The sequence below is a fragment of the Hydra vulgaris genome, chromosome 02 (assembly GCF_038396675.1).
Source record: "Hydra vulgaris chromosome 02, alternate assembly HydraT2T_AEP".
NCBI classification, from domain to species: Eukaryota; Metazoa; Cnidaria; class Hydrozoa; order Anthoathecata; family Hydridae; genus Hydra; species Hydra vulgaris.
In genome coordinates this window covers 5,309,664-5,453,842 of record NC_088921.1, presented here as the reverse complement: position 1 = coordinate 5,453,842, position 144,179 = coordinate 5,309,664, and the positions used below count along the sequence as shown (strand labels likewise).

General features: G+C 27.7%; 2 protein-coding genes across 2 annotated transcripts; one reads left to right on the top strand and one right to left on the bottom strand.

Moving 5' to 3' along the window:
• The first annotated feature begins 30,201 nt into the window (after positions 1–30,201).
• On the top strand, positions 30,202–31,695 carry LOC136075753 (uncharacterized). The gene is made up of 3 exons (XM_065789188.1): positions 30,202–30,412; positions 30,657–31,352; positions 31,631–31,695. The coding sequence occupies exons 1-3, from the start codon at positions 30,202–30,204 to the stop codon at positions 31,693–31,695; spliced, it is 972 nt and encodes a 323-aa protein (XP_065645260.1).
• Positions 31,696–45,909: 14,214 nt separating this feature from the next.
• On the bottom strand, positions 45,910–103,121 carry LOC136076663 (NACHT, LRR and PYD domains-containing protein 6-like). Its single transcript, XM_065789990.1, has 5 exons — positions 102,981–103,121; positions 97,313–97,620; positions 81,758–81,805; positions 65,701–67,050; positions 45,910–46,687 (listed from the first exon to the last, which is right to left on the bottom strand). Exons 2-5 carry the CDS (start codon positions 97,608–97,610, stop codon positions 46,002–46,004), a joined length of 2,382 nt encoding a protein of 793 aa, XP_065646062.1. The 5' UTR covers positions 97,611–97,620; positions 102,981–103,121; the 3' UTR covers positions 45,910–46,001.
• Between the last annotated feature and the right edge of the window lie 41,058 nt (positions 103,122–144,179).

Below are 144,179 nucleotides of genomic sequence, written 5' to 3'. Positions count from 1 at the left end.
AAACTATTGTGCTCTGTATCAAGTCACAGAATTATATACTCATATAAAATAAATAATATAATTCAATAAAAATATATTACTAGAAAACATCAATCAATTATATTAATAAAAAAAAATAATCCTAGTTAAGTAACATGGTTATAGATAGATTATCGTGATGAATTTAATGCTCCTCACACTGAATAGCTTAGCTCTAGTACAACTGACACTGTTGTCACAGTTTTTGTGTTTTTCAATCTCCTATTTATTAAGTCAACTATGTGACTCTAATGTACTATAATAGTACTTCAGCAGATGGCAGATGCTTTTCATCTTAATACTGAAAAATGTGCCTCATCAATAATCTTTTGGATTCAGGTAGGAATCAAAGGAGTCATTTTTACTTGTGCATCTTCTATTTCCAGCGCAATGAATGAAATATTCATCATTTTTATAAAAACAACTCACTTAAAAATTTCCTTTTTTTCTGCAAATTTTTATTGCAATAGTGAGGATATTCTGATAACAATGAATGACAACACTCTTACCCAACCCTCTGACAACACTCTTACCCAACACTCTTACTAAGTCATCATTTTACAATACTCTTACTAAGTCCTCTACTTTACATCATCTTGGATTCTTCTTTATTGTATGTCTTTACTCTCATAGAAACCATATATTAAAGAGCTAATGTCTCTTGTGCCATCTACTAAAATTCATTCTCGCGTTATTCGTCATTCAATTAAGTCTCATCTTTTCTGCGACTGTTCCTAAGTGCTCCATAAATTCTTATTCCACTAGTTTTTTTCCTCAAACATCAGTTCTTTAAAATTTGCTCCCTTCAGCTTGCTTTCCTGATTTATTTAATTTGCAGTCTTTTAAATTGTCTACAATCTTTATCTTTTCCCTTCCAGTAACTTCCAACTATAATTAGTGGTTGCTTGCAGCCTTGTTGGGAGCAAAGATGTGAAAAAAAGTCTATATATATCTATATATCTATATATATATATATATATATATGCATTCATAGCAAAGTTACTATTTCCTAAGTTTGCTTCTCATTTATGTGCACACCAAATTATGCGCCTTAATCAAAGTTAATAAATCAAAGTTTATATTTTTAACTTACTTTAATATAAACTTTTCGATAAAATAATTTATTTTGAAAATAGTACTTTTAGAGCTTCCATTTTCGAAAATTTCAACCAGATATCTACAATATTTAAATCAGCAACAAGTTTATTTTCAATGGAAATCATTGCAAGATTGTTCAACCTGTCCTAACCCATTGTTGATCTTAAATAATTTTTGATAGCGCTAGCTACTGTTATTGGTAATGTGAGAAGAATTCTTAATGCAATAGAAACTTTTGCGTAGATTTCGTTCAAATCGTTTGTGTACAAATATTTTATTGCATTTTCAGGATCCATATTTTTAGTAAAAGTAAAAGAAAGAGACGTTAATTCAAAGCTTAGTTCCTCGCCAGAAATTTCATTTTTTCCATTTTCGGATTCCATTTTTTATTTTCCAATGCGATGCAATGAAATTTTAATACATCTTTCTTAACTGTTGAGAACGTTTTAATATCAAATAAAAAGCTAAAAGGTGCAATTGCAGCATAAAATATATCTTCAATTGCAATAGTTCAACAGAATTCAATATTCTATTTATAAAACATTTTGATTATACTTTTCTTTTGGACTGTTTTTCAAAGTTTTTTGGGACTGTTTTTCAACATACTCCACTGTGGCAACTGTTTCATTAGTAGTCTTGGCTGCATCTTGCAGTGCTTCATAAATTTTTGGCATTTCAAATTGAAGAATATTTATAGCGTTGATGTGGCTTTCCTATATTGCATCACTTAATGGTTTAACTGTTAAAGATTGACACTTTGATTGCAAAATTAACCATCTTTTTGTTAAAGCAGAAAAAAAAGTAAACTTGATCAATCATATTAGAAAACATAGAAATTTTTGGTGAACATCTCACAGAATCAACAACTACTAGATTTAATGTGTGACTGCACCATGGAATATAAACCGCTCAGCTGTTTTTTTTACGAAAAAAAGCTTGCTCACCATTTCTTACACATTTGCACAATTGTCATAGCTCTGACCTATTATATTTTTGTAATTGAATTGCGTGGGAGAAATCATGTTCGGAGGATTTGACGGACATAGTTTCCTTGAGAAAATATATATATATAGTATAAGTGGTTTTTTTATGAGCATATTTGAGGTGATTTGTAAAGTATAAATTGAACGCAAAGTTTTTGTAAAGTTTTTTAAAAGAAAGATTTTAAATTTGTAATGTTGTGCAGCCTGCGAGAAAATTACAGTTTTCCACTGATAAGCGATGTTTTACCAGGGAGTCAAATATCTCATTTGAAAAGTCATGTCCTGTCGAACCTTCAATTAAGTAAAATCCTAGAAAACTTTAATTAATATGAATTTCAATCTTATCCTCTACATCAACCTATCGAACCAGCATTGACATTTGCTCCTGGTGACTGATGTCTGGTGTACAATCAACAATAATTGAAAAATACACAGACTTTTGGACATTTGAGCAAATTTTTTTTTTTTCAAATTTAATGGATATGCCAATCAAGTCAATGTATTCATTCTGAAAATCTTTTGCCAAATAGTGCACAGAATATTTTTCCATAACTGGATTAAATTCAGCCAAAAATTCTAAAATTTTAAGGCTGAATTTGATTGTCCCTAAGTTCTACTTTAAATAAGTTTTTATCCAAAATTTTATCAATTAAAGTGATTTTTTGTAATCTATTTTTTAGATCCATCCACTTCTCTAGCAGTCAAAATAATTAAGGCTTTTTTTGTGTCTTTTTAAAATATATGAAAATATGGCGCCAATCATTACCACCATTATGAGCCAACATAATAGGATTTAAAAAAAAAAGTTTACAACAAAAACAAAAAACTTTGTTAGCTTTTTCTATTCCTATTTCGATTGCACATTTTTATATTCACATTGTGTTTCCACACGCACTTGGTTAAAATAGTTAACATTCCATTATTGAAATTAGGTGTAACGTCTTCAAATTGTTCATTTATTATGTTAGTGTAAAACGGAAAAATGCTGACAAAACAGCAAAACAGAAGCGTGCAGAAAGCAAGTCACGAAATGCTTATATTTTATATAAGTACTTCGTATAAGGATATAAGAAAGGCTTGTTAAATCAACAAGTTTTATCATTACCTAAAAAATTTAATCACAAATATTTTATAAAAAAACCATATATTTATTATTTATTTACATTATTTACATTACATATTATTATTTTTTCCGTTGAACGAGCGTGATTTTATACTCTCGTTATATGCTGAGCGAGCGTTGTTTATCGCGCCAAGAAGCTTTAAAAATATTGTTCATGGGCGTGTTTCACAAGCGCGGCGCGATCGTGCCTGTTTCATCACAAGCCTGCAATGTATAACTATATAATTTTAAGTTATACTATATATAATGTAATATATAAATTTTATAATTTTAAGCTATACTATATATATAATGCAGTATATAATTATACAATTTTAAGTTATACTATATATAACGAAATATATAATTATATAATTTTAAGTTTTACTATATATAATGCAATATATAATTTTAGGTAACCAGATGGTTATTGAAACAGTGTTGACAATATTCCATATAAATGAAATTAAAAATTGCAATTTGGAATCATGTAAACATAAAAAAAATAATAATAAAACTTTTTATATATTTTCTAAACTGTTGATTTTAATTCAGACATTTTTTTCAAAGAAGACAAAGAAAAAGTTTTTTCATTATTCTTTAAGTGAACAAAAAATAAGGATAGTGCAAACCTAAGTCAGAATTTGATATATATTTTAGCAGCAGTCGATATATCTTAATTATATATGGGCAATTCCACGCAAGTGACGGTCGTAACATTTGACGCTTTTTTAGCCATTAAAAATTAACCAAAAATGGTATTTACATAAAAATTTTCAGAAATGTTAAATACTGTTATACAATTTAATATGCAAAAGTAAAATCATTCAAGTGTTCAACTTAAATTAAAAATCAACTTAACATAGCGTGACGGTCATAACGTGCATAGTAACATGTTAAAATGGTTGATCTAAAGCACTTTGTTTTTTTTTGAAACATTGATAATATATGTATGAATATCTTTACTTTTAACATGGTTGTAGTTTTAAAAAGTTTGATAAAAAGCATAAAAAAAAGCCTTTCAACTTTATTTTGACTTTATTTTGTATATAGAATTGATTCATCTTGCAAAAACAAACTCTGGTCGCCAAATACAGAACATATCTATGTATGCTCAAAACATTTTGTATCTGGTAAGTTTTGTATTTAAATCATCTAAATATTTGTCTTAAACTTATTTTTATTGTTTTTATATTTCTATTCATAGTAAGTATGTTTTCTTTCAGGAAAAAAAGAGAATTTTAAAAAGCATATTGACAATGTTCCATTAGTGAATATGTTAGGTGCAAAAAAAAAAAGTGGAATCATCCCAACGACATAACCGATTGTTGTCACGAAATGAAAGGAGAATAGATTGAACAATTCTCTTGGTATATAATTTATCTTGTTGTTTAAAATGTTTTTGTAAAAACTGTTTATGTAATAGTTGAAAATTATTTTTGTTATGGATTAAAACTAAGCAATTATAAATTATGTGTTTGTTGTTGTTGTTTTTTCAGATGAAATAATGTTAAATAGCTTGTAGAGCACAAATTTTATTAATATGAAATATCAAATTTATTTTTACAACTTTAGCTTGCTAATAAAATCGTTGAATCAGACCATATTTTTTATAAATGCCTGTGTTTGTATATACTATATACCTGAAACATACAAATATTTTTTTAGAATATCGTGTACAAAAAAGTCTTTACAATAAATCTGAAGTTGAAGAAGTCAGTGAACAAATAAATATTGACAATGTGTTGACTGGAGTGGAGGATGTTAGTGTCTTGAACAAATAAGAAACAAAAACTGAATATAGTGAAGACATTGGTTTTAATTTGATTAGCAAAAAATAATTTATGTGAAGAAACATATAATCTTCGTTTAGAAGTATCAGATTTGAAATTAAAGACAAATTCTCCATTTAGTTATTCAAGCATTAACATGTATAAAGAAAAATGTGTAACATTAACAGGATTAGAGTTTGATGTTTTGGAAAAACTTACTATATTTGATTGCAAAAGTTAGCGATGGGAGAAATTCAAAGGAAGAAATGTATAATCAAATCATGGTATGTATAATTTAGTTATACATACCATAATTACACCATTGAAAATATTGCTTTCATATGCAACATTGCAAAACAAACAGCCATAAATTATTTTTGGAAGTGGATAGATATTATGCATTCAAAGTTAAATTTCTTAATGAAAATGCAAAAACGAGATCACTTGTTTGGCATTATTCCTGCAGTTTTCAAAGCAAAGTTCCCAAGATTAACATCAATGATTATTAGATTTGATTATCACTACTTCTAATCATTCACTAAAAGCCAAGAATCATATTTTAAACTAAAACATATTTATTGTTGCATTTTTTATCTTTAGGGTTGTTCTTAGGTCACAAAAACAATCTCACAAAGTAAGTTTCTTCTTTGTTAAATTACTTTTTCATTTTTCACATTAACATAATACATAAGACATTGATATGTAAATAATGTTTTTAAAATAAATTGGTTCAATTTTCTTTAGTAGAGTTTCTGCTGTTGTCACTGGTTTTCGAGAGTACCTTCATGAACGAAGTTAAAAAGTCGTTAATGTTAAGCATTTTCTAAAAGGCAAGACGGAACATCGTTAATCCTCATACCATTTACTATAAACTTTATAAATATTGTTACAATGTTATAATTCAAATTGTTATAATTAGTAATTTTGATCATTTCATTATTATACTGTGAAAAATATTTTTTATTTATAACATTTATTCCACATATATTAAAAATATGCAGAATAAACATTACACTGCGGAATATTTAAAGCAAAATATATAGTTTTTAAATGTTATTAGAAATCAATATGTTGTATTTTTGTTTTATTTATTGACTAGTCTGTAAACTATACAATAATTTCAAAATAACGAATTAATTGAACTCCATAATTACTTTATGCATATTTGCACAGATTAATTGTAATTTAACGCTAAATTTCGTTCTAAAAAGTCAAGTAAAATCTCTTCAGACTGTAATATAGATTGTACTGTCTAATCCCGACAGATTTAAAAAAGAAATTTTATATTATAATTTATTTTTTACATATTTAAATACATATTATAATCAGTATTAAAATGTAAAGTAATTGTTGCGTTTAAAGTAGCAAATAAACAGTCATCGCCTGTTCCTTAAAGTTTTTTTTCCGGACTTTCAACTGCAATCCCCGTGTAATTTATGTATTACTTATTGACATAGGTATTTATATTATTTATGATAAGTATTTATAATATAGTAACTTGATCAAAAGTACGTAAGACAAGTAATTTGATCTATTCCTTCAGACCGGTTGCGCGGACGCTGTGGGGCAATTGAAGCTAGTACTTTAAGTACACATTTATGACTACGCAAATTTTCTTTCTTTTAATTACTTTGAAAGTAATTAACATCTTTCAAAGGGATCGCATTTAAACAGACTACTTAAAGGTTAAAAATGGGCTACATATTAAACACGCTATTAATGTGTTTAAAAAAACCATTAATGTGTTTAAGTAAACACACTGTTATTGTATTAGTGTGTTTACTTAATTAAGTAAACACACTAATAGTATTAGCGTGTTTAATATGTAACCTAATATAAAATTTCCTGTAATAAACTTTATTAATTGTATAAAAAGCTTATCTATTAAATCTAATTTGTTTTGATAACGTTCAGTAGCTTCTTTCGATAGTTTTTCTTGATAATAATAAGACATTTTCAAAGCGCTTAAGTAGTGTTGTACTCAAATCAACGCGTTTGTTTGCCCCCATATCATAATGGTAGATACTTTTTTTTTTTAATTACGCGATGATCACGTGGTTTTTTCGCCGCAAGAATAGTATGATGTTATTATATTTCGCTGTGATTTTTTAATTTTTTTTTCCTGTTTTACGTGAAATTGCATATATATATATATATATATATATATATATATATATATATATATATATATATATATATATATATATATATATATATATATATATATATATATATATATATATATATATATGTATATATATTTTCTAAATAAAAAGATTGACTGTTGGTGGAGGGTATTTGTACTAAACCAGGTCAGAGAATAATATCTCTGGTGAACATCAATTGATAATTAGGCAAATGGATGATTTTTGGATGAGTTTTTATTAAAAAAAGTCTTGATACATTACAAGATTAATGCTATTTCATTTGCTAAAATGCTGTTTTCTTTGAACTAAACAATTAAATATTAAATGATATAAAAGTTTAATACATTTATAATCCACGTGAATTTAATTATTTAAATATAATTTTACTTTGTTTGCTTTCAAAAAAGGAATTAAAAACAGTTAGCAATTTTTTAAAATTACAAAAATCTTGAACCCAGGGCCTCCGAAAATGTACTGGATGCACCGAATACCAACATCAATGAAAACAGGACAGGCGCTTTGACATTTTTTTCTTTATAACAATTAGTAATTGTAACTACTTTTATAATATTACTAATACTTTTTAAAATCTTTTTTAATCTTACTATTATGCATAACAGCTAAATCACAAATATTTATTAACTTTGAAACATATGTTATTATATATAGTTATAATATATAATTATAATTGCAATATAGTACGTAATTACAATTAATTTTTATGCAACCTATGTAACCCTTTCGTGCCGAAGGCGCACGTGTGCGCCTTCGGCACGAAAGGGTTACATGTGTGCGCCTTGGACATACCAATCAAAACACCTCTCTAAAAGTTAGTTCAACACTTTTTAGTCTTAAATAATAACCTTTTGTGCTTGTAGACATATAAATTGAGCTTAGGAAATTTGGAACTTTCAATTCGCGGATAGTTTTCATGTTTAAAACACTAAAGATAATTGACAAAAATATATGTAGTTGTTAGACGTTTTCAGCGCAGATGGCTTTGAGAAATAGGATTATAAATGATCCGAATGAAGCTCTTCGAATCCTTGATGAAATGGACGATGTTAGTGATGTGTCTTCTGAGTCTTCAGAGTCTGATGACAACGAATTCCAAGAGAATAAAACTGATATTTGCTCAACAACAGCTCCATTGACTATGGCATTGTCAGCAAGTCGGTCATCATTATTAGAAATAATTTCATCTTCATCATCTGAAGAATATGTTTGTTCCGAAGATGATTCAATAGAAAAAATAAGTGTGGATTTTTCTATTATTAATTCAGGAACTAATAATAAAGGACTCTATACAATAGCATTTGCTGATAACAATGGTACTGTAAATAATAAAAGAAAAATCCGTAAACATCAAACAAGTAAACAACTTCATACCATTAAGACTAAGAAGCCTAATATTAGTAAAGATAATAGAGAATGGAAAAAAATTAAAACTATTAGAACTATTATTCCATTTATAGCAACACCAGGACCAACATTTAGAAGATCTGCAATACCTAATTGTGATGGAAATATCAAACCAATCCATCTCTTTGAATTGTTCTTTGATAATGCTTTAATACAAAAACTTGTCGCTGAAACAGATAACTACCATTCAAGAAGGTTACAATATTCTCCGATAAAACATAGAATGTTATGGGTTGATGTTACATCAAACGATATCAAAGTATTTATAGCAATCTGTTTAGCCATGTTTGAATGTAAAAACTTCCTCGTACCCATGATTACTGGAGACAAAAGCAATACCAAGGGGTAATGAAGGTTACGACAAACTTTTCAAGGTACGTATGTTGCTAGATGACCTTTGTCCTAAATTCAGAAATCTTTATAAACCAAAAAGAGACATTTGCATTGATGAGAGTATGATACCTTTTAAAGGAAGAATCTTTTTCCGAAAAAAAAAAAAAAAAAAGAAATTTACGTCACCAGAGAAAAATGTTATTTATTTATTTTCTAGTTATCTATATTAGAAAAAAAACCCATCAAATGAAAGGCGAATAAATTTTGCACCGTTCTACAAGCCTTTAATCACTTCTAAAACAATATAGCTAGCTATTTGAAAGGCTTCATTAGCAAATATTTAAAAGTCGCAATGCTACTTCATCAATATGAAATAATGTCGACGTCATCAGTTCAATTTTTTTACTTTTTTAATTAAATTTCATATTCTGAATTTTGCCTGCTTTCCAATAATATATACTTTGTTTAACTTATTTTGTAAGGAAACCCATCTATTTAAGTGTTTACGTGGCATAGTATTGCGTTTTTTAAATCGCCTAAATAAATTCCGGTACGAAAGGGCTAAGCTTGAGTAAACTTAGATAGTTATTAGGTACCCTTTTGATCTCAAACTAAAGTCTACAGTTGATGTTTCACAAATTTTGATAAAAATTAGATTAATTAAAAAAGTTTTTCATATCAGTTTCAAACTCTATATTAAAATGATGATGGTGTTAATCTACAAATATTTTTTTTTTAATTTTTGAAAAAATTTTAGACCGACATGCTCCCAACAAAATCTAACTAACAAATTAAAGTCAAATCTAAAACTTATAATACAAATGACATTTAAATCTATTTCTGTTAAAAACAAAGTTTATTGAAAAATTTACAAAAACAAACAAGTTACTTCAAAAACTTCAATTTTATAATTATAAAAAATAGTGGTTTCTTAAAACAAGCAAATTATCAAAATAATTTAAAAACTTCATGACTTGTTTTAATAGCCACTTTAATAAAATGTTTGAAATTTTTTTAAAAAGAAATAATTAAAATAATTAACATTAGGCCTTCACCACACAGTTAATTCATGCACATTAAACATATCTAAATAAAAGTATTATCATTACTAAATATTAACAAAGATTTTAGTTTTAGTTATACTTTTATTATATTACATTGATTATTTCTAATTGAGACATTATGAGTACTAGCAGAAAGCAACCCATAATACGGGTAATGGTCGGACTGTTACATTATTAATTTATAGTGGCTGTTTTCCACAATTTCAAGTTGCAAAACCTTAACCAATACCCTTTTAGAAAAATGCCTGAAAAAAGTAATCCATCTGTAAAATTAACATAAAAAGCATGAGGAGGTAAATTAAATTACCAATTATTATTTAACATTACTTGAGTAACTTACAACTGACATAGGTCATATCAATGTAAGGCAGAACCATTTTCCTCGACATTGCTAAGTTCAACACAATACGTTTTTAGTTACTGAAACAAAATAATAACACTTCATCATGCTTTAAATTGAAAAAAATATCAACTAAACTCTTGAAATATTTTCTATAACATGAACTTTAATTAATTACTAAGATTAATATGAAGTTAACTTATATTATATAGGAGTTTTTAATATTTTTGGTATCCCTTGATTCATTTTTCTTTAAAAAAGAAAATTCTTAAAAATGTTAAATGCATACAACTAAATAAATTTATTGAAAATAACTAAGTTTATTATAAATAACTAAGCAATTGAGTACAAATACGTTTCAAACAAAATAAATTAATTTACAATTAAACATGTGTATAACAAATTTAAAAAATTTGTAAACTTTGATCTTTTATATTGCATTAATGCATGACACATTAATGCAATATAAAATGACAACTCTAAAATAAAAATTGAAACAGATAAGTAGACATAAAAGAAAAAAAACAAAAAACTGGAAAACAATTTACATGCTTTTCAGTAACCTGTTGTCATCCTTCAGTTGCTGTCATGATGCAGCTTGTTGGTGTTGTTTAATTGATGAAAAAACAATTAAAAATTTAAATAAAAAAGACCAAATCAAATATACAACATGATATATTATTATAAAAAAAATTACAAATTAAAAAAAATAAAAAATAAAAAAATCACCGAAGAAAAAGCGGCAACAAAAAAGTTATAAATATCTTTACAGATAGAAGACATTTACAACCTTCTGGTTGCTGTTTTTTTTTTTCGGTGTCTCCCAACACTCTGGTATGGCTCCTGGTGGTATGGATGAGCCCTCCATTTGAAGGAGGGCTCATCCATACCACTATTACTACACCACTTATTGAAGAACCTCTCTCCAAGAGAGGCCCTAAGTGGTGGGAGCGATAATTCCTGTAGTGCTCAAATGTTAACGAATCTAAAATTACAAAAGCTCTCAAATGTTAATGACTCTAAAATTATAAATAGAAGAATATAATAAAAGTTATAAATATTTGGAATTTTATTTAATCAAAGTATAAAACATAAGCTCACCATTTTTTTTTTATTATTCACCTCCCCAAGGCCGAGGAGGCCACTACAGTCGAGGAGGCTACTTTTTCTGGTTACAACCCTCTCTCAACTCTATAACTCCGAAACACGAACCTTGACGAACAAGGCCGCTGCGCGGAGAAACAAGTTGAGCGCGGTACTACCAGGGACGTGGTAGGGATTGAACTCCGAACTTCTCGCTTATGAGGCAAGCGCTCTACCACTACACCACTACCGCATTCACAGGTAACAGAAGACGATGCTAAAAATATTAAAAATAAAAATGAAAGTAAATTAAACAAAAAGGTTAAACATGTGAAAAATTTTATTTAATAAAAATGAGTAAAACACGAACAGTTAAAAAATGTCACATTTATTAAATAATTCCTCCACCTATTGAACATATTTCTTCATACAAAATATATAAAATATAAAACGCAGCCCCACCAGTAACACTTCTACCAGACACTAAAGACAATAAAATATACCTTAGAATAATCGATAAAATAATATTTACACATAAATAAATATATAATTATAATTTTTTTTACCTATTCCCCTCATTTCTTCCATAAAGTTGTCTAAAGTAAGAAAAAAGATAACTAAAGCTAAAACTAACTAAAAATAAAATAAAAATAACTATAACTATAACTATGAAACCAAAACTATAAACTAAAACAAATCTTAATATCTGTACCTCAGAAGACAAAGGTCAGTTGTCCAGTTTTGTGAAAATGAGTTATGTATGAGATCTTTTTAGTTTTTTCAGTATCTACACAAAGGTATAAAGACAGTTGTCCTACAACAATGTAAAACAAAGTTAAGTCAATATAAAAGGTCTGGTGTCTCCACAATGTTCAAAGGAAAAACGTCTGTTGTCCAGAAACGACTTTTTACTTTTTTTATTTAACTTTTTTTTTGGCAAAGTTATATATCATGTGCCTTAAGACAAATTAAATGAAACACCAAAAAAATTACATAAATTTAGGACTTACAACACGCCCTGGTCTAACATTATGATCATTTCCAAGGTTGTTTACATGTTCATGTAAGGCATCATTCTGCTCGCTTCTCAGTTTGTTTTGATTATTTCTGATGAAAGCAAGGAACTGGCCTTCACTGAAACTTACCAGAATGTCAAGCAGATTTTTGGTCTTATCAAAATCCATAAAAAGTCTTTGCTAGACTCTTTGGTTATTTCCTGTGATTTGAAGCTTGTTAGCATTCTCTGTGGAATTCAATCACATAGTAGCAAACACCCTTGCTGCTGGTGCGAGGCAGAGAACACAAGTCTTATCAGATGTGGCCATCCAAGAACCTTCGGTCAAATTCGGAAGCAATTCGCAGGGTTTATGAAATCAGGCGGTGACATTCGCAAGTCGAGAGATTTCAAAAATGTTGTTCATCTGCCCTTGCTTGATTTTTATGATTACATGCTTGTGCTGGAAGCCATCCCACCTATGGAGCTTCATCTACTTCTTGGTGTGGTCAACCATCTCTTCAAAAACCTCTGCGATCTTTGGCCAGATGCAAAGCAATGGCCAACCACACTGCATCTTTCTATTCAGCCATTCCATGGGGGCCATTTTAATGGAAATGATTGCCTTAAGCTGCTGAGAGGATTAGATTGCCTGAAGCAAATTGCAGAGCAAAAGCACTTCAAACAGGCCAATAGATTTATTCAAACTTTGTCTCTGTTCAAAGATGTTGTTACATCTTGTTTTGGAACCACTTTGGATCCTGATTTTGAAGCAAAAATTGAAAGCTTTAAACAGAGATACATTAATCTTCCAGTCGCTATTACTCCCAAAGTACATGCTGTCTTTCATCATGTTCCTCAGTTCATCAAGAGAAAAAATATGGGACTAGGACTTTTCAGCGAACAAGCAACTGAGGCTCTTCACTCAAATTTCAAGCCCTTCTGGGACAGATACAAAAGAAATCCAGAGAATCCTGATTATTCCAAGCATCTCCTCTCTTGTTTCATTGAATACAATAGCAAAAAAATCTAGTCTCAGCAAGTCAATGGTAAGTTATAGCTACAGATTGCAAAGTTGCATCTTAAAAAAAAACGAAAATTTGGGGGAAAACCCAGATCAAAAATGATTTCAAAGAATAATCCAAAGCTTTTTTTTCAGTTTCCTCTAGAACTAAAGGAAAAGTAACAAGAAAGAACAAAAATGTCAAAGAATCAAGTGAGAACGAGCCAAACCCAATGAAGTTGAAGAAGAATATTCGAACTTATAGAAAAATGTTTTTTCAAGGAAAACTAATCAAATTTTGGAAAGTATGAATAAGATAAGAGTTGTTTAGAATTTTATGTAGAACATTTTTTTTTTATAAATTTTTTTGTAAAACTAATTATTGAATTCGGAAAATAAAGAAAACTAACTTTCACTCTAATTTAGAACTTTAAATCCAAAAAAGTCCCACGGACGGTAATCCCTGATTTTAAGATTTACTGCTATGAACTCCTATTGGTATGTACTATCATCCCTCAAAAGGATTTTTCCGGGTGTTTTCGTTGGGGTTAGGTCAAAAATCTACAAACTGTGCGCTGTCATTAACAACTTTTATTCTTTGGACTCTCTCTGCCAACTTCTGATATGATTCATTGTCTTCCCAATATTTAGGAACTTTTGAAATAAAGTTTTTGGCCTCTTCTCTACCTGTACTGCTCAATAACTCGAATAAACTATAGGTTCTCGTAGCCACAAATGTCTCTAGTCTGTTGGAGTCGGTATTCTTGGAATCTACTCTCTTCAGTGCTAGAGTTGTTTTGAGCAGTTGGAGGTTAACTACCATGGCCCTCTTCACATTCATATCAACCCGACTATCAAAAAATACCATACCTATAAGATGTTCTGAGAAGAACCAAAGGTGTCGAGAAAATGCTGTAAAAGCTGCAACAGAGATTGTGCGCTTTGGATTCTTTTAGAACTGTTTCAGCATTTGAGTATCATTAAACAGTGCATTTGCAGCCAGGGGAGCTTTGTGCCAAAAACGTCCATTAATTAATGCAACAAACAATGCAAGTTCTACTAGATCTTTTTTCTCTTGAACAGTCAGAGTAAGCTGATCTTGAAATAGTACCACTTTCAGAGAATAGATGGCCTTTGACATCCATCGAGCATGATGCATTGCTCTTGGAGCGCGAAATGTTATCTCAGCACCAACAGAGCCTCCCCCAAGGAAGACCAGACATAACCAAAGTAGTTCAAGATAATCCTCCCTAGGTTGCTTTTTGTCGATGGCTTTGGTGTAGAATGCTACCATTTCCTTTCGAAGAACTTCCATATCTTCAATAAAGAGCTCATCTTTAGCAGGAGAGAATCTCGCTTGCTAAATATATTGCCACTTCTTTTGAAACTGTTTGAACAAGCCAACCTCAGGTCCCCCTGTTCCACCAAAGAGAGCTGTAAAGACATTGCTCAGAACAACCTCCATAACATGGTGGTGGCAACCAATACTTACAAGCTCACGACCAACTGCTTCCTCGATTAGAACACATGCTCCTTTTTAAATACCTGTGTTGGATGATGTTGTGTCAAAGACTAAACCCTGAAGTTTGTCTCAAATTTTCCCATCATCCAAGATCTTTAAGAAAGCTGCTGCTTGTTCCACTCCTGTTCCTCTTCCAACTTTTGGAACCGCTAGCAATTTCTCCAAACCATTTCCAGTAACAATCACTGTAACACGGTCCACAGTTTCTTTTCAACCAGTAAAATCTGGAAGCAGTTTCCCATCCCAGTGTAGAAGCAATTGAAATTCAATGGAAAAGTTGTCTTTTTCATTTTGATTAATGTGATTACAAGTAGACATTCGAGATCTCCTGATTATACTTCAAGACTTATTCTTGCAATAGCAAACTTAGCTTTGCGATCAGGAAGGTTAACTCTGTCCAAAGTTCCAGCAACTTCTGGGTTTGACACAATACTTTTAAGACGCTTTGGCTTTGGTGTAGAAGAAATAGATTGCAATGCGGAAGACAGAATCTCAAAACTCGGGTCATTATCGCTGTCTTGACTGTCTTCTGAGCTGCTGATGTTTTATTTGCATGCAATTCCACTGGATGTAATTTATTTGAATGTAAATTCACAGGATGTAATTCCACTGGATGACAAATATTTGAGAAGTTAAATTCGCTACAAGTAATTTTATTAGTAACCATGATTGGTAAATATTATCTATAAATCAGTTGTTGTTAAGACGAGAGAAAAGATTCTTGATTTAATTAATCCTATCTTATTAAAAAGAAAAAGAAATTTTTTTAAAAGATCCTTCATTAGAACAAAAAAGTATTACAATCAACATGATAGACTAAGATTCTTTTTAAATATATTAAGTTTGTGTTACTAATATGATCTATTCTTACTAGCAACATTGTAATAAGCAGATGATACAAAAAAACTAACCAATCAAATAATGAAAGCATTTGATTAAACGCTTTCTTCGCTTGATTGGTTATAATTTAAAAAAAAACTAATTAAGCATTAAATACAAAGCAAAAAAAAAATTTATTATTAATTTTAAAATATTTAAATAATTTTTATTTAAAAATTTAATATTGACATTGCTTTACTAAAAAGTTATTTAACTGTAACTTAAGAAAAACCAAGCTCTAAAACTTAAGTTGTTATCACCATGGCAATAGAACCTCACCTGCCCAAATTTTTTTTTTCTTAAAACATGAGCCCACACCCCCGTGTGTGGGCTCATGTTTTAAGAAAAAAAAAATTTCCGAATTTTTTTCAACAAATGGAGAAAATGATAGTTAATCTTTAATAAAATTAATTTAATTTAAGATAAACTATCATTTTCACCACTTGTTGAAAAACTTTAGATAATTTTTTTAAATTAACATTTTTACCAACTTTTCCCGAGAAACAATAGGTTTAAATTTTTCTTTAAATAATAAATGTTAAAAGAGAACAATTTTTCAGAAAGTTTTCGTGATCTAAACAGTTTTCAGAATAGTTAAAAGACTTCTCAGAAAAAAGCCTTTTAGTAGTTAGGTTTGCTACTGCATGCATTTTCATACATTTTTCGTTTCATTTTAGGTTTTATTAGTGCTGGGGACCATTTTCAGCAAGTTGTCAGTTATTTTTCACTTTACCTACTCAGACAAGAACTTATCAATGTGTTGGTGCTACTTTTAATGGCAATTGTAATGGGGCAGTGTTGACTGATACTCAAAATTGCAATGAGCATGAGTATTGTCCAGGTTTGCGTTCAAATACTGAAATAGTCACTTGATCAACAAAAATTAATGTGAATTAATATTTTCGAAATAATTAAAAAAAAAAGTTAAACAGTTCTTCTTATATTTTGTAACTTGTTTTACTTGCATTATATGGCTTATTTTAAAACAAACAAAAAAATTAAATTGGGAACAATATCAGGTTGGAGTTTTTGGGGTGCATGTTCTTCTATATGTAACAATTTTTTACTGTACCTTTTCAAACAAGAATTCGGACATGTATTGGGTATTTAACATGGGATCCTAACTATAAGGTTTGTCCTGGTATCACTACAAATGATCAACACACTTGTAATATTAATGTTGCTTGTTCAGGTAAGATTTGTTCTTAAAGTTATATTTTTATAAAGATTTTTAATATTTGAATTTTCTAAAATGGTTTTTTAAAACAGGTACTTATGGTGCATGGAGTATATGGAATAGTTGCTCTGAATCATGTCAGTCTAATCCTGCTACAACTGTATTTCAATCTCAGACTAGATCTTGTCTAGGAGCTAGATTAGGAGGTGGTTGCACTGGGCCTAGTTCTCAAACTATGGCTAGGATTAGTGGAGTACCTTGTCCAGGTATTTCTTTTAATAGATAATTTTGCATTAATTTGTTTCCATATAAATTTTGGTTTGTAATTGTTTTGTGCCAATAGAACAATAATAGTTTAACTACTGCTGTAATTTTGAGAAAAAATAAGTTAAATATTATATGTGCATACAGTTGTTATATTCATGCAACCTTTATGCCCATATAATAAAATTATACTACATGTATGTATTTTCTATATTTGTTCTTATATGGTCTTATCATTAAAATAATTTTTTCTTTATCATTTTAATAACTTTTAGTAACCCGTAGAAAATGATTGGTTTAGAAATCTTGGTAATTGCATGTCATTTCTCTCATTGTTTTTCAAAATTTAAAGTTTTCAAAATCTTTGACCTTTCCAATAAGTAAGTTCACATTTCTTATTCTTCTTTTTCCCGTTTAGGGGTCGCCACAGCGGATCAAACTCTTCAATCTAGCCCTGTCATGAGTGTCCTCAACTGACATACCAGCCTCTCTCATATCCTCCACCACTGTATCCATAAACCTCCTCTTAGGTCTACCTCTTCTCCTCTTACCTGGAAGTTCCATCCCCAAAACCTTCCTGCCAATATAGCTCTCCTGTTTCCTCTGTACATGTCCGAACCATCTCAATCTTGATTCTCTAACTTTATCTCCAAAACATGCTACATGTGCTGATCCTCTAATAAACTCATTTCTAATCCTATCCTTCTTCGTCACTCCAAATGAGAATCTTAACATCTTCATCTCAGACACATCTATCTCCCTCACTTGTCTCTTTGTCAGTGCCACTGTCTCCAGTCCATTCAACATAGCAGGTCTCACTACTGTCCTATAGATCTTAATCTTCATTCTAGCCGACACCCTTTTATCACAGATCACACTAGACACTTTGTGCCTGCCACACCATTCTGCCTGCATTCTCTTCTTTACCTCTCTTTCACTTATCCATTATTCTGTACCCTCTTAGGTATGTAGGTATACTTGTCAACCTTCACCAAATCAACTCCTTGTAACTGGACCTGTCCACCGTGTGCCCTCTCATTCACATACATGTACTCTCTTTTACTCCTGCTCACTTTCATTTCCCTGCTTTCCAAAGCATACCTCCATCTTTCCAAGTTTACCTCCACTTGCTCCCTACTCTCACTACAGAACACAATGTTTTTAGCAAACCTCATAGTCCAAGTGGACTCCTGTCTAACTTCGTCCGTCTGTCTGTCCATGACAATTGCGAACAGAAGAGACTCAGGGCTGATCTCTGATGTACTCCACTTTAAACCTGTCTATCATTCCCACTGCACATCTCACTGCTGTCACACTGTTTTCATACATATCCTGCACTATCCTCACATACCTTTCCGCTACTCCTGACCTCCCCGTACAATACCACAGCTCCTGTCTCGGAACTATATCATAAGCTTTCTCTAAGTCCACAAGCACACAATGTAAATCCTTCTGTCCTTCCCTATACTTCTCCATTAACACTATCAGAGCAAACATAGCATCTGTGGTGCACAGCTGGCATGAAACCATACTGCTGCTTACAGATCTCTACTTTTCTTCTAAGCCGAGCTTCCACTACTCTTTCTCAGACTTTCAGGCTGTGACTGATCAACTTTGTTCCCCTGTAATTACTACAGCTCTGAACGTCGCCCTTATTCTTGAAAATTGGCACAATTATGCTATGTCTCCACTCCCCAGGCATCGTCTGACCTTCCAAGATTCTGTTAAATAACCCTGTCAAAAACTCCACTGCTATCTCTCCCAAACATTTCCATGCCTCCACTGGAATATCATCTGGTCCAACTGTCTTACCACACTTCGTTCTCCGAATTGCAGCCCTTACTTCCTCCTTGCTCACCTGGGGAGCCTCCTGATTCACAACCTCTATCTTTTCTAACCTTCCTTCCCTATCATTCCCTTGATTCATTAGTTCCTCAAAATACTCCTTCCACCTTCCCAAGACACTCTCCTCACTAGACAACACATTTCCATCTTTATCCTTAATTATCCTAAACTGCTGCACATACTGCCCATCACGGTTTCTCTGTCTGGCGAATCTGTACAGATCCTTTTCCCCTTCCTTAGTGTTCAACTTCTCATACAGATTACTATATGCCCTTTCTTTAGCTTTTGTCACTGCTCTCTTTGTCTTGCCACACATCTCCTTGTACTTCTGTCTACTTTCTTCATCTTGCTGAAAATGCCAATTCTTTTTAGCCAACTGCTTTCCTCTTAAACTTTCCTAAACCTCCTCATTCCTCCACCATGTCTCCTTGTCTATCTTCTTCTGTCCTGATGTCAGTGATGTCCAGTGCCTGTCTTACCCCATCCCTGAACTTTACACAACAGTTCTCATTCTTTAACTTCCACCGCCTGATCTTAGGTTCTGCTCTCACTCTCTTCTTCTTCTTCACCTCCAAAACCATCCTACATATCACCATCTTATGCTGTTTAGCTAAACTCTCTTCTGGTACCACCTTGCAATCACTAACCTCTTTCAGGTTTCTTCTCCTACAGAGGATATAGTCGACCTGTGCGCCTCTTCCCCCACTTTTATATGTCACTCTGTGCTCTTCCTTTTTCTTAAAATAAGTGTTAACTACAGCCATCTTTATCCTTTTAGCAAAATCTACCACCATTTGTCCTTCTGTATTCCTTTCTTTAACCTCATACCTACCCATCACTTCCTCATCATTACTGTTCCCTTCACCAACATGTCCATTAAAATCTGCTCCAAGAATCATAGGAACCTGGAGAACAACTTCATCTAAAATACAAAATAAATTTAATATAAAATTAATTATACTATACTTTATAATTTTATATAAATAAAAGTATAAAGTATAATAACGGTATGGTAGGTCATTTCTAAACCATTTATATACTTTTTATTTATAGACTAATTTAAAAGATTTTTTAGTGGTAGCAAATATTATTGTATCTTGGCTTTGAGTTAACGATTCAAAATATATTTTTTATAATTACTAATTGTAATAATGTAAAATTCTAATAAGTAATGGGGGACACTTATTGATTTTTCTGAGCACCCTGTTTATTTATTTCATATATATGAAAATTGTTCATTGTTCATTGTAATGTTTGGGTTGCATAAGTGCTGCAAATAAATTTTTTTTTTCTTTCAATATAGTATGAATGGAAAAATATTTTTTAGTTTGAAAATTTATGTTTATTTTATGTAAAAAAACACAAACCAGGCTTTCTCAAAAATATTTATATTTTCAAGCTGATGCACATGCCAAGTTGTTTCATATATTACACTGTGTAATAAACAGCAACTTGTAAAGTAAAACATTCAAAAAACTGTGTGCTGTATTTTTTTGTGAATAAAAATTTAGAGTAATTTTAGAATCTATTGCTTTTTTATGATTTTTGTTTTCATTTGCTAAATCTGACTTATTCTTTTAAAAACAGAGTTTACTATAGCGTAATCAAATAGCCTAACTTTGCAGAAATTTATAACTTTGCACAATTTTAAAAGAAAGATATTCAAATAAATATGTGACTGTGTAAATATATGTTTCATTGAGAAAAAAACATTCCTAAATTTTCAACGCCTTTTCTTTGAGTTAAATTTTCATGTAAGCAAACCAGCATTTTATAAAATGGTAATCAAGTAAATATATTTAAATTTTAATTTACATAAGTTCTGGGGATAAAAATTAATTAAACCTTAAGTTTTGGGAACCGTATAATTGTAATCACAAACCTGATACTACCTACTTGCATTTTTTTAAATATATTTTTTATTGTAATCATTAAAAATTTGATAAATTTTTATAATATTTGTTTTAATAATTATAATATTTATTATAATAATTGTAATATAATTGTTGTTATATTTATTGTGATTTTTAGTATGCTTATTATCATGAAAGCTGCAGTTTTGTTTCTTGTCAACTGGATTATACTGTGCCAACACAAATCAGTACTCGTACTTGTTCAGGAGCCTCTTTAGGTGGTAACTGTAACGGACAAGTTTTAACTCAAAACTGTAATCCAGAGGTTCTTTGTCCAGGTAATATTATAAAATGTTTTTTAATTATATGCTTGATTTTGCTTATTGTTTAAAATATGCTTTGTTTATTGTTTAAAATAAATAAGTAAAAATAATTAATTTATAACAAAATTATATTATTTAATAACACAAACTTGTTTAAAGAAAAAAATAAACCATTTTGATTCAATTTTTACCTTGAAACAAATGTGTTGCACATAAAACAAATTTAATGTTTAAGATCTTGGAGTTAAATCCAACCACATTTCATATGTTATTTTGTTAATTTTATTATATTCATTAGTAAATGTTTCAATAACAATCGCTACATTTCTGTTTAGTCATGCAAATAATGATAAATATGTTAAACAACTATATAACAATGCAACATGAAACATTATGCTAATTTAATTAAAACATGCTAAAACAAATAGTATTGTATTTTTTTACTATGGTTGCTCTATTAATTATTCCTAAAATATCAATATAGGAATATTGAGCGGTTAGGGTTCTTGGAATGCTTGTTCTGCCTCCTGTAACACTCAAGTCAATGGTCCATATCAATATAGAAGCCAAACTTGTATTGGTACTTCTATGTGGAAACCAAATTATGTAGGCTGTAATAATGTCAGTTTAAATGATCAACAACTTTGTACAAGGAACATCTCTCACCTGAACAAGGAACATTTTTATCATAATGTTCCTTGTTCAGGTGAGAGATGTTTTGAATTTTTTAAAATATCTGAATTTTTTTATATATTTGCAAACATATTCAACTGATTTCGAAGACAGTATCAGAATGAGTTTTAATTACCAATGCTTTTTTGCAAAAAATATAAATACTTATCCACCGGGAAAAATAAATTTATTTATAGCTTTTGCAAATAAGTTTTTTAACAATAGGTAATTATGGTGCATGTAGTGCATGGGGAGCTTGCTCAGAAAGTTGTCCGTCGAATCCTAATGTTTCTCTATTTCAAATTCAGACTCGGCAACGTCTTGGTGCTAAATTGAATGGTGGTTGTCCTGGAACAAGCTTTTAAACTCAAAACTGTAATACTTGAGTATCTTGTCTAGGGGACTTTCTTTTATTATTATAAAAACGAAATTAATGTGCTTTTTATTCACTTATTAACATGTAATAAATAGGTGTTACTTCTTTTAAATTTTTAAATAAACTTTTTAAATAAAAATAAAGTCCTTGATTCTCTATAAATCCATCTCACATAATTTCTTTTACTATTATAAAAGTGAAATTTATTAATATGTAATATATAATTGTTATTTCTTTAAAGTTTTAACATAAATGAAAAAATGATAGTTAAAAATAGGTACAATCAGGTTCAGATCCTTATATTTTTATAACCATGAGCAGCTGGCTGTGGGATAAAGTTTAAAGAAAATGTTTTTTTTTTTAATTTCTAAATAAATATTGAATTTTGAAAGATATTAAAATTTTACTTGTTTCAAGAGAGCATTATAAGTTTTTAAAAAATTTGTCGTGACCTAAGTACTAAGTGGTTTTAAAAACTAGAAAAACTTTTTGGAAATCATCCTGTTATTAGTTAGGTTTGTTAATGCATGCACTTTCATATATTTTTGGTTACATTTTAGATCTTATTAGTGCATGGGGAGCATGTTCAGCAAGTTGTCAGTTATGTTTCACTTTACCTACTCAGACAAGAACTTATCAATGTGTTAGTGCTACTTTTAATGGCAACTGTATTGGAGCAGTGTTGACTGATACTCAAAATTGCAATATGCAAGTTTATTGTCCAGGTGCGTGTTCAAATATTGAAATTTTATCAGTTTATCAACAAAAATCAATGTAAAGTAATATTTTTAAAATAACTTGAAAAATAAAAATTAAACTGGGTTTTTAACTTTTTTTTTTTTTTTTGCAACTTGTTTTTTCATTAAATGGCTTATTTAAAAAAATAGTTTTTTAATAAAAACAGGTACTTATGGTGCATGGAGTGCAAGGAGTAGTTGCTCTGAATCATGCCAGTCTAATCCTGCTACAACTCCATTTCAAACTCAGACTAGATCTTGTCTAGGAGCTACATTAGGAGGTGATTGCGCATTAGGATTTGCATTAGGAAAAAAATTTGAAAAACGCAATTAATTTAGAAGCACAAAGTATTGCTCAAAAATTAAACCTTAATAACTGAATCGAATCAACTGCCCCTGCCCAAGCCTTCGTAACACTAAAAGACCATAAACCAAAATTTCAAAACAAACTTCCTTGTAGGTTATTGGTTCCCTCAAAAAGTGAGATTAGAGATATAAGCAAAATTAAATTAGACAAAATTTATAATATTCTTAGAAATAAATTCAGTTTGCAGCAATGGAAAAATACCATTGATGTTATAAATTGGTTCTCCATAATCGAAAATAAAAATGACTGTACATTTATTCAATTTGACATTAATGATTTTTACCCCTCAATAACCGCAGATTATTTAAATAAAACAATTGAATTTTCAAAAAACCACACAGTTATTCCTGATGACACAATCCGTATAATAAAACATTGTAGAAAAACCTTACTTTATTTTAATAAGGAAAAAGAAAAACATACATGATTGATTTGATATAACAATGGGCAGTTATGGCGGAGCGGAGATTTGTGAATTTGTTGGACTATACATATTAAATTCATTAAGTAAAATAATCAATATAAATGATTTTGGCCTTTATCGAGACGATGGTTTATTAGTAATGCGTAAAAGATCTGGTGCACAGCTCGATAAAATTAGAATAGATATTACAAAAATTTTTTAAAATATTGGCTTTCAAATTGAAATAAACATAAATTTAAAAATTGTGAACTTTCTTGATGTCACATTTAACCTCTCTGAAAAGTCATATAAGCCTTTCAAAAAACCAAACGATGAATTATTGTATATTAATATTAACTCAAATCATCCATTCCAAATTCTAAAACAAATCCTGATTTCAATTAATAACAGGCTAAACCAAAACTCCTCTAATGAAAATGTATTCAATTCCTCTTCTAAATCGTAATTGTAAACAAACAGTAATAATATAAAAACTATGCTACAAATAGAGTGCTCAATGTTCTTAAAAAACAGAACAATTATAAATTAGTAGAAAATCACTTAACAAAAATTTTTCTAATTATTTATATGCATTTATATATATATATATATATATATATATATATATATATATATATATATATATATATATATATATATATATATTTATTATATATAAATACTGACTCCTACAAATGTCACATATAAACCAATTTTTTTAAATATTTTTATGAAATATAGAAGATGAACATGAAACAGTTTAAAATGTAAAAAAACTTACGAAAACCTATTTTACCGGATGTTTAAGCAAGAAATCCCCTCTAATTTTAAAATCAATTTTTAGAAAAAAAAAATTTGTCAGATCAATAGCATATATAAAAGAAATAAGAAAAAAGTACCAAAAACAAAATTTGTAACATGTTGCTATGGAAACCATAAAAAATTACCAAAAAACAGCAAAAGCAGGTTTTATGCCGGCCAATATTGTGGGCAGGGAGCAAAATAACTCAAGTTGAAATTTTTATATGGTGTTTATATAGAGTAGAAGAGTGTTTTAAGAAGAACAGAATTTTTTTTTACAAATATAAAATTAGGTATTTTGAAGTCAAAGTCCAATATTCAATAATATGGTACTAAAACAGCATAAACAGAAGGTGTAAAAAAAAAAAAAAATTATTCAACTTAAAACACTCTATACCAGTTAACAAAGAACCTCTGAAAATTTTAGAAATGGCTCTTGAATGGTTGGCGAGCAATGTTGGCCGGCGTCTTAAATACTTTATACTGAGAAAAAGCAAATTAACAATTTTTTTATTAAATAACACCAAAAAATGTATAAAAAAGCAATCATTAACCTCATTAAATCTAAAAAACAGTATTTAAAATCTTCCTGGTTCATAAGTTATATCCTCTTTTTCCAAATTATTGTCATTTTTTTTAATTTTTTTTGCTCTATTTAACTGTCGCCTCAACTTAATCTTTTTATTCATTCTATAATTTTGATTGATTTATTCTTTTGTTTATTTTATTGATTTATTTTTAGATTGTTTCATTCCTTTGTTTATTTTATTGGAACCTTTAACCATGAAAGCACCTGGTAACATACTTAATTGTGCAAAAACTAACACTGAAGCTTTCATACCAATATTAAAATTTGCTACCGCATCGTATACACCAAATTTCAAATTAGCGAGTGACACATATCTGGTCTTTGGTAATCGGTCCCAAATCATGCTGTTGAACGATTCATTTGCGTTTTGAGTTTTCCCATGTAAACATTTTTTTAGTTCTGAATCTTTGCTAAGATCCTCAAAAATAGGTCTAATTTTCAAAATTATGTTCATTGGAAGACCTGGATCCGGTTTGTAAGTGTTGGTTTTATTTGCTTTATCAAAGTTAAACTTGCACCAACTATTGATGCCGGTAGGACAGTGAGGAAAGTGCAAGTTATTTGTTTTGGAAGATGCAACATGAAATAATGTAGCCAATACACTTGCCTTCATACCTGCTAAGTTTCCAGCATTTTGCCTAATAGCAACGCCAAAGAAATTTTGCAGACGATCGATTACTGCATCTGTAAGACAACCACGCCCACCGAGACCTTTTTCTCTTTTCTTTAAATTTCGTATTCGTTTACCAACACGTTTTTGATAGTGTCCCACACATTCTAACTTATTAACTTGAATGCCAGGGTAAGAATCTATGACATTAATGAAACTTTTACTGTCCCCGTCTCCTAAAAAATTCACATATCGCAGTTCGTACTTGTCAATAGATCTTAAAAACACACGTTTTGCACCAGTGGTCTCCATACCGCTTGCAGATCTTTTGTAATTGTTTTTAAAATGTGAGAGTTCCTCCATTGGGCATAGGCTGTAGGGTTTGTTTTTAAAAGATCTTTCTTTAAAAAGCAACCTTTGCAGAACCTGCACATTGGTTCGACATCCAAAACCTTTCCAGTGTCCATTGATAATGCAGAAAAGACACCGTTTAATGATGAAAAGCCTCTTCTCTGCGAAGTACCATCACACGACACACCAATATCAAAAACTTCATCATTAGCAACATGTTTACGCAATTCTGCTACTGCATCAAACATGGTATCTTCAGCAACTTTTTGTGTGACAGCACCTATTTTCACAGCTAACTTATCATTATTATTTTGAGTCATTGGTTGTGGCATATTCAATAAAGTGGTGAATATTTTTATACCAGAATGTCCCTGTCCATGTGCACGCATTGCGTATACTGTTCTACAATTAATATCATATCTTCTGTTACATTGTTTTGAAGTATAAAACTCATTTTCATATTTGCAGTTAAAGCACTTGATAAGTAACTTAGAGGCAAGTCCTTTTCTGTCTTGCTTTTTATCGGACAATGACAAGGATGAACACTCGCCACATTGAGGGCATGCTAAAGCACTAAATATATCAGATAATATAAAGCAATCTATAATCCTATATCCAGATATTTTCATTCTTGTAAAAGCTCTGGAACATTAAATTGGCTTTACCTTCTTCGCAGATACAGATGTAGAAAATAAATTTAAACCAGATTCGTTATTTACAGAGTTATTATTGACAGTTGTATTATTTGAATCAATCAAAATTGTTACAGAAAGATTATCATTTAACTCTATTTCAATATTTTCTTTGTCAAGACTGTTAAATTTCTTCCCTAAGAAACCTCTCCTCCTTTTTTTAATTATTGTACTTGATTTTATTCTACACGCTTTACCCATTTTTTAAAAAAATTAAGAAAATTGACAACTTTAAAAGCTTCAGAATAACAGAAAACTGTAATCTGACTTGATAAACCAGACTTTTTTCGCTCGGTGGATAAGTAAAGAAGCCAAACCAAGCATTTTACTGCAGCTATTTAAAAATACACATTAGTTATTAGGATTTTTAATGAAGTGCTACACCGTTGCTATGAGCGTTGCTATGGTATAAATTTTAAGGTACCTTAAAAAAATGCTAAACTTGAAGGATTTAATGATTAAAATCAGTAAATAAACAAATAATTTTAAATTCTGCATACAATAAAATGCATAAATAAATAAAAATATTTTTTATAAAGTTTGAGTAAATTTAGAGGGGGTTTCCCCCTTAAACGCTTTTTCGACCAACAGCTGAAAAATACCAAAGTTTTAACCATGTGCCATGTTGCGCATGGATGGTGTCCTTGTTCATACTTTTGTTGTGGATTGTCAAGGCCGCATATGAAGCCCTTTGTTACAGCTTAGAATTTATTATTAGTATATAAATAATAAAATAAGGTCATCTTAGTTATTAGGTACTACCATAAATAAATAAATACCATACATAAATTAGACAAAATAAAAAACAAACAAACAAAAAAACAAAAGTAAGAAAAAGAAAGACCTAAAAAGTTAAAAAAACAAAATCGAAAAAAAAAACCTATGATAATTGGATAATTATAATTTGAATGAGTATGACTTTTTTTGTGGTTGCCATGACAACTCCAGTTGCATAGCAAATCATTTTTATGGTTAGTTCCAAAGGGTTATTTTTAGCCAAATGTTTCTAAACTTGGTATGCAAATTAATTTGATGATTCTAATATGATTGAGCATAACTATTTGTTTTAATTAACAGTCGCACTTTCATATAGGTACACACATTTCCAAAATTATAAAGATACAAAAGACACATTTATAAACAAATATTATCTGTGGATGACCTCTATAAGTCAATAACTCCAGCTAGTAAGTTTTATGTTTTGGTGTGACTTCCTGCTGTCTTTCTCAGAGATGCAATAAATGGCTCAGATGTACACAGTAGTCGATTTAACAACTATCAAGCCCATTGTATCTTTAAATCTATTTTGAATTGTTTGTTTCAGAGTCTTTACTTTAGATTTATCTTCTGCTGTTCTTGCCTGCCACTTAATGAAAGTCATTTTATATCCAATTTGTAATAAACATTCAAAAAAACATATCCAAGCATGTAAAGATGATAAACCAAATGAATTGCCTGACATACCCCTTTTCAAAATCATTTTTTCAATATCATTCATTGCTTTGGGACTTGCCTGTCCTATAGTACAGCATTGACCAAAATTTATAACATCTAAAAGAGCAGTGTGAACTTTTTTTATCATTAATAGTAATTTGTAATATATGATGTATTTTGATTTTTTTTATAATTTATATCAATTTCAGTATCTTGCAAGTTTGAAATCTCAAGCCTAATGAGATCTCTTCTGATTTAGAAACTGCTGCCGTTTCTTTTTCAAATTTAAAACGCAGAGGTGTACATTATATTTCGCTGGGTACCTGTTTCCATTTGAAAAGCCACATAAGTTCAATGGCACTAGGCAAGTAACAAAAAGTGCCTACTCATTGTTTAAATTTCTTGTTACTGTTCTTTGCGATATATGTTTGTATATGGACTGTCATGTGGCACCATAAAAGCCTATTTTGTATTTCAGAGAAAGTCTATCTGGAGTGCCTTCAGTGCTAAGGACATTATACTGTGCCTTGCATATTTTATTTGCTGTATGATCTACCAAAGCTTGCAGTTTTATTTCAGCTGAAAAGTCTTAGACAGATATATCTGCAGAATAGCATAACAGTTTTGCATCCCGAAAATCATTATATGGATAATATATATCAACTCCCTTTTCAACTGCTTCATTTCGAATAGTTTGATAGAAAGCTTTTGTCATTCTAGCATCTAAATGAAGACAAAGAGCTTCAGCTTTAGACATTCTACAATCTTTTTTTGAGATTTTTTCAATTGGATTTTCTTTTCTCTTTTTAGTTTCTGTAGCTATTGTAACGCAGAAGCAAAATAAATTTAAGTTAAGTGACTAACTTAATGTTTTTTAGTTTTAGTAGAGTAGTCATCAAAGTTTGCCTTAATTGGTCTTCCAATAGGTATTGGTGTTAAATTTAAATCTTCAGGAACATGGTGTGGCAGCCATTTTTTGTTCTTTTCTTCAAATCAAGCCGTATTTCAAATCATAGAAGCGTTATTACAATTCCTAATTGCTGCTTGTTGCAATCCAAATTCATTGCATCAATAAGTTTGTCCACAATACCAGAGTCAGATATTTTTAGATTATTAAGGTTACGCATAATAAATGCATAGATATCAAAATATTTCATTTTCGGCCTACAATTACAAAAAATATTTTATTCATGAGACATTTGGACAACCAGATATGAAACAAGCTCCAAATATTTATATGTTCATTTTAATGTGATAAAAAAGATGCTTTGCTAAAAAATTGCGATGATTGGAGCCTAAGAACACAAAAAAAAGGCAGAATGTTGGTTCCCTACCACAAATATGAAACTTGTAAAAATCATGTATAGATACGCAGCTGACAACTGCCGACAATAGGTAAAATATATATCGATGGTGTACATGATGTATATAGATCAAAATATTTCAAATCTCAAATTTCTGGAGCACCCTGAACCGCAAAAGTATTTCATTATTTAAGTGAAATTTTCACTAAAAAAAGTACTTTACGTAGGCTTTAATTAGAAATCAATTTATTTGATATAGCTTGCATGCAAAATAGTTTTGCAATAGCTCATTTGATAGATAATACTGTTATTTAATTATAATAGTTTGATTTAATAATGCAATAACTTTTATCTAATTATGCAATAAAAAAATGAAGTTTCAAAGTTCAATAACAATTTTATTAGAAACACGAAAAATATTACTAAATTTAAAAAAAAAAAATTTGAAAAAAACAACCTTTTCTATTAACAGTTTAAAATGCAAATGGCAGGATCCAGTGTTCCGGCCTGGCCTCACTATCCTTTAATAAGTAATTAGCCGCCATGATGGTTTACAAACAAATACGGAACTAGTGTTTATTATGATTTTGTATTCTGATTTTGTACTAATAACTGTTGGCCTAATTTTATTATCATCCAAGTCATGGCTTTTTGTTGTGTGTTTCGCTGCACAAATCGTTCTGAAAGTTGCACTAAGTCATTTTTTCGAATTCCAACCATACTATTACATCACGATGAGGAAACTAAGCAAATATCAACAGAAAGGAAAATGAAATGGTTTAGTGCAATAAAACGTGAAAATATGAATATTAACACAACTCATTATAGAGTTTGTTCCGATCATTTTATTACAGGTTTAGTATTTAACTTAAAAAAAATCATTCAGTAAACATTAAATAATAATAATAAAATTCTTTAGTTTTATTTTTATTAAAAGAAATTCATATAGTTGTATAAGCAAGTTCAAATTTAGTTAACTTAAGTTTAACTTAATTTGTTCTTAAACTGAACTAAATTAATTGAATTAACAAAAACTTAAATTATTAAAGTTTTTGGTTAGTAAATACTGAATATAAATTTTTGTTTTATATATTACAGGAAAGCCTTCCAAACTCTTTGAGAAATCTCACCCAAATTGGATACCAAATCAATCCATGGGTTACGAAAAAAAGTTAGCAGATGTTACTAGGCATGAGCGTGCTATTGATCGTCAATTCAGACTTATGCAGGATGTTTCAAATGCTATTCCAAAAAAAGAATTACAAGTTGTTGTACCATGCCCCATTGATTTTACAGACACAATTTCACATTCAAGAATACATGATATTGAATTTGAGTTAGTAAGTGAAGTATGTAAAAATAATTTAAAAGATTCTTTCTGTCAAACTGAAATAACAAACAAACATATTGTTTCCATGGATAAAGAAATAACTTCACTTAAATCTGAAATTTGTAATTTAATGTCTGAGTTATCTTTTCTAAATGTTGGTACAATAGAATGGTTTGTATCAGATGAAAAAGTTCTCTTTTATACAGGTCTTCCAAATATGGATGTTTTTTTTACTCTTTTTAAATTTATAAAATCGTTCCTTTCATGTAAGAGATCAAAATTATCAGATTTTCAGCATATTTCGCTAACTTTGATGCGTCTTCGGCTTAATTTAACGCTAAATGATTTAGCTTATCGTTACAATATCAGTAGCACAACAGCCTCTTCTGTGTTTCTCAAAACAATCGATGTTTTATATCTGAGACTAAAGGAGCTTATAATATGGCCTGATAGAGAGCAATTATGTAAGACTACCCCAATGTGTTTCCGACAACATTTTGGAACCAGAGTTGGAGTTATTATAGATTGCTTTGAGGTTTTTATTGACAAACCAAAAAATTATATATATATATATATATATATATATATATATATATATATATATATATATATATATATATATATATATATATATACATATATATAAAACCCAGAGGTGTTTCATACAGTTACCATTTTCTTTTATATTTAAAAAATACGACCTTTAAATATACTTATATAATATAGATATTAATATACTTAGATAATAAAAAAATGCTGTTCATTTTAGCTAGTTATTTTTGTTTCTTAGAAAAAGATGAACACTAACTTTAGTGAAATTAAAAACAGGGATAACGATAAGATAATTTACTTATAAAACCATGTTTTAAACTTTGAAGTTTTTATTCTTCGTGAAACCTTTAAAAAACTTTTCAAGTTGTTATACACTACGTTTAAAAATTAATGTACTATGGTGCATTGTATAATTGAATTAACTACAAAGTAATTAATAAGTGTTTTCCCACTTAAAACTGTGTTTCCAACATAACTGTGTGTAACATAACAGAAATGTTTTCTGGAGCTGTCGTCAATACTTTAATAACTATGTAAGTCCTACAATTTTTACGAAATCGAGGACTTTTTTTTTTAGGAGATCTAAATGTCATACAAATTAAAATATCAACATCCCCTCCCCACCAAAAATTCCTTGATCCGTCACTGCTAAGGTGGCATTGTTCGCTGATGACACGACCATCTCTTACTCTTTTCTGCAAATGAGCTAGCGTCTCTTGTAAAAAGTGTCTCTACAAAAATTCATATTCGTGTTACTCGTCATTTAATTAAGTCTCATCCTTTTTCTACGACTGTTCCTAAGTGCTCCAAAAATTCTTATTCGTATATATTTTTCCCTCTAGTATCAGTTCTTTGGAATTCACTCCCTTGATCTCGTTTTCTTGATTCTTATAATTTTTTAAGCCGTCTGTTAATCGTTATTTTGCTCTATAATCTTCATCTTTTTTCTTTCAGTAACTTCCAACTTTAATAGTGGTTGCATGCAGTCTTGTTGGAGGTAAATATGTAAAAAAAAAAAACTAAACTTAATAAAAAAAATCGACTTTAATTGAATTAAACAGGCGCGCAAATTAAAATGTTTCGATTTGCGACTATTCTTTTAAAATTATTTGAAAAAATTACACACCGGACTACTGAATACCGTAACGGACGACTCAAGTAAGATATAAAATATGTTCTAGAGAGGAAACTACACACATTACAACCCTGACGGTAAGGTGAAAATAAAAATGGGGATTTTTGTCACAATAAATTTGTCGGGACAAAAATCCCCATTTTTATTTTAATTTAAGTGAAGAACCTCGTAAAAAAAAGGGCTAGCCGTTTTTAAACCAGTTAAAAAACAGAAAACTGATTGAATACTTTTTACGTGACACTATCAGTACGAAGATTGTCGCCCAAGGTATAAAAGCTTCCCTACCTTAACCACATTTTATCATTACAAAATATATCTAGTTAACGGTAAAATAGAAGTCACAAAAAAAGAACACTGTTTGTTTTACACATTTATTTATGTTTATAATTAACATATTTATGTAATTTTAATAATTAAGCCATGTAATTCAACACCAATAAACAATGTTTTAAAAACGGGAGCAAATTGAAACACATTTTTTAAAATATAAAATAGTTGCTCTTAAGTCTCTATTAAGTGCCGAGGGGTAAAGAAAGTGATAAAGGAAAAAATCTCATTATTTTTCTTTTATTCAACATGAAAAGATAAATAAAATACATCATAAAATATAAAATATACTAATTTCACTCTTCTTAGTTTTGAAGTAATATTTTACTTGATTGATATTTCGAAAATCGAAAAAATTTAATTTAATGAATGAAAATTAATAACTGTTAATAAGATTTTGTTGTTACTTTTCTTCTAAAGTTCGAGTTATCGGCAAAATATCAGCCACAGGGACAAAGTAATCAGGGGATTAGATTATCTAGTGATTTTTATGAGAAAGTATTAGTGAGGTTTCAAGGGGAACTTAAAGTACTTCGAGTTACTGGAAGTAAGAGTTATCTGGGGTTAGAGATATCAGGATTTCACTGTATCTTCAAACTTATCATTTTCAAAACTCCAAATTTATATTTGGATAATATTGATTTTATAAATGCCTAAATGTGCTTACCTAAAACATAAAAAAAAATTTTCCCACCCCTAAACAAAATTACAGTTTATAAAGTGTTTAACAATTTTTACGACAATCTGGACACAACCAATTCTTTTTTGGTTTACTATTCAATTTTAAACATACCAAGTGGAAAAGTTTAATTTTGCAACTCTTTCCAGCACAAGGAAACAACTCACCATTTCCATTACCTTTACAATAACAATACAAATTATGATCAGCAATGGAAACCGAATCTTTTTTTTTGGTATCTTTTGTAAAATATTTACCAACTAATTCTGGTAAGATAGAGCTAATGAATACTTTTTGACATTTTGCAACACAAGCTGTCCACGTGGCACTTTCCAGATAAATTCGCTCAAAGTGATAATCTTTAGAAGTATTTACAAATAAATCACAAAAGTTTTTTTTACATACATTTAATTGAGTTTGAATTTGAAAGTAAAATGAATGTGTTTGTTTGAGCTTTTTTTCGGTGTTCATAATTTGGATGCAAAATGTTTTATCGTTACTGATAGCTTCAAATATGAATTCATCTTTATGGTTAGCAGGATTTTTAATTTCAACACATCCTTCTCCACAACATTCACAAGATATTAAAGCATCTGGAGAAGCGCCAATGAAAGGAAACTCTGTAGATATAAAAAACCCACATTTTATCACTTTGAAATTAACATGATCCTGTTTTATAATATTAAAATATTTTGCTAAAGCAACCTTCTCATTTTCTAGTCCTCATTTAGTTTGCCATGTATTAATTTGGTAACTTTCAGGATAACAAATTTTTTTAATTAATGATAGGACAGGCATGTCATCAAGTATATGAAATACACTATACATGTTCGATGCTGTGATTCTCCCTGCTCGAAAATAAAACCACTGGCTTGAAAAAACTTGCTCTCTTGTAGCTTTCTCGACATTACACTGCTCAACTTCGGATACAGACAAGTTTAAACGCTTACATTGTTTACATAAATCTATGTAACTAAGAGGTAAAGTTGAGGAATCATAATGGTCCCCTAACATTTTTGGAAAATGCAATTTTAATAATGAGCGTTGATATTCTGCACTGTAGGGAGATATAACAGATAAAATGGCTGGCATCGACTTGCAAAGGCTCAACTCATTGAAAAATGTATCAAGTTCTTTTTGAGGTGTCTGATTATTATTATTTAATTTATTATTTGTAAATGCATCACTATTTTTCTTTAGAAGACTACAAGTAGATCCTTTTAGTATCATATCATCATATTTTCTTTTGAAAGTACTTGGAGAGGTAAAATTTATATTGACACATTCTGAATACGAAATATCATTAGATGACGATGGAAGCATCCAATATGCTTTTTCTTCTGTGACTGTCTTAGAGTCGCGAATTTTGACAGCAGCATCAATATAAAATAAAATTGCTCCAATGTGAGAACATGCCTCTCCAAGACCAGCCATGCAGTTACAATGAGCACTCAATATTTTACCATTCTTTTCAGAAATGATCCATGTAAAAGTTGCTGTTTCATTATGCTTTTGAGAATGATAAACCTTTCATATAAAATAATAGAATTATATATTATATAATAAAATTATAAATTTTATTAATTAAAGGTTTAAAGGTTGTACTGAATATATATAATAAGATATTTAAATTTGTCATCCTTTCAATAACCAAACATTTTTCATCGAATAACTTTGAACCAATTTCTTTGACCCAACCAGAGAGAAAAAAATTATAAGATTCTAAACTTTTATAACAATTAAGTTCATCTGCGGATATAGGAGATAAAGCGAACATTAAATAGTTTACAATATAATTAACAGGATAACTAATTTTTGGATAAAAATCTACTGAAAAAATCAACTCAGATTTCAATAGATTATATGGATCTAAATTATCTATTTTAGAAATTTTATCAAGATATCTTTGTTTGCTTCCAACTGAAAGACAAGTATAATATTTGCTTTTCCTTAAAGACATGACTTTGTTTTGCTAATTTGTTTGTGAACCAACAGGACAGCCGTAGTTTCTTTCGCATAATTATCATAAGTTATAATGTAACCCGGAACAATCGATAGTTATACAGAAATATATACATTTTATAAAAGCCGGATGTTTAAGCTATAAAATGGTATATAACTATGTCATTTTTGAGAATATTTTTTTATACTTTTTTCCACCTCATGGCCCACTATGGAGGGGTTGGAAAAGTAATGAAAAAAGCGTCCCAACCCCTTCCCAGTTTATTCAGCGGGCGAGAGTAGTGTTTTAGATGTTTTAATTTTATTAAAACATCTAAAACACTACTATTTTAAGAGAAACAAGACAAATCAACATCTATGTGTAGTAAACACCGATTTGATTTATTTTTAAACTGATTAAGCAAAATATTCTTCTCTGCAACAATGATTGAAAAACTTTTCCATAGAAATGACCCGCCATTTTGAATTGAATAAGAACTCAGTTTTGAATAAGATACAACAAATTAAAACAACAAGTTGGTACAACAAAGTTGTTTTTGAAAATCTTATAGAATACTTATGGAGTATTTCTTCAAAACAAGTTTTAGAGACAGTCCACATTTTGTTTTATACATGAACTATAAAACTAGAATAATGTTTAAGTTTGAGAATATTTAAGGCGCCAAACTTTTGCCCTTACTAACCCTGGCAGTAGTTGCATAATTTATATAACAGTCAATAAATGAGTAATTAAGTTGTGCTAAACTTTTTATCTAAATATATTCTGGCTTTTTCAATTTACTTTTTAACAGATATGTCAAGAAGTAAGAAACTCAAAATTATTAATATCGAAGAGTCATTTTCATTTGAGTTAACCGAACTATTCTATAAAATGAGAAAATCTCAAAAGTTAGGAACATTTAAGTCGAAAAGTTTAACATTTCATAAAAAAAGGGAAAATGCCGTAGCCCGTTTGATAAATCTTTAAATATACTTTTTTTCAATCGCGGAACATTGGGACTTTATAGAGTCCTGTAAAAATCTTCAACCATGTCACTAAGCATGCGTCATAAGGCAGAAATAGGATTTTACCTAATTTTTTTATTTTAAATATTTTTTACCAAAACAAGTTAGCAATAGTTAATAAAGAAATATTTTATTTCAAATTTTTCTAAATTTGTCTTTTTAAGTGCAGGATTTCAGGGGTTAAAAAAACCCTGGTTTTCACAAAGTCTTTATATTACATATGATAATTTCCAAATTTCTTTATTTTTTTGCATAGTTTTTGCAGTTTTTTATTTGTTATAAATTTTCTTTGATAAACAGACTTTTTAGAAATGAAATAATATTCTGGCTACCTCTGTAGTAACATGGTATAAAGTCAATTCAACTGTAATTGGTTTTATTAAAAACCAGTTATTTAATAAGTATAAAAAACAAAACTGGATGCGGAACGGTACATGCATATTTTCACAAGGCATTTATAAGGCATATTTTCACAAGTAAAAATGTATTTGCATGTGCTATATTTTTGCAGTCCATGTTTTTATCACTTTATGCTGGTTATACAGTGAGTTTTATTATTTTTGAAAGTCTGGCTATTTATTTAATAAAAATTTGCGAAAAAAAAAGTTGTTTCTAACTTAATATAAAACATGTTATAAAAATCAACAAAGTAAATATCTCTTGAGTGAGTATAATATGTTTTATATATAATATTTAAGAACTAAAAAGCATTTCATCATTTAAACGGCAAAGTGCATAATTTTAATTCCTGACATATATATTTTATATACAGTATTTGTTTTCAGATCTTTGAATTTTTTTCTTCTTTTTTCTTATTCACGGCGGTTATTTTTTACTATTTTTCTCCCATATGCTTTTTTTTAAAAATACCAAAATTTTTTAAAATTTGATCCAAAACATCTGCAATTATTATTTTTTTCAAAAAATTACAAAAAAAAATAAAATTAGGTTATGTAATAGTATTTTAATTTTGTTAAATAGAAAATAAAGTTCAAGCATTTATCATTGTTTTTTTTTATAAAATCTGCTAGTTAAAAGTTATATAGATAATGAAATTCAATTTCTTTTAAAAACTAGTACTAAAACTAAAAATAATCAGCTTAATAGACCACATGACGACGTTATTAACTATTATTATTATTACTTATAAAGGGAGCTTTCTAGTTGATCTTAAATTCCAGTTCACAACTATATGTCTAAATTAGAGTTATATAATAGTTTCAAGCAAAATAACCATCAAAATGTCTTGTTTTTTACAAAATGCAAATATATTTACGGCATCACTTAAAAGAAGATAGATGTTGTAAACTGGATTTGTGATTTATATATTAGGAATGTGTGCGGGAATTTTCAGATCATATGATTTATCATAGATGAAGGCTAAGAGTTGTTTTTTCAATCAAAAAGATGACTTTGAAACCATTATGGATTTTTAAAATTTATTATGTCAGTGTTATGTTATTAATTAATGCGTAAAAATGTTAATATAGATGTTATATCATACGTTTGAAAAGGGTTGAAAGTGTAATTTTGTTATTAAATTATAAATTAAACTTCTTTAAATCTGGAAAATTTTAGTTCAAGATAATGTATTAAAAAAACGAATTAGTGTTTATTTAAAATAACTTTTGCATGACATTTCTGTCAATATTTTTTATAGCACAATTTAATGACAGCCAAACGACTCGTCGAAAAAGTAAAACCATTTACTGATGGGAAGGAGGGGGGAGAAGGTTTGCCCCAAACAACCCTCTCCCCTATTGAGCTGCGCCTGCTTTTATATATATATATATATACATATATATATATATATATATATATATATATATATATATATATATATATATATATATATATATATATATATATATATATATATATATATATATATACAGGCCCAGCTCAATAGGGGAGAGGGTTGTTTGGGGCAAACCTTCTCCCCCCTCCTTCCCATCAATAAATGGTTTTACCTTTTAGACGAGTCGGTTGGCAAATGAAGACCCTTAGATAGTCAGTCGGCAAATTTCAACTAGGCAATTGGCATGTTTTAAAAAACGAGGACCTTTTTTCTTTTTTTGGTCGGCAACAATTGTAATTGCACCCCCTTCCTCCCACGTGCCACCTACTCCCGCCGACCCTGTATGATACTGTTTGTAAAATTCTATAAAATATAGGCGCCCACTGTTTTTTGAATATTTATATAAAAATTGTTAAAAACAAAAATCATAACAAAAGCAAATCAATGTAGTAATTTCTTTTGATTCAAGTATTAAAACCTATGTTTCCAAAAGAAAGTCGTGACGTCATTCTGATTCAGACCGCCGTCATCCTGATTCAAACCTCCGTCATTCTCTTTCAGAATGCCGTCTGAAGGTGCACATTTATGGCGTTGCATTTCAAGTGCCTTTTTCATTTTTCTGTTAAAATTAATGATCTCTACTTTTTTTTATTGTTCCAATATTGAAAAATGAAAATGAAGAACTTTTAATAAAAATATCATGTGTTGGTAAACAAATTATATTAAATACAAATCTTATTTGCGCTTTCATTTTTTTATGGGTTTACATTTTGTAGCTACGAAAAAAAATCAGAAGAGAAATCTTAAAATTTTATAGTTAATAGTTAATCACTTAAATAATTTCAAGTTACACTTAAAGGTGGTTTCTACATAATCATAAGTCAAAATTTTTTCAAAAATTGATTTTTTGGGAAATTAGATATTCTAATGTAAAGTATAACGTTCTTTCTGTTTGCTCATGCTTTTATACAATATTTACTATTTTAAACAGAAAGGTATAATTTTAGCGCATAGCAACGGCCATAGCAACCGTTTTATTTTTTGAGTTATTATCTTAAATGTACCTTAAAACTTAAACTAGTACATCTCTTTTGCTATTCTAATGTTGCTTTGTACGTCCAAATTGTTAAATATTTAATAATTTTAAGTTATGTTGTTGCAAAGTGAAAACAGTGAAATTAATGTTCGATTGGTTATGGCATTTCGAGAAATTGGTAAAGGGCACAAAGCGATTAAAACATTTGTATGGTGTATGAATATGCAATCAACATCTAATACTGCCTTTAGAAATACTAATAATAAAATATTTTCTGCATACGAAAATTCTGCCCTAGAAAGTATGCATAATGCTGCAAATGAAACAAAAAATGCAAGAAATTGCCCCAGGTATGCATTCTTGCCGTGTATCGATTGATGGAACTTGGCAAAAAAGAGAACACTCCTCGTTGAACGGTGTAGTGACAGCAGTAAGCAAAGGAAAGTGTTTCGATCTTATTGTTTTATTAAAACATTGTAGACAGTGTATAATATAGGGTGGAAAAAAAGTGACAATAGAACACACAAATCGGAAAGTTGCACATAATTGAAAAATTAACATCGAAAGTCATCAGGAACAATGGAATCTCCAGGTGCTATTGATATATTTTAGCAATCTGTAAATCAAAATAAACTAGTTTATAATGAGTATCTTGGAGATGGAGACACAGTTTCTTACAAAGAAGTTGTTTACTTCAAACCCTACAAAGCACCTGGTAAAAGCATTTGGTATTACACCTGTTAAACTTGAATGTGTTGAACACTTAGGATACTAGTACAAAATATAAAAATACCTCTCCACCATTTGGTGAAAAAGGAAAATTGACAAACAATTCCATCAATTCAATAACAAATTATTATGGTTTTGCCATTCGAAGAAGTCAATGGAAAAATTTAATGAAAAAGTGGATAGGTGCTATCCTTTATCATTGTACCAACTTTTCTAACTTAGATAAGCGCCGCAAGTTTTATCCACCAGGAGAAGAATCATGGTGTAGTTATAATAAAACACAACGAGAGGATTAGTTTACCAGAGTGGATATTTCCTATCTTGACGAAGATTTTCCAAGATCTTTCAAATTATGACCTTCTTTGCAAGTGCATCCACGAGGAAACTCAAAATGTTAACGAGTTCTTGAATAATATTATCTGGATGAATTGTCCTAAGCAAGTCTTTGTAGAAAGATCAATTCTACAGTTAGGTGTATATAGAGCTATTCTTCAATTCAACGAAGATCAATTTTATGAAAAAAAAATTTTATTTTCTTTTTCATAATTTTTTTTCATAATTTTTATAATTGTTTGAAAAACTTGGAATACAGACGGGTGTCTGTTTTAATATTATATCTGAAAAAATGAACCGACACAGCATCTAAAACTTACTTATTACAACATCAGAAAAAACTAAAGCAAAAAGAAAAAAACGATATGGTAGAAAAAAAGTTTTCTACCATATCGTTTTTCAAGAAAATTGTCTCACGAAAAACATCATAAATTTTAAATTAATAGTGATAACTTCTTGAAATTTTTAGGGCTTATTTATCTAGTGTACTGCAAATGCCTGAGTTTTTTACAAATAAATTTAGTTTTTGTAAGTCGTGGTTAGGGAACTAAAATTAGAGGCCTAGTGGCAGATTTTTCGAAAATACAGTTGTTTTGAAGCATAACTTTTACTAGAAGCAAAATCTTTTGATAAAAAAACTCACGCACTAGATACAGGTAGCACACACAAGTATACCAAGTTTAAAAGTAAAATAAGCTTGTACTCATAAGAAATTGTGTTTCGAGTAAACTCTATTTTTTGGGGTTATTTTGACTTTATAGGCCTCTATGTAATCATCAATATATTTTTGGAATTCAAAAAAATATTTTTTTTACACATTCTGTACCTACTTTTGAAAAAATTAATGAATAAAAAGTTTTGATTACATAGGAACCACCTTATGTTGTTTAATTGCAACTTCTCCTCAAACTATTGACCAATCTTACGCACTTCTCTCCCTCGCAAGCTAATGGAACAATCTGCGTGGCTGCATCAGCTGGCAACCAAGTGCTTGGCAGGCTCAATAAGGCTTTTCGAGGTCAAAGTTTTGCATTATGGCGCACACTGTATTTTTCGTACGTTCGCCCGCATCTACAATTTTGCAGTACAAGTCATCGTTTTTAGCTCAAGACAAAGCCAAACTCGAGCAATCCACAAAACATAATGCCACCTTAAAACATCCTGAAAGTACAACTTGTTCAAAACAGAGCTGAAAAAAACAACTTCCTCACCAACCATGTTGTAAAATCATGGAATTATGTAACCGAAATGGCGGTGAAGGCAAAGTACTTGAACAATTTCAAACACGAACTTTCTCTGCTCTGGTATCTTCTCTTTAGCTGAAATCGAAAAACTGTATTTTTATAATAGTGAGACCTGGTGTGCAGCGCTTTGTCAACAACTTATAAATTTTGTTGACCATAAATAAACCAAACTAAAAAAAAATTTAAAGCAATTTTAAGTACCTTAATAGGTAGTTTTTAACAATCTAAATTTTTTGACTTAAGTAAACAATAAAAAACTCGGAAACTACTACTTTATTTATGTCATAATTGAAATGCAAGAAACTTTCGATTTAAAAAATGATTCTAAATCACTATATTGATGTGGTAAATTTGTATTCAGAAGAGTATTTTGCGCAGATTATTTCTGATAATTGTAGTAATAAATAACACCATTTTTTTTATATTAGCAATTTTCAAGAAGACAAAAGAATACAGACAAGCCGCATCTGTTATCCCTATCTTCAAAAATTCTGGGGAGCGATCTGATTCATCTAACTACCGTCCCATAAGTCTTCTTCCTATCATAAGCAAGGTTTTTGAATCTTTAATTAACAAACACTTAATTTCTCATCTTGAATCTAATAACTTACTTTATGACCATCAATATAGATTTCGATCTTCTCGTTCTACAGCTGATTTTCTAACAGTAATAACTGACAGGTTTTATCGTACATTAGATGAAGGTGGAGAGGTTAAGGCCATCGCTCTTGACATTTCAAAAGCGTTTGATAAAGTTTGGCATGCTGGTCTTCTCCATAAGCTTTCTTCTTATGGTGTATCCGGCAACATCTTTAAGATCATTGAATCCTTCCTTTCCAATCGTAGCATAAAAGTTGTCCTCGATGGACAACACTCTTCTTCTTATTCTGTAACTTCAGGGGTTCCTCAAGGTTCTATCCTTGGCCCTATACTCTTTTTAATTTACATTAACGATCTTCCAGATATTCTCACATCTAAGGTGGCATTGTTTGCTGATGATACTACTATTTATTCTTGTCGTGATAAGAAACCAACACCCTCTGATTGCCTGGAGGGGGCATTTGAGCTTGAAAAGGATCTCACTTCTGCTACAGCATGGGGCTCACAGTGGCTGGTGAACTTTAATTCAGATAAAACTCAATTTTTTTCAGCCAATCGTTATCGCAATAATTTAGATCTTCCTATATTTATGAACGGTGATGTACTCGACGAGTCACCTACTCTTCATCTTCTAGGATTAACTCTTACTTCCAATCTTTCTTGGAAACCATATATCAAATCGGTTGCAAAATTAGCATCTGCTAAGGTTGCATCTCTTTATCGAGCTCGCCACTTTCTTACTCTGGATTCTATTCTCTACCTCTATAAATCTCAAATCCGGCCTTGTATGGAATACTGTTGCCATATCTGGGGCGGATCTTCTAATGATGCCCTTTCTCTTTTAGACAAGGTGCAAAAACGCATTGTAAACATAGTTGGACCTGCTCTTGCAGCCAACCTTCAACCATTATCACATCGTCGTAATGTTGCTTCTCTTTCTCTTTTCTACAAATACTATAATAGGCACTGCTCGAAAGAGCTAACGTCTCTTGTGCCATCTACTAAAATTCATTCTCGTGTTACTCGTCATTCAATTAAGTGTCATCCTTTTTTTGTGACTGTTCCTAAGTGCTCCAAAAACGCTTATTCGTCTAGTTTTTTTCCTCGAACATCAGCTCTTTGGAATTCGCTTCCTTCATCTTGCTTTCCTGATTCATATAATTTGCAATCTTTTAAATCGTCCGTCAATCGTTATCTTGCTCTACAATCTTTATCTTTTCTCTTACAGTAACTTCCAACTTTAATTAGTGGCTGCTTGCAGCCTTGTTGGAAGCGAAGATGTTTAAATAAAAAAAAAAAAAAAAAAAAACTGGTGTTATGAACTTTCTGATGCAAATACAAACGATAATCACTAAAGAAACATTTTTGTATGAGATTTAATTCTTATAACCATAAATTGTAATTGTAACATAATTATTTTAGTTAAAAAAACAAAAAAAATAGATTAATAGAAAAAATATTTTTTGATAAAATTGAAAATAAATTGTTTTCAGATTATTGTTAAATGGGAGCAAAAATAAATATCGTTATTAAACTGCATGTTTATAAAGTTGTATACATATTTTTTTCATATTGCACTTTATCTTTGCTTGGTTCAAATTGTGCTTCAGGTTTGGCTTTTTCTGAGATATCTGGTAAACTTAGATTTTCCGTAATATCTTGAGTTGCAATTGATTGTTTAGTTGCAGACTTTTCAATTTTTTTTTTTTTTAATAAACTCAAAAAGTCATCTTTTTCTTCTAAAAAAACTTCTTGCTTTTCATTTTTTTTAATTTTATTTTTAAGAGAAACATTTTAAGAACCAGAGTCTTCAAAACCTTTTAATTTTTGATTGGATAAACCAAAATCTTCTGATTTTTGATTGGATGAATCAAAATAAGAACTAAAACAAAAGCAAATTAAAAATTTTCTTAACTTTGAACAAATACTTTAAGACAAAAATTTTCAAATTTTTACCTATCAAACTCATTATTTTTCAGGAGATTCATCGTCGCATAACACATTGTCTTATGAATGTTCTTGTCATATATTAAAATACTTTATCAACGCAATTGTTACTTTTGATTTATTAGTCACATTGCGTTATGAAAGCACGGTATTAAATTTAAAGAGTATTGAAAAACAACGGCATCTTTTATTAGCATACGATCGATCCGATTTTTGTAAACAGTAAGAAAATCGTAAAGTTTATTCCTTTATAATCGAAATTTAATCCTTTAAAGTTAAAGAATCCTACAAAGTAGCCGAGAAACTGAAAAAAATATCATTATTTTCATTTACAAAGATTTTTTTCGTCACTTATGACCTTTATTGAACAACTCGGAATTAAAAAGTCACCGGTAAAAAATAAAATATATACCATTGATACCTCTCCCACCAAACCCTCATATCTGTTATTGAGCAACTCGGAATTATAAAGTCACCTGTAAATTAAAAATATACTATTGGTACCTCTCCCACCAAACCTTAATATCTGTTATTGAACGGCTCGGAATTGAAAAGTCACCGGTAAAAAAAAAAAAAAAAAAATAACATTGATACCTCTCCCACCAAATCTTATAGTCCCTTCACCCAACACCAACATCATTACCACTTGTATTCAATTACACACCATTACAACCCTTATAACTCAAATGTTATTTGACCCAGATATTCGACCCTTTAAACAATCTTGTTTAATTAAACCATTATAATTTATCATCACCCCGTGTACACATCTCACCCTTAGTACCACCTTGTTCATTTACAAAAATTATAAAAGTCTTTTACCTCATACCACTAACTAACACACCTTTAATACCTTGTTTTAATTACCTTTTTCAATGTAACCATTATAATTTATTATACCACCCCACCTTTAACCGCAACCGGCTCTCATTATTTATGGTCATAAATCTTGATTTAAAAAAGATTAAAAAAAAATAATTAAATATTAATTAGGCCTAACAACAAACGTTATTTAATTGAAAATTCAACTTTCGAACAAAATAACTTCGACTAAAAATTCTACAAAACTTTCGAATTTTATTATTATGTTGACAACAATTTTTTTTTGAAAGAAACAAAGATGGACGAAAACTTAAACAGCTGAAAATAATTGACATAAACATAAATTTATATTGTGTAAATCGAAAACAAATATAATTTTAACTTTTCATTGCAAAATCTATAAAATTACATAAAAATAAATACAAAAAACATTGAACGAAATATTTTCTGCATAACGTTACAAATAATTTTAGAGTTTCAAAACTTCTAAAAAATATTTAAAGTTAAATCATTAAATAAAATATAACAAAAATTTATCTAGTTTTTATTTATCTTAATTATAATTATATATTTCACGAACAATGAAATAAAAATATAATTAACAAAAAACAAAAACAAAAACTTCAAAAAGGTTTTGAAAAAATATAATCATATTAGAATTATTACTAATAAAGTTATCTAATAAAAATTATATATATAATACAATAGTTATATAATTATTAAAACTAATAATTATATATAATATAATTATTAAAACTATTTATTAATAATATATTTAATCCTTTGAATAAAAAATTATCCTTTAAATAATTTAGAAAATTAATGAAAAATTTTAAAATATTATTAAAATTAATTCGTACATTTTAAAACATTTAACTATAAAATAATATATTAAATATTTAATTTACTATTTCACAACTATTGTTCATATTTTATTTAAGATATTAAACTTTTTTTTGTGTTATAAAGTTTTTTAATTCATCGAGGTTACGAAAATATTTTTCACGGTACTTGATCCACAACGACACCTTGACATTTAAACAACGAATCCATTCACAAATATCTTCAATGAAATTGATGTCGTCGTGAAGTTCAAGATCTAATCCTTCACAAAGATTAATCCACGGAAGAAAACTTTCTTCAAAATCTTTTTTCGTTATTAAATAACGTTTGATCGACAACTCTTCAAACTTATCTTTCGGTTTCCATCCTTCGAATTTAATTGGACAATGAAAGCGAACATTGCGAACATTTGTTGAACATTGAATTATAAGTTTTTTTTCTTCATCACTTAAAATATTTTTACCAACATATAACTCCCATAACATTCTTCCAGATTTAATGTAATGATTTACGAAATAATTTTCACAAGAAGTTTTGTAAGAAGTTTTTCCATCGTCAATCGAAATCTTCCACTTTTGTTCATCGACGATTAATTTTATTTTATCAGTAAATGATGATTGACTTTCATAAAAACATTCAATGAATAAATTAAAGTAATAAGTTTTAAGTTCAGGACCGCACCATCTTTTCATTACTTTTTCAATGAAAAGTCGATATTTACGAAACTGATAATCTTTTATATTAAGTCTTATGTTTTGACTTTGACGAGATAATTTAAGTAGACGATCTAAAGAAAAAGCAATAATTAAATATAAATAAACAAATAAATAATAAATTTAAACAATTATCGGAATTAATAACAAATGCATAATATATATAATGAAATATAATCAACATAATGATACATATATTTATAAATATAAAATTTATAACATAATTTTATAATAAATATATTTATATTTATAATATTTACATATTACGTATAAAAAGATATAAAAGAACAAAAAACCATTAAAAAATATTATAAATAAATGCATTATATATTACCTAATAGTATTTACATTAATATTAAATTGATACAATTATATATAAAAAGAAAAAAAAAGAAAGTTTTAATTAAACAATTTTTTACTAAAATTGTAAAAAATATTTTAATTTTATTAATTTAAACATAATTTTTATCACATTTTTTAAACTTCGTTTTACGATAAATATAACATATTTAAAATAATGTAAAAAAAGCAATTTTTCAACATAACTGAGATGTTAATCGATTGTATATTCAACAGACTTCTTTTTTTTTTGTAAATTTCTAAATCTAAGAGTTCATCTAAATAATACAGTGACATTCTAGAAAGTAAATTGAAACTTTTTTTAGCTTACAACAGTTTTTATAAAACCCTGATAACCTTTTTAACTTTGGCATCTCTGAATACAGTAAATATTTGAAATATTTCATCATTAATATTAATTTAAAAAAATACTTCCTTATATTCATATTACTAATAAAATAAATTAAAAAAGTAAAATTTAACCACGTAATGTAATAATTCAACAATCAAAACGCGTTCCATTTAAACCTGGTAAAAAAATGGTACTCTTATGATGAAATCTTTTTGTACTAGCCCGTTTCCTTGGTTTTTTACACACACACAAAAAACGACGTAACTAGACTTTGCTACAAAAATAAATAAATGCTTTTGAAAAGAAAAAAGCAAAAATAAGATAACAATCGATAATTTAATCAATCATTATTATATGTATTTCAAGTATATTTTTATGAATTTTAAATATTTACTGTATCTCTGTATTCAGAGATGCCAAAGTTAAAAAGGTTATCAGGGTTTTATAAAAACTGTTGTAAGCTAAAAAAAGTTTCAATTTACTTTCTAGAATGTCACTGTATTATTTAGATGAACTCTTAGATTTAGAAATTTACAAAAAAAAAAAGAAGTCTGTTGAATATACAATCGATTAACATCTCAGTTATGTTGAAAAATTGCTTTATTTCGATATATTTAAAAAAATAAGCTGAAGTATAAATCAAACTATTACAATTATTTATGAAATTCCAATGCTTACTTTTTTTAACCTTTTTGTATTTTTATAATATAATTTACTCAATAAAAAAAAAACACAAGCTTGTTATCAACAATTCCATATAATCGTTGTAAGTTATTGTTTTGTAACAATTCAAATTTAGTTTCAAGACATAAATTTCTAAATAAAAACAAATGATAAATTCATATTGAAGTATACTTACGACTTGAAAAGATTAAGAAGTTTTGTTATCAGTGTTAATTAAAAACAATGGTAACAATATGAGATTTTATATATTTAAAAACTCGATCTACAAAACTCGATCTACAAAACTCGAACTACAAAAAATCTTTTGACAAATTCGAATAAAGCAAATGAAATTCGAAACAGCCGTATTGCTAATAGATATCGTAGTTTATTGTAACTACCGCAACCGTTAAAAAAAGTGACTTTTCATAACAAAATTTTTTGATCGCATTTCATAAAATGACTATAAATCAAGTTTAAAGCTTGAAAATATGTTAACTAATAATTTAGACATTTTCATTGGATAACATAAACTTTAAAGATTTTTTGCTTTAATAAAATAATTTAAAAACAATAAAAACATTCATTACGTCATTATTGTAATTTAAAAGTCACTAGAAGATAAATAAAATTATTTAATAACAGAAAAAAAATTGTAAATTATTATAAATTACTTTATTAATACCTATTAACAAACAAATAGTGATAAAAAAAATAACTTACATATAATAAATATCGAAAAAATATTTACCTAAATTAAATAAACGTAAAGGCAAGACGAATGAAACGACATAAAACACTATTTTAATTGTTGCTTTTCTGATGTTCAGAATTTTTATCTGTAATTGGGTGTTTAGTGAACATTACGGACGTATAAAAAAAAGACGAATACAAAAAATACATCCAATTAATATTAAATAAGTGTGTCAAAAAATTACTTTAATGTATTATTTAATGTAAGTTGATCATTATTATTATCATTAACAAACGTTATTTATTAGTCTCTAAGCTCTATCTTTCATTACTTTCAAAAAAAAATAAATAATAATAATGTTGAGTGAAAACTTGAATTTTTTAGTTCTCAAGTTCTTTGGTTTTAGTTGTAGAAATGTATAACAGTTATGCAATAATTTGGTTTTTATACAAAAACATTCTCTAGCGTACTACTCTTTAAAAAAAAAACAAAAAAAATTACGCAAAACAATAGTGGCTATAAAAAAAGCAAACCATCAACTTAATTGAACAAAACATTTTTACAACTGTTGTATGACATTTCTACGTTAATCGAAATAAAGTTAGCTTAATTTATATTAACGTTTAATTAATAAAAAAATTGCCGTTCCCTCATGATATTTGTGAGATTTTACAAATAAGTAAATGTCCATTACTAGGTTAAAAAATCAGGCAAAACACATGGAATAAATAAGATTTTATACAGAATATTTTGAATATTTGAAGAATAAAATGATTTTTAAATAAATTAAAAATCATTTTATTCCCTCAAATAAAAAATTAAATTAAAATTCTTTAATTTGAATTTAAAAATAGTACATACACACATATTTATGTAAATATATATATATATATATATATATATATATATATATATATATATATATATATATATATATATATATATATATATATATATATATATATACTATGCATAGGTTGGGGAAATTTGGTCTGAGAAAATTAGACAGATAATGTCAGATTCAATTAAATGATATCTTGTTTAAATAAATTTTTGAAATCAGATTGAACTAGTGCTTGTATCTAAACAAGCAGGAAAGTCAATCCATAGAAAGTTTTATTCAGTAGCAAAAAATTTTCTATGGAATGACTTAATATGAAGTATTAGTTACGATACTAAACTAATATAATCACCAATGTGTCATATGTGGAGGGTTTGATGTAAGCTGTTTAAAATCTAGTTATAGACATAATACATTTTTTTTTTTATTTGCTGTTTTAAATCCAGTTTTATTTCAACATTTAATATACAAATATTTTTTAAAACAATGTCATACTGCTTTTATTCTAACAGACTTAGCAAGTGCTTCGCTAGCAGTAGATTTAAACTATTTGATGAAAGTAGATTTAAACTAGTCAATGACAGTAGATTTAAACTGTTTGCAGAGAGTAGATTTAAACTATTTGACAACAGTAGATTTAAACTATTTGATGACGGTAAATTTATTCAGTGCAGAGGTGTGGTTCTATTGCTCATTGCATGTTTATAATGTCTTTAAAAATTTTGCAGCTAAACCGAAGTAATAATAAGTTGATAAATAATAACTTTATACTTATATAAAAATTCACAGTTTTGCATGTCAATATGAGAACGTATTATTTAAATTGATTATCAAGGTAAAAATTGATTAAAATACTTGGTCAAGCAGATTAGATTTTTATTTCAACAGATTTGTAATATACACATAAAGTTCTAAAAGTATCTGCAAACAGTTTCCGTTGACATTTTTATTGATTTAGATTTTGTTGAGGGCCACTGTGACAGCCACATAAATTTTAAGTAAAAAATAAATAAAAAACAAATTTCGGTTTAAATTTGTTTTAAAAGTTTCTTGTCAACCAGCAAAAAAAAGGTTACAATAAAAAAAACCTTAAGTAAATAACTTTAGAATCATTTTATATCAAATCACCTAATGGCTCTGAGGTGGTACCTCAGGGTACCACCTCAGATTTGCCTACCCACAGATTTTATGAAAAACTTTGCCTACCCACAGATTTTATGAAAAAAACAAAATCTCAAAAAGTTCAGCTTTATTGGCTAGTATGTTTAAACGTTAAAATTTGATAAAATATTGACCGAAATTTAAAATTTTGGTCAAATTTAGGCAAACCATAAGATTATATGTAAAAAATGTTATCACCTGAAATTTTGTATTGTGATTTTTGACCCAAATAATCCATTTCAAGCGATAATTTTTTTTACTACAATCTTATGTCAAAAATCATTATAATCTACTGTATCTTCCAGAAACTCAAATTTCGACCTGTTCAAAAGATATGATTCAATTATAAATTTCGAACAGGTAGGTCAATCAAGCTAAATTTTTCAGGTTTTTTTTTTTTAATGTTGTTACTCAAAATATAAATATTTTGAGTAATATAATATAAATAAAAAGTTATGCAATCATTACTATCATAACAACAAACAGTATTAATCTTAAGAAAAAACATAAATGATATTATTGTGATCTGTATCAAGTCACGGAATTATTTACTCATATAACATAAATAGTATAAGTCAATAGAAATATATTACTAGAAAACATCAATCAATTATATTAATAAAAAAAAATAATCCTGATTAAGCAACATGGTTATAGATAAATTATCGCGATGAATTTAATGCTCCTCACACTGAGTAGCTTAGCTCTAGAACAACTGACACTGTTGTCACTGTTTTTGTGTTTTTTAATCTCCTATTCATTAAGTCAACTATGTGACTCTAATGTACTGTAATGGTATTTCAGCAGATGTTTTTCATCTTAATACTGAAAAATGTGAATCCTCAACATTCTTTTGGATTCAGGTAGGAATCGAAAAGAATGTTGTGCACCTTCTATTTCTAAACGTAATGAATGAAATATTCATCTTTTTTATAAAAACAACTCACTTAGAAACTTTCATTTTTTCCTGCAAACTTTTATTGTAATATTGAAGATATTCTGATACTGATGAATGACAACACTCTTACCCAACCCTCTGATAACACTTTTATTAAGTCATCATTTTACAACACTCTTACTAAGTCCTCTACTTTACATCATCTTGGATTCTTTTTTATTGTACATCTTTACTCTATAGAATCCATATATTAAAGAGCTTGCGTCTCTTGTGCCATCTACTAAAATTCATTCTCCTGTTATTCGTCATTCAATTAAGTCTCATCCTCATTCTGTGACTTATCCTAAATGCTCTAAAAACTCACTATTCCACTAGTTTTTTTCCTCAAACATCAGTTCTTTGGAATTTGCTTCCTTCATCTTGCTTTCCTGATTTATTTAATTTGCAGTCTTTTAAGTTGTCTACAATCTTTATCTTTTCTCTTCCAGTAACTTACAACTATAAATAGTGGTTGCTTGCAGCCTTGTTGGAAGCAAAGATGTGAAGAAAAAAAAAAAAAAAAAAAAAAAAAAAAATATATATATATATATATATATATATATATATATATATATATACATTCATAGCAAAGTTACTATTTGCAAAGTTTGCTACTCATTTATGAGCACACAAAATTATGCGCCTTAATCAAAGTTAATAAATCAAAGTTTATATTTTTACTTTAATACAAACTTTTCGATAAAATAATTTATTTCGAAAATAGTACATTTGGAGCTTCCATTTTCGAAAATTTCAACCAGATATCTACAATATTTAAATTAGCAACAAGTTTATTTTTAATGGAAATCAGTGCAAGATTTGTTCAACCTGTCCTAACCCATTGTTGATCTTAAATAATATTTGATTTCGAAAAAGATCTCTCGGCGCTAGCTACTGTTATTGGTAATGTAAGAAGAATTCTTAATGCAATAGATACTTTTGCGTAGATTTCATTCAAATCATTTGTGTACAAATATTTTATAGCATTTTCAGGATCCAAATTTTCAGTAAAATGAAAAAAAAGAGAGGTTAATTCAAAGCTTAGTTCCTTGCCAGAAATATCATTTTTTCCATTTTTAGATTCTTTTTCTTTTTCCAATGCGATGCAATGAAATTTTAAATCATCTTTTTTAACAGTTGAGAGTTTTTTAATATCAAATAAAAAGCTAAAAGGTGCAATTCCAGCATTAAATATATCTTCTATTGCAATAGTAGCACATTTCAATATTTTATTTATAAAACATTTTGCTTTTACTTTTCTTTTGGACTGTTTTTCAAAGTTTTGTTCATCAAAAAATCTCTTTCTTTTTCTAACTCTTGAAGCAGATTCTGCTGCAAAACTTTCTTCTACATTTAAAAAAGAAGCAAGTTCTTGTGTAATACACACAACAGAGTCAAATTTTTCCTGTTAGTAATTTTCCTTAAAAAAATTAATCTTTTTTTTGATTGCTTCCAAAGCCTCTGAAAAATTTGTTGGTGCTGATTAAAGTTGTTTGCTAGTTTAATAAATTTCAAATAAAACTTTATGCCAAATTACGATAGAACACAAAAAATTGAAGCTTGTTATTTTTAAAGCAACAGACTCTGCTGTGGTTTTTGCAACTGTTTCATTAGTAGTCTTGGCTGCACCTGCTCATAAATTGCAGTGCAGTGCTTCATAAATTTTTGGCATTTCAAATTGAAGAGTAATCAACAGTATTTATAGCGTTGAGATGGCTTTCTTATCTTGTATCATTTAATGGTTTAACTGTTAAAGATTGACACTTTGATTGCAAAATTAACCATCTTTTTGTTTATGCAGAAAAAAAAAGTAAACTTGATCAATTATATTAGAAAACATAGAAATTTTAAGTGAACATCTCACAGAATCAACAACTACCAGATTTAATGTGTGACTGCAGTATGGAATATAAACCGCTCAGCTGTTTTTTTTAAGAATAAAAGCTTGCTCACCATTTCGTACACATTTGCACCATTGTCATAGCTCTGTCCTATTATTTTTTTGTAATTGAATTGCATTGGAGAAATCATGTATGGAGGTTTTGACTGACGTAGTTTCCTTGAGAAAATATATATATAGTATGAGCGGTTTTTCTATGAGCAAATTTGAGGTGATTTGTTAAGTATAAATTGAACGCAAAACTTTTGTAAAGTTTTTTAAATGAGTAAAAAGAAAGATTTTAAAATTGTAATGTTGTGCTGCCTGCGAGAAAATTATAGTTTTCCACTGATAAGCGATGTTTTACCAGGGAGTCAAATATCTTATTTGAAAAGTCATGTCCTGTCGAACCTTTAATTAAGTAAAATCCAAGAAAACTTTAATTAATATGAATTTCAATCTTACTCTCTACATCAAACTATCGAACCAGCAATGACATTTGCTCCTGGTGACTAATGTCTGGTGTACAATCAACAATACTTGAAAAATACACAGACTTTTGGACATTTGAGCAAATTTCAAATTTAATGGATATGCCAATCAAGTCAATGATTTCATTCTGAATATCTTTTGCAAAATAGTGAACAGAATTGGTTTTTATCTTTGCTCTCAACAAATATTTTTCTATAACAGGATCAAATTCAGCAAAAAATTCTAAAATTTTAAAAAAGTTTCTAACATTATTTTGATAGACTTTTTCACAAGAGCCTCTGAGTGGCAGATTTTGCTTTGCCATCATAATAGTTAGGGAAATTATTCTTCTAATTACATTGTATCAATGTTCTACTTTAAATAAGTTTGTATTCAAAATTTTATCAATTAAAGTGATTTTTTGTAATCTATTTTTTAGATCCATCCACTTGCTGTAGCAGTCAAAATAATCGAGAGTTGTGTCTTTTAAAAATTATATATGGAAATATGGCACCAATCATTACCACCATTATGAGCCAACATAATAGGATTTAAAAAAAAAATTTACAACAAAAACAAAAAACTTTTTTAGCTTATTTTGAATAAACTAACCACGTTCTATGATTTTTTTCACCATAATCCATGATGCATTAAAAAAAACGATTTGAAAAACTCAAATTATCAACATTTCTTGGATGGTTATTGGAATCTTCTTTGAAACTGTTAGGACCTTTTATAACAGCATCTTGTATGAAATCATTGGTTAAATTTTCCTTCCAATCGCTAATATCGTCAAAGCATACTGAGGTAGCACCAGTTTCAGTCAATCTTTCAATTGTTTGAATAGTTTCAATTGAATTAGTAGAGTCAGTTTGGTTTCATTTTCAGAATCAACCAGATCTTGAACTATTGGACTTTCTTCGACATTTTTATCATGATCAGTTTTTGATAGAAATTTTTCTAAGATGTTAGATTTGATTTCAATTGTTCCTCTTTTCCTAGACATTTTTGTTTAAACTCACAACCTGAAGGTTTTCTTTTCGCCATTATTTCTTTTAAAAGAAATCAATAAATATTACATAATTTTATAGCAATAATTAGATAACTTTATATCAAAATAAAAAAATAATTGAGATTCTCAAATAAGTAGGCTTTCTCAGGAGATGCGTGCGGTCGCACGCCTTAAATTACCAAGCATATATTTTTTTGTTGATATCTTTGCCGCGATTTTTTGCATATATTAAAAATAGCGCATTTTAAAAACGCGCTGAAAAAAACAAACTTATTTGTCATATTATTTTATTTTTCATACTAATAATTTAATATCATAGTTGAAAAATGAGAAAATAAAAACATAAAAATAATATATATATGGGCTATTTCATTTTTAACTTATTTTAAATGCTTATTTTAAATGCATAAACTTTACCAAATATTTGCTTATTTAAACTTTAAATTAAACTTTTAGCTATTTTATATGAAAGCTGTTAGTCTAATGAACAAAATAAGATAAAAAGTTTAATTTACAACAAAAAATCGAAAGTCCTTTACCCAATCTTTTAAGAAAACCATTTTAGATTTGGATTTGTTTGATCCAAGGCTCCAGTAGCAGTGTTTAAATAAAAACATCATTTGATACCAAAATGAAGTAAAAGTTTGTTTGGAAAAAATCTCAAAGATCAACTTAAAATCACTTTACAATAGCCAAACTGTTAATTTATCTATCGTAATCAGTGAAAGTTAAGTACAACATATTTCTTAAATTAATAAGCATAGTGTTTTTTTTTTGGTGCAGGATTTTGGAACACATAAAGAAAATATCGTTGAAAAAATTTAACTAAAATGCTACTGGTAACATGTAACCCAGTACAACCTGCCTCATGTCCTACTGCCTTGTAGGATACACTTTTTTAGGCAAAGGCTAGGAGAAGCCAACTCCGACATAAAACACCTCCTGCCTTGGGGCTCTTGATTGAGTAAAGGCTTAAAATGGCGTCTTGATAAAAAACACTCATCTTGGGCAGATGTTAAATGCATCCGACTACTATCTTGTAGGCAAAGTTTCCAAGGCAAAGATTTAAGGGGTAAACAGATTCTATCTGTTGACCAGCCTCGCACCCCTTCTTCATCTATTAGGCTGGCGCAGATGTAATTTTAATACAATGTTCCTAGTTTAGGATGTTGAATGCTGGATCTTCTTGACTCAATGCATGGGTTTTGCTTGTGTCTCGGTTTTTATGACTAGGCAACTCATTATATTACCTCCAAATGAGGACACAGCTCTAAAACACAGTTTTATGATTTTTCTGAGGCCGGCTGGTAGTCAGGTTTCCCTAACTCTGAGGTAGCTCTCAGAGAGAATTAACAGTGTATTTTTGGTGTGCATTGTCAAGGCCACATTTGGAACCCTTTGTTACAACTTAGGGTTTTTTAATAGTAATAAGGTAATTGCATGGGCTATTAAACAGTGTACTGAGTATAATCAATGCTTTGAGTCAAGTTCTTTAACAAATTTAAAAATGAATAAAGTACCAAAAACAATAAAACACAAAAAACCATTGTCATAACCAAGTTCTCTAAAACTAATATTCTCATTCACTAATATTCGTGGTCTTCGAAGAAACTTTGTTGAGTCTTATCTCTTGCAAAATTCACCAGACATACTTGCTCTTAGTGAGACTAATTTATATTCAGCTGTTTCATCTTGTGATCATAACGTTGATGGTTATCTATGATGGTTATCTAATTCGTAATTGTGATCATAACGTTGATGGTTATCTTGATGGTTATCTAATTCGTAATGACTCCAATAGTCACATGCTTGGCTGCTGACAAATGTGCTTCTTACATAACTTCGTGGATTCAGGCTGGCATGGAATCTTTTATTCCCTCTCAACGATTCCAGGTCAAGCCTTACTCTTCTCAATGGTTTTGCTTCACTGCTATAAACCATTCTGAAAAAGGTTTTGTCTAACGCTAAAGCCCGCTATTCTCAGGTCACGCAATCTCGTATTTCATCACAAAAATTAGGTTCTCATGACTCCTGTAGAATCTTCAACAGTATAAATAATAAGGGCAAATCTATTATTCTACTCTCTTGTGCTGTTCAGACTTTGCCATCTCACCTAAAGATAAAGCTGAATTGTTTGCTAAGAACTTTTCATCAATATCATCTCTTGATTCCACTAGTTGCGTTCGATTTTGCCGTCAAACAGGTTAATCCAATTTGCTTAACATTCGTATCACTCTAGCTTCTGTATCTAAAGTGATTTCCTGCCTAGACTCTTCTACAGATTGTGGCCCGGACAACATACCTGTTATTGTCTTGCAGAAGTGTTCTCCAGAGCTGTCGTCTATACTTTTAAAACTTTTTAACAAGTGCTTATCAGAGTCTTGTTTTCCAGACTGCTGGAAAGTGGCAGCTGTTATCCCTATTTTCAAAAATTCTGTAGAGCAATCTGATTTGGCGAACTATCGTTCCATTAGTCAATTAGCAAGGTTTTTGAATCTTTAATTAACAAATATAGTCTCTCATCTTGCATCTAATAACTTTCTGATCATCAATATAAATTTCAATCATCTCGTTCTACAGCTGATTTGCTACCAGTAATAACCAATAGGTTTTATTGTGCATTAAATAAAGGTGGAGAGGTTAAGGCCATTGCTCTTGACATTTCTTAAGCTTTTGATAAAGTTTGGCATGCTGGTCTTCTCCATAAGCTTTCTTATGGCGTATTATACAATTAGAAAAGAAGGATTATTGAATCCTTCTTTTCTAATTGTAGTATAAAAGTTGTCCTCGATGGACAGCACTCTTCTTCATATTTTGTAACTTCAGGGGTTCCTCAAAGTTCTATCCTTGGCCTTGTACTCTTTTTAATCTACATTAATGATCTTTCAGATATTCTCACATCTAAGGTAGCATTGTTTGCTGATGATACTACCATTTATTCTTGTCATGATAAGAAGCCTCTCTGATTGCATGGAGAGGGCATTTGAGCTTGAAAAGGATCTCACTTCTGCTACAATATGAGGCTCACAGTGGCTGGTGAACTTTAAGTTAGATAAAACTCAATTTTATTCAGCCAATCATTATCGTAATAATTTAGATCTTCCTATATTTATGAACGGTAACAAACTTGATGAGTCGCCTACCCTTCATCTTCTCGGATTAACTCTTATTTCCGATCTTTCTTGGAAACCGTATATCAAATCCAATGTAAAAGTAGCGTCTGCTAAGGTTGCATCTCTTTATTAAGCTCGACACTTTCTTACACCGGATTCTATTCTTCATCTCTATAAATTTCAAATCCGTTCTTGTATGGAATACTGTTGCCATATCTGGGACGGATCTTCTATTGGTGCCCTTTCTCTTTTAGACAAGGTGCAAAAACGCATTGTAAACATAGTAAATTCGAACTCTTATAGTGATTGCTTGCAGTATTGTTGGAAGCGAAGATGTTAAAAAAAAAAATACTTAAATTTACATCAGATCATATTTGCGCCAATGAATGGAAATTGCGCTAAATTTATTCAAAAATCATAAAAAGCATTACTTCACACAATTGGCGCAAATACTTCTATCAAGAAAAAGTAAAAAATACAAAAATTTTTATTAGCTACTCTGCATAAAATTTGGTTGTAGAAAAGAAATTATGGGACTGACAAATCCATAACTTTGTCTAAAAACGTATTTTATATAATAAAAAGAGTTTGATTAAAGCCTATACCTAATTTTGACTGGATTTCAATTATGAAGCTATATACCATTTGACCCTGTGGCTGGCCACTAATATTATAAACAAAAAAAAATTAAATTAAATAACAACAACAACAACAAGCTATTTTTTTTCCATTAATTGTTATTATTATTATTATTATCAAAACTATTTTTTTTTTTTTTAGATTATTCACCTTCCCAAGGCCCGAGGGGGGCCACTACAGTCGAGGAGGCTACTCATTTTTTTTGTGTTTTTTATTTTTATTTTTTTTAGTTGTTATTCGTGGTACAACCCTCTCTCAACTCTTTAACTCCGAAACACGAATCTTGCCGAGCAAGGCCGCTGCGCGGAGAAACTAAGTTGAGCGCGGTACTTCCAGGGACGTGGTGGGAGTCGAACTCCGAACCTCTCGCTTACAAAGCGAGCGCTCTTACCACTACACCACTACCGCATTTACAATAGTTTCGATAATAATAAAAATAGTAACAATAATAATAGTAATATTAATCATGATATAAGATGAAAAAAAAATTAATACCAATTGCAGGCCTTGTTATGAAGCGTTACGCAGCTCACATTTTGCTTGTGAAAAGGCAATTTGCCTACATGTTCAGCAGTTTTGCTCTTAAAGAATATTTAAATTACCTTTCGATGTTGTTAACTTGACGTTTATTCAGAAAAAAAAAAGTCATAAGTAAAAGCATTTAACCGCAATTGTAAACTAAAAGATTTTATGTTTTATAATTTTTTCGTTGTTGTTAAAAATTAGTTAAAAAAAATTAAGTGTTTTAAGTTTTATCTTAAGGAATGAAATACATAAATTTCTTTTAAAAATAAAAATTATTTTTTGTCATAATAGTTTTAAAAATGCACGATTTATTTTGATGTAAATATTTTATTAATAAGATATTTTGTTTATTGTTAATTCAATAACGTAAAGTTTTTATGACGTTCGTTTAATTTATGAAAATAAATTATGATCGTGAATATGTTATCGCTAACTGATAAATAATAAAAAAATCTTTATTGTTTAAAAACATTATTATAAAGAGTTCACAAAGTAAATGAGACAAAATTTATTAACAGTTAATAAAATAACCAAAAAAAATTGTAAAATTATAAGAAAATAAACAAATATTATTTTATGTTTTATGAAAAAAATATTTTTTTTAAAATAAAATTTAGTTATTTGAAAAAAATAATTAAAATGATTTTTCAAATAGGAAGTTAAATTTTATCTGTAACTTTTGTTATAATGAGAAAAAAAAACTGCTTGTATGATTTTTAACGCGTTAATAAAATAACTTTAATTAAAATGCGATACTTGAAAAGACGCTATTGACGCAATATAACTTCTAACAGTACAAAATATATTTGCTGAATTGAGTTACTTATAAATGGGTTTCACGTTTTCGTTACGCAGCGAAATCTCGCAACAAGGCCTGCAATTGTAGTAATAGTAATAATAAGTATGTTTACAATAATTACAATGAAAAAATAATAAAAATAACTAATATTGTAATGGTAGTTGTGAGCATAAAATTATTTATAGCAAAAATTTAATGATTTATTTAGGATGGTGTTACTCATACAGAAATCTGATCAAAGGAGTGACACTAATTTTTAAACATAGTATAAGTAAAAACAAGCAAGGACACACACTGAAACAAATGGACCGCAAACACATAGACCAAAGCACACAGAACATACACTAAAACAAACATGTAGAAATCATAGTTTGCAGGTTTTAATAATAAAAAATAAATAAACAAAAAGTACTGATGATAATTGTAGTAATTACAAAAAGAAAATTAGAAGAATATTTTAATTGTAAGGATAATATGCATAAAAGTTAGAATAAAAAGTTTTTCAGAATTTTTTTAAATTGGTATTTTAATATATAGTTTTTTGGACTCGTTTAAAATGCATACAAGGCTCCTGTTCCATACACAGACGCACTGATAAGCAATAGAATGTTTACCATACTTCTGGGTTTTAAAGAATGGTACATTTAGTTTTCCATTGAGTATATTTCTAGTAGAGTAGGAATGTAATAGCCTACTTTCTGTGAACAAGTTTATGATAGGAGATGGTAAGTTTTTATTTAAGGAGTCAAAAACGAAAAAGAAAATTAGCATACTTGACTAGCGCTAGAAATGTTGGAATGAAAAGATTTTTGAAGGACTTCAATGTATCAGATTTAATTGATTGGAAGTTTATTATTCTTATGGATTGACTCTGAGACTTTAGCAACTTCTTAATGCGATAGTTTCCAATTTGACCCTAAACTTGACAATAATATCTAAGATGAGATGAGAATAATGCATAGTAAATATAACTTTATTGACATAATGGCAAATTATCGAAAGCATACCGTTATCGCGAGAGTTTCTTGCTTGGTTCATTAATGTGAAAGTTCCATGTAAGATTACAATCAATTAATTCACCATGAAATTTAATAACTCTTGAAGGATATAGCCGTTTATTATTAATTTTGATTTTATTTTCAACATTTTTACAGAATTAGTTTTTTCTCGGAGAAAATTAGTTCTGTTTTTTTGATGTTGAGACATAATAGTTTAGCATTTAACCAGTGAACTATACCTTTTAGATCCGAATGAACATTTTTACATAAATATCGATACGATTTGTTGATGTGCAAAAGATTTGTATCATCAGCAAACAGATGAATTGAGGAACAGAGTTGATTAGGTTGTTAACGTAGATTAAAAATAAAAGAGGACCTAGAAAAGAACCTTGAGGAACACCACACAAAACTGATTTATTACTAGAATTGAAAACATTATTACTTTCAAATTTTTTTTGATCCGAAAGATAAGATCAAAACCAGTAATTTACATTACCGCAAATTCCATAATGTTTTAATTTAGAAATAAAAATACTATGGTTAACAGTATCGAAAGCTTTTTGTAAATCAAAAAAAACACCACAAACGGAATATCAACCAGTATCAAGAGCTTTCCTAATTTTTTTTGCTATACTTATTAATGCATGGCAAGTAGAATGTTTTGATCGAAAACCAAATCAAAAACCATTTAGGCAATTGAAAGAGTTAAGAAAAGAGTACACTCCAGAATACATAAGTTTCTCAAGAAACTTAATAATGTTAAATAAAAGAGACGTCTGTAGTTAGTGCATAAAGGTTTAGAGCTATTTTTAAATATTGGGATAACACAAGATAATTTCAAAATATCAGGAAATGTTCCATTTATAAATGTCGCATTGAATAGTTTAGAAAGAATATTTGAAATTCATAGTTAAAATCTATAATAATATTTATGGGAATGCTGTTTGGACCTAATAAAAAAGAGGTTAAAAAAATATAATAAAAAAAAGGGAAAAAAGGGGATTCTATATACAGGATAGCTATTTTTAGTATTTATGAACAAAAAATTAAAATCCTTCATATATAATTTTCTTTATCTTATTCTTTTTATGCACATTAGCACCACATTTAATGTATTTGTATACAATTATGTGCATATTGTTACACTATTCTTGTTAACTCTAAAAAATTATAAAAAAAAATGCTAGTCACTATTGCTTTAGAGGTCTATTATTAAATTCTATAGAAAGTGTTGAATTATATATATATTATATATAAAAAAGTTGCAAATTTATGCGTGTATTGTTATTTTGTTCTTGTTAACATTTGCAAATTAAAGAGAACATCAAAAAATTAGTACAAACAAAACAGTGTTGGTTTAATAAAATAACATTTTTTTAACAATAATTACATGACTCTGACCAACATTCTAGCTCCTATTATCAGTTAATAAAGAAATAACAAATCTAACTTTGATAAAGTTAGAAATAACTTTATCAAAGATGAATAAATAAAATAATCAAAGTTGTTTGCATTATAAAACCATGGTTGTAAAAATACTCTGAGGAAGCAATTAAAAATGTGTAAGGTTTACAAGGCGTGCTTTAGTATGCCGGCATGGAATAGGATCAATCCTGGGCTATACATTTTACATAATATTGCAAGAACTCTTGAGAACGAGATGTACAACTGTCACTTGCTTAGATGTGCTTTATTTTTGAAAATTTCTATGATTTAGATACATAAGTGACAAAGTTTATATATATATATATTGATGCACTATAAGAAAATATTATACCCTGAAGTGATATGTGAATTTTATTGTTTTCAAATTTATATAAATAGTTATAAAGGCAATACTACAGGTGGTATAGTCATGACATTTGCAACTCTAAAAATTTGGTGATAACCAATGAACCATTCAAGCAACTGCTACTTTAGCATTATTAATCACATAAAAACATCACTCTGACAAAAAATGTGCCTCATTCATTTATTCAGATATTCCTTCATCTCATACCCTAGGACTACACAGCTGTGAGCTACCTGTTCTTTTCCCCCTAAGAAAGATCAGCCATCTTCAAGAGAAAGCAGCAAGTCTAACAGCAAAGGGGATATTAGAGGTACCAGCTATAGTTTAACAGGTGTAGTTGAGTAGTAGAGGCCATAATTGCCTAGTCAAAAAGACAATGATTTACTGAGTGACCAAGGTTTTACAAAGTCATAGCTGAACTTTTGATATCAAAGCTTAAACAGTGGAATTTGTTAAACAAAAACAAATCACAATTCAGAGAAAACACATTAAAAATTTTACAACATATTCAGTCAGAAAGCCCATTGCTTCTGTAACATTGTGGTTGATTTTTTCAAAGCTAAGGGTATCACAATCCAAGAAAATAGCACCTTTTTATAGACAGTTCATTCTGGAGACTCAAAGTTATGTTGCTTCAAAATGAAAACAACTGGTCAACCATTCTGCTGACTCTTTCTGTGCATCTCAGGGAGGACAAGACTAGTGCCAAGATGTTGATGAGTACCTTGATATATGATACCTAGAGGTCATCAAAAACTTGAAAATGGCATTATTCTACTAGACCTTCAAGGCTTTCAAACTAATACTCAATATCTTTTGCCTAACTACAAAAAGGTAAGAACTGGCTAAAATAAAGTCATTTAAATAAAGTCATAACATTATTTTACTGGCCCTTCAAGCTTATTGTATAATTTTCCAATTTTCTTTATCTCTGGGACAGTAAAGGCACTACCACAAAAAAAGCTGGTTATGCGACTAAGTTCTTTGATGTTAAGAAAAAAATTAGTGGGAGCAGCTGATAAAACCCAAGAATAAACTATCACCACTGCAATTCAGGTTTCATCAAAATCTTTTTCAGAAGATGAGGCTAAGCAACAAAGTAGTAACTTCGTTAAACCAAAGATCAAGAAATCATAGAAAATGATGCCCTGAAAGAGTAATTGTATATATGATAATCACAATTATAGGTAAATACAATTTTAAACACAAACCTCTAGGCCATAAGGCCAAGGTGACAATTAGAGTTAATGAGAATACTCATTTTTATAAATTGTTACAACACTATATCAACCCTATAGTTTCAAAACATAAATCTTACTAAAGCAAACAAGGTGTGTAAAGAAACACACAAAATGTCACTAATATAAGGTAAAGAGAGATTCAAATGTCATAGTCCATATCATCTCAATAAATTAAAAAACAACAAGGAAGCTTATTCAGAAGAGCAAGGAAATTCCTAACTAAAATAATAAAAACTGTTGGATGTTCTAAAAGCACTATGAACTTTAAATAAGTAATTGACGCTCAATAAAACAAATAGAAGCGTGAAAGCTGCAACAATTTAACTTTAACAAATAACTGAAGATGAATGTTTCGCCAAAAATAAGGGCAAATCCTAACATTTTTGAGCAAGATTTGGCTCCAAAATGCAAAACTAGCAGACAAATGGTCCGGACTATCAAGAAAAAGCATAAAATAAAGTCCTTCAAGATGTATGCCACAGATCAAAACGCTGAGAAAAATTTAGTGACAAAAAGTCGTGCAGGAAAATTATACAAATTATTGTGTAGAAAAAAAAAGTATAATAATGGATCATAAACTTATGTGAAATTAAATTTTAAAACGATTCTAAAACATCATTTTTATATGGGAGTTTACAGGAAAAAAGGCAAAGGCTAAATTTTTATATTTACTTCATAAAACTAAAAAATTTCCAAAAAAAATTATGGTCTGAGGAAACTTTTTATTTATTCATTTATTTATTTATTTTTGTTCTAGATTTATTAAGCATTCAATAAAAAAAGTAAAACATCTAGGTTGATGAAAAAAAGCAACTGGAATGACATTAGGAACCATCAGCAATCTGATTAAAAAGTACAAAATGTTTGAATTTGCATAGACAAGAAGTGACACTAAGTATGCGTCAAAGAAAGTAAAAGTGTTTTTTATCCAGAAACAGACTAAGTTACTTAAATAGCCGGCTCAAAGGCTAGATTTTATAGCAATTTAACACCAAAGGAAGAGCTAATGATCATAATTCTAGAAGCTTAGACTCATATCAGTCCAGATACGACAAAGAAATTAGTTGAATCAATGCAAAATCGACTTGCTGAAATCTTAAAAGCTAAAGATAGTCTAAACTGATATTAAAAAGTCAAAAAATTTAATTACTAGGAGAAATATTTAATATTTAAAAATTTGTTTGGATACTTATTTAAAGTTAAAAAAATGCATAGTTTGAATGTATCGTTAAGTTTTTAGCAAATAAAGTTAATTGTTTTAATTTATTTAATTCTTTTAAGTTATTGAATTCTTAATTAAATTTGCATTTATAACAATCATAAATTTTTTATATCAACTTATTTTTCTTCTGAAATTACTTGTCAAAGTTTACTTTTTAAAAAAAAATAAATTTCATTCAGGTAATTATATCTCTTACTGTATAAGATGTGTGACACAGATGAATTTACTTATATTGTTAAACATACTAAATACAAAAGAATAGAGTCTATCATTTAGTGAAGTAAAGAAAAATAACTTAAAAAAAAACTTAATGTTTATAAACTTTTGATTTAAATAAACTTTTGATAAATAGATAAACTTTATCTAAAATGACTCATATTAATGCAACAAACTAATAAGAACTTACCAAACATAAAATACAAAAATAAGGATTCTTCGCAAGTTTCTTTTAATGGATTCAGGTTAACAAGAAACTTTAATAAACTATTTTCATTTTTATTTGTTAAACCACAAATCATTGATAAACAACTCTCCAGCTTTTTATTGGCTACAATCTCTTCACTACTTAAACAATTATATGCATATACAGATGCACAAAACTCCATTATTGTCAAATGTGCAAATTGATAAAGATAACCTAGATTTGTTTCAATCCTTTCAATAAATCCAAAAAAATTTTCTTCATTTTTATCAAAGTCAATTATAAAAGTTTGAATATCTTCTTTGGAAAAAATTACTCTATTTTCAATGAACAATTGATATGCAATTTTACAAATGTTTAAAATATATTTTTTATTGGATTTGTTTTCCATAAATTGATAAATCAATTCATTGTTTTTAATGATGTGTTTTTGCAAAAAGTATAAAAAAATATTTGCGTACAAATCTGTCATTGTTAAAAAAGAATTTTTGTATAAATTTTTTGAATTACTAATAATCTTACACATGGAAGATAAATAAAATGGAACAGACGACATGGACTTTGCAATTGCAGATTCCTTTAAAGTTGATTTCACAACATCTATTTTTTCCGCTAAAACATTATTTTCTATATAATTATTTATTCCACTTTCATTAAATCCCATAATTTGAATGTTTATTTGATCGCAATATTCTGTAGATATACTTTGGTACTTATCAATTGCATAAACTCTACCAGCAAGTACATATTTATATTTTTGAATTTCTGTTAAAGCATTAAGAATTGGGTAGTAACAAGTCAAACTAGGATTTATTAACTCATTTAAATATTTAAACTCATCTAACCCGTCAATTATAAACAGTGCAGGATGAATACTAATATCAAAATCATTTATAATTTCTTTGTAGAAAAAATTTACTAATTCATTTATATTTGAAACATTTTGACATAGATTAAGCCTCCTGCATTCCAAATAAAACACAAGTTTAACATTTTCCCAAATTAGGCCATTTGACCAATCAAGCAAACATTTTCTAAGTAACCATGTTTTCCCAATACCAGCTATTCCAGATATTAAAGTCACAGATTTTTCTTTCATAAATATTTCACTATATGGGATTGGTGTATAACGCAATTGGCTTTTTAAAAAATCCTCTCGTTCAATACTGAAAACAGCATCTGTTTGAGTATTAACTGCATCAACTATACATAGATCAACAAATTTATGCATTAAATCAACATTTGCAGGTAATTTTAATGGTGGTTGAACTTCACATATTTTTCCATAGTTTGTAAGATAGAATCTTTTAAGCGCTGTGCTTATCTCTGATATATCTAAATAATTAAAACAATAACTCATCATCATCATCATCATCATCATCATCATCATCATCATCATCATCATCATCATCATCATCATCATCATCATCATCATCATCATCATCATCATCATCATCATCAACATTAACACTACCATCATCATCATCATCATCATCATCATCATCATCATCATCATCATCATCATCATCATCATCATCATCATCATCATCATCATCATCATCATCATCATCATCATCATCATCATCATCATCATCATCATCATCATTATCAAATATAAAAGATTACAAGTCATTGTCATGGTTAAATATGAAGACCTCTCAATATTTTAATTAACTAATTAAAGAAAAAGTTTTAAAATATTTTATACATATTTTTTATTGAAAATATATGCACCAGATAAATCTGCCAAAAAATTGTTCTTATATATTTATATTAACCGAGACAGCCAAGTCTAAACAAAAATTAAAAAAAAAAAAGTTTAGAAAAATTTGTTTTCTATTAAAAAAACAGACTTAAATTTTAAATATTTCATTATATGTCTGAAAAACTGAAGATTTGGTAATACTAAACCATATATCATTTTGAGTGCGTTTTATTCTATTTAATTTGGTTTGAGTTTAGCAATTACCAAGTTTTGTAATTACTGTTTTACTTATTTTTTTAGGATTTATGCACAAGAAATGTGATGTCTAATTTTTTTCTAATCTACAGAACTAAAATAACTTGTGAACAGTCACTGTCAAGCTAACCCAGGACACTTCTTGTAGAAGAGGAATGTTAGTATCCTTACTAATGCCTTTATGTTTCTTTATATTAAAGTCTTAACTAGATGACATAGCATGAAAATCAAGTAGACCATACCATTAAGCTGATGTTTTTAGCTGAGCAGTATGGTCTTTTGTTGTCAACTGATTATTCATGCTACATCTAGTTAAAAAACTATTATGAAAAAATTAATTCAGTTTTCCACTTTTTTTTCACTGCACAGAAGACTTCTAGCTAAATTGCCTGTTGCAGTACTACCATCTAGATCTGATAAAACTACAAAGTCCCACCTAATCCTGTTAGTTTGCTAATTATTTACAGAATTTTTTTTTTTCCATACTATGAAGAACTATGGACTGTTTCAGACTCTGTCATTGAATAAACATCAGCAAGCACTATCATGAGGCATGGAATCTATGAAGTAGTGTGTGGGATACTTTTACAGACAAATTAAATCCAACTATTAGACTTGTTGTTTGCTTCTGACATATTAAATCATTTGACTTTCTAGTTAAAAAACAGTAATCTTAAACTCTAAAAACATCTGTGGCATGGTTTCAATATCTTTATAACAATTATAATAACCAAACCTTCTTCTTTTATTATTTTGATAGCTGCATTAAAAAAAGTTATTATCTAGATTATTGGATGTAAAAAATCCTGTTGTAAAAAGTTACCTTCTAAATTCTCTGTAAAAAAAATATGTGTGTGGACATTTTCAAGCTTAAGAATAAACATCAAGAATATTGTGATTTTGTAAAGGTAATAAAATTAGGTAAATAAAGGTAGAGTCAACTTCATCATATTATTTTGTAAGGTCAATTTTAAGAATTTTTCAAGATTTAAACTTTTTTTTACTAAGGATAAATTCATGTCGCTAGATCAACATATGCATCATAGGGCGAACCCTATGTTACATGTTCAAGAACAAGATTTTTTGTAGTTTTTAATTTAAAGGTGATAAACATTCATAATAAGGCAAATCAGTTAGAACATTTCCACATAAAAACTAATGCATGTTTTTATAATTATTTAAATACTAATAGCTCATACCCGTTCTCAAAATAGTCAGTGTCAAGGAACTAATCTCTTATGCCAAATCTATTTTTTTAATAATTCATTATAATGGCCTAAATAAAACCAATTTTTATAACAAATTTATATTAACCACTGTATATTATTAGTGGTAAATATAACTTAATCACAATTAATACAAATTGGTAATTTATGGGTCAACCATAAATTACACAATGCAATTTTTAACTTTTGCCACCACTTTCCCTGTCACAACATTGTAACTCCATAGTAACAAGTCTCAATCGAGTAAATAAAAAATAAAAAAACTAACCTCTTCCCCCCTCATCCCATCTCCTTCCCCCCAGAGTGTTGCGTAATTTATAGACAACCCCCTAACCACTATACATTATAAGGAGAGGGTGGTCTGAACAGGTTTCATGTCATTGACACAATTTAAAATTGAACCAACCACAAAAACTGAATAAGTACGATCTGAAAAATACTTTGAGGTTTAAAATATAAAATACTCCCTCCGTCCGGAAATATGGTATACATTTTAGCGATTTTTGTTGTCCCAAAATATGGTACACATTTGCGAAAAAATAAAATAAATCAAAAAATGTACATGACAAGTATATTATATTAACTTTATTTGAAATATTTTAACTAAATAAGAATGATTTTTTTCACTCAAAATTTAAATTAGCTTTATTGTACGCTTCTTTGGAACATACATATTTTTCTAGCAGTCCACCTTCGTGACAAAGTTTTTCTTTACTTAAATGAGGTATTTTATAGCAATTTCCTCCACCTGCTAACATAATTAACTCTATACACGCTTGCAATGTTGTAAAAACGTTATCGAGAGTATTTGCTTCTAAGTGATGAATTCAGCAGTATTAACTTTATTTGTCTCAAGAAACACTGATGTTTGAGCGTTAAGTTTTTAATTAAGAATGATATTGCTTACGTCAAATATTTCAGGTTATATTGTCATGAATATTTACTATAACAATGTAATGACAGTTGCCAATTTTTTTTTTAATCACGATAATCTACAATTTGAAATGTATACCATATTTCTGGACGGAGGGAGTAATTTATTTTTTATAAATTCATTTTAAGTGAATTTGAAATATTTTACAATTTGTTGTTTACTAAAAATTTTGTATTTAAATGACTTATATTAAACTGAATTATATTTTAAATAAGAATAACAACTGCAGGAACAGGATCATCATGATCACCCTGCTACTGGTACCATGTAACCAAGTACTACCTGTCCCATGCCCTGCTGTCTTCTAGGGTTTATTTATTAAACCAAAGGTTATGAGAAATATACTCCAACTTAAAAATTTCCCTGTCTTGGAGTAAAAACTAGAGATAGTGTCTCTATAAAAATACTCATTTTGGCCAGGTGTTAAGTGCATCCAGCTAAAATTTCCCTGCTTTGAGGCTCTGGGTTACGTAAAGGCTAGAGATGGTCTCAATAAAAATACTTATTAAGTGCAGATCCAACTACTTAACTGCATCCAGTTATTGTCTTGTAGAAGGCCTTCTAGGCAAAGACTATAAAGGTAAATAGAATGATTCTATCGGTGAGCCTTGAAGCCTTTCTTTATCTATTAGGTTGACTTGGATGTAAACATGTGTTACAATTTTTCCTCTCTTTGATTGTGACTCTTCCTGTTAACTCTTAATGAAGATACAGCTCTAAAACTCAGCTTAATGACTCTGAGGCTGGCTGTTAATAAAGTTTCCCGAACTCTGTGATATCTCTCAGAGAGGCTGATTCCATCTACAGCTGTAAAATACCAGAGTATTAACAGTGCCATGTTGTGTATGGATAGTGTCTCTGTTAATGCTTTTGGTGTGCATTAACTAGGCCACATAAGGAGAGCTAAATCATAACTTAGGGTTAATTAGCAGGACTGACAAAGTGCTAAATGCTCTTGCTCTATCTATGAATGAGTCAAGTTGCCTTTGTTTTTCTATGAATGAGTCAAATTCTTATTAAACTTAAATTATGCCTAAAGTAACCCAAAATATTAATCATAAAAACCATCCTCACCACCTTACTGTTTCAATACAACTTTCACAAATAATCTTGGTCTTCGAAGTAACTTTCCATTAGTCAAATCATTCCTCTTACAAAATTCGCCAGACTTGCTTTTTGTAAGATTAATTTAAATTTAGCTAATTCTTCTTCGGATTTCAGCATTGATGGATAAAATCCTTTGATTTGCAAAGAATCCAATCGTTGCATGCTTAAGTCAGGAATATACTTACCTATCAATTCAACAATTCGATAAATATTAGGTTCGAAACCTACGATCATTCTTTTATTTGCTTCCACTTAACACCTCTTCACTCTAACACCTATTTCTTGGTTCCTTAACGCTCTCCAACTTTTCAAGACTTTTTTATGATTATAGCTTTTAGATGTAGTTTCTTATAAAATTGTCTTTTATCTTTATCCCTCTGCCAATATTGTTGTTATTGTTTACTTTAATGCTCATCAAACTAAATGGCATGACTCTAACACCACTAACAACCTTGCTGGCACAATACCCCTTAACTTCTTCATTTCTCAATCTCAATCTGATTTCTATTTTTTCTCTAACCCTAGCCTGTGTTCAGTGCCTCCATTTTTAGTTGTCAAAATTTCAATAAATTCTTATGTACCTAAGAAAAGTCATATTGTTATCAGCATTTAATAGTAAAATTCTTACTGACCAAAATGAAAAATCACATATTATTCTGGATTACAACAAATATATGGGGTGGAAAAGGAAAAATCCAATCAACTTTAAATTGAGTTTTCTATAAAACAACAAATGCTTTTTATTTTTTTTATTTTTTTAATTATACATTACTTTCTTATCTATAATTGTGTTGATAAACTTATGTAGACAAATAGCCTATAGAATTTGATCTCTTTCCAAACAGCCCATATAGTCCCTTAAAATTAAGTTGAAACTCTAATTGATGTAAACACATTTAATGTTAACAAAATTAAAATAAAATCTCAAAGGGAGAAAGTTTTTGTTTAATGGTGAAAATTAAAAAAAAAAAAAAAAATTTATGAAGAAAAATAAATCAAAAAACATTTTGGTTATAAAAGTTTAAAAGATAAGTATATAAACAAAAATAAGGAGCTTAAATAAAATAATATATAATAAATAAAGAATAAAGAATTTAAATAAAAATAAATAATAAAAAAGAACTAACATTTTTTCTACCATTTTTTATGAAAAAAGAAAACAAACTATTTTAATTAATTTGGACATTGTTTATGTCATGTATATATGTATATAAAAAATGTTCGATCTCTCTTTTTTTTTCATCTTTCTGAGCTTTACTCCTTTATATTTTTATTCTGATTCCAACTTTTTTTAATAATAATGCTCCCATTACTTCTTTTTTTATTACTTGTATTAATGTAGTTTACTTCATCATTTATCGTAATATAGACTTTAATATTGTATGTAGTAGTGTATGTGTATATTTTTTTTAATTTAAGTTTGCCTTTATTTTGCTTTTTTATACTTTCCTGAAAACATTTTTTTCTCCCACTCTATCCTTCTAAACTTATGAGATTAAAATTTTTGTTTTCTCTTAAACTTTTTCCCCACTCATCTTATCTCATCCATTCATTCTTACTTTTTTTTCATTTTTCTGAGCTTTTATCCTTTATATATTTAATCTGATTCCAACTTTTTTAATAATAATGTTCCTATTACTTCTGTTTTTATTACTTGTATTAATGTAGTTTACTTCATAACTTCCTTGTTTTAAATTTTTTTTATTTTATTTGCTTATTTTATTAAGGCGCCTCTCCATTGACCAGTTTTTGACTATATGAGTGACACCAAACCTAACTTTGTAAACTATAAATAAATTTGTAATTTGTTGGTTGGTTAGTATTTTGTAAGGAGCATGTTGGTCTTTCATCAAATGTTTTTAAAATGAAATTCATGGATTTATTAACATCAACTTTTTTAATGAAGAGTTCCCAGGTAATATCAGAAATTTCTTTAATAAATATACTTTTATTTAATTTTTTGAAGCATCGTCTGAAAGTTTTTACTTTTTTGGGGTGGTTGGGTTTGCATGAATGCAAATAAATTGTGTTATGTAGTCTAAAATCGAAGTTGTAAGGTTACTTGAGAATTGATCAGTTAAATGAAAGTTTGTGAATATGTTATCATATATGTTATATGACTGTTATTGATGTAGCTGTAATGTGTGATGGTAAAATTACAGAAGAACTTAGTGAGTAAGATGTTAAAGAATCAAGATATGTAGAAACAAGGTTAGAATCATTGTGACTTAATAGATCAATATTAAATTCACCTATTAGAAAGATCTTCTTTTTTTTCATTACTTTACTTTTTAAGTAGAAGAGTTAAGTAGGAAGAAGTAAATTCATGTTGATTCATTGAAAGGATGACAATAAATGCAGCCAATTAATATGTTTGATTTACAAGGTTTTGCAATTTCAACAAAAATAGACTCTAAATATTTAGAAGAGTAAATCATAAGATCATTGCGAACTACATAGTTTAAATTTGAGCTTAAGTATAAAAGTGCTCTACCTTTATTAGCCTCAGTAGGACAATCCTCAATATTAAACCCGTTTATGTATATATCCGTTATACTTGTATCGTTTATATATTAGATTCTGTAATATCTATTGCCATGGGAAAATTATTAAGAGAGCTGATAAGACTACAGAGTTCGTCAATGTGGAATGGTAGAGAAGCGATGTTCAGATGAATATATAGTTCTGAATTGGGAAGCAAAGTTTTATTGAGATCAATAACGTCATAGTATTTGCAATTAACAGAACTGAGAAATTTATTTAGATCTTTTAAGATATTTTTAAGATTACTTGGAGTCTCAAAGAGTTTAATGAACTAGTAGTTATATACCTGTATAACAATGTTGACTTAAGCTCCAAGTTGGAAATTGAGCTAAAGGCCACCTTTGATAAACAGCTATGTCAATACAAATCTGACTAGTCATTCAAAAGAAGATTATAAGAGTGTGCATCAATATGGTTACATATGGCATGGAACGATGAAATACAAAGATCACATTAGATTGGTCTTTAATTATCAGTTATATTTTTATGACATGTGTTGCAGAGATATTTAAATGGCATATTCTTTAGAAAAAAAAATACATATGTACATGCAGTATTATCTAGTTAAAGTGACAAAAGTGTGAAATAGAGATAAAAAAAAAAAAAAGCTAAGTAAAAGACTAAGTTTGAAAACTTAAAACTTGGGTAACCGTTGCACAGTGGGTCAGAATGCCCACTTTTGTGCCAAAATTATTTTTTTATTAAATATTATTAAATTTGATATAAATAACATACTAAGAGCTTCTAAACATATTTGTGACTAAAAAAATGATTTTATTAATTTTTTTTTTCTTAATAATTATAAATACAGGAAAAAAAAAATAAAAAAATGCATTTTTTCACATCTTATCAACTCAATTCAAAACACAATCCACAGAATAAACATTAAAAAATTACATTTTACTGTTTTTAATAGTTACACAATCTTATGAAAAAAATACTTTCATGTTTTATCAACTCATTCAAACACAATTTACAACTTTAAGGCAACCATCTATGTCTGCATATATTTAAATGAAGTATTTACAATTTTACAATGTTATCTCCTGATAATAACAACTCCAAAACCTCAACAGGAAAGTCTTTCTTTTTTGAAGTGCAGGTTTGCCTCAAAAATGCTACGACAGGATCAGATGAGCATAGAAATCTTTTCAAAATATCCTCATTTGTCATACATCTTGAAGCTTTTCGAGCATGACGTTCACGAAGCGGTTTGAAAAATTTGTTTGCTGCCCTCTGTGCTTCTTCACTCATCATTCCAATTGGCAGTGAGATTCTATTATTGATGGCTGGGCCGTGGATCAGCAGTTTGTGGAGGCTTTGTTTCATGTAGTACCATGGGTACAGTTTCACAAACAACTTTGCAGTTTCTGTACACATAATGGTAAACTTTTCAGTATTTATTTCATAGCCACTTGATATGCTTGACAAAACAATGTGCAATTTTAAAATTAGTTCCTTATTGACACCTGTTATATTTGCAAAAGAAATGGCATCAGTAAATGCTCGTCGAGAAGTGTTGCCATCATTAGATGTACCAGATCCTCCAGACTTTGGTTGATCAACAACAAGGCCCATCTGTTGAAGAAAAGCTTGTTGGATGTAAGACTTTGTTTCAGCAACTTGTGCCTTGTCTTCAGCTGTTCTTGCTTGCCATTTTTTGATAGGCAACTTGTAACCAATATGCAGAAAACATTCAAACTTGAGTTAGTGGCCTCAGATAAAGCTGTGTGTACTTTTCCATCAATCATTGTTATTTCAATCACATGCTTTACTTGAAGTACTTTTCTATTGTTTAATATAATTTTTGTACAATTTAAATTCCTTATTTCTTCTTTTAGTTGAGCTTCTTCAGAGATTATAATATCTTTAGACTCTTTTTCAAACTGAAAACGCAAAGGGAGACAATACAGAGTTGATGATGGTTTTAGGTTTTGCCACAAAGTTGTCTTTTTTCCACCAGCAAATGAGCTCAAGTCAAGTGGTACTATGCAAGTTAAAAACAATGACTCTTTTATTTGTATATTACAGATACCATCTTTAGACACTGTTTGCTTATAGACACTTTGTCCTGTTGAGCCATCAAATCCTGCCTTGTGTCTTAAAGTAGCAAATATGGTTGTATCACCAGCAACTCTTTCAATAACTTCATTCTGTATTTGACAGTCTTTGTGCAGTGTGGTCGACCAAGCTCTGCATTGAGATTTTAGCAAAAAAATCATCTATCTCTATTTCATTTGGATAGCAAGATAATTTTGCTGCCTTTATTATGTGATATAAAGGATAAAGATCACAGTTTTTTCTCAAAGCAGCATTTCGATGTAGTTGATATCCATCTTTGGTCATAATTATATCTAAAAGGAAAGCTAGAGCCTCATTGCCAGAGAGTTGTTGAGATATTTTGTTACTATTGTCAAAAATTCTCTTTACTGCATGTATCTCATCAAGTTTATTTTCTTTTTTAAGAAAAACTTTTGCTGCAAAAAGTAGTTCATTCGATGAATGCCCATGTTGTAGAGAGTTGGTACGCCTGTACTTTGTTCGAAGTGAACAGTCATCAAAATTCTCAATTAAAGGCCTGCCATGTGTATCTTGTTTCACAGGAATATCAGTAAAAACATCAATTTCTGTCTGTAGCCACTCTTTATGCTTTTTTTCGAAACAAATATGGTTACCTTTTAAGTCCTGCCATCTCTTTCTTATATGAATTAGCAATGTTTCCAGCTTAGGGTTAAGGTTTACCTGATTCATACCATTAATAACATCCTTTAAAACACCATGGTCAGAGATTTTTAATTTATTTTCTAGCATGTAGGTATATATCAATGTATTTCATTTTAACCTATAAATTCTAAAATACATTCATTAGAAATCATTTAAATGACAGTATATTTATGCTTAAAAGTTTAAAGATGATGTGTTTTATTTTTAATTAAAAAGCCAAGTGATTAATTAAAAATTAACTAATTATAAAAACTCGTGATTTGTTTGTCGAGGGCAAAATTTTAGTTATAACCTGCTATCTAAAAGTTAATTTGTGGGCAAGGTGGTATTTTGTTGAAGCTAAAACTAAATTTAAATTATAATATATATACTTAGTAAAGATTTTAATGCATTTTCAGACGCTGCGTTGGCATGAAAAAACAAAAATTATTTTCATAACAATATAAAGAAATAAGAACAATGATAGAAAAAAGTGATTAACACTAAAGGTAACTAAAAGATAACAGTTAAAAAATTAAACAATCAAAATAATTAAACTTTGACAAACCATGAACTAATATTAAAAGTAACTATGACAACAAAAAATATTAAATATAAAAAAACTAAAAATACAAAAATAACATACTATATTAATAATATATAGTAATAATAATACAACTACTGTTAACTGCTACAAATAATAATATTATTATTAAAGACACTAAAACAATAATAAAATAATAATAAATATTTTTATAAGAATATAATATTAAAAATATATGAAATAAGTAAAAAAAATAAGTATCAAATGAGGACTAAAAATAAATACAATTAAATATAAATAATATAATGCAAGAAAACAAATAATAATATAATGACTGAAAAATAATAACTAGGGTAGGGTGGGGTAATGTGGGTCTACAGAGTAATCTGGAACTAATTCATATTTATTTGTTACATTGATAATGGCTTTAGGTATAAAGTTGAAATCTTTACCACGTTGTTATAACATATTAGGCTAATTAATTTTAAAATATAACCTAGCTATGCTGTTAGAAACGGCACTTTTTTAGCTAAAATGCTAGATACATAAACAAAGTCATTATTTTCTTCGTTTTTAAACTTCAGAGAAAATATATTCAAATAACGCATAAACGTATGAAAAATGGTTATTTTGAAAGTAAAGTTTCTATACTTTAAGGATAGTATACCTGTAAGACACTAACACACATGGTTTGTTTAAAATTTGAAGTATAATCAGGTGGGGTAAAGTGGGTCTATGTATGTAAAATATTATGATATGTAATTATATTATCAAAGTTGTTGTTAGTAACATTATAAACTATTTAGTTTTATCAGACTTAACTATTTTAGTGATAATAATTCTTTAGAACTATTAAACACTTATGTTTGAAGTTTATATCTTTGAAGCTTATATAAAGAAACATGTGCATTTATTTGTATGAAACAATACCTAGGTCAAATAAAATATTATATATGACCTTTATGGTGTTAAAATATTTTTTTGGTGAAATGTTATGATTTATGCTAATTTATTTCACTAAAAGTTTAACAAATTTTTCATAAATATTACTTTAGAAAGTATTTAAAAAATGCCAAGACTTTATAAAAATAAAATAAAAATAAAATCCAAGTACAATGCTGATTACGTTAGTATGTGAGAAAAAAAATACTATTTATCATGCTGCTAAAGAATGTTCTGTTCCTAGAGAAACATTGAGACGAAGAATAAAACAACAAGAATTTAATGCAAACAAACGCGAAGGTCAAAAAAGTGTGCTGAGTGATAATGATGAAACTATGATTGTAGCTGCAGCACAGTATTGTCAAAGATATGGTCTTACATTAGATTCTCTTGACATTTGTAATTTAGTTGCTCAATTTTGCACAACGATGAGGATGAAAACTCCTTTTAAATATGGAAATCCTGGGAAAGATTGCATAATTCCTTTTAAGAAGAGTCATGTTGATAAACTTTGATTATGCAAACCTGAAGTACTTACATTTTCAAGAGCTAAAAGTTTAACATGTGAAGTAGTAGATAAATTTTTTACTATTTTATCTGATGTGATTCATAATAAAAACATTGTACCAAGTAGTATATACAATTTTGATGAGACTGGGCTTTTTACAAATCACTTAACGAAAAGAGTGCTTGTACATCCAAAAAGCAAAGATGCTTATGAACTGGCTGCTTCTGGTAAAGCTATGTACTCTGCACTATTTTGTGTGTCTGCAAATGGAAGACATCTTCCACCATTTGTTGTTTTTGAGGGAGAAGGCTATCTGTATTTTAAATGGGTAGAAAATGGACCACCAGGATGTGCTTTTGGGGCAACAACAAGTGGATAGATGCAAGGCTTTTTATTTGAAAACAGGTATTTTACTTGAATTTTATAATTTTCGTTTTTTTCTTTTAACTTTTTTTTTCTTTCCCTTTTTTTATAAATGTATTTACACTGAATAGCCTTTGTTGCTCTAGAAGACGGTACAAATGATTCAATAGAAGTAAATACATTCTTTGTTTATGTTTGTCGAGCACTTCATACCATTTGTTGACCAAGAGCAAAAACCATAAGATCAAAAACCTTTATGATGGTCATGGCAGTCATTTAACATATGGTACTATAAAAATCGGCCATGGACAATTATATCCAAGTTATTGTTGTTGAGAAACACAACAAAAAAATATTGATAAGACAGCTGTTACAGGATAATTGAAACAATTGTGTCAGACACTCTCTCCAGCAAATGCTATAGCAGGATTTTGTGGTACAGGTATCTCACCATTAAGTAAAGAAAAGATAGAAAGAAGAATAACAGGTATTGACTTTCTCCATCAATCACCTGAACGTCATAGCTCTAAATCTCCAAGATTACAAACACCAAGATCAGCTATGCAAGAAGCTTTAAGGTCAATCATATGTCCTAATGTATCTGCAGAAACAGCAGCAATAATTGAACAACAAAAACAAAAAAGGAAGAGTGTACAAGTAAAATGTGGAGAACTCCTTACAAATGAGAAAGTTAAACCATGGTTACTTGAGGAACAAAAAGTCAGAGAGGAAAAAAATCAAGTTAAAAAAAAATGTACAAAAAAAACTATTACCTCTACTGAAGTATCAAAGTAATACCCAAAAAGATCTAAAAAGTGCCCAAAATAGCACGAATGTTACCATAAAAGTGTAGTGATCAAAAAAAGGTTTTTTTTATAAAACACTTTATTAAAACATGATTTCTGTTTTAAATCATCATTTTTTTACTTTTATTTGACAGAGTTTTTAATTTTTATTGTTGTGCTGTGTATGTATGCACTTTCTTTTTCAATAAAAATAACTTAAGACTACTTTTTAAAATAAAACCTTGTATATATGCTATAAAAAAGGTGCATACATATAGAATGTATGTCAGATTTTTCATAAGAAGCAGTATTTTAAACCAGAACTACCAATATTTTATGTAGTCCCACATTACCCCACTTCGTGGGGTAATGTGGGTCTATATAGGCATCTTCAAATAAAGGCTCCCAAGACTTATTGATAGTATTTTAAGTAATAGTTTTTTGTTGAATTTGTTTAGTAGGATGTCCAATCATGATTTTAAGACATCTCTTGTCAGAAAGCTGATATATAAACATTAAATTATAACGTAAAGAAAAAATTATAAAAAAAAAACTTCTCTACTAATGCTCTTTCTTCTTTCTTTTTAATTCTTTTTTATATTTAAGTTTATGAAGTATTCATTTTTGTTTTTTTCCTTAAATTTGAATGATTTTTTGCTTCAAGTTAATTTAGATAATCGTTGATGAATTATTTGTGCTTATAAAATAGATAATAATTACTTTTGTAAATAGTTTTGTTTTTTCTTTATGTTTATCTCCATTTTTCTCTTTTACCGTTATAAAAATGCATTCACCATTTGCGAAGACGTTACAAGGGATTAAAAGCATTAATGGTTTTAAAGAAATCTCAATTTAAAGTTGACTGGATTTTACTATGTCTGTGATTAAAGGTGGAGTTGACACATTATACCAGGTTGTCAAATGTTACTCGTGTTGGCAAAACAGTAACTAATCACCATTTACATTGTTTTTTACGTTGAAGCATACAACACTTATATTTTATTCTTGTAAATTCACCTAATTTATAAAAATAGGGATTCATATGGAAAAATAAAATTTCAATAAAAATCTATATAATCAAGCAATTTCTGGGGCGGATATTCTAGTGATGCCCTTTCTCTTTTAGACAAGGTGCAAAAATGCATTGTAAAGATAGTTGGGCCTACTCTTTCAGCCAACCTCCAACCATTATCACATTGTTGTAATGTTGCTTCTCTTTCTCTTTTCTACAAATACTATAATGGGTACTGCTCTAAAGAGCTAGAATCTCTTGTGCCATCTACAAAATTCTTTATCGTGTTATTCATCATTCAATTAAGTCTCATCCTTTTTCTGTGACTGTTCCTCAGTGCTTCAAAAACTCTTATTTGTCCAGTTTTTTCCCTTGAACATCATGTGTTTGGTACTTGCTTCCTTCATCTTGCTTTCCTGATATACATAATTTGCTATCCTTTAATTGTCTGTCAATCGTTATCATGCTCTACAATTTTCATCCTTTCATCTTCCAGTAACATCCAATACTATTAATGTTGGATGTTACTGGAAGATGTTTAAATATATATATATATATATATATATATATATATATATATATATATATATATATATATATATAAGAACTGTATTTTTTTCTGTTGAACAAAGTTAATTTCAATATACATTAATGATAAAATATTGTCTATAAATAATTTAATGTTATAACATATTTTTGTTACAAACTTGTCTTTTCACTTAAATTTAAAAACATATTTTTAGGCTGAAAACAGATATTATTAAGGGGAAAACAAATAGAAGAAATTTTTATAATTAAAGCTTTTTTAAAAATTATGTTTAATAAAACAAAATATATTTTATATTGTAAATACAATTCTCTCTAAAAGCTATGGCTTCAAAACACAAACTAAAGACACTCAAACAAGGCCTCTGCATGGATAGACAAATTGAGCATGATACTACCAATGACACACTGAGGTCTTGATCATATTTTTTTACTTTTAAACAAGATTAAAACAACTAATTTTTTTGATTTGTTTTAAATATCATGTTTATAAGTAAAATCAAAATAAGGTATCATTTGATAAATGAATATAACAAATTTGTGTTATTCAATTAAGTAATTCTTAAGAGAGATTTTAGAAATTTTAAAGTCACGAATGATAATGACCATTGAAAACCAATGATCACTTACATGAGCAACTGACAAAGTAAAACTAATGATTGTAACATTATTAAAGCAATCTTAGCTAACATGATACTAAATTTAATTTACAGTATTCTTTTACAATGTAATAAAGTCATATCAACAATAATCACTGAAATATCCGTCTCATCATCTGAAACATCCATCACCATTTCTAACATAATTTTAAGGCAAAACAAAGGATACTTAATCCTGATTGTTAACGTTAAATAAAACATAGAATTACCTTTTTTAGCAGAAAATTTTGTAGAGCTTACTGGTGATTTTGAAGTTTCTAAATGATATTTAAAAAAAATTGGTGTATATTTATATTTATTTAAAAGAACATGAAAAAAAAATTGACATTGATTTATAGTATTCTTTACCGCAACCTAATTAAATATTAAAATAAAATTTAAATATTTTAATGTCATAAAAGTCACAATCACAACAAATAATCACTGAAAAAAATAAAATCATTTCTATTGTACATTAAAAACAAACAAAATATATAATTTCATCATTTCTATTGTACTTTAAAAACAAAACTGAAAATAAATTTAGGAGAAACAAACTAAAATCCCCTATTTTTATGTCGGAGTTTGTTGTCTTAAGGCACTTGATTAAGTAAAGGTTAGAGATGCACAGTGAGCCTAGAAGGAAAAGTTTTGGAAATAGGATGATAACTAATGATCAAGATATCCTTGAAAATTCATTGAGGACTTTTTAGAAAGATATTTTTTGCTTGTTATAGAAAAATTTAAATTTTTAACATTAAACTAAATTTGTGGACTGGGTTCAAAATTAATGAAAACAAATATCGAAAATTTAAATAACTTCGAGGTCTGGTTTCTACAGTTCTATTTATAAGAAGTTTAGTATTTAAAAACAAGTATTCTGTCAAATTTGGATTTAAAATAATGTTAGTATAATAAAATTATAAGGAAAGAGTTCTAATGATTCGAATTTGCAACATATATTTGAAGATAATAAGTTAAAATAGTAAAAAATGTGAATAACTTTATAATTAATCATAAGGTTTTCAAACATATCATCAAAATATCTCTTTGGTTTTGAAAACATACGTTTATGAGATCTGCTTGTATGGTCAAATCAACCACAATCTTGTCATAACTTTGGAGGATGCGAATGGATAATTAACTTAATTTGACTTAACAGTTTTGTCAGCTTTAATAAATAGTGTGAATAAATCTATTTCTATGATGTATTTTACATTTTTATTTGCCTCCATTAGATTTATTTTTTATTTTACCTCTGTTGAAAAAAACACAAAATCATATAAAGTAAACAAATTAAAAATTAAAAATTTTCATACTTGTAACCAAAAATAAAAGATTCACATATTTTAAGAAAAAATAATAATCACTGTTCAACATTTTTAAATTAAGTAAATTAATAAAAGTACTAACTTGCCTCAGTTCCCCTTAAAAAATTTGAAGAGAAGAAATTTTAAATATTTTTAAAATATATGACACAGTAGAGGCAAGTTAGTGGAATATCAAATCAAAAACCACTTATGTAAAAGTTGTTTTTTATTTGATATTACATATCAAATCAAAAACAACTTTTACATAAGTGGTTTATCAACAATAAAAAAAATTTTTACATTTTAACTTCTGTCAAATTGGAAATTTTGTTTAAAAATAGGGATTCATATAACAGTTTTCTATTTAAAAAATTGTGTATTCTACATCTTAACTTAACTTGCTAATTATAGAATAAATTAACTAAAGTTCTTGAAATATCTTGCTATTATAACATTAGTTATTATAACATAATTACTTATTTTTAATACTATTATAACTGTTTTCTTTTTGAATAAGTAAACACAAAGCAACCATAAAAAGCCACTTGAAAAGTCACTGAAATTCTTCATAAGACAATGGAATTAAACATAGTAACAGAAGGCAACAGAATTAACATATTAACAGGAGGCAAAATAATTAACCATATTAACCATAATAAGAAGTGAGTAGAAACAAAAAACTTTAAGAAACTTCTTAGTACAAATAACTCTTAAAGATGTTTTCCTATAAAATGGACTTTTCATTGCACACATTAGTTACCATCACATTATATCACTTTTGGTCACATTACTTCACTCTTAGGACACTTCTTTTTTTGACAAAAGAGATTTTAGATTTAAGCGTATAGTATACAAGCACTGATCCAGATGCAGATTATAGAGCAACTAAATAACCACATATATTTGTGTTCAGAATGGCCATAATATTTTAGGCGCCATAACCATATCCAGCGTGTGAGCCTAATATATGTTTTGTGTATCTTTTAAAGTATCTTTTAAAGCTATAGCTCCAAAGCACAAACTCAAAAAATTCAAACAACGTTCTCTGCACAGGTAAACAAACTGAGGAAGGTACTACTAAGGACATTTGGGTCAATTCATGTCTTATCAATCCAAAAAAATATTTTCAGAATCATGGCATCTCAGATTTTGATGATTTTTGGAATACAAGCTTAAATTAATGAAAGAAAACTTCACTAAAATTTTAATGTCTGACTCCTTAAAGTTTCAGAGATATCAATTCTCAGTCCCAATCTCCTTTTTGATTATTTTTATTAGCGCCATTTATTTTTAAGGGTAATTTTATAACACAACTAGCTTTAACTTAGGAAATACTTGCTTAAATATTACTAAAAATTTGCATTAACCTATTTTTTAGGAAGAGGAACTAAAAATGATGACAAAAACACTAAAAAATTTAAAGCTTCTAAATAAAAATTTAATTTTAAAATACTTTTTTAACGTCGCCTACAAAAAAAAGTTTATCTTGAGATACCTAAAAGATATGATTTTGAAATTTTGTCCTAATGTTCTTTATGTAACAAACATAATACAAAAAAACTGCATAGTTTTTCTTTTTTGAATCTAATTTATTTGCATTAAAAACCCTTGCAGTTTTTTTGTAACGAGGAATTTGTTATATATAGAAACTTCAAAATCATACTATTTAGGCATCTTAAGACATACATCTTAAGATGCCTAAACGGTATAACTTTGATCTTAAAACATACATCTTTAGGTGCCTAAATAGAACATCAGAAAACTTATTAAAAGTGTTACACCATTGAAATCGAATTTTTATATAAAAGTTTTAATTTTTTAGTGTTTTAGCCATTATTTTTGAGTTCCTCTCCCTAAAAAATATTTACAAATTTTCAACACTTTTGAGCAAGTATTTTATAAGTTAAAGCTAATTGGGTTATGCAATAAGCTTAAAAAAGTAATGGCGTGGAAAAAAATGATCAAAAAAGAGATTGGGACTGAGTATCCATATCTCTGATTTCTTTATTTATTTTTTTATTATGAATCAAAGATTCATTATGAAAAAAGTTGAATTTTTAAGATTTTAAATAGCGTCTTTTGGTTAAAAAGTAATGCTGATTTAAAAACATTTCGATTGACAATGGAAACTTTTTAGATTTACTCAATAAGATATTTTTTATTTATTAGGTCAAATTTAGACAAGATTAATAATATAATCTTGTAATGAATTTCTAAGTTCAAATTTAGACAAGATTAATAATATAATTTTAATCAAGATTAATAATATAATTATTAGTATAAGTTTGTAATAAATTTGATGTTTTAAATAAAAAATATCTTAATACACTTATTAGGTAAAAATGATCAAAATTATTATTAAAAAGAATTTGAAAAAATTCATGTTTGGATTTGATTTATTAAATAATAAATTACTTCCCTCATCCCCACTAGATCTAGAGTTAGTGGGTATGGTAAAGTTTTTGTATATTTTTTTAAGCTCTACATAAAATATTTATGATGGATTGTTTAAAAAAAAAATCCACAAATAAACCTAGCATAAGCAAATGAAAGTTAACATGGTCCCAAAAAACCTGCCCCTATCTCCATATATCTGTGGTAAACATCAAAAAATCCGCACCTATCTCCATGTATTTATAATAACAATGGTAAACATCAAAAACTAAAAAATTCTCTACTCTATATTTTCATAAACACATTTAAAATTATATTTAAATAAAAACTTACATACTCAACTATATTTTTAAACTATTTACTAAATATAATATAACTATGGTATTGGTAACGTTAATTTTTTACTGAAGCCCAAAAGATAATTAACAAATAAATAATGTTACTATTTTGATAACTTTATTTTTAAATGTATACTTTGCGACTGAGACTTTTGCAGAATTAATTAATTATATTAACCAGTGTTTCTTTATCTAAAAATCTTACATATAACAACTGCTTAACATTTCATTAATTTTTTAATCATTTCATTCCATAAAAAAAAAAGATGCATTAATACTGCATGTTGTAATACACATGAGGTATATTATAACATATAGTATTATTTATGTTAATAGTTTATATTATTTTATTATTTTATGCTAATAATATATGTTAAGTACTTTTTTTCTCATTTTATGTGATTATTAACTAAAGAACTTTAAAAAAATTTTTTAGTAGATAATGTCCTCCTAGATTTATAGCAAAAAATAACCGCTAAAGAAACCTAGGCTTTTAATTACAATTCTTAACAAAAAAAAACTTTTAGAGCTTCAATCATTCACCTTGTACATCTATAATTCTGTATTATATGTACATCTTTATATCTGATTGAAGTATTACAAAGCTGCATTTTTTTTGGGTCAGAAATATTGAGACGCAGAAAGAATTCTTTAAAATATTCAGGTTTCCAACACATATTCAGTCCAATAGTGTCTATTTGAAACTATGTATTATTTGTGTATTATTTGCGAATAAAATTGAGTGAAAATTGTAACGGTACTAAACCAGAACAACAAAAAATAAAACTTACAAAACTCAGAAAACTAATGTTTGGAAAAAAAAATTTGTTGAAAAAGTTTTTTGACATGAAGTAATAGACAAATAAAACATTAAAATAACCAAAACCACAAAAATTACGTTTTATAATTTTTTTTACGGTTTATGAAATCAGATATGAGTTTAAAAACACAGTACAAAGCTACATTCAAAGAGTCTGTTGAATACTTGGTTTTTATTATCAAAAATGTTACGCTTCATGGTAAACCTGGGATTGCATAATGAGGCAGAAGGGATGATTGCAATTAGACTTGGTAGCCGCCGCCTCTATTCATCTGCTGCCGCTAATTTAATTAATATCCAACTACCGCCAGTTTTTTATTAATAGCCACTAATAGCCGCCATTTTATTCAAAATGCAGACACTGCTAAAATACAGCTGAAATGGTCAGTTTTTTTTTTCTCTGATTTTTATAAATTTTGTTGTGCTTACTTCATTTTTGCGCTTATTTTTCGTTCGACCATGGCAATATAATAATTTTTACTTCCATGGTTTGACTCATTTCCAATGGTTTATAATTTGATAATAAATATAATAGTGTATAAATAAAATAGTGTCACATTAGGAGCAAACTGCATATTGTTTGGAATAACTATGGAGAATTAGTAGCTGAAGATGGTCAAAATCTCGATGAAAGCAATTATTATTGCAAACCATGTTTGGAAATTCGAAAAAGCCAAATTAGATAATAAAAAGCCTGGCCATTTGTTGAAAATTCATTCAGTAAAACGTTCTACATCATATAGAAACATGAAAAATCATTTGTTTTTAGTACACAAAATTATTACTGATAAAGTATCTACTGAAGAAAAAATAACATCTTAAAAAATTGGTGCAGCGTTAGCGGTTCATCATTGAAAGCAAAATTTGATATTACTCGTGACATTGCACTTTGGTTTTGTACCGATTTGCTATCTTGTTGAAAGAACTGATTTTAAAAATTTTTTGAAAAAAATTTAGGTATAGTCGCTCTATCACGATCATCTTTGGCATGCGGGGCTTTAATTGATATGTTCAAAGCTGTCAAAAGCAGTGTCAAAGATGTTTTAAAATATTCCATTGCTGCTTCTTTACTCTTTGATGGCTAGACAGATAAATACAAAAAACTGTCATATATAGGTGTAAAGTGTTCAGTAATGGGATAGAAAAATTTTTACTTTAGCTTGTACACTACTGGAAAACCACACAGCAGAAAATATTGCAGATTTTATGAAGAATGTTATTAAAGATATGTTTAGCAAGCAGTATGGAGAGTTACATTTGCATAATGTTCACGATGGTGCTGCAAATATGATGAAGACTTCTAGTCTACTGGGTTGTGAAGAGCCACAACATTGCTTAGCTCATGTTCTGTATTTACTTCTGGTTTCTGATGGTCTTAACAAATGTTCCGAAGTCTTGAAATTTCTCAATAAATGTCGAAATATTGTTACATGTTTGAGCTTCAAATCTACTGTTCTAATTAACGAATTTTTGTGTACAAATGATGTGGATGTTTATAATAAATTACGAAAAATTGCTGAAGTAAAAGAACTTGTTAATCTTGATGAACAACTCCCAATTAAACTAATATCGAATGAGAATCAATTAAACCCAAATGACAATCCGATTATTATAGATAGTGAGGATGAATATGAAAAAGTTGATAATCTATTTGAAGAGAACTCAAAATACAAATCTAAACAACATAAAAGTTTAAAACTTCAAGAATGTAGTCGATGGAACAGTGCACTTTTTATGACAGAGTCTATTGAACAGTTATATAATGGTGTAAAAAAACTTTTTAAAAAAATTGGAAAAAGAGAATTGTGTCTAGATGAATTTGATCTAAAATTATTAAGCGAACTTGTAAAGTTCCTTAAACCATTTCAAAACTTGACAGAAGTTGTGAGTGGGGGTAACTCTCTCTTTCTAATTTGCCATTGGTCAAGCATAAAGTTGCATCACTCCTCCAGGTATCTTCTAACGATTTACCTGTGATAAAAAAGCTTAAATTAGCTTGTAGCTCAAAATTAGAACAGCATCTGAAACTGTCAAAAACAGCCAAATTGTCATGTTTGTTAGATCCAGCAGTTAAATCCATCTTTCCAAATAATGATGCAACTGATATACTCTCAGAGACTTTATCAAGTTTTACAGAAAGTTCAAATTCAAATTCAGCTATTAATAATGCAGTTGATAAAAATGACAATAAACTACTAAAAGATGGTAAGCTAAATAATATAAAATAAGATGGTAAGCTAAATAAATAAAAGTTATGATATAATAAAATAAAAATGTTAAATAATAAAACTAATTTTTATTAATCAAATAATAAACAAATATTCTATTGACCAAAAATATTGTTCAATTAAATGTTTATGTTGTTCAATTAATGATGTTCAATTTATGATGTTCAATTATTATGTTCATTTGATGTTCAATTAAAATCACTATGTTTTATCCAACTGCAAAGAAATTACTGCTTCTAGAAATAAAAACTACGCTACCAAATCATGATCAAAGTAAACATCAAACACTAGCAAGGGAAGTAAATAATTATGTTAATTGTCTGCCAACAGAAGGAGAAGAAAAAGATCCTGTGGTGTTTTGGAAAAATAACCATTAAAAATTTCCCTATCTGGCACGTTTGGCGAATGAATATTTGTGTATTCCATCAAGTAGTGTAGCAGTAGAATCCATGTTTTCAACTGCTTGATTGATTGTTAATTCTTGCAGAAGTTTACTGGACCCAACTAATATGAATATGATTATTTTTATACACGAAAACATTAATTTGCTGTGAAATAATTTAGGGGTATGTTATAAATTTAGTAATAACTAAAAACAAGAGAGGATATTTTCCACTTTCAGGCTGCTAGCCAGCCTCATTCTTTATAAGCCAGCTGCAGCTAGTTTTGTGTTTTTTTTTAGTGGCTAGCTGGCTATCCACCCACTTGAACTTGTGAGCCAGCCACCTGTTCGATTACCAATGGCTTGCAAGTCTAATTGCAATGGAAGTCTTGAAATGATGGTTTTATAAAAGCAGATAAAAGCTTAAACACCTTAGTTTACTGAGGTTATACTGGAAACAAAGATATAGAACACCATTTAAAAAGTTTAGGAATGAAAGTAAATAGTACGTTTTAAACAAACAATAACAAAATAATTAAAGTAGTTAAAAGTATTTTTCAGGGATAGTTGATCAAATGAGTTTTATCACTTGTTAGCTGATCAAATGATCTCATTTGTGAGCTGATCAAATGAATTTTCTCATTTGTGAGCTGATCAAATGGATTTTCTCATTTGCGAGGGTGAAAATTGTCTTCACACAGAAAATAATTTGTAAATTTTAAGAAAACTAATGATCTAAGTGGCAAAGTGATAGGTGATAAAAAAAAGTGATATTGTTTGAAAAAGAAAATCGCGACCATTATTACATAGTTGGTCAAGATTAAAGGGCACATCAATTATGCTTGCGGATAACATTGTTGAACATTGGATTTTTTTTTAGTTTTAAAACTTATTTTTATAAACTAGTGAATTTAATTTTTTCTACAGTACTTGAAATTCCAAAAACCTTTTACTGACAAAATCTAAACAATAGCTTTCTCAAATATTTGTCTTAAACAACAGTCATTCATATCACTCCAGCTTCTGTATCTAAAGTGATTTCCTGCCTAGACTCTTCTACAGATTGTGGCCCGGACAACATACCTGTTATTGTCTTGCAGAAGTGTTCTCCAGAGCTGTCGTCTATACTCTCTAAACTATTTAACAAGTGCCTATCAGAGTCTTGTTTTCCAGCCTATTGGAAAGCGGCATCTGTTATCCCTATCTTCAAAAATTCTGGAGAGCGATCTGATTCTTCTAACTACCGTCCCATTAGTCTTCTTCCTATCATAAGCAAGGTTTTTGAATCTTTAATTAACAAACACTTAATTTATCATCTTGAATCTGATAACTTACTTTCTGACCTTCAATATGGATTTCGATCTTCTTGTTCTACAGCTCAGTTGCTAACAGTAATAACCGATAGCTTTTATTGTGCATTAGATAAAGGTGGAGAGGTTAAGGTCATCGGTCTTGACATTTCAAAAGCTTTTGATAAAGTTTGGCATGCTGGTCTTCTCCATAAGCTTTCTTCTTATGGTATATCTGGCAACATCTTTAAAATTATTAAATCCTTCCTCTCCAATCGTAGTATAAAAGTTGTTCTCGATGGACAACACTCTTCTTAAACTGTAACTTCAGAGGTTCCTTAAGGTTCTATCCTTGGCCCTATACTCTTTTTAATTTACATTAATGATCTTCCAGATATTCTCACATCTAAAGTGGCATTGTTTGCTGATGATACTACCATTTATTGTCGCTATAAGAAGCCAACAATCTCTGATTGCTTTGAGGGAGCATTTGAGCTTGAAAAAGATGTCACTTCTGCTACAGCATGGGGCTCACAGTGGCTGGAGAACTTCAATACAGATAAAACTCAATTTTTTTCAGCCAATCGTTATCGCAATAACTTAGATCTTCCTATATTTATGAACAGTGATGTACTTGATGAGTCATCTACTCTTCTTCTTCTAGGATTAGGTCTTACTTCCAATCTTTCTTGGAAACCATATATAAAATCAGTTGCAAAATTAGCATCTGCTAAGGTTGCATCTCTTTAGCTCGTCAATTTCTTACTTCGGATACTATTCTCTATCTCTATAAATCTCAAATCCGACCTTGAATGGAATACTGTTGCCATATCTGGGGCGGTTCTTCTAATGATGCCCTTTCTCTTTTAGACAAGGTGCAAAAACGCATTGTAAACATAGTTGGACCTGCTCTTTCAGCCAACCTCCAACCATTATCACATCGTAGTAATGTTGCTTCTCTTTCTCTTTTCTACAAATACTATAATGAGCACTGCTCTAAAGAGCTAGCATCTCTTGTGTCATCTACTAAAATTCATTCTCATGTTACTCGTCATTCAATTAATTCTCATCCTTTTTCTGTGACTGTTTCTAAGTGCTCCAAAAACGCTTATTTGTCTAGTTTTTTTCCTCGAACTCCAGCTCTTTGGAATTTGCTTCCTTGATCTTGCTTTCCTGATTCATATAATTTGCAATCCTTTAAGTCATCTGTCAATCGTTATCCAGTTAACAGTTTTTAAAGTCTTAACTGTTTTCTTGTTATTTAACTATCTTCTTTGTTTTCTGTTAATTACCAACTTATAAACTTATATAATATTGATTGCAGCTTTATTAAAAACAAATTTGTTATTAAAAATATAAATTAAAATGTATAATTTTTTCTTGAAAATAAAAAATAATCATGATGCAGAATTAAATTTTTTTAAAAAAGCAATTGGTTAGAAAATTAGTAAATCAATAAAAAAAAAGACTGATATCGAAAAAAGTAAGTAAGCTAAAGCTGATACTATTTATTTAATCCAACACACACAATATATATATATATATATATATATATATATATATATATATATATATATATATATATATATATATATATATATATATATATATATATATATATATATATATATATATATATATATATATATATATATATATATATATATATATATATATATATATATATATATATATATATATATATATATATATATATATATATATATATATATATATATATATATATATATATATATATATATATATATATATATATATATATATATATATGTATATATATATATATATATATGTATATATATATATATATATATATATATATATATATATATATATATATATATATATATATATATATATGTATATATATATATAAACAGTCCTTGTTGAGAAGCATTATGCTGTTTGCACTTTACATACAAAATGGCAATTTTGCCTACGCGTTAAACCATTGTTTAAACATTGTCACTTCCAACAAGGCCGCAAGCAATCACAAATAGAATTAAAAGTTAAAAGAAGAAAATAGATAAAATTAATGGCAAGATAGCGATTAACAGAAAACTTATAACAAAGTAGATGGCACAAAAGAGTAGCATCTATTATAGTATTTAGAAAATAGAGAAAGAGAAGCAACATTATTACGTCTGACAATGATTGAAAGTTGGCTGCAAGAGCAGGCCCATTTGAATTTGCAATGCATATTTGCAGCTTGTCTAAAAGAGAAAAGACATTATTTAAAGATCAAAAACACATAGAAGAATAGTCTGTTGATTCAAACTTAGTTTCCCAACAAATGGGTGAATGGTTACAAATATAAACGCCAAGACCATGCATGGGACTATTGGAGTCTTCACAAATTAAAGGAAGATTACCATCAACATTAAGATTACAAAATAAAACAGATAAACTCAAATTAGTCTAACAAAGAGCAAGTAGGTCTGGTAAACTTTGCAAGAAATAAGACTCAACAAAAGAAAAGTTTCTTCAAAGACCACAAAAATTAGTGAACTATAGAATTAGAGAACTCAGTGATGGCAATGGTTTTATATTTTAAAGGTATTATTACATTATGGTACTATAGTTTTTGGTACTTTAGTCAAGTTAGGATTTGTTAAAAAACTTGTATTAAGGCACAGGTAGTATGCAGTACACTATTTAATAGTCTAAGCAATTGCCTTATTATTATTATTAAAGCTGCAACAAATGACTTCAAAAGTAGCCTGGACAGTGCACACCGAAAGTAAGAACAGGGACACCATACACGCGCAACATGGCACTGTTAGTATTCTGATACAGCTGTTTCCTTCTCTCTGAGAGCTACCACAGAGATCAAGAAACCTGACTACCAACGCACCTCAGAATTATAAAACTGCATTTTAGAGCTGCACCCTCATTAGGTAATAGAATGAGTTTGCTAGTCATAAAAACAGAGACACAAGCAAAACATAGGTATTCATAGGTATTCGATTCAGGAAGATCCAGCATTCAAAATCCTAAACTGGAAACAATGCATTATGAATACATACTGCAACAGCCTAATAAATGAAGAAGGGGTGAGAAGGTCATCATTCTACAAGACAGTAGCCAGATACATATGTCTGCCCAAGATGAGTATTTTTGTCAAGACACCATCTCTGGCCTTTACTCAACCAATAGCCATAAGACAGGGGGTCTGTTTGAAAAGATTTGGCTTCTCTTACCCTTTGCCTAAAAAAGGTATCCTACAAGGCAGCAGGACATGATTATTTATGTTATGCCTAAATTTACATACTGCCAAAACTTTTTTAAATTGGAATATTTAAACATTCTTTTGAAATAGTTTATACTGAAAACATTAGGCAGTTATTATTTGTTAAAAATATTTTTACCGTAATTGTGAAATAATTTTTTTTTCTTCTACTCTCCGTTTTTAAAAAATTTTCAATTTTAATTTACTCTGTTATATTTGAATAATATTTATTAATAAATAATGATAAATTTAAATTTGTTTTATTAAATTTGATTTAAAATTTTCAAAAAAATTCAAAAGACTTTGTTTTACATTTTTTTTAATGCTAAATTTTCCGTACCATGTTAAAGAAAAGAAAATTCTTTTCAACAAATTTAAGTTTTTTCATCTTGTTACAAAAGTGCTAATATGTAAAAGTGTTTAATGCACTTATAAATGTATAGAAATAACTATACGTAATAAAATTATAAAAAGATGATTTTTTAGTTTTGATTTTGCAAATGTTTTAAGAAAAAAAGAATTTTTCTTTTTTTTATGAGTAGTATGCAAAGAGTTTTCTAAAGCCAAAATCTTTTATAAAATGTTTGTATTACTCTTGATTTTGACATTGAAGCCATTGAGTCAGCATGTTACAAAAATAATAAAATACATCCAGAATATTCATCAAAATGAAGCTTATACAGAATGTGGAGTAACAAAATTGCCACTTACTACTAAAACACGCAGGAATTCTTTATTGGATTCACTTAAAAAACATGACAAATAATAATAAAATAATAAAAATAATAATAATAAAAAATAATGATAATAATAAAAAACTATTATTAAAAAAAAGCATCATTTCACGATATTTGAAAAAATAGAGACTTGAATCCCATGATCAATAGAAAAGTGACATACAGATAAAGTGAAGATTGAAAACACTAAAACTAATTGGAATCAGACTATATAAGTTGCAAACACATGAAACAAAAGTAGATGACACTGTTGAAATTTTCAAAAAGCTGATAACGAAAAATAAGAATAAAAAAATATTGGAAACTAGATATTCATAAACTTTCAGTGATACCAGTTTTTTTCCAAACACACTAGATCGAGACGTCTTTGTGAAAATAAAAATGGAACTGCAAGGCTCAAATTGATAGTATCGCAATCGCCACTTGTGATTGTTTTTGCCACCTTTGCAATTAATTTCTTTATTAAATATTTTTTGCAATTTTTGTTTTTTTATTCTTTTCTAACTAAGCATATTTTTTGATCTTTTTTAACACTTTTAAGAAGGGCCAAATAAAATGCTAAATTAGGAATAAACTTTTAATATAAGTATAGAATATTTTTGTGTAATGTTTTTATTAGGGATTATCCATATAGTACATCACATTAATTTAACTTTTAAATAGAATTGTGATTATTTGCTCTCTTTCACAGAGATTTTCAATTGACACAATACTTTTGAATTTTAAATATTCTCGGAATTTAATTATTTTCTCTGTGGAAGCAAATAATATCCCAATTTTATTTAAAAGGTCTCTAAAATCTTAGGACTGCAACATTATAACTGATATTAAAGGTTAAATGCACAAGCTTCTAGTGCTGGAATTAAAAGAATTTTTCAGCTTTCGGACTTATTCATTCTAAACTAAGAAACAAGATAGCTAGAAAAAGAAATGACAAAACTTATTTTTATATACAGAATATAAGCAAAGGGTACTCTTGGCTCATAAGTGATATCCTTCAATAACGCTCAATTTTTTATATAGTAATGATGATCTAGTCAAAAAGAAGCCTGTAAATTGTTTTTTTCTAAATATTTGTTGTTCCAGAGTTATGAACGCTTTAACTCTTTACCTTTTAACACTTAAAAAGTCATTATTGGAATTTTATGGTTTTTAAACTAAACTTGAAGGCAACAAAACACCTGTATCTTAAAGGCAATGAAACACCTGTATCCTGTAAGTTTTTTTTTATATTAAGGAAGTAAAGGTAGAACATTATAAATAAAAAATCTCAATTTTTTAAATAAAGGATTTATCTCAGTTTTTTTTATTATTTTTTTCAGAAATTTTTTTTTAAAACTGAGGTAAACCCTTTCTTAGTCTAAAAATCATAAGCTGAAATTTCACATTTTCGAATTTTTGGTATACTTTAAATACATTTCTCTAAAAACATAAAAATTTCCTTGGAGAAAGCTGCTGTTAAATATGAAATCAAGAATACATTTTTCCTTTTCTGGATCTATTCTATTTAAAAAAATTTTCACCATTGTGTTTAACCGAAGACCAAACAATATTTTTACCAATATAGTTATTTTCTTCATAAATTTCAACCAACTATTTTAGGTACCCTATCATTGTCTGAAGTTACCAAAGATTTATTTGAAACATTTTGACTCCAATCAGGGGAACCAGTTTCAGGGAACCTTTTTTTAAACTGTACCTTTATTCTTTAAAATCTTCTAAAAAATTGTTACAAGTAGATTTTGAAAAGGGCTGATGTGGATTGCTTCTGTTAAGTTGTTACAAGTAGAGTTAGCTCCTTCAACCTTTTTTTAGAAAGTAAACATTCTAATGGCTCAAAGTCAAAATCAGTTGTGTTTTAAAATAAATCTTTGATAGTTACAGTAACTGTTTTAGTTTGAATTACAGAGCTTAATTAATTATGCTAACTAATTCAAACTACAGTTTTTAATTACTTCAAATTACCAATCTTTTAATGCAAAAAAAATAAAAAAATAAAAAAATATCAGTAATATGACACTGTTGAAATAACATTAAGCAAAAAAATGCTAAATCTGAACTTTATTAAGTTTATATGACATGTAAACATTTTTAACCTGATGTTTGTTGAACATAGTTTAAGTCAACTAGTTGATGGCAGTCGGGTGTCAGCAACCGAGCTCGATCCGATGTCGGCATTAAGACAAGATACTCTGTTCAATTCAGAAGTAATTAACTTAATGCTTAATAAAATAAACTGAATAATTGCAAATAAAGAAACAATGCCTGAAATTAAATTCATATGTTTAATAAACATTAAAAGTGTTTACATGTCTTCAACAAATTAAAAAAGAAAAAGTCATTTGTCATTTTATTTGTTAATTTAATTCATCATTTTAATATCATTTTGACGTAACTTTATTTCGATAATGTGATATTACCCCCCAAGTTTTTTTTTCGCATTGAAAGAATGGTATTATGGAGTAATATAAAACTTAACCTTCAACCTTGGGACCTTTCCCATTTCTCGTAATGGCTGATTTTTGAACGTAGTTAAAACACTTTTTGACAGTTTGATGACTCATAAGTATTTTCGTAAGCAATACTCAACAAATATTTTAAACCATTAAGTTTTGAGATAAATGTATTTAAAGTCCCAAATTCAAAAATTTGTGACTTCAACTTAAGATTTAATGACTAAGAAAAGGAATTTGCATATAACATAAATAACAGAAATAAAAATGTTAAGATTAAGATAAGGTTAATATAAGAATAATATAAGATTAATATAAGGTTAATATAAAGTTATTATAAAGAGTATAAAGTTTTATAATATTTTGAATTACATGAATTAATTTATTTTAAAGATTGTCAAATAAAACCTTTACTACTCTTATATAAAAAGAAACTTAGGTTAATTCTCAGAAAAAAGAAAAAAAGAAAATCTTATTTCAAATTATCTTACAAAAATTATAATATATATGAAAAAACCTCAGCAAGCATCAAAATTAATTTGCATCAAAATATTATTAATTTAAAGTGATTAAAAAATAATTACCTCCAAATTCATCTATTTTTCTTAATAGATCCACTCTCCTCATGTTCCTTAAAGCTGTTTTTAAATCCTCAAGTGTTAGATTATCATTCATTCGCATCCAAGTTGTCAACATTGAATAAGCTTTATCCATGGTTTTACTATTATCTTGATCAATTATTTCTAAATAATTATCTCCAATATTTAATCTACGACCAAGTGTTATCCAATCTACTCCAACGCTTTCACTAAAATTTAACTTAAACTCTTGGCTATAAAAAATGTTTTCATGTTTCTTTGGATATGTACTATTTTGTGCCATTTTGATGTTTCTACAAAAAAAGAAATACATGCTTATATATATATATATATACATATATATATATATATATATATATATGTATATATATATATATATATGTGAGCAATGTGATGTTAAACTGAAATAGCCAGCAACAGGCTATTTCAGTATGACATTACACTGCTCACCGAAATCAGCTGTATAAAATATATATATATATATATTTATATATATATATATACATATATACATGTGTATATATATATATATATATATATATATATATATGTATACATTTATATATATAAATTCATATATATATATATACATATATATATATATATATATATATATATATATATATATATATATATATATATATATATATATGTATATATATATATATATATCCATATCAACTATAGCATATTTATGAAAGCATATTTTTTTGCTTATTTAAATCGATGCAGCTTTTTTAGAAAGAGAAGAAAACGAAAAATAATGAATGAAAATATTGCTTCCCCATCCTAAACCCTCAGTTGATGTAGAAGCACTCCACTGCGAGTAAGGCTATACGTCAGTCGATGAATATACTTAAGCCATTGGCAGCAGGCTATTTCAGTATGACATCACACTGCTCACTGAAATCAGCAGTATTAAAAAAAGTATATATATACATTTGTATATATATATATATGTATATATATATATATATATATATATATATATATATATATATATATATATATATATATATATATATATATATATATATATATATATATATATATATATATATATATATGTATATATTTATGTATATATTTATGTATATATATATATATATATATGTATATGTATATATATGTGTATATATATATGTTTATATAAACATATAAATTAACAAAAAAAAAAAAACATTTTCTATGGTACTTAAAGTTTCATGTCTATACGGCAATCATCAGCCATTGAATACAAATTTAAAAACAAAAAAACCGCTAAAAATTATAAAATACTGTGTAGTGGGATCTTTACGTCGCTAGGATACTTGATGGCAACCAAAGAAAAATAAAATATTAGCTAATCACTGGTGTCAAAAAAAGATAAGAGGAATTTTTTCTTGTGTCTGCATTTTGAAATTAACTCATTTCGTTTATTTAACAAGTTATCACCTTTTTATGTTAAAAATAAGGAATTTTTTGTATATGCAAAGATTGCAAATTTTGACAAAGTGGTATAAGGATTGCAACGTTTTACAACTTTCCACTTAATTAAGGGTGTTAAAATTTTGTCTTTTAAGTCCCAAATTTCTTTAGGCAACTCGGTATCAGTTTTATATTTATTAATGTTAAAAGATTTTCGATGATTAGCATACCGAAATTTAAATGGAGTTTCACATTAGCCAAAATATACTTTTTCTTTGTAGTCAGGTTTATTTGATGACACAGTAGCTTGATAAACGATATTCTTCGACAAGCAGTGACTGTTCATGGGACAGATGGATTTGTTGACACAGTGGAATGTTTTTCCCTCATCTTTACCTTGGCTATATAATATCCAGTGTTTTTGCGAATTAATGATGGACTTGATGCATACATGAGTAGCTTATTTTAATGGTATTTCAATTAAATATCCTACAAAGTTTGTGACCAACCAGAAAGTGCAGGTCTACCATGTTCAAAACCGACTGCCTATTTTTGTTGCAACATTGGTACTGAAAGGTGGATTGTACCAGATTATGTTTCGCTTGTGATTTTTGAATGGGATTGGTTTTAACTTATTTATTTAAACTATGGTAAAGTAAATTTGAATAATTATTATTATATTATATACATATATATATGTATATATATATGTATATATATATATATAATGTTTATATATATATATATATATATATGAATATATATATATATACATACATATATATATATATATATATATATATATATATATATATATATATATATATATATATGTATATTTATATATATATATATATGTATATATATGTATATATATATATGTATATATATATATATATGTATATATATATATGTATATATATATATATATATATATATATATATATATATATATATATATATATATATATATATATATATATATATATATATATATATATATATATATATATAATAAACCATATATTAAATCAATTGCAAAACCAGTATCTGCTAAGGTCGCATCTCTTTATCCTTCTTGCCACTTTCTTATTCAGGATTCTATTCTAATCTCTTTAAATCTCTAATCTGTTCTTGTATAGAATACTGTTGCCATATCGGGGCAGATCTTCTAATGATGCCCTTTGTCATTCAGAGAAGGCGCTAATGCGCATTAAAAACATAGTTAAATCTGTTCTTGCAGCCAATCTGGAATCATTATTACATCGCCAAGTCATTGCTTCTCTTTCTCTTAAATTATTTTTCTATAAATACTATAACAGGTGCTGCTCTAAAGAGTTAGCGTCTCTTGTGCCATCTACTAACATTTAGACTCATATTACTTTTCATTTAATTACAAAAATAAAATATCACATTGTAATGCTGCATCGCTTTTTCTTAAATAAAAATTAGGTTCCTTCTCATCATTATAGTAAGTCTTTCCTTTTCTGTGAATATTTTTTTCAGTTTTTTTTTTAGTTTTTTTTTTGTTAAGGAAAAGAATAAAGGGGAGGGTTTCACTGTTTTAATGTAGTAAAATGAATTGAAAAAATTATAAATATATTCTTTGTTAAAAAAAAGTAATTAAAAATATAATAAAACAACTTAACTAAGACTAAAATAAAAAAATTAGATTAAAACTCAACTAAAATAAATAATAAACTATAACGATAAGATTATTTAAATTAAATTTGGAATAAATAACTTTGAAGTGTTTATCTTTACTAATGTTTTTATAATAGAATATAATGTATAATCCTTTTAAATAAAGTAGCAACTTACATCTGAACATTGTTTCATAAAAATGCACATTTTAAAGTTGAAAAAAAAAAAAATTCTTTAAAACTTTTCACATTAACATAAAAAAAAGAAAAAAGAAATAAATCGCTTTTTTTTATAAAAAGTTGATATAATTTTTTTTATCTAAATTCAATAATATAAAAACATAAAAACATAAGGAAAGATCAAAGTTCTAATAACTTTCAAAAAAATTTTTTTCTTTTTTTTTTCTTAAAAAAATCTTTCTTCTTTTCCAGCATATAAACTTTAATGATTCTTATATAAAGTTTATATGCTTAAAGAGACATTGTTAAAAGTCGTCACTTATAAAATTAGATTTTTTTCTAAGTACATTTATTATAAAAAAATCTTATATAATAAAATAATATAAAAAAAAAATTATATAACTTTTATTGATACTTTAGTTAAATCATTTGTTACTTTATTTATAAGTAACTGATGGTAGTTTATTTAAAAGTAATTTTATTTAAACAAAATAATATTATCAAAAAATATTCTTCTTTTATAAATAAACTTTTAATTTGAATTTTTATTTCTTATGATGAGACACAATATTTTGATGATGAGACACAATATTTAGTCAGAATTCTTCTTCAGTCTTTATACTTCATTTTGTTTAACTTAATTATTTAACAAATATTTTTATTTATTTGCAGCCTAATAACTGTTAGTAACAGTTTTAAGTTATATTTTTTAACTTGTATAATTTTACTATCAATTTTTGCTACTTTAGATCAATTACTCAGAAAACTTAGTAAGGAAAGCTTATTATGGAAGTATGTTTGTATGCAAGCTTAAATTAGGCTTAAAGGGCTTTTGCTTGTCTTATTGCAGTAGAAGATGTCTTGAATCTTTAATATGAGAGATATTTCAGCCTTTCAATTACTGAGACACTAAAGGAAGAGACAGCAAGTCCAATGCTTCACAATATAGATAGTGAAGAGTTAATGGGTATTCTTAGTAATGCCAAAGGAAGATCACCTAATGCAACAATGGGTTATATATCATGCAAATTAAGATAAAATTAGATTATCTTGATAGCCTAAATAAGTTATCTAAGAAAAGTTACTTATGTGGTCGATTCACATGGCTTGCAAAAAAAGAAAGATAAATCAACTGAACCATACTGTATTGAGAGCAGAGATTTCAGAAAGACAGTTATGCAAAAGGCAAAAAATAGATGTAAATGAAAAAAGAAATTTAGAGAGAGAGCTGCATGAACTATCTTTAAATGAAATAAATTCATTTAAATCATGAAAAAAATGAATTTTTATTAACACTTAGATGATTTAGAATGATCTGACTTATATGGTTTAACTTTACTGATGATCTGACTTGAATGATTTACTTTCTGAAATAATTGTTGGAAGAAAACTCTGTCATAAATGATTTGTTTCTGAAATACCAAGTCAGCCATGTATGAATGTGTAAATAAGCACAAAATGGGAGAGCACAATGATATATATATATATATATATATATATATAGATATATAGATATATAGATATATAGATATATATATTTAACTAGCAGTTTTTTTGTAATTTTGGTAGCAGTTTAAAACATTAACTTTAGTTAAACGTTTTAAACTGGAGCCAAAATTAGCTGAAATTGTTCTCATTATTCCCCACAGAAACGCTGAGTTAGAACAATTGTTTAGTATTTTAAAAAAAACAAATGTCTTGAGAGATCAGCATTAAAGTTGGATGGGACATTATCAAGTATTTTAGCTATGAAAACAATGTTTCCCAAGGCTACTATACCGTGTTTTCAATGGAAACCATCTGAACAGCTGTTAAAAACATCAAAAAAAGCAACAAAAATGTACAATGCTAAACATAATAAATAAATATAATTTATTTATTTATAAAATGTGACTTTTCATTCCATTTTAATTTTTCTTGTTTGAAAAAAAGCCCTTTTTTTTTTAATTTTACGCTTTCCAAGGTTTTTGTGTAAATCTCAAGGCTTTAGTAAAAAAAGGTTGGAAGGTCTGATATATATATATATATATATATATATATATATATATATATATATATATATATATATATATATATATATATATATATATATATATATATATATATATATATATATATATATATATATATATACATATATATATATATATATATATATATATATATATATATATATATATATATATATATATATATATATATATATATATATATATATATATATATATACATATATATATATATATATATATATATATATATATATATATATATATATATATATATATATATATATATATATATATATATATATATATATATATATATATATATATAAGTTAATATATTGTTTATTAACATTAAATGAAAATTTAGAAATATTCAAAATTCACAATCATTAAATAACAAAAAAAAAGACATACTTGATTAACTCGGCTTTTTGTTGGTACCAGATGCAAAAAAAGAAATCTTAAATAAGGCTGAAAGTCTCTAATACTTTATTCTAAATCACTACAGTTATTTGACTGTAAAACAATGTCTCACACCCATTTATTGACGTGCTGCGATTTATGCCCGCATATCTTACTGTAAGTCCGAATTGTTATGCGGAACCTATTAAGAGAGAAACGTCCGGAACTTGTTATGAGAAAGTTGTTGATTCTGGATATTGTAAAGTTTGTTAATAATACAATTACATTTCTTGATCTGTTTAAACATAAACTAAAACTATTACTTTTAAATAATGATAAAATTAAAGATTATTTCTAATTTATTTATGAAGTGATTGTTCCATGCACGGCTGTGGCTAAGCTACGTATAATAGTTTTGTACGCTCGATCCCCCTCCCCCCCCCGCCTCCATTTTCTCTCCTTCCTACACCATCCCTTACTTTTGCAAAAAAGTTATTTTTTCTAAAGGCCTTTTTTTTTTATGAAGATATTAATATATTTTTAGATATATAGGAACTTTTATTAGAAATTGACGATTGTGCCCCTCCACCTTAAAACCCGAGTCCTCGTATAAGATAATTTATACAAAAGAAAATTAAAGACATTAATATTAACAAAGAGTAACCTTTAAAAAAATAACCTTTATAATAATTTATATTTTTTTTACTGTCAAAGAAAAAGAAATTTTGTTAAAAATACATTTTTTTTTTAAAGTTCCTAAAATTCTTGATTTTAAGACTATTGTCGTTTTTTGAATAGTTTATATTGTAAACAACTTTTTAAACTTTTGAAACTTTTTATATTGTAAATAACTATTGTAAAACTTTATAAAGTACCATATAAACTGATGTTTATACTACCATGTAAAGAAAAAAAAAAAAACTCTGTGCTTTTGATTGCTGCGATACGACAAGAGGCACGTTTAAAGGGGGGCAAAAAGAGGTAGTGTTTCCCCCTCCTCCACCTCTTAGGATATATATCTCTTTAAGGCAAGTATTAATATATACCAATTATATTTTTATATTAGTGTAGAACATAGTTTTAGTTTTACGTTATAGTCTCCCTTTGATACTAGAAAAGATGTCTCTTTTTATAGTTTCCTTTTGCAACAAAGGGATACCCAGGAAAATTTTGTACGTTTTTACAAGAACTTTTCAAAATATTATGTTACATTAAGAAGTTGCTTAGAAGTTCTCAAACGGAGTAATTGTAGAGCTTACATTGTAGTTTATACTCTTGTATCTGTTAAATTATTATAACTGAACAATCCCAGCAAGCACATAACGTTATTTCAATGTTGATTGTGTTGTTTTTTTTGTTTTTTTCTTTTGTTTAGGTGCCCCAAGAAGTCCTTACGGTCTTATCACTGAGCACCGCTAATGAGCATTTAATTGGAAGTTCACGCCTCCTTCCTAACCGATGTCGCAAAACTTTCCCAGAGGTGGGGTTTGAACCACGACTCCTTTGTTTCTGAGGCAAGTGCGGTACCACTGCGCCACGGTTGCTCAAATATGTTGATATATGGTTGAAAAATAATCTAAGATATTAACGTTATTTCAACGCAAGTTCGACTTTAAAAGTAAGCGTTAAAAATTTGAAAGTTATATCAAAGTTTACTTTAAGCTTATTTTAAACGTCAAAAATAAATTAAAGTTTGCCAACATAATTTGGTATCGGTTCTGATTTAAAACAAAATTTATTATTAGACATGGATTTGTGCTTGGAAAAGTTCTTTAAAAACTTTAAAAAAAATATTAATGTAATAAAAGTAAAAACATTAAAAAATGTTATGAAACTTACGATGTGTAATTTAATAAAAATTATAAAAATTAATAAGACTTTGAATTATACACGCGTTTTTTTGAAAGTCTTTTTACATTGTGTACTATACTTTAAATTGCATATTTTAGGTACGTTTTTTTTAGGCTTTTATGGCACCAATTTTAAAGTTAAAATATGTGACCACTTTTTAACAGCCTGCTCGAAGTAGATGTTGTGTGGATGTATTTTGATGTCCAAATTTTATTTCAAAAGTAGGGTGTTTTAAGTTTGTTTTATTTTGTGATTTTTTCACAAGTCTCAACGTTTTTAATGATTTCATTGGTATTGAAAACTTCGCTTCTGTTTTTGAAGTGCATTTGTGTTGAAGGCATGTTGATTTATTTTTGTAACATTTCATTTAATTTTATAAAACATTTTCTTATGTACCTGAGAAATTTCCTCGAAAAATATTGTCACGCTCATGCCCTATTTTGTCACGCAATGGATGGTACCAAATATTTTGTTTCCAACTTTGTTTATGGAGGCTTGGGTTTGAATCACAATTATAATGAGCACATAATTACTATATTTAATATATACTTAATATAGAGTTATATATTATTTATAGTATATAGTTATATATTATGATATTATTTAATATAATTTAAGCGAATATATAGTAAATATGATAACAATATAATAAATCATAAATATTATTAAAGTATTGTTTTATTATATTTTTTTTACTATATTTCATAAAAATAAAATTGATTATGAGATGATCTATTTGAATAATTGTAGAAACTTTTTTTAGTACATCATAAGCCCCAAAAAGAGTCACAGTGTACTTTATGGTAAAGCTAAAAATTATTTGCTTGCAACTATCACTTGCCTGCTCAATTAAGCAATGACTTTAGAAAAGGCTTGTATTGTATATAATCATAACCAACAGTGAATTGTTTAAAATAACTTCTAAACTAGTCAATAACCTTTTCAACTATATAGTTTGTCAAAATCAGATCATGCGTCAATGGTCAATATATTCAAATTTTCTGCAAACATTTTTAAGAGATTCTAATCATTTGATTGATATCTGCAACTAGTTCTTTGTATTCTAAACAACAAAATCTGCTACAACAGTTTCAATGCAGTTAACCACAACTTTAACTAACACAGTTTCGTTTTTGTTATTGCCCTATTCTCTACTCTCCGGCTCTAATGACCTCTTCTGATAAACCAAAACCATCCAGGTTGAGATCATACCAGTTGAGTCCCAGAAAAACGTTTTGAGAAAGAGGTCAGCCATTTTGGTAAATAAAGTGACTATTAAGAAACGAAATTATAATGAGAAAAATTTGGGTTCTCGAACGTATTATGTATAATAGAATATATAATTTCATTAATAAAAACAAAATTTTATATGCTAAACAGTTTGGGTATTGGAGAAATCATTGCACTGAGCATGCAGTGATGGATTTGGCTAGCAATATTTTGAAAGGATTTGATGACAATAGTTATACACTTAAAGTTTTTGTTGATTTATGAAAGACATTCGACACTGTCGATCACAAAATCCTCCTCTATAAAATAAAACGTTATGGAATTCAAAGTTCTAATATAAAATGGCTGCAGTCTTATCTACAAAATTGTAAACAATGTGTGACGTATGATTTAAGTTTTACGCAGTTAGAAGTTATTAGTTGTGGTGTCCCTAAGGACTCAATACTTGGTCCTCTGCTGTTTCTTTTATATATATTAATGACATCCACCTATCCTCTAAATTACTTAATTTTGTTTTTTTGCTGATGATACTGTTGATACTAATACTTTTTTTTCGGGATCTAATTTAAAATTTGTTTTTTCTACTCTAAACACAGAGCTAATAAATCTCAATGACTAGTTTAAAGTCAATAAACTGCCCGTAAACATTGATAAAACAAAATACATTCTGTTCACAAAACCTTCGAAAACTGATAACATACCCCTGAAACTTCCTGATTTATTTATAAACAACATTAAAGTAAAAAGAGTTCATTCAATGAAAATCCTGGGCATAATATTTGACGATCATTTAAATTGGAAAAATCATATCCAATTAGCGAAAAACATCATTTCAAAAGCTTTTGGGATCCTTTTTAAAACGGAGCACCCTTTGAATATAATGTGCTTAAAAAGCTTGTATTTTTCATTTATTCATAGCCACATTAGTTATTGCAATATAGCCTATTTATTCATCATCATTAAAAAAAATTATAACAAACAAAAGCCAGCGAGCCGGTTAATTTTGAATGCAGGTAGATATGCATGCGCCGAGCCTTTACTTAAAAAAATTATTGTTTTAAATATTAATGAACCAAACATCCATCAAAGTCTGATATTTATACTTAAAATTCATAAAAACATGCTTCCCACATATTTTCAACTTCATTTCACCATAATTAATCACAAATACTCTACAAGACATTCCATTGTCAATTTTCTTATCCCAACAACATTCCTTAAAAAATCAGACTTCTCAATTACATGTTGAGGACCACGTTTGTGGAACTATATCCTGAATAAAGACATGAAAAAAGTTGCATAAAGTTGGCAAACAACAATGTTGCAAACCGCAGAAATGACCGATAGTGTTAAAAACTATGATTAGGCGAATGGCTTTTTTTAAGCATAAGGCGAAACAAATTTCGTCAAATCTGAGGCTTGAAAAGTCTGGAAATTATGAAACTTAGCCTGATTGGGTTAAAATTTTGCCGGTTGGGTTATAGTTTAGGCTTAAAAAGTCTGGAAATAAAGAAAATATGGTTGCCTAAAATTTGGTCGATTGGGTTATAATTTAGGCATAAATAGTCTGGAAATTAAATAAATCTTTCAGATTAGGTTAAGGTTTTTGCTAATTTTGAATTTCTAAATTAAGATTCTAATATTTTTGATAATGTACGAATTGCTTTAGAGATAAGCGATATAGTAACTCTTGAGGAGATTAACAAGAAGTTGTCCCTTGAAGTTGATTCTCTGTGTTTTTTAACTAAAGAAAACTTGCATTTATTAGTTAATCAAGTTCATCTAAAGCGAAATATCTGCGCAGAAGCTTTTTTGAGCATATATATATATATATATAAATATATATAAATATATATATATATATATATATATATATATATATATATATATATATATATAAATATATATATATATATATATATATATATATATATATATATATATATATATATATATATATATTTGTAGTAGAAAATCACTTAACAAAAAGTTTTTCCATTTAACACTGTGTTTCATCAACAAAGATTCATCAGACATGCATTTCTGATGAATCTTTGTTGATGAAACACAGTGTTAAATGGAAAAAATTTTTGTTAAGTGATTTTCTACTACTAATATATATATATATATATATATATATATATATATATATATATATATATATATATATATATATATATATATATATATATATATATATATATATATATCAAGAAATCCGTAATAGTATAGCCACATTTATATATGTAAGTAATGTAATTTTTAGTTGTAAAGTAAATTTTTAAATTCATTTTAGATCAATTTCATCTGGTAACTGTCTCAACAGCTCAGTATCGTTAGTTATTGTAGGAAATAATTTATTAGTTAATATTTTAAGGGTTCTCACCTTAATGGAATTGTTTGTTAATGCTAATTTTTATTCGAAACATTTATTTGGCGATATATAAAAAATTTAGTTAATAAAAATTTAGTTAAACTTTTTCAACTAAACTAGGAAAAAAGTTAGTTAAACTAAAAGTTTAACTTAAATAAAAAAATTTAGTTTAACTATTGCATTTAACTAAAAAAAAAGTAGTTTAACTAAAAGTTAACTTCAAAATTAGTTAACTATACCCATCACTGTTTATTCGTGACTTAATTTGACAATACTTTATTATACATATTTTTAATTTTATACTTAATATATTATATATAATTAGCGGTAGATGATGCTTCTTAGCCGTGGTGAATGTTTCCACAGCAAAAGGAGCCTCAAGATGAAAATCTCACCATGGGTAAAGAAAATCATGATATAAAATCCCCACTATAATGCTGTGTGGTTATGTGATAACTATTACTTTTTTATAAATTGTTTTAATTTTTGTGTGCATTCTAAAATGACATTTAATGCTATACAAAACTTTGTAGATTACTCATTTAAAGCAACTGTGGGCTGTCACCTTTGGTTCTAGTGAGTTAATGTATGAACAAGTTAATGCAGAAACAGATGCAAATATAAGAAGATGGAAAACAAAGAAAACAAATTATCATGTTATCACAAAGTACACAGATGTTATCACATAAGGTGAGTACAGGTCTTTTTTTAATCACGCCCATCAGTTATTAACTTTATATATAGATATAGATAAATCTATAGATAGATATTAGATATAGATATATATAGATAAAAAATATTTTTTTAAACTTGTATTTTTTATTTTGTACTTCTTTTTTTTAATCATCTGTCGACTTTTTTGTTACATCTTTTTTTATTAAATACTAATTTACTTTTTTAGCAATCAGAGTAAAAAAATTAGAAGGCAAATGACTTTTATTTTTTTACACGTATGTAGTATTGTTTTCTTAAAATTATTTAATGATTTAGATAAAAGAAAACAAATAACACACTAGAAAATCTTGTTGCCAAAAGTAGTTAGCAACTCTCAAAGTAAGATTTGTTTTAAAAGTTTGTGATTTAAGATAATTATTAAATAATCATATTATTATTTAAGATTTTATTCGTTTCTTTTCAGCTAAATCTGATTCATTAGATAAAGTTTGATGCGTGCTTTAATAGAAGAAAATATCGACTGATTCGTTAGATTAAGTTTGAAGCGTGCTTTTATGGGAGAATAGATATATAAATTTGAAGTGGGCTCTTTGTGGATTGAAGCGTGCTCTTCGTAAGTTGCAGATCTACGACTTTGTACTTATTACTTATTGGATATAAGGAGGATATTTTAACAAAAGTGCAGCTTTTATTACAAATTAAAAATTTTTATGTCAAGAACTAATATACTGACTAATAAAACCATGCAATTTAATACGTATTAAATATTTCCTCGACGATGAGTTTTTTTTTCTTTACACGAATCCAAACACTTATAATTGTAATTATAAAGCATAATTATTGCTTAATTATTACGTCCCAAAATTAACGTAAAAAGCACGTCTTTTGGACAGTTTATGGGGACCAAAAAGTCACCTAATTGTCACGTGCCAAAACAACGTGAAATTCATGTTTTTGTCAAGTCGCTGTGCCTACTGGGAAACTGGTTATAATCCTTCATAAGATTTCCATTAAAATATTATTTAAACTATTTGATGTTAAGAATAAGATTTTATGAAGGATTTTATGAAGGATTTTATGAAGGATTTTATGAAGGATTTTATGAAGGAAAGAAATACAAAGCTAATTATAGCTTGAACTACACCTACTTAAAATAGCCAAAACACAACAAATTTAAAATAGTAAACGTAACCATAGAATAACCAGTTTTAGTTAAACAGTTATTTCTATTTAAAATATACATAACTCAGTATAAAAGATTACAGTTTATTAGTCAGTAATTCTACAGTTATTACATCTTAAAAAAATTAAATTTTATTTATTAAAACAATTTTGTTTATTTCTATATTTATTATATTAAAAATTACCTTGCTTTTAGTGAATTTAATATGAATATATAATTATATGAATATATAATTTAATATAATATATTAAATTCACTAAAAACATATAACAAAATGAGGCGGAAATTTAAATATTGCTTTTTAAGACATTTATGTCACCAACTTTATATAACTTTTAAGATTTAATATAAAGTTTAGTATACCTTATTTATTTATTATATGGTTACTTTACAACTTTTATAGTGATTTAAACAAACACAAATCACAAATATTTAAATATTAAGTTCTTCTGTTCTTTTTTTTGTAAGCTCGTCCACTTTACTCGCTAGTTGTTAATTTTGTTTCTTAAAGCTTTTTCTCGAATCTTAGTTTGATTATAGAAGACCTTTATTTAATCATACTCTAAATTGGAAAACACTTTATATATATATATATATATATATATATATATATATATATATATATATATATATATATATATATATATATATATATATATATATATATATATATATACATATATATATATATGCCATACATTTTATGTACTCTTAACAGACAATGATTCTATTTTATTACACCCATCCAATCGGAAAAAACGCGTAGAAATATTGAAGTCTAGATCCAAATTGTGCGGGTAAAATAAAAATAATATTTTTCGTTCAAAGGATTTTTAAGCAAACATTGAGCTTTCCTTTTGTTTAGAACATTTATTCTAAGATAAACTCATGATGGATTTAGATTTAATTAATAAAATGAAAGTTTATGAGTTAAAGCAGTATTTAAGACTTCGAAATTTGTGTGTACCTGGAACAAAGAGGGAATTGGTTGCTCGTGTATTTTCTGCATTGGAAAATTTTATTGAGCCTGTACTAACTGCTACCGAGGCAGTTGAAGAACTTAAAGAAAAATATCAAAAAAACTTTTAATTAACAATGTTGAATGCAGTGATCCGTTTATCTTATATGATGGTTGGTTACCTGAAGAAGACAGTATTAAACAATTGCCAATGGTTTTGTATCCAGATATTTTTAACTATTTGATGTTTAACCCACCTGGATTAGGCTTCAATGACTTAAATGATTATAAAAGTTTGAAAGTTTTTATTTTTATAAAACAGGCTGGCTTCAAAAACTCTTATATCACTGTATAAGTGAGGAAAGCCCATTTTGTGCAATAAAAGATGAATGCAGACATTCACAACGTATTAATGACGCAAGCCATAAACTGTGGTTGAATATAAAATAAGAAAATGTAAAAATCCAATCTTGTCACTGTACATGTATGGCAGAAACGAACCAAACATGTAACCATGTTTTCTGCAGCAATGTTTAGAATTGAAGCTGCTGTAAGAATGGGCTTAACAAATTCGGCTTGCACAATGGTTTCGAATCAATAGCTTCCAAATCGAAAAGATGTTTTACCTATAAAAATTAAAAATCTAGATTTTAGAAGAGAAAATTTTTCTCAACATTTAAAAAAAAAAAGACCATTTGTAGACAGTTTGTATAAGAAATTTAATCTAATTTCTAATTATTCTACTAAACTTAATCTTCAGGATGTTGCTATGTAATTGTAATCTTCCATTCAATCTTACCTTTTTCCAAGTTCTTTAAAAAAAAATTCTAGAGAAGATATATTATCACTTGAAAAAAATATAACACTTCATATGACGCTTAAAAATATTGAAAATATTAAGAAGTTGACCAAAGGACAAAATAAAAACAAATACTAGTATGAATATAGAAAAGTTGTTATAACAGCTTCAAAAAGTTATGATGTTTGGACAAAAATGAACAAACTAAGTATAATTGATGCCGATATGTGGGAGTTAAATCAACGTATATCTGGCATTTTATTTGTTAATTCAAACATACCTGCAAATAAGTATGGCAGGGAAATGGAACAGAATGCTGCTAACTGTTTTTACAAAATTTCAAAAATCAATCATAAAGGTGTAGCAATGCATGATTTTGGGTTATTTTTAGATAGAGATATTCCCTTCATTGGCGGTAGTCCTGATCGTATTGTTACTTTTTTGTGTTGTCCACCAGCATGTCTTGAAGTTAAATGCCCATTTTCAATAAATTACTTGTCCCCACTTGATCCGAGCGTAAAACTTCCATATTTGATTAAAAATGATGTTGGTATTTCTTTAAACAAAAATCATGCATATTATATGCAATGCCTTGTACAAATGGCTGTTAAAAGGCATCATCACCCATATTATATGGTGTGGACACCTCATGGAAATTTTATTGAACATATAAAATTTGACAATAACAAATTGGAAGAAATCAAGTGTAAATTTTTAGACTGTTTCTGTAAATATTATTTGAGTACAATTTTTATTCAACACTAAGCTTTGTTGAATAATTAGAACTTGGATTAAACTTGTAATACAAACTGCCTTCACGTGGTTATTCAACTTATAATCAACCATATTTTATGGCTTGTGTCATTAATACGTTGTGAATGTCTGAAAGCGAAAATGGTTGGGAAAACCATTGGCCATTGTTTAATACTGTCCTCTTCAGATGACCAACCATCAAATAAGATAAACGGATTACTGCATTTAACATTGTTAGTTAAAATATTTTTTGACATTTATCATTAAGTTCTTAGACTGCTTCAGTAGCAATTATTACAGGATGTAATAATAAAAGGTTTTTTTCTTTCTATGTTTTTTTTTCTTTTTATAGTTAATTGGTTAATTCTTTTGGTATTATGGTTATTTCTATTGCCTTCTGTAACTATGTTTAATTCTATTGTCTTTTGAAGAATTTTAGTGACTTTTCAAGTGGCTTTTTATGGTTGCTTTAGAGTTTACCTAATTAAAAAAAAAATAGTAATATTAGTATAATACTATAAAAAACAAGTAATTATGTTATATCATTAATGTTATAATAACACGTTTTTTTAATAACTTATGTTAATTTATTCTATAATTAACAAGTTCAGTTAAGATGTAGAATAGACAATTTTTCAAATATAAAACTGTTATTAGAAGCCCTATTTATAACATTTAAAACACTTTAGAAACATTTAGTTCTAGATTGATAAAATAGTTCCCTTTAAGTGAAAAACTACCAACTTGCTTGATTTATTATTAAAAATAGCATGCAACCATATTTTTGCAATTATTTGGTAACCTAAAAGTTGTCTAATGAATTATTATTAAAATTGAAAACTGAATCATTAAATTTCTTTAAACAAAATTTGCAATCTGACAAAAGTTAAATTGTAAAAATATTTTTAATTGTTTGTTGTTAACTTTAGTTGCCACTATTATAATTATTGTTAATAATATTTAAAAATTTATATTATATATAAAAATATATATAATATATTAATATATATATGAAGGGTCCAAGTGAAAAACCAGTGATGTCACATATTAACAAGTTTTGAGTTATTATTCCCACTATGTTGTTGGTAAGTTAGTGCATCTTTTAAAAAATTCACCTGGGGTCTGTTAGATACTACAGTTGGATAAGAGCAGAGTTTTCTTTATCAATGGAAGCAGTTAGTTGAACTTTCTTATTATCAATTACAAATTAAACTGATATTGGCTCATTTTGTTGCCATTGTTTGTTATTCTCTTCAAAACAAATTTTAGAGTTTTTGCATATATACCTTCATCAAAGATGCTTTATGAAATTAGACAGGTTATGATTTGCAATTAAGTTCATGCCATTTACAACTGGATCGAAAATATTAGGATTAGCTTAGTTCAAGGTTTTTGTATTTTATATGAATAAATAAGATTATTTTTCAAGTTTTAACAATATAAAAATATGAATATTATTTAAAAATAATATTCATGATGGTTCATGATGTCAAAAATTCTATGAAAATAACTTGTTTAAAAAATGTGATTTTTAATACAAAATAACTTTCTTTGTAACATAATTAACATAAGCCGAATACAGGTGGAATCCAAATAATATTTATAACTTTTATTTTTATTTTGGACCAAATAACTTCCACTGGGTTTAACATTGGGTTGTAGGGTCCTAATCGTAACAACTAAGCCGGTGAATTTTTAAACACTATTTCCAAACGAGCGTGACATGGAGCATTGTCTGTTACGACGACCAAATCCTCTAAACGATTCCCGGATGTAACCCACTAGATAAACAAAACGTTACAGGAATCTGCTTTTAAATGATCTTCTGCAAATTTCCATCATGACGACATTTATTGTTGATATAGCTGCAATAAAATGTATGCTTGCACCTTTTGAAGAAGGTATTTTTATTATTGCTCTTTTCCCCTGTTTGGCATGTCCTTGCGTTTTTTTACAAAAAAGATTAAAACTTGTTTCATACAACCAAACTATCTGATGGCCATTTATGATGTGTTCGGTAATGTTTCCCAACATATTCAGCTCTTTTTGTTTGTTTTCATTACTATTCATTGTAGTAAGCTCCTTACGCACATTCTTAAATGAAAATGGCCTGCCTTCAAGGTAATCGGCAATTGTGGTTGTGCTGACGCTAATATTAAATTGTCTTAATATACTTGTTTTAATGGCCACCAATGTTAATTGACTGTCACTTTTAATCCATGTTATTGTTTCTTTGATTTAATCATTGGTTAATTTTTTTGTTTAAAATCACTTCTTCCAATAAAATTTAAATTGCCGCTGTAGACCCAATTGTATGTTGTCTTATATTTGACACCTAATGTTTGTGCCAGAGTCACCCAGTTGTCGTTTCACTCAGCATATTTATTTACCCTTCTTCTATCATTCGATGAAGATAAAACATAATGTTTTGTTTCAACTTGTTCAGTTGTATGTATTTCATGTCTACAAATCCACAGGTTACAGAAGTGGTTGTAAACAAATTTGGTGAAAAAAATGCTTGCACGGATTCAATTTAATAACAGACTTTCTATTCATAGTGTATTGACAAATAACACAACTATCTTTCAATTCCATTACTGTATTACTGTATTGCTGGTGTATACAAAGGCTAAATTTGATATTATTATCTTATTAAAATGCATGTTCAAGAAGATCTTTTATAATGACCTTTAAGCTTACATTGAATTCGCAATAACAAATAATTCTCATTTTCATATTACTATTTCTTAATTACAACTTTTGTTTTTGAAACTAAATATTGCGATATCTTATTTACTTGTTGTGTTCATGGTGGACACAGAATTTTAAAAGTTGAATTCCAGGACATTCGAGGACATTTTCTTGCGTTTTCCAGGTCATTTTACATCCTATTAAATGAATATTATCAATTATTTTTACATTAAATTTATTCATTTTGATTGAATTATAAAATAGAATATTATATTATTACTAGAGTTTAAAATAATTTGGCTATTATGTATATATATATATATATATATATATATATATATATATATATATATATATATATATATATATATACATAAATTAGTAAAAAACAACTTTTTATAATAATTTATAACTTCCTGGAAAGAATTTTTTTCTATTAATTGAATTTTTTTTGAGATTTAGTAACTCTTCCTGATAATACAGCAATGGTGAAACTTCAAGTAGAAGATAAACGTTAGATAAATGTTTTTTACTAACTTATTATTGCTCTGTTCTATAAGAACATTGAGCACTCTATTAGTAAAACACACTAACATAGTTTACATTAAAAAAAACTCAAACAATAGAATCTCTTTTTAAACATAAGGCTTTTTCTAAACTATCAAGCTCTTGCAATTTTAAAAATTTATCATTTGATAACTTTCTTAAACCATTTGAAGTAACTATACTTCAAATGGTTTAAGAAAGTTATCATTAAACTCAAATCCTTTTTTTCCCCTGCTTTTAATGCATAACTATCTGCTTCTTTTATTAAATCATCAGCTGATGCTTGAAGTAGTTTCTTTCTTAAAACAGCATTATCACTTCCAACGGAAACAGCTTTTCTTTTTAAACTTACAGTTAATATCTCTTTAACTTTTTTTGCACTTTCCAAAGCAACTTCATCAAACTCAAATCCTTTTTTTCCCCTGCTTTTAATGCATAACTGTCTGCTTCTTTTATTAAATCATCAGCTGATGCTTGAGGTAGTTTCTTTCTTAAAACAGCATTATCACTTCCAACGGAAACAGCTTTTCTTTTTAAACTTACAGTTAATATCTCTTTAACTTTTTTTGCACTTTCCAAACCAAATTCATACAGCATTCTTGATGATTTAACAGATTTTACCATTTCTCTAGTAATTAGAATATCAGCAGCATTTTGTCCCTTTGATGACATGTAATCATTTACTAAATAATCCTTATTTACTTTGAATCCACGTTCAATGGCAGCCTGGCCATGAGACAAACAAATAAAATTATGCAGAAATCACAAAGAGATGTATATCCATTTACAGGTATATGCTGAGAAAGAAAAATATCCAAGCTATCTTCCTTTTTTTTGAATGACAAAAACTATGTATTATGTTTACGAACAACGTTTATTTTAAATTGAAAATACTCTTCATTTACTTTGTCATTAATTTTTGATTTTAAATATCCAGAAGCCACTAATTTTTGTAATAATTTAGAAAACTTTAGTTTGTTACACTCTAGTTCTCCGCTATCTGCTAATTTAATTGGATCCAGACAAGATGAACACCTAACAATAAGATATTTTATGGTAGATTTTTCTAATGTGTGAGTTGCTAGTGAAGATAAAAATATGCATACATCTTTGTAAAACTTTGAAATTGTGCTTCCTTTTGATGTTGATAATCTTTTGTATTTTTGAACTTCCATATCGGCAGACAGACCAATATCAATTGTATCTTCTCTTTTGTATAACGTTGGATATGATAGATTTAGCTTCATTATTTTCTTTATGGTGTCAGACTTTTCTAATACATCATTCAATACAAACAAACTGAGAATGTTAACTAATATGCTTCTTAAAACATCAAACAAAAATGGGACCATTGGTTTATTACTTTGAAAACCTTTCAAAAATAGATTTAACTTTTCAGCTATAAATTTAACAAATTTTACTTTAGCAATAAACAAAGAATCTTTTATTGTTTCTTTTAAAATTTTAAACCACATTCCATGAGAATGTTTTGATTTTGGTAAACTTTGTAAGTGTTCAATAAACTTTAAATATCCAGGAAAAATACTTGCTACTCGTTCACAACAGTTTTGATTCTCACACCAACGATGGCCACAATAAGGTAAAGGGTAAATCTTCATCTCAGATACATTTTCATAGATTTCTCTGCGTGAAGGACATTCATTGAGAAACTTCCACATTGCTTCCAATTTTTCACCAAGCTTCCATTCAGATTTATTGATTGATGTTTTTAGGCTTCCATGTATTCTATGGAGACCACACGTGCCAATATCTATTAAAGCTGAATACTCGTTAAGTTCACGATTTTCTTATACAAGTCCTAAAAGCTTTATATTGACGTTAGAGTCATCTGAAGATATCTAAATAATTTTTTGTATGTCAAGTTGAGATACACCTTGGTATTAAAAGATTTTAATAATTGCTCTGAGTTTACACCCCCTAAAAATTGTGAGTCAAGATATCTTTTAAAAACCTGATTTGATTCATGGTTCCAGAATCGTACAATAATGCCCATTTGACATTTTTGCATAGTTTAATTTAATGACTCATCAAACGATATTACAAAAACAGGTGATAACAATATTTCTTTATATAACAAATAAAGAAAGCACGGTGCAATGCCAAATTTTGTAATATATCCACACTTTGTTCAACCTAGCTGAAACTTTTTTGCAATTACACTATCAGAAAACATTGATATAAATAGTGAGTTTAGTCCTTCACATAATCTTTGAAAAGATTTTAATAAAGACACATGTAATACCCATCTAATTTTAGCAGTTATTACTTGTTTATTTATAAATACCATATCCAATTTTTTTGAAGTAGATGGCTTTTCAATAACCTGAATTGTACAAGTTTTTAAAGGTGATGAAATTATCGATTCTGAAAAATAATTGCGTAATGTACTTGATGCAGGAGGCAATAACTTATTATGTTTTTTACTTTTAAGATTTTTAATACATTTTCACCCATATTTCTAACATTAATGACTTTTTTACAAAAAGAACATGATGCAACTGCCACACTTTTTTTAATAATCCAATTTTTATATTCAGGTACTTCCAACCATGTCTTTGTAAAATGTGAATCTCGAGGCATTCTGATATTTATACTTTTATTATTTACACTTTTTCTAAAATAAAATATGCATATTTAGATAATAAACTAAAAGTAATTCAAAAGTTTAGAAAAATTAAATATTATAATTTGATTTGCAAGACTTAAAACTCCACAAGATATAACAAGATATTTAGATATAACAAAACAAAAATAAAATAAAACAAAAATTCAAAGTAATTTAAACAATATATTAAAAATAAAGAATACCTCGATTAAATAATAAATCATAAATAATTCTCTCTTGTTTAAATTTAAACTCAAATCATTTATATAAACTTTTTTTTGCATAAAAAATTTTATATTACTTCAATATTTTTAGTAACTCTTTAACTTGATTTATAAAAAAAAAAATCCAGGACATTTCAAGACATTCCAGAACACTTGCAAAAATCCAGGACATTCCAGGACATTGCAGGACTGTGGCCACCATGTGTGTTTCTTAATCACATACTGCGACTTCTAAGTTACATGTTGTATTTCTCAATTATATCTTACTTTTCTTAATTACATGTTTCAAGTTCTCAATTACATTTTGAAAAGGTGGAGTTTTTAAAAGAACTAACAAAAATCATTTTGTAATATCTAGAAATATTAAAAGTTGATTACCGTACTTAAATGCGGTCTGAAATTTAAAAAAATATATACATTTCCCTAAAAAGCCAAATTAAAACTGAAGTTTAAATCTATTTGGAAATGACGATGGTATGATTCATTAATAATGCCTCATTTCTGTCATTTTTTGACGCAATTAAAGATGGACTCAAAGATGAGCTTTTGCCGCCAAATTATAATTAAAAAAATTTTTAAAATAAAATATAATATTAAAAATAAAATATAATATTTTATATTGAAAGAACTTGATAAACTTTTGAAACTACTAAAGTCACGTGATTTTTCGATTGTTCGAAACTATTTTGGTAGTTATTAAAATCGAGAGTCTGGGTCTTACACAAACTAGTTGCCAAGGACCTTCATTTCAGCCAATCATTGTAAACAGTTGTTAATCCTACTTCAGTTTGTTCTATGCAACATAAATAGAAAGTAAATTTAAATAAACATAAATTTTCAAGAGTGCTAATGTCAGATTTCTGATAACGTTAACAAACTTTACTCGCGAATTCAAGACATGAGGCGGGCGGACATGAAGGAGTGCGTCATTGTTCTAAATGTGCACCATTGTTCTAATCTACAACTATGAAACCCTTCTTCAGCCTGTCTAATACACGGTATGCAGTCGATGCAGCTGTTTCAACATGTGTGCGAACTTTTAAGTCATTTGAGACAATTTTATCAAAACCATGTTTAATTGTTGTGACTTAAGTCTGAGGTTGTCAATATTTAAGATCGTTTATTTATGTGGTGACATAAATAAATTATAAACTTTTTTTTATTTGCTACCAACAACCATTTTTTTACACTTTTCTATATTAGGAGGCCTTTGTTTGGGACACTGCACCACGGCTACTCTAAATTACATAGTCATATAAATATGGCTTATATCATTAAAAATGGGCTTTTGCTTGGTTTCATTAAATAAAAAGCGTACCAAAGCTTTTCAGGAAATATGTAAACTTTATCCATTTTACAAAGGTTATTGCAAAATCGCTTTTTTAAAATTAGGGTTACCAGGCGTCTTCATTTTACCAAGGAGCACGCGCTAAAATATGTTTTTGCTCCCAGTAGCCAATTACATTTAGTTCTTAATTTTTACTTTGACACTGTTATTAAATTCTAGTATGATTGACTGTCATGTAGTTTAGCAAATTCTCTTATGGAGATGGAGGACGTATGGTAACCCCATTAAATTTATTTATAACATATCTACAACCAATGTTTTATAGTTTACTTAATGCTAACTATCAGAAAAAGTTTACCATCTCCTTTATAAGATCGTTTTGTTGTAATATTGACATATAATAATATTGTAAATTAATGTACTTATGAAAAGTAATGCATTTAGCGCGTTCTCTTGCAGTATATCCGTAAGCAGAACAAGCAGAACAAATTCCACAAAGAATGATGTATGCTTTTAATTATATTGGTGATTGTTTTTGTTTTATTAGTCAATTAATATTTATGAAGAATTCCATCAAAAATCAAATACCCATAATTGAGACAAAATTGAATAACTGCTCTACGTAGAGACAATATAATGAACCTCATAAATCAGCAGCTGTTTGTTCAAGGCACTTTCCAGACAGTGACATGGATAAAACTAGTCTCTCGTGTGAGAGCTCGGCATGGTTCCATACCAAGCATATTTGAAGCGTTTCCAATTACTTGAAAAAAACTAAACCAGTTCGTAAGCTCCAAAAATACGAATCTCTGCAAAGTAAATTATGACTTTTCTAATACTTGCGCTTCACTGCTGCGTATGACGGGTAAACTTCAAGCTGCACCTAACAGTGATGAATCTTCAAGAAAAGTTAATTTAAACCCAAAGCTAAGCAAGGCAAAAAGTTCATTAGCCTTTTTCAAGAAAAAAAAAAAAAATTTTTACAACAGAGAAAAAGAAGGCTGGCTAAAAGAAATGCTATTTTGAAAAATGTTGTTTCTGATCTTGAGCAAAATAATGTACTGGAAGGTGAGAGCCTTTATATCTTTCAAAAGTCTGCTGGAGGGATAGGGATATGCATTCAAACCTGCGTTGATGCCAATAAAAAAAATTATTTTTATTGCGGTTATCTAATAATATTATGTAATAAAGATTGTAATAAAGAAAAAAAACACATTGTTTTAACTCCTTTTTTATCAATGATATTATAACGTTTAAGCATGTATCCTACAACATCACTGAAAAAGATATTCTGTTATGACTTAGAGGAAATGTTTTTGGTACTTCTGTATCATGAACAGTGTTCATAATTTCTTCTTAGTCTTAAATGTGCATGATCATCTAACTCTGTATAAATAAGTTCCAGTTTCTAGTTAGTAAGTTTTTTTAAACACAGTTAGAAAGTATCATTTTACAAGTGTAGCAATTGACGTCTATTAAATGCGTTGTGAGAATAAAATTTGTGATATTTTTTAAGTTTTTATAATTTATCATTTACATTATAAATGAAAAATACATTAACAAAAATCAATAGTATTTCACATCTCATAATGTGAACCATAAAATGCAACTATATATATCATATTATTATAACTGTTTCTAGGTTTTTTGGATGACGCTTTTGGTAATTGTACTTTCAAAAAACAGTTAACTAAGGCAAATTTAAAAGTTATAAAAACTAAATGAACATGTTGATGTGCTAAATATAAAAAACTAAATGAACACGTCAATATGATATGAGGGATTATATAATAAGCAGGTATATCACATGAGGGAACAATAATAAAAGTTCTGTAGTATCTAATCAAACTTTGGCAATAAAAAATGTTATTTGAATAAAACTTTGACAATGTATATAATTGAAACCTGGTATCAAACAAAATTATTGGTTTATTTAAATTGTTTCTCATAAAAGTTTATTTTAAAATTTTCAGCTAAACCATACTCCTTTTTACTCTTATTTTATCCTTCAGCTACCGCTAAGCTACTATGCTGAAAAAAACCAGTTCCTTAGACTGATTGTCGACTTTAGAAGTATTATAAATGAGATAGTAAACTTTTTCTGATAGTTAGCATTAAGTAAACTATAAAACATTGGTTGTAGATATGTTATAAATAAATTTAATGGGGTTACCATACGTCCTCCATCTCCGTAAGAGAGTTTGCTAAACTACATGACAGTCAATCATGCTAGAATTTAATAACAGTGTCAAAGTAAAAATTAAGAACTAAATGTAATTGGCTACTGGGAGCAAAAACATATTTTAGCGCGTGCTCCTTGGTAAAATGAAGACGCCTGGTAACCCTAATTTTAAAAAAGCGATTTTGCAATAACCTTTGTAAAATGGATAAAGTTTACATATTTCCTGAAAAGCTTTGGTACGCTTTTTATTTAATGAAACCAAGCAAAAGCCCATTTTTAATGATATAAGCCATATTTATATGACTATGTAATTTAGAGTAGCCGTGGTGCAGTGTCCCAAACAAAGGCCTCCTAATATAGAAAAGTGTAAAAAAATGGTTGTTGGTAGCAAATAAAAAAAAGTTTATAATTTATTTATGTCACCACATAAATAAACGATCTTAAATATTGACAACCTCAGACTTAAGTCACAACAATTAAACATGGTTTTGATAAAATTGTCTCAAATGACTTAAAAGTTCGCACACATGTTGAAACAGCTGCATCGACTGCATACCGTGTATTAGACAGGCTGAAGAAGGGTTTCATAGTTGTAGATTAGAACAATGGTGCACATTTAGAACAATGACGCACTCCTTCATGTCCGCCCGCCTCATGTCTTGAATTCGCGAGTAAAGTTTGTTAACGTTATCAGAAATCTGACATTAGCACTCTTGAAAATTTATGTTTATTTAAATTTACTTTCTATTTATGTTGCATAGAACAAACTGAAGTAGGATTAACAACTGTTTACAATGATTGGCTGAAATGAAGGTCCTTGGCAACTAGTTTGTGTAAGACCCAGACTCTCGATTTTAATAACTACCAAAATAGTTTCGAACAATCGAAAAATCACGTGACTTTAGTAGTTTCAAAAGTTTATCAAGTTCTTTCAATATAAAATATTATATTTTATTTTTAATATTATATTTTATTTTAAAAATTTTTTTAATTATAATTTGGCGGCAAAAGCTCATCTTTGAGTCCATCTTTAATTGCGTCAAAAAATGACAGAAATGAGGCATTATTAATGAATCATACCATCGTCATTTCCAAATAGATTTAAACTTCAGTTTTAATTTGGCTTTTTAGGGAAATGTATATATTTTTTTAAATTTCAGACCGCATTTAAGTACGGTAATCAACTTTTAATATTTCTAGATATTACAAAATGATTTTTGTTAGTTCTTTTAAAAACTCCACCTTTTCAAAATGTAATTGAGAACTTGAAACATGTAATTAAGAAAAGTAAGATATAATTGAGAAATACAACATGTAACTTAGAAGTCGCAGTATGTGATTAAGAAACACACATGGTGGCCACAGTCCTGCAATGTCCTGGAATGTCCTGGATTTTTGCAAGTGTTCTGGAATGTCTTGAAATGTCCTGGATTTTTTTTTTTATAAATCAAGTTAAAGAGTTACTAAAAATATTGAAGTAATATAAAATTTTTTATGCAAAAAAAAGTTTATATAAATGATTTGAGTTTAAATTTAAACAAGAGAGAATTATTTATGATTTATTATTTAATCGAGGTATTCTTTATTTTTAATATATTGTTTAAATTACTTTGAATTTTTGTTTTATTTTATTTTTGTTTTGTTATATCTAAATATCTTGTTATATCTTGTGGAGTTTTAAGTCTTGCAAATCAAATTATAATATTTAATTTTTCTAAACTTTTGAATTACTTTTAGTTTATTATCTAAATATGCATATTTTATTTTAGAAAAAGTGTAAATAATAAAAGTATAAATATCAGAATGCCTCGAGATTCACATTTTACAAAGACATGGTTGGAAGTACCTGAATATAAAAATTGGATTATTAAAAAAAGTGTGGCAGTTGCATCATGTTCTTTTTGTAAAAAAGTCATTAATGTTAGAAATATGGGTGAAAATGTATTAAAAATCTTAAAAGTAAAAAACATAATAAGTTATTGCCTCCTGCATCAAGTACATTACGCAATTATTTTTCAGAATCGATAATTTCATCACCTTTAAAAACTTGTACAATTCAGGTTATTGAAAAGCCATCTACTTCAAAAAAATTGGATATGGTATTTATAAATAAACAAGTAATAACTGCTAAAATTAGATGGGTATTACATGTGTCTTTATTAAAATCTTTTCAAAGATTATGTGAAGGACTAAACTCACTATTTATATCAATGTTTTCTGATAGTGTAATTGCAAAAAAGTTTCAGCTAGGTTGAACAAAGTGTGGATATATTACAAAATTTGGCATTGCACCGTGCTTTCTTTATTTGTTATATAAAGAAATATTGTTATCACCTGTTTTTGTAATATCGTTTGATGAGTCATTAAATTAAACTATGCAAAAATGTCAAATGGGCATTATTGTACGATTCTGGAACCATGAATCAAATCAGGTTTTTAAAAGATATCTTGACTCACAATTTTTAGGGGGTGTAAACTCAGAGCAATTATTAAAATCTTTTAATACCAAGGTGTATCTCAACTTGACATACAAAAAATTATTTAGATATCTTCAGATGACTCTAACGTCAATATAAAGCTTTTAGGACTTGTATAAGAAAATCGTGAACTTAACGAGTATTCAGCTTTAATAGATATTGGCACGTGTGGTCTCCATAGAATACATGGAAGCCTAAAAACATCAATCAATAAATCTGAATGGAAGCTTGGTGAAAAATTGGAAGCAATGTGGAAGTTTCTCAATGAATGTCCTTCACGCAGAGAAATCTATGAAAATGTATCTGAGATGAAGATTTACCCTTTACCTTATTGTGGCCATCGTTGGTGTGAGAATCAAAACTGTTGTGAACGAGTAGCAAGTATTTTTCCTGGATATTTAAAGTTTATTGAACACTTACAAAGTTTACCAAAATCAAAACATTCTCATGGAATGTGGTTTAAAATTTTAAAAGAAACAATAAAAGATTCTTTGTTTATTGCTAAAGTAAAATTTGTTAAATTTATAGCTGAAAAGTTAAATCTATTTTTGAAAGGTTTTCAAAGTAATAAACCAATGGTCCCATTTTTGTTTGATGTTTTAAGAAGCATATTAGTTAACATTCTCAGTTTGTTTGTATTGAATGATGTATTAGAAAAGTCTGACACCATAAAGAAAATAATGAAGCTAAATCTATCATATCCAACGTTATACAAAAGAGAAGATACAATTGATATTGGTCTGTCTGCCGATATGGAAGTTCAAAAATACAAAAGATTATCAACATCAAAAGGAAGCACAATTTCAAAGTTTTACAAAGATGTATGCATATTTTTATCTTCACTAGCAACTCACACATTAGAAAAATCTACCATAAAATATCTTATTGTTAGGTGTTCATCTTGTCTGGATCCAATTAAATTAGCAGATAGCGGAGAACTAGAGTGTAACAAACTAAAGTTTTCTAAATTATTACAAAAATTAGTGGCTTCTGGATATTTAAAATCAAAAATTAATGACAAAGTAAATGAAGAGTATTTTCAATTTAAAATAAACGTTGTTCGTAAACATAATACATAGTTTTTGTCATTCAAAAAAAAGGAAGATAGCTTATGCTTATCTCTGATATATCTAAGTACAATAACTCATTATCATCGCTATCACCATCGTCATCATCATCATCATTATCATCATCATCATCATCATCATTATCATCATCATCATCATCATCATCATCATCATCATCATCATCATCATCATCATCATCATCATCATCATCATCATCATCATCATCATCATCATCATCATCATCATCATCATCATCATCATCATCATCATCATCAATATTATCAAATATAAAAGATTACAAGTCATTATCATGGTTAAATATGAGGACCTTTCAATATTTTAAATAAATAATTACAGAAAAAGTTTAAAAATAGATTGTACATATCTTTTATTGAAAATATATGCACCAGATTAATCTGTTACAAATTTTTTTTTTATATTTATCATAACCTTGACGTTCTTAACAAAAATTAAGGAAAAAAAAAAGTTTAGAAAAATTTTCTATAAAAAAAACAGACTTAAATTTAAAATATTTTATTATGTCTGAAAAAATGGATATTTGGTAATACAAAGCTATATACCATTTTGATATATATCAAATTTTGTTATTACTGTTTTACTTAATTTTTTAGGATTTATGCTCAAGAAATGTAATGTTTAATTTTCTTCTAATTTACAGAACTAAAATATCTTGTGAACAGTCACTGTCAAGCTAACCCCGGACACTTCTTGTAGAAGAGGATGTTAGTATCCTTACTAATGCCCTCATATTTATTTACATTCAATTCTTAACTAGATGACATAGAAAGAAAAACAAGTAGACCATACCGCTGAACTGATGTTTTTAGCTGAGTGGTATGGTCTTTTGTTGTCTACTGATTATTCATGCTATGTCATTTAGTTAAAAAATAATTATGAAAAAACGAAATCAGTTTTTCACTATTTTACTGCACAGAAGACTTCAATCTAAATTGCCTGTCATAGTACTACCCTCTAGATCTGATAAAGCTACAAAGTCCCATTTAATCCTGTTAGTTTGCTAATTATTTACAGAAAATTTAAACTAAGGGCTGTTTCAGACTCTGTCAATGAATAAACTTCGGCAAGCACTATCATGAAGCATGAACTTTACAAACTAGTGTATAGACTACTTTTACAGACCTTAAATTAAATTTTTACAAGTTTTAAACTTTTTTCCAGTAGGGGTAAATTCATGACGCGAAATCAACATATGCATTATTGGGCAAACCCTTTGTTACATGTTAAAGAACAAGATTTTTTGTAGTTTGTAATTTAAAGGTGACAAACGTTCATAATAAGGTAAACCAGTTAGAACATTTCCTCATAAAAACTAATGCATGTTTTTATAATTATTTAAATACTAATAGCTTATACCCATTTTCAAAACGGCCTGTGTCAAGAAACTGATCTCTAATGATAAATCTAATTTTTTAATAATTCATTATACTAGCCTAAATTGAAGTAATTTTTACAACAAATTTATATTAACCACTGCATATTATTAGTGGTAAATATAACTTTATCACTATTTATACAATTTGGTAATTTGTATTAGGGGTCAACCATAAATTACACATCACAATTTTTAACTTTTACCACCACTTCACATATTATTCTAAAATTATAATTAATTCTCCATTTTCGTTTTTAAACAAAATGACTAATCTTTATAATTAATTATAAAGTTACTTTCAAGTCCACAAATAATCGTGGACTTAGAAGTAACTTTCCATCAGTCAAATCATACCTCTTACAAAATTCGCCAGACTTGCTTGCTTTTTGTGAGATTAATTTAGCTATTTCTTTTTTGGATTTCAGTATTAATGGGTACAATCCTTTGATTTGCAAAGACTACAACAGTTGCATGCTTGAGTCGGGAATATACTTACCTATCAATTCACCAATTTGATAAATATTAGGTTCGAAACCTCTGATTATTTTATTTGCTTCCCTTAGCACCTCTTCACTTTATCACTTTTTTCTTGGTTCTTTATCGTTCTCTGACTTTTTAAGACTTTTTTATGATTTGTATTATCTTTTAGATGTAATTTTTTTATGATAGCTTTTAGGTTCTTAATTTCTTATTAAATTGTCTCTTGTCTTTATCCCTCTGCCAATATTGTTGTTATTGGTTACTTTAATGCTCAACAAACTAAATGGCATGACTCTAACACCACTAACAACTTTGCTGGCACAACAGCCCATAACTTCTTCTTTTCTCAACCTCTCACTCTGATAGTTAACTAAGTGACTCTTCTTGCTGAAAACCCTAATTACTTACCTTTACTCCTTGATTTGTATCTTTTCTCTAACCCTAGCTTATGTTCAGTGCCTCCATTTTTGGTTTTCAAAATGACTCTATAATAATTTTTTATGTACCTTAGAAAAGGCATATTGTTATCAGCATTTAATAGTAAAATTCTTACTGACCAAAATAAAAAATCACATACTATTCTAGATTACAACAAATATATTGGATGGAAAAGGAAAAACCCAATCAACTTTAAATTGAGATTTCTATAAAACTACAAATTTTTATTTCTTTTATTTTTTTATTTACACGTTACTTCCTTATCTATAATTGTGTTGATAAACTTTTGTTGACAAATAGCATAAAGAATTTGATCTCTTGCCAAACAGCTCATATAGCCCCTTAAAATTAAGTTGAAACTCTAATTGATGTAAACACATTTTATGTTGACAAAATTAAAATAAAACATTTACTTTAATTACTGTTAACAAAAAAAATAATGAAGTTTTTGTTTAACGGTGAAAAGTAAAAAGAAAAAAAAATTTTATGAAGAAAAATAAATCAAAAAACATTTTGGTAATAAAAGTTTCAAAGATAAGTATATAAACAAGAATAAAGAATTTAAAGTAAAAAAAAACATTAAAAAAAAAATTAATAATAAAAAAGAACTAACATTTTTTCTACCACCTATATTTTATGAAAAAAGAAAACAAACTAATTTATTTAATTTTGTACATTGTTTATGTCATGTATTTATGTATATAAAAAATGTTGCATTTATTTTTTTGCATTTTTCTCTGTCAATTTAGTTGTTGTTGCTTTTTTAATATCTTGATATTTATTTTAGTTTAACTCATGTATTGCATAATAATGTGTAAGACTTTAATATTGTATGTAGTAGTGTATCTATATATTATTTTTATTTAAGTTTCCCTTTATTTATTTTTTTTTAATTTTACTGCGAACAATTTTTTGCTCTCACTATCTTTCTGAACTTATGAGATTAAAATTTTTGTTTTCTCTTAAATTTTTTTCCCATTCATTTTATCTCATCCGTTCATTCTCTCTTTTTTTTTCATTTTTCTGAGCTTTACTCCTTTTTATATTTATTCTGATCCCAACTTTTTTGATAATAATGTTCCTAATACTTCAGTTTTTATTACTTGTATTAATGTAATTTACTTTATAATTTCCTTGTTTTAATATTTTTTAATTTCACTTGTTTATTTTATTAAGGTGTCACTCCATTGACTAGTTTTTAACTATATGAGTGACACCGAACCTAACATTGTAAATTATAATTGAATTTGTAATTTTTGATTTTAATATTAAATAAATAGACAAAAAAAAAAAAAAGTATAAATAATAACAACAATAAATGTAATTTAGACACAAATATTAGTAGTAGCTATAAAAAATTATACTGTAATAATATTATTAATATAACAACAACAATAATGATAGTAATAAAAATAATAACTATACATAATAGAAATTATAAACATTAACTATATTTAAAAAAAAAAAAGTAGAATAAACTGGTTTTAAAGGTTTAGAACGAATTGAGAGCTTTAAGTTCATAAGAAAGGTTGTTCCAAGTTTTAATGCTTTGATATTTTATAGATTTATGCCAGTAATTATAAAAGCAGTGTTTAGAGACAGACAGGTTTAAATTACTATTGGAACGAAGGTGATAATGAGTGTGGGCACTTTTGGAAAAGATATTGATGAAAGTTAAAGGTAGGTTATTGTGTTGGAGGCTCCAGACAAATTGACAGTTTAAAAGTTGAGTACAGTCATGTAGTTTTAATACTTTGGAAGTTAGGTAGAGCACATACTCTACCTAACTTCTAAAGTATTAAAAATAATATTTAGAAAAAAATAATCTTTAAAGCCTTGTTTTGGAGGTGGGATTACCTAATAAGAGCTTTTTTATGTGACTGCCCCCATACTTGACATGCATATCTAAGATATGAGCCAAAAATAGCATGGTATATGTTCAAGAATGTTTCAAGATTAACATAATGGCAAATTTTAGCCGACATGCCGTTAGATCCAGTTAGTTTCATTGCTAAGTATTTACAGTGGGATAAAAAGAAAGGCTTGAATCAATTTTCATACCTAGATTTTAATAGAGTTCAACAGGCGCAATTTTATTACTAAATCTAAAATTCAATCTTACGAATTTTGTTTTGTTTTAATTAAAGATAATGAGTTCAGCTTTATTAGAGTTTAAAAAAAGTTTGTTGGAGAGAAGCCACTGAACTAGATTGGCAAGATCGTGGCTTATGTGTTTGTTAATTTTTCAAATAGATTTATTAATTAACATTAGATTAGTATCATCTGCATAGTGGTAAACAGTAGCAAACTTAATGGATGTATGAAGATCATTTATAAAAAGAAGGAAAAGCAGATGAACAAATAGTTCCAAATACTAAACCCTGAGGAACAGCAGTAAAACATTTTACAAGGGTAGATTTTAAGTCATTGATAGAATTAAATTAGTTCTTTCTTTTAAATATGTAGTTAGCCATATAAGGGGTATGCCTCTGATCCCATAATATTCTAACTTTTTCAACAAAATTGAATGATTTACTGTATATGCTTTCTGTTGCTGTTTCTAATCAATTCAGTCATTTCAATGAGGGTATGAGTTGTGGAGTGATTGGCACGAAATCCATACTGATGGGTGTGAATGCATTTAAATTTTTCAAGAAAGGCATAAAGCCTATCATGGTCTTCTCAAAGATTTAACTATATTAGAAAGTAGCGATTTAGGTCGGTAATTGGTGAAACCTAGCCTTTTTTAAACATTGGAATGACTTTAGCAACTTTAAAAATATCTAGTTATTTATAACAGTACAGAGAGGTTTTTAAATAATGTGTAGGACTAGTTTAAGGAGGAATGTAGGTACGCTATTAGGACTAATACTTTTTTCAGTTTTGAGAAAGTTTAAAACAAGACCAGATATTTCATTTTCAGTTACAGGATTAATAAAAATGATTTAGCATTTGGAATGTTCAGAAAGTCACTAAATACCCTATTAGGACCAATACTTTCTTTAGCTTTGAGAAAGTTTGAAATTAAAGTCACTAAATACTTGTTTAGGGGATATGGCTTTGCTAAGTAGTTTGTTAAATAAATAAAATTAACTATAAATAAGTAATATAATGCAAGAAAATATAATATACATATAATTCATATAATGACTGAAAAATAATAACTATTGAACTATTGTAATCATGATTACAAATTATATCGTAAAGAAAAAATAAAAATTAAAAAAAAAAAAACATTTTCCTAGCTCTGCCAATATTCTTTCTTCTTTCTTTTTTAATTGTTTATTTAACTCCTCTTATCTTTTCTTTCTTTTTATTTGCTTATTTCACTTTATTTCAGTCTTTTTTTTTATTTAAGTTTATGAAGTGTTCTTTTTTAAATTTGAAATTCTTTTTTTATTTATATATATATTTTTTGTTTTTGAATGATTTTTTGCGCGCCTGTTTGTTTCAAATTAATTTTTGATTGTTAATGATATATTTGTGCTTATAAAAAAAATAATTAATATTTTTGTATATAGTTTCTTTTTTTCTATATTTTTATATTTATCTTAAATTTCTCTTTTACCGTTATAAAAACGCATCCGCCATTTGCAAAGAACTTGCGAGGAATGAAAAGCATTTATTATTTTAGAGAAATCTTAATTTAATGTTGACTGGATTTTTCTGTGTCTGTGATAAAAGGTGGAGTTGACACATTATACCAGGTTGTCAGATGCTACTCATGTTGTCAAAAGAGTAACCAATCAACATTTACAATGTTTTTGAATGTTGAAGCATACAACGCTTATATTTTGTTCTTGTAAATGCGGATTCACATAGAAGAATATAATTTTTGAAGGGATCATCTAAAAGTCCTCTTAAAAAATGAGATGCAAATAACAACCTTCACGTAATAGTTGCAAATAGTAATCTTTGCCAAATAATTTCAAAAAACTACTTATATAATCAAGCAATTTCAGAGAGGCACAAAAAAGATTCTTTTTGTTGTAAGCACACAATTGATTTTGAAAAATTTAAACATTTTTGTTTAAAAATATTTAAGTTTGGGGTAGTTAAACACCCCAACTTTTTTTTCCTGTCCTTTAAGGGTTAAAAGCAGAATATTTTGATTTTCTTTTATAAATATCTGAAGCATGTAAACTTTTATTAAAAAGTTTCGTTTGAGTTGTAGGTTAAAAAAGTCATTAAAAAAATTGTATTTAATATTGTTCTTTATTTGAATATATATACATATATATATATATATATATATATATATATATATATATATATATATATATATATATATATACGCTGTATTTTTTTCTGTAGAACAAAATTAATTTCAAAAAACAATTATGGTAGAGTGTAGTCTATAATTATTTTAATGTTTTAACAAATTTTTGTTACAAATTTACTTTTTCACAAAAATTTTAAAACATATTTTTAGGCTGAATAAAGATATTATTAGGGTGAAAACAAATAGAAGAAATTTTTTAATTAATTCTAATATGTTTTATAAAACAAAATATATATTTTTATTGTTTACAAAATTTTTTCTAAAAGCTATAGTTTCAAAACACAAACCAAAGAAACTAAAACAAGGCCTCTGCATGGACAAATTGAGGATGATATTACCAATGACACAGTGAGGTCTTAATTTTTTACTTTTAAACAAGATTAAAAATAACTAATTTTTTTTTTCTTTAATATCATATTTATAAGTAATATCAAAATAAGTAATATCAAAATAAAGTATAAATGAGTATAACAAATTTGTTTTATTCAATCAATTTCTTAAGAGAGTTTTTAGAAATTTTGACCCAACCATTGATAATAACCATTGATAACCAATTATCATTTGCATGAGCAACTGACAAAGTAAACAAAATTAATGATTGTAACATTATTTAAGCAATCTGAGCTAACATGATGCTATATTTAATGTACAGTATTCTTTTACAATTTAATAAAAATCAAATTAAAATTAAATCACCTAAATATCTGTCTCTAAATCATCTGAAACATCCATCACTATTTCTAACATAATTTTAAGGCAAACAAAGGATCCTTAATCCTGATTGTTAATGTTAAATAAAACATATGAATTACCTTTCTTGGGAGAAAATTTTGTCGAGCTTACTGGTGAATTTGAAGTTTCTAAACGATATATAAAAACACTGGAGTATATTTATTTAAAAGAACATAAAAAATTATGACATCAATATATTGTATTTTTTAAAGCAATCTAATTAAATATTTAAATTAAATTTAAATTATTAAATATTTTAATGTAATAAAAAAACACAATAACAACAAATAATCACAAAAATAGATAAAATCAGTTACCATTTCTATTGTACTTTTAAAACAAACAAAACTGAAACTCAATTCAGGAGAAACAAATTCCGACATAAAAATAGGGGATTTTTATGTTGGAGTTTGTTGTCTTAAGGCACTTGATTAAGCAAAGGTTAGAGATGGTGTCTTGATAAAATAACTTGTAAATACAGTTAACATCTTGGGCAGATGCTAACTGTATCCAATTAAAAATCCCCTGCCAAGAGGCTCTTGGTTAAGTAAAGGCTAAAGAGAGTGTCTCGATAAAGTTAAATATATTGGGCAGATATTAACTGTATATTTCTAGTTGTGCAGATATAAATAGCTACTGTCTTGTAAAATAAGCAATCCTAGGCAAATACTTCAGGAATAAGTAAAATAATTCTATTAAACAGCCTCAAATCCCTTCTTACACAGTTCAGCAAACCTGACCAGCTGGTTTTGATCAGAAATTACATCTAAAAGAGTATAGTCTTGGGAAGAAGGAGAACGATAAAGAACGAAGAGAATTAAATATGTTTTTAATATCTTTAAAATGAAAAAAATTACTTCATTATTTTTTTCATTTTAAATATTTCAAAATTATTTTATTACTTTGTCATTTTAGACATTTTAAAATTATTTCATTACTATTTTAATTTTAGATTTATTGCATGAAGTACTTTTACGCTATAAAAGGAAATAGAGAGCTAACATCCTATGGGGAGCATAGAGTATGGATCTTAAATAGGGACGAGTACAAATCCCTTGTTTCATTTCAGAGCATCTTCTATATGAAAGTTGTCTCATATAGAAGATGCTCAGAAAGGGTTAGAAAAAATTATATGACAATTTGTACTTCGTTAACCTAATTTTAGTTTTTATTGAATAGTTTTTATAAATATATTTTTTTCAGTATATTATTTTGTTATTTTGTATAAATTAATTATATATAAAATACAACTTTTTTGTATATAGCAATGTAAGTAATGTTAAAAAAGGAAAAACAGTCTACATGTTGCTGACTGTATCTAAAATAAGATTTTGATTTGCTAACTAATGCCAACATAATAATGCATTTAATGGATGGGGGAAAGGGTGTCACATCCCACACACCCCTCACTTCGCGCTGACCTTGTATATACGTATAAACAATACTATTTTTTTAATTCATATTTTTGTATAGGTAGAATATGTATTATAGAATATGTATTATAATAATATTAACTTTGTGTTTATTTTTTGTGTTTCAGTTGCATGAAGTTTTATTCAAATAGAAAATTAAAAAAATTTTTTAACTAATAAATGACAAATTTCACTATGTTATTTGCGGTTCCATGTTTGTAAATTAGTTCTATGTTGGTTCCATGTTTGTAAATTAGATTACATGATTTACTTGTTATACATTGATAAAATTACTAGTTATACATTGATAAAATTACTGGGAAAGCAGTTTTTTATTTAAAAGATTTTTTATCTAGTGCAAGTTTTGAAAATTTGACACCTACTTTACTAGTACACAATTTGTTTTTACTCATTATTTTAACTTTAAACTAAAATAGTAAAAGGTATGGTAAAATCACTAACAATGAAAAAAAAATTACTTTTATACTTTAAAATTTGAAAACTTTTTTTACTTTGTTATTTTAGGCAATTTAAAATTATTTCATTACTACTTCATTTTAGATTTATTGAATGAAGTATTTTTATGCTATAAAAGGAAATAGAGGGCTAACATCCTATGGGGAGCATAGAGTATGAATCTAAATAGGAACGACAACAAATCCCTTGTTTTATTTCAGAGCATCTTCAATATGAAAGTTGCCTTATAGAGAAGATGCTAAGAAAGGATTAGAAAATATTTAATGACAATTTGTACTTTGTTAACCTAATTTTAGTTTTTATTGAATATTTTTTGTAAATATATTTTTTTCAGTATATTATTTTGTTATTTTGTATAAATTATGTATAAATAAAATACAATTTTTTTTGTATAAAACAATGTAAATAATGTTAAAAAAGGAAAAACAGTCTACATGTTAACTGTATCTAAAAAAAGATTTTGATTTCCTACTATTGGCATAAATATGCATTTAATTAGGGATATGGGAAAGGGTGTGTCGCATTCCTTGTATATATTTATAAACCGTATATACTATTTTTTGTATATATTAATTTATTCTTTTTTTTTGTTGTTGTTTTACTAACTGCTTCTCCTGATTTAAAATCTTTATTATTTTTGAATCAAATTTACCTAATTCACTTCATTTTTTATTTATATTTTTGTATATTTAAATATGTATTATAGAATATGTATTATAACAGTATTACCTTAGTGTTTCATTTTTGTGTTTCAGTTGCATGAAGTTTTATTCAAATAGAAAATTAAAAAAATTTTTTAACTAATAAATGACAAATTTCTATTAGGATAGATGAATGCAATTTTTTAAACATTTGTCTCAAAATATTAACAATTATAATTGTAAAAGTATATGAAGGGTGCAAGGGGAAAACGAGTGATATCACATTTTTTTCATTTTGAGAAAACAAAAAAGTAAAGTTTGAAGACTTATCTCACTATGTTATTTGCAGTTCTATGTTTGTAAATGATCTATTGCATGATAAATTAACATGAAAATATTTTTCTAGGTATTCAAATTATACATGCTCATTGAATCCTGGAAACTAAGTGGAGTGAGTGTACCTTTTGGACTTCACTGGTTTTTCCTTTCTAATTTTAGATTTTGATTTAAAATTCAAAATAACGTTCAATATGTTGTTTATAATATGTTCTGATACATTTCTTTTAAGTTAAATTTAAAATCATTTTAATTTCGAACAATAGCCCCAGTCAGGGGTTTTGCAGAAAAACAAAAGTAACAAAAGAAAAGAATTCAAAAAAAATTTCCTTTAATCAATAACTGTTTTTTAATTTAAAAACACTCAAGTTCACAAAACTCTGATACTGATTCATCATCGCTTAATTGGCTTTTGTGAGGCAGAATGTTAAAATACTGCTGGGCATCAGGCGTGCAAAAATGTTTTAAAACTTAAAGGTCAGCATACTTTGCACAGCTGATTGGCAGTCTCTCATTGTAAAAGCATGCAAGTGGTTTTTGTGATAATTGCTTCTTTTTCAAAAAGCTTTTGATATAACAACTCTTTTAAAAGGTTCATTCCAACTGAATCTGTATTGTAACATAGTATAGAATTCTTGGGAGAAAGTAATTTCACAAAAAGGGCATGTTGGTATCAGACATTTTTTTTTTTTTTTTTTTTATTTTTTTTTTTTTTATTTTATTTTATTTTGCCGTTTAACAAATTTGACAGTTTCCATAAATTTACAATTAAGTTAATGGCCGGAGCAAGAAGAAGGCATAATTTGCCTTATCGCCAAGCACCGTGTTACAATTTATAATTTTTACAAAGTTGCTTCAAGAATATTTAACATAAAAGAAAAATTAAATGAATGTTTACAAAAGATATATAATAAATAAAGTAAAATATCGTTTAATACATAATATCATAAATAGATTGAGTAAAAGTAAGAGTTAATATATAAAACTTTATATATATTTTAAGTAAAATATATAAAAGATAAAGTAAAATATCATAACTAGATTAGGTAAAAGTAAAAGTGAATATATAATAACTTTATATATATAAATACGCACAAAAAATAAAATAAAAAGCGAGAAAATGTAATTTTTGATAATGATTATTGTCAAAAAATTTTAACCTTTTTTCTTTTTTTTTTTCTTTTATTTTTTCTTTCGAATAATTACGAAAATACGAATAATTAACTTGTTTTTCAATTTTTAAATTATATATCTGATCCATTTTTAAAAGAAAGACTTATAATAATATAAATCAAAATCTGCGTTTAAAAAAAACTGTTTTGAATCAGTTTTAAACTGATGAAGAGATTTTTTTTTTCCGGAAACAATGTTTGGAAATCTTTTCCACAAAAGTGGTCCGCGATTCTGAATTGAATGAGAAACTTGTTTAGAATAAGATTTTGGTATAACAAAGTTGTTAGCGGAAAATCTTGTAGCATATTTATGGTGTATTACTTTAAAATAAGTTTCAAATATTTTGGGGGACAGTCCATATTTTGTTTTATACATGAACAGTAGAACAAGATGGATATTAAGTTTGAAAATATTCAGGGCACCAATTACACGTAAAAGAAGTTCACAAGGAACCGCTCTACCAGATCCAAATATGATTCTAACAGCATGTTTTTGCTTGCTATAAAGTTTTTTTAGCTTAGTGTAATTAGTACTTGCCCACATGATGTTGCCGTAAGTTAAGTAACTATGTATAAAGAAAAAATATAAACTTTTTAAGGACTTAAAATTTAAAAGTGGCTTAACTCTATAGATCATGCCAATGCTTTTTGAAAATTTTTTTTCTATAGAATTTATATGCACTTTCCAAGATAGCTTTTCATCAAGGTTCACACCTAAAAAATTTACAGATATTTGCCTTTTGATGTTAGTTTTATTCATCAAAAGATTGGGAAGAATAAATGGTATTTCCTTTGTTTTGCTTGGTTTGTGGAAAAGAGAAAATTTAGTTTTTTGAACATTCAAAGACAATTTGTTGCATATAAACCATTCATTTACTTTATTTAATTCTTCATTTACTACTGTAAAAAGTGTTTCAATATTTTTGTGAGAATAAAAAAGATTTGAGTCATCTGCGAATAAAATAAAATTTAATAGGTTTGATGTTGAAGACAAATCATTTATGTATAGTAAAAAAAGTAAGGGTCCAAGTATAGAACCCTGTGGGACTCCGCAATTTACAGTTTTTTTGGTCGTTTCTAAATTTTCAAATTGTACATATTGTTTTCTGTTTGAAAGGTAACTTTCAAACCAGAGTAAGTTTGTCTCCTTTATTTCGTAATATTCCAGTTTTTTTATTAGAATGGAATGATTCACCGTATCAAAAGCTTTCGACAGATCAATGAAAACTCCTAACGTATACATTTAGCTTTGTAAAATGGTTTGATATGTTCAGAAAAATTTAGGAACATGTTTAACTTTAAATTTAAAATTTATTGGTAGCTCTGTTCGAACCTTTTGGTTAACTAATACCATATCACAGCCAAACTTCATGTAACTGTGGCCCCTTTTTTCGGGAACGATAGTATGATTTGTTGAAATTTTCTTTATATTAAAGCGTAAAAAACGAATAGTAGTTCAATTCTTATAATAAATATTGTTTGTAGAAACATTAGGACAACTTATATTTTTAGCTAAGTCAAATGCAAGAGCTGCTTGGCCAGTTTTTGCATTTTGCATTTTTGCATTGCAGTTTTTGCATAACAACGTGTTTCTTTCTTTCTGGCATAAAACACCTCTGCTTTCCGCAAGTGAAGCTCTTTTCCTTGACAACTATTGATGAATTTTTCTACAGAGGCGCTTTGGTTTTTAAGTATAATATTGAACTTGTCACATGTGGAGCGTGTATCTTTATGAGTATAACCAAAGCAAATGTTAAACTTTTCTAAAAATATTTTCCTGGTAAAATAAAAAAAATAGAAAATCAGATAATATCTAATAATATTCTGAAATAATCACACATTATTAAAGTACCTGTAGCTTTCTTGACAAACTTAATTCAGTGGGAAGCACTCCTTGTAAATATTCAACATTTTGATAAGTTAAGATCCTCTGGTAAATAAAGCTTTTTAGTGTCATGTAATGCATAATGATTTCTTCATCCTTTAAAAGACTTGATATGATCAATAATACTATTTACTATATATACTATATTAATATGGTCTGAAAAGGCTAGAGGTGGATTTTTATGTTTTCCTTGGTAGCTTTTCCTTTTTAATAGTTTAAATTAATTCTGCAAAAGCTTCTGTCGCATAGTATAAATTTAAAAATAAAGTTATCACGATAGTAACATTATATATTTGCTTCTGAATCTTTTAGGCTTCAGTAAAAAATCAATTTTACCATTACCATAGTTATATTATTATTTTTTTATGTTTCCTTGGTAGAAACTCCTTAAAAAATAATCAAACATACAAGCTTCATAATGTTTTATTAACTTAACGAAGCCAAACTATTAACTTTCAAGCTCATATAACATCTTTTTTTGCTGTTGTTATTTTTGAGAGAGAAACTTTGTTGAAACACATTTGTTTATTATTTATTTTATTTGAATTACTAATTAGTAAATAAATGTTTATTTTTGTTTAGTTACCAGTCTTGACAAGAGATTTTCTTATTCTAGATTTTCCAATTCTAAAAATTGATAAAATAGCATTGATGCAAACTGGAACTCTAACAGTATTATTATCTCGTGTCACTTTGATGTTATAAATTTTTGAGTAAATGGTCATGAAAAAATCTTTTTTCTTCTTTCTGTCGAGGCCTTCTTCATTTAACACTTAAAACCTCAATCATTGAAGCAAGAAAGCTGTCTTGATGATCTTTATTTTGCAAATTGTTAAAGTACAAAAGTAAAAACTCTCTCACTCTTCTACTGTCAAAACTGTCTCTCTTCTATATCACTGGTTTTCCACTTGGAAAACCAGTGATGTAGAAGAGACTCTATGGACCCTTCATATATATTAATTTATTATATATATTTTTATATATAATATAAATTTTTAAATATTATTAACAATAATTATAATAGTAGTGGTAACTAAATTTAAAACAATAAAAACCTTTTTACATTTTTAACTTCTGTCATATTGCAAGTTTCGTTTAAAGAAATTTAATGATTCAGTTTTCAATTTTAATAATAAATTTTAGGTTAGCAAATAAATGAAAAACTATGGTTGTATGCTATTTTTAATAATAAATCAAGTTACTTATTTTTTATAATATCATACTATTATTACTATTTTTTTTTTTGATTAAGTAAACTCTATAGCATAAAAACCATAAAAAGTCCAAAACCACTTGAAAAGTCACTGAAATTCTTCAGAAGACAATAGAATTAAATATAGTAACAGAAGGCAATAGAAATAATCATAATACCAAAAGAATTAACCATAGTAATAAAAGGCAACAGAACTAACATTTAACAGAAGGCAAAAGAATTAACCATATTAACAGATAAGAAGTGAGTAGAAACAAAAAACTTTAAGAAACTTCTTAGCACAAAAGACTCTTAAAGATGTTTGCCTATAAAATGGACTTTCCATTGCACACGTTAGTTATCATTAAATTAGATTACTTTTAGTCATACTACATTTTGCTAAAAAAGATTTTAGATTTAAGCACATAGTATACAAGCGCTGATCCAATGTGGATTATAGAGCAACTGAATAAACATGTACATTTGTGTTCTGTGTGGTCATATGTTTTAAACCTAATGAGCAGAATGTAAGTTTTGCTGTTGTGGTGTAAACCAGAGGCAGTCGTAGCTCACCAATCACAAAATTAATATTGTTTCTGCAACACAGTGATTGCATACAGGTGACTAACAGAGCCGCCCAGTTAGACATAATACTAAAAACAGCTTGTAAAGCTGTTAAGATAGATCCCTAGTCTTTTCATCTTAAGTAAAAAAAAAGTTTATCTTGAGATGCCTAAAAGATATAATTCTGAATTTTTTTCCTAATGTTTTATATCTAACAAACATTATGCAATAAAACTGCTTGTTTTTTCTTTTTTGAATATAATTTACTTGCATTGAAAAACCCTTGCAGTTTTTTTGTAACAAGGAATTTGTTATATATAGACACAAAATAAAAAATTCAATGTTAAACTTTATATTTTAGATAAAGAAGGCATTTAAAGAAAAGACATCAACATAAAACGCTTTGGGATATTGAATTTCCAAAGTCATTTAAACCAAAATACAGTTTTATAGATAGTTCTTTTGTAGATCCTGCAGAATTTATGAGAGAACTATCCAGGAACAAAAAAGTTAGCCCACAGATCAAAGGGGAAAAAAAAATTTTTTTGTAAGCAAAGCAACACAAAAACTAAACAAAAGAACAGTGGTGATACAATAAAGGCTTTACTTTGAATTAAAATAGTTCCAATTCAAATGAAACTGTGCATTTTTCTTAATAATATATATTATTTAACTTATTTATATAATAATACAAATAAGTTGCATAAAATAATATAAGAAAGTTTTGAACAAAATAATATCAAACAAAACAATTTTCTTAATAATATGATATATGGTATTTATAACAAAGGTGTTCAAAAAAAAAAAAAAAATTTTTATTTTTTAGTCATTAATAATTAATATTAATTAAATAAGTTACAGTTTTGAAAAAAATAACAATGAAACCGAAGAAACATAAACACTAAGATTGTAATAAATGCTTAGTAAGAATAAGAAAATTAAAATTCTTGGTAAAGATAAGGAGATAAACGCTAAAATATGACAACTGTCTCTAAACAAATATCTTAACCAAAAACACTACTTGACAATATTAAAATTGATGATAATGCCTAAACCAAATACTACTAGACCTGCATTTATTCATTTGAGTCAAATGATGTGGCCAATAGAATATTTACAAAACAAGCCTTGGCTGATCTAAATCCAAAAAATGGTGGTTCAAAAACTTCTATACAATTTTCTAGATGTGGGTATGGTAATATTTTTGTATCTCCATGTATCTATGGTAAATATCAAAAACACCACACCTATCTCCATGTATCTAAGGTAAACAAGGTAAATATCAAAAACTAAAAAATCTCTACTCTATATTTTCAAAAACACATTCAAAATTATGTTTAAATAAAAACTTACATAATCAACAATATTTTCAAAATATTTACCAAATATAATATAACTATGGTAATGGTAAAATTGATTTTTTACTGAAGCCTAAAAGATTCAGAAGCAAATATATAATGTTACTATCGTGATAACTTTATTTTTAAATTTATACTATGCGACAGAAGCTTTTGCAGAATTAATTTAAACTATTAAAAAACATTACATTTTTTATATACTAATTCACTTCCAACAAGGCTGAAAGCCTTATCCAAGTTTTCTTAATATTTTATGTGGTACTGCTAATGAAGTTTTTAAATTTGTTAGTTAACAATAGCTAATATTTATAAATAACAGCCAGGCTCTTACCATGCATTCAAAAATCAAAAAGATTTGCAATTATTATATTAACCAGTGTTATCTAAAAATCTTACATATAACAACTGCTTAACATTTCATTAGTTTTTTAATCATTTCATTCCATAAATAAAATAAAGATGCGTTAATACTACATGTTGTAATACACATTAGGTATATTATAACATATAGCATTATATACATGTTAATAGTATATATATTATTATATGCTAATAAGATATGTTAAGTACTTTTTTTTTCTCATTTTATGTGATTATTAATTAAAAACGTTTAAAAAATAATTTTATTAGGTCATGTCCTTCTAGATTAATAAGCAAAAAATAACCGCTAAAGAAACCTAGACTTTTAATTACAATTTTTTAACAAAAAAAACCTTTTAGAGCTTCAATAATTCACCTTGTACATCTATAATTCTGTTTTATATATAATGTCTTTATACCTGATTGCAGCATTACAAAGCTGAGAGAACCAGATGACCACCTCCAACAATCTCTTACATGTACCTATTTAAACCATGTTTGAAGAATCCAGTACCAAGGCATTTAAAGATAATTGTCATCCACCATTAGTGGTACTGCTTGCTTTTTTTTGAGTGACAGAAATATTGAGTTGTTTTTTAAAAAGCCAATAAGGTAAATTAAAAAAAAATGATAGCTAAGTATTTACTAATTCAAAGATGCAGAAAGAATATTTTCTAATATTCAGGTTTCCAAAACATATTCAGTCCAATAGTGTCTATTTGAAACTATGTGTCGTTTAAACTGTAAAACTCAAAAAACTAATATTTGAAAATAAACTTGAGTAAAAAAGTAATTTGACAGGAAGTAATAGACAAATAAAACATTTAAATAACCAATACAACAAAAATTTTGCTTCATAATTTTTTTTTACGGTTTATGAAATCAAATGTGAGTTTAAAAACACAGTACAAAGCTACATTCAAAAAGTCTGTTGATTATTTGGTTTCTATTATCAAAAGTGTTATGTTTTGTGGTAGACCTGAGATTGCATAATGAGGCAGAAGGGATGATGACAATGGTAGTCTTGAAATTATGGTTTTATAAAATCAGATAAAAGCTTAAACACGTTATTTAAAAAGTTCAGGAAAGAAAGCAAGTTACATTTTATAACAGACAAAATAATTAAAGTAGTTAAAATAATTTTTTTCAGGGAATCAAATGAATTTAAAAACTTTGGCATATAAAATTTGCCAAATAGCTACATACGAGCAGTGAATGCCTGAAGGAAGAAATGAAGTACATTAAGATAAAGGATAATTATTTTTCGAACAAAGCATATTTTGACAGTTGTCAAGACAAAAATTAAAGATTAATAGAAGAATATTTAAAAAATAAATAAGACAGATAATAATAATAAACAATAAATTCTTTTATAAACACTAATATGAACGAAAATATACCAAAAATATGTCAACAAACAAAAAAATAAATAAAACAAAAAATTGATTACAAAAGTAAAACGTATGCATAACAATGAAAGGCCTCAAAATGGAAAAAAAACATTAATGCCAATGTGTAAACATAATTTGTGTAGTGAATAAGTA

Coding starts and splice junctions, on each gene's coding strand:
- LOC136076663 (XM_065789990.1), bottom strand. CDS start 97,610: ATGGCACAAAATAGTACATATCCAAAGAAACATGAAAACATTTTTTAT. Junction 67,051..81,757: donor AAAATTTTCTGCTAAAAAAG/GTAATTCTATGT, acceptor TTAATTATTTAG/ATATATCAGAGATAAGCACA. Junction 46,688..65,700: donor ATTTTTGTATTTTATGTTTG/GTAAGTTCTTAT, acceptor CTTTTTCTTTAG/ATCGTCTACTTAAATTATCT.
- LOC136075753 (XM_065789188.1), top strand. CDS start 30,202: ATGGCTTTTTGTTGTGTGTTTCGCTGCACAAATCGTTCTGAAAGTTGC. Junction 30,413..30,656: donor TTCCGATCATTTTATTACAG/GTTTAGTATTTA, acceptor TATATATTACAG/GAAAGCCTTCCAAACTCTTT. Junction 31,353..31,630: donor GCCTGATAGAGAGCAATTAT/GTAAGACTACCC, acceptor TAATATACTTAG/ATAATAAAAAAATGCTGTTC.